The sequence below is a fragment of the Podarcis filfolensis genome (assembly GCF_964270895.1).
Source record: "Podarcis filfolensis genome assembly, chromosome: 11".
Classification (NCBI taxonomy): domain Eukaryota; kingdom Metazoa; phylum Chordata; class Lepidosauria; order Squamata; family Lacertidae; genus Podarcis; species Podarcis filfolensis.
Genome location: NC_139613.1, coordinates 32,692,065 through 32,813,960, shown reverse-complemented (window position 1 = coordinate 32,813,960; position 121,896 = coordinate 32,692,065). Strand labels below are relative to the sequence as shown.

General features: G+C 40.7%; 2 protein-coding genes and 2 long non-coding RNA genes across 4 annotated transcripts; 2 read left to right on the top strand and 2 right to left on the bottom strand.

The window, feature by feature from the left end:
- Positions 1-1,591: 1,591 nt before the first annotated feature.
- Positions 1,592-15,478, bottom strand: LOC310744778. The gene is made up of 4 exons (XR_014539739.1): positions 14,527-15,478; positions 7,737-7,855; positions 4,117-4,197; positions 1,592-3,535 (listed from the first exon to the last, which is right to left on the bottom strand). It is a non-coding gene; the product is annotated as an uncharacterized lncRNA (long non-coding RNA).
- Positions 15,479-15,687: 209 nt separating this feature from the next.
- On the top strand, positions 15,688-26,249 carry CCNH (cyclin H). Its single transcript, XM_083577130.1, has 9 exons — positions 15,688-16,605; positions 17,705-17,827; positions 19,555-19,628; positions 20,561-20,771; positions 20,966-21,129; positions 22,156-22,226; positions 24,033-24,144; positions 25,183-25,243; positions 26,090-26,249. Exons 1-9 carry the CDS (start codon positions 16,489-16,491, stop codon positions 26,120-26,122), a joined length of 966 nt encoding a protein of 321 aa, XP_083433256.1. The 5' UTR covers positions 15,688-16,488; the 3' UTR covers positions 26,123-26,249.
- Positions 26,250-26,893: 644 nt separating this feature from the next.
- On the bottom strand, positions 26,894-76,071 carry RASA1 (RAS p21 protein activator 1; the record flags this gene model as incomplete). Its single annotated transcript, XM_083576623.1, has 25 exons — positions 26,894-27,721; positions 28,393-28,527; positions 29,555-29,632; positions 31,005-31,093; positions 32,238-32,305; positions 36,260-36,346; positions 36,935-37,050; positions 37,964-38,106; positions 38,272-38,431; positions 38,725-38,897; positions 39,638-39,714; positions 40,007-40,164; positions 41,184-41,261; positions 43,527-43,614; positions 44,911-45,067; positions 46,791-46,911; positions 47,850-47,928; positions 52,056-52,206; positions 53,575-53,627; positions 54,923-54,954; positions 56,189-56,306; positions 58,027-58,097; positions 59,594-59,729; positions 61,635-61,787; positions 75,632-76,071. 25 exons carry the CDS (start codon positions 76,069-76,071, stop codon positions 27,638-27,640), a joined length of 3,045 nt encoding a protein of 1,014 aa, XP_083432749.1. The 3' UTR covers positions 26,894-27,637.
- Positions 76,072-76,189: 118 nt separating this feature from the next.
- LOC310745041 lies at positions 76,190-77,142 on the top strand. The gene is made up of 2 exons (XR_014539833.1): positions 76,190-76,326; positions 77,037-77,142. It is a non-coding gene; the product is annotated as an uncharacterized lncRNA (long non-coding RNA).
- Positions 77,143-121,896: the final 44,754 nt, after the last annotated feature.

Below are 121,896 nucleotides of genomic sequence, written 5' to 3'. Positions count from 1 at the left end.
ATTACTGGTGAAAGTCACGCTTGCCAATTCTTCCATATAATTAATGTTGCCTTTGTAAAGGGGTTAGCAATTTGTTTAAGGAATGTGTGTGTCCATATTTTAAAAGGAAGAACCCAAAGGGGTCCTTGACCCAGCATGTGTTATTCTAGCACCAGCCGGTTTTCCTTTGCTCTCAGAATCATAAAGCTCAATGGTCTGCCCTGAAATGCGTCATAACACAATGATATATTCAGGAACCCCCATACTCCTCTATCTGGTGTACTTTAGTACATTTTCATTGCCAATATCATGGTTTTCTCTTGAAAAACAAAAATATTTATTCTACATTGCCATCTTTTCAAAAATTCTGCATGGATTAAGATGGGGAGGACCTAAAACAGCAATAGAAACCTCAGAACTATCTTCCTTTGCATGGCTGCCATTCCAGCATTCATTGAAATATTCAGTTTCAGGCCATGTTATATCTTTCTTCATGCCTTTTAATCAAAGGACAGAAATTCAATTTAAATAAATGAGATGGCTTTCTAGGAAATCAGGCCCCATGATATCTAATGCCTTCCTATCATGGTGAGATCCAATTTTTTTTTACAGCTCTTCAGTTGAAGTCTGGGACTAGGGTTGTAGAACATTATGCTAGAATTATCGAAGTTAGTCTTCAAACCCACTCCTTGAACGAAGTGTTCTAGCTCTAGTTTAAGACACTGTGTGGCTAACTCTACCTCCTCCAGGATTATGATCAAAGTCATCTGCAGACACATTCAACTGATGTTCTTCACCCTCTCTCCAGTAGCCCATTATATTGATGACTTTTCACAATATTTCAGCAAAAGGCTCCCATGAGAGGGTGAAGAGCAAAGCAGAAAGGGACATCTCTGTTCAGTTTGGATCGGTAGTGCCTCCATAACATTGGTGCACGATAGAGCCAAATTTTTATTAGATAGTTGTGGGGCAGCTATTTGTAAATGTTAGCCTAATGGATAGTAGCATAATACTTTTAAGTACTCTCTTTTAGCATAGGCTTCCAGTAATTTGCATGGTCTTTCTCCTTCCCTTTAATGAGGCTGAATACATACTATGCCTTTAAAGCAGTTTCAAAGCATGTTTCCTCTCCTGTAGAATTCTGGGCACTGTAATAGGTTATGGGCTGTTGGGAATTCTAACTGTGTGAGGGGTAAACTGCAGTGCCCAGAATTCTTTGAGGGAAAGCATGTCCTCTGAATGTGCTTTAAGGGTATAGTGTGTAACACAGCCTGAGCTAGAATGAGAGGCACACTGCAGAATGGGACCAGTGGGCTATTTCGCTCAAGGTCGCCTACACTGACTGGCAGAGTTTTGGACTGGGCCTCTCTCCCAGCCCTACTTGGGGATTTCATGGATTGAACCTGGGACCGTCTGTATGAAGAGCAAATTCTCTACCACAGAGTAATAGCCCTTAACCACATAATGCAGACCTCCATGCATGCAGGTCTATGCATGTAGCACCTGGTTAACATTATTATGATATGCTACAATAAAGTCATCCTGTGGCTTCCAGCTGCATGCCAAATTTCTTCTTTTTGTAAACAAAAGTTGAGCCACTGGTGAAGTGGAATTCAGTTTGATGGGTGACAAGTTTTTATTACAAGAGATCTACACACAATTCCGACCTTACAATTGTGTCCCATATTAACTACCAACTTGCAATAATAATAATAACTGGGTTGGCACTTGGAAGGCAAACAAACAAAAAACCCTTTAGGAGGAAATATTTTGAAACTTGTCCCCGCAACTTTCTTTCGATATTCTGAAAGTTGAAATATTGCATCATTTCTCCCAGTTCTTCCCAATATTGCCCTGCTGCTTTCAGTTTAATTGAGAAGCCTTAAGAAATCTGATGGTTCTTTATTTATTTATAGCTTGTGCTCACGTTTATGCAAATAGGGAACAAATCCAGTAGCAAGCTTAAAAAAACCCGCACACACACCACACCACACACCAGAGATCTGACTGACTAGAATGTACAAAAGAGCAATTGCAGGCCTTTAAATGCATTCTTTCAAGGGGGGAAAGAGAGAGAGAGAGAGAACAACAGTCACAAGACAAAAACTTTGCAACACAATTGCCTTGAAAAGGCAACAGATATTTCTTACGAAATAAATACTGTCCGTTCATGTCAGCTTCCTCCCCCCCCCCCACCTCCTTTGTGTTCCAAGAAATTGCCGGTAATGAAAACAGAGCAGAGCCAATCAAATTGTTGTGTATACTTCTGCACTGTGGAAGCTGGAAACCCTGCATTTCAAGTAAGTCTGATGCATTATTCATCGCCTATGCATGTTTATGTAAATTAACAAAGGCGGAAGTGTATGGTAAGGCGGTATTAGTAGGTGAAATAATGATGGGGGGAAATACCCTGCTTAAACTGTATGTTAACAGAGATGCCATCCTTAACCTACTTCTTTTTTATTTTTTAAAGAAAGAGCGAGAGAGACAGAGAGACAGTGGAATGAAAATTTTTTAATATATGGTCCTATATTTAAGAAAGACGTATAGGCACCCAGTGATACAATAAGGTTTTACAGATTGTAAAGAATGTGTGTGTGTGTGTGTGTGAGAGAGAGAGAGAGAGAGAGAGAGAGAGAGAGAGAGAGACGGATGCACATGCAACAGTGTTATTATTGCTAAACACATGCCAATCTAGGAGATTAGATTGTCTGAATTGAGAGCCTAAGAACTTGATAAAATAAACAACAATAACAACAAAAATGGCTTTGATGCCATTTGATGCCAGAGATTGGGGGTGTTAAAGAAGAGGTAATTTTCTTTTTTGGCAGAAACACTGCGTAAGGTGTCATTCAATACACACACAACCCTCTTTTAGCTGGAGTGATTTGGGTAAAGGTAAACCCTTCCGCACAGACACAAAGAAGGGCTGTTTTCTCTCTCTCTCTCTGTGCTCCCCCCCCTCTCTTTTCAGAGAGTGATAGGAGGAGGAGAAAGGGGAGGAAAAGAAAGACTTGAGAGTGCAACATTCATTTGCATGAGCTCTGTACCTTGGAGTCGACTGGGCGGCCCTGTGAAGCTCACAGACACACACAGCATTATTATTTTGCAAAAGGCTTCCATGTATGCTGCATTGTGATTAGACACAAGGAAACAAGAAGTGTCCTTTAGCTATATCCTCCCCCCACCCCAGCAATTTCTTGTTAAGTCAAGCACTAGAAATCTTGCAATTTCTGGATTCTGCACAGACCCTTAATTAAATACTTCAGTATATTCCTGAATGCAGCTATTTGCAGTTATTTATTTATTTACATGTTTGTATTTTTAAAACATTTATTTTTAACCTGCTCTCCTTCTAAGGTTAGACTTCTTAAAAAAAAATCTGAATAGCATTTAATATATAGCATGAAAGCCAACACTCCGTAGTACTGAATGAAGCCAGTCAAAGTAAAACAAACCAAGATGACCATGCTTCTGAAGATGATCAGGGCTGGATTGGGTGTTCAATGGCATGTCACAGATTTCTCTGTCCCCCACAGGAGCCAAAGTAGTTTCTCTGTGTTGATGAGATAATAGTGGACAACAGGGTTGTAGTCAGAGGTGCCAAGTTGCCCCCAGATTTAAGGTGGCCTGGCACACAATATTGCAACGTTTGAAGGAGGTCAAGCTTTCTTGACCCTGTCAACATTGAAGGGTCCTGGCCTCCTTCCAACAAATATTGAGGGGGCCAAAGACACCTCAGCCCCCTAGAACTGGCACACCTGGTTGTAGTCAACAAATGTTTACTTAGAGTGGGCCCCTTTGAAATCAATCACCATGACTAACTTATGTCCATTAATGTCAATGGCTTTACTCTGAGCAAAGAATAGTTGACTACAACCCAGTGTTCTCAAATTTACTAAAGAATTTGCATAATTTATAAATATTTCAAAACTGTACAAACAAAAGCTTCGCTTTTTAAAAAAATGTAAAAATTAGTACACTAATTTAACATATAACATAGTATGACATAGTATAATATGACAAGTTCACAACGCACCTTCGAAACATATGGGAGAAAGCGCCGGACTGTATAAATGTGACTGTGCAGAAAAAAGTTAACAATTTCAGAGGAAAATAGTATTTTGAATTATATACCTATTGCAGGGAAGTGACAACTGGACAACGGAAGTGGATTCTATGCATTCTAACTGTGACCAACAGACTGGTATTGATGATCTGGAAGAATAAAGATATGATCCCCTTTAATCAATGGATAGACAACATGACAAAATTCGCAACATATGAACGGATTGCTTATAAACACGGACTTTGATTGGATATATTGACATTGGAATGAGTTTATACAGAATATAGTAGGTTATTAATAATCCTATGTGTATTGGGACAACAATATTACTTATATAATAATGTATAGAAGTATAATGGACTATAATGTATTACATTATAGATCTTTTTTCTCTTAATGTAATTTTTATTGTACTTTTTAGTTTCCCCCTCTTTCTTTCTTTTCTCTTTCTTCACTTTATTTCTTATAACTGAAATTGTATTAATAAATTATGATAATAACAACAACAACAACGATGATGATGATGATGTCATGGGTGTTTATTTTATATCATTTTTCAAAGCACCTTCTATTATTTTTTTAACTCTTTTTTAAATCTGTTTTCATAATATCTTGCATATAACCTTGGGACATATGTGGAAGGTAAACAACAGTACTGGTGATAGTGAAAAAATAGTAATATTAATAGTAATAATAGTAAATAAAGCATTTCCACAAGTAAAGTATTTCACATTGCAAAATAAAGACTGATGCTATATTTTTTTTTTTTTGCATTATATTCAGTATGAGTTAATGAAAGCTATTATCCAATTCAACAGTCATTCCCTATTTGCTGCTCCAAAAAGTGATAAATAAATGCCCTTTTTCTTGAAAATAATTTATTTTCCATCTTCTTCATTTAGTCAAACATAGCTTATTAGTTTTGCCAAGCTAGCTGTATTTCACATAACGGTGGTGATGGGAAGGTGAAGAGAGACAAGTAACATGCAGTCCTCACTTCCTGTTCCCATTTGAAACCTGCCATATTGGTTTGCAGAACCATGACAGATCTAGGATGATTCTCTCTGTTCTGTATCTCTCTAGAACAATGCCCCATTTGACTGGCACTAGTATCACAGTCAAATTGGGAAACACTGAGGGACCTGTTAGAATCCCATAACTTATATACTCATTTGAGAGTGATAGGAATCTTTACTGATTTGCACCTAATATATTATTTAAAAATATTGTTAAGAAATAGGAAGGATGAATAGACAGACCTTTCCCATTTTTTTATCTGTCTATCTATCTAGCAATCAATCATATGAATCCCAGGTCTTAGGCTTAGTCACACGTGTGTCAAAGGGCATAGATCAGGGGTCACCAACCTAAGGCCCAGGGGCTGGATGCAGCCCAATCGCCTTCTCAATCTGGCCCCCGGATGGTCTAGGAATAAGTGTGTTTTTACGTGAGTAGAATGTGTCCTTTTATTTAAAATGCATCTCTGGGTTATTTGTGGGGAATAGGAATTCGTTCATCCCCCCCCAAAAAATATAGTCTGGCCCACCCCACCACAAGGTCTGAGGGGCGGTGGACCGGCCCACGGCTGAAAAAGGTTGCTGACCCCCTGGCGTAGATATTTGCTTGATGGTTCTGCTGACTAGGTGTGTCAACTCTGGTGATGCTGATTGGCTGTTTGGGGGAAATGATAGACTGGATCCCACCCCCGGGTGAAGAAAGGTTGTTTCATGGAGGAGTACATGCATATGTTGCACAAGATATTCTCTGGCTGGGATTGGTTCATATCTGGAAAGGACTGATAGAGTAAATATATGTAAAGGTAAAGGGACTCCTGACCATTAGGTCCAGTCGTGGCCGACTCTGGGGTTGCGGCACTCATCTCGCTTTATTGCAACATATGGGGAAGACCCATAGCTCAGTGGTAGAACACACACTTATCGGATAGTTTCTAGATCCAGTCCGCACCCTCACTAGTCTAAATATCTCACATAGCAGGACTCAGAAGACCTTTGCCTGAGACCCAGAAAAGCCACCGCCAATCTGAGAAGATGAGATACACCCAGATGGACCAAATGCCCTATTATTCCATAAGACAGCTGCAGTTCATGTGTTCAAAACTACCACTGCTTGATAAAAGAAGTCAGGTTGCAAATTTTTATCTAGCCATCTTAAATGTCTTGAAGGAGCACACTGTATGAAACAACACTTTTCCCATTTTAATTTGTTGCTAACGTATCTCCACACAAGAACCAGAGGGTGGGGGGAAAGTGCCGTTGTAGAATCTCTCTCTTGCAATTGCAAGGATTTATTTATAGATGTAATTTCTCAAAAGGCTGTTCCATGTGTAAGGATGGAATTGCTGGAAAATGCTGGCAATTATTTTGCAAGCTGTGGTTCTCCCTTGCATGGTACTTTGGCGTATTTGCATACAGTGTGATTGAAAACGAAGCTCCGACACACAGGATTTCAGAAATATCAAGCAAAGGAGGAAAAATGCCAACAGATACAACAAATAAATACTGCCACATATAGATCAAAGACAGTGTTGCAACTGCTAACTATTTACTGTAGTGCTCTGAAGCTGTATTTTGATTTTTAAAAATGCATTGGGGTTGTGTGTGTGTGTATGTATATATGCATGTAGTTTTGTGTGTATGTGTGTAGCATATCCATAGCAGAGAAATTATAATTTTGTAAAACCACACAGTGGGTTAACCCCAAAGATGTCCTTCCACATGTGGAATTCATCTTTCAATCACAGAAGGAGTGTTTTGCACAGGTTGTACCCAATGGTAGTTTAGCACTACCAGAAACACTTCTGCTAGAACAAATGGTGAGACACCCCATTTCCACCCCTTCCCCTTTCCAACTGCAGCTCCTTATGCAGTATCTCCTACTGTTCCAGACAGATCCCCCAACGAGTCCCTCAATTCTGGCAATATTGATTGGCTGCTCTAGGAAAATGGGCTGACTGGACTGGGGGAACCTGGGTTGGAGGAGGAAGGAGCTCCCCTTTCTACCATGAATTCAGACACTTTGGAAAGGGGAACCAGAGATCTGGCTTTCCCCCTCTGACCTTCCTGTGGGGGAGAAAGCTTCAGTGGGTGCTGGGGATGGCTTTGTTCAGCCAAGCAGGGGACAGAGACAACTGAATCAATGCTGGGACAAGAGGATGCAGCATTGACACCTAGCACACCAGAGCCAGCCCATCCGTAAAGCAAGGTGAGGCAACTGCCTCGGGCGGCAGGATCTAGAGGAGCAGCAAATCTGGACTCCAATGAATGTTTTGCCCACTGCTGCTGCTGCCACAGTGCCAGCGACAGCAATGGTGCGCTTGAAAGTCGAATCTGCTGCCTCCTCAACATCCCCCCAATGCTGCCTCTGCAGTGGCCTCTTGGCAAAACCTGGTGGCGGGGCGTCATTTTGCAGTTCGCCTCAGGTGCCAAAATATATTGGGCCCGACCTGGCCAGATCACAGCACTGATGGAGAATGTGCTAGCAATGCTGATATCCCCATAAGAGAATAGAGTCTTGTGAGTGAGCACACCACACCTCATCTTTTAAAAAGTTGGTAGGTGGGGAGGGAAAACTTGTTGGAACACTTTCCTTGCTTCCCTCTGGCTTATTATTACTATTACAACATGAAATGAAAATGCAAAATACATAATAAAACAAAAGCAAAACAAACCAATAACCCAAACTTCTCGTTATGATCCTGAAGTCCTGACTGCAGCCAGTTCTTCTTATGTTCTTAATACAGCAATAATTCTTGGAGTGAAAAGAATATGCATATCACACTTTGAGAACCTGCAAGATATGATATCATGGTTCAGCAATCTGGATTAAATTAACTCCAACCATTTCAGTGTGAGAACTGAAATATCTTAGGTAAGCAACAAAATTTAGGAAGAATAAAGTTAGTCGCCCTGCATACATTTTTCCAAATTTATTGATATTAATTGTAGTGTATTGTTTAAGCTGCCTCCATGAGATGCAAAGCCTCATTTAATTCTTGCCCAGAAAGGAAATACCATTGAAAGTAATTCATGCAAAAACTAAAGACAAACATATTAGTCAGCAAAATATTCAGAAACTCATCAGAACCAATTACAGAAATTGTAATGCTTTCTGTCTTGCTAACTAAACAAACTGCATAGGTCAGTGGTTTTTAGATGGCATGCATTTTCCCCCCAGACAATGATAATTGGTGATATACTTGGTGATATACTTGGCGGCCCCAGATCCCACCGCAGTTGGAAGAAGAACATTAGTACATGTAACTTACTGTTTCCAAAATGTAGATCTTTTCATCAATTCCACCAATGAAGGATAGTCCAGTCTTTCACAAAGGGTGCTCCCAGACAACCTGTTTATTGAGCATGTATCCTGATTTGTTTTCAGGGAGGTAAGACAACAATGGCTACTTAATGGACACTTATTGTGACTGATTCTGGGGTGCCTAGATGACACTGCACCCAAGCAAATGCTTCCCCACTTTCCTTATTGCAAAAAGACTGATCTTTGGGGGAAACACATTTGTTGCACAATAATTCCAAATCAGCTTTGAATGTGCTACCTGAATTTGCCGGCGTATGACTGAACCCCACCTGAAAATAGATTGTCTGGAAACACCCCAAGACACCAAATATTTCTCCTTCCTCCCCAATATATATATTTACAAAAAAATGTTTTCTTGTAGTCCTGAGATTCAAATTAATTTAGAAGACAACACAGAGAGATGCTTAAAAAACCAAAACAGTTTCATGCAAATGTTCTCACACAAGCCCAAGGAAAAGGTTTGGTATCATTTCACATCTTTCAGTGCTTGCCTGCCAATGCACTTTTTCTTTTGCAGGAATAGACTTGCAGCTGCCTCTTTCAAGGGCACTATAAATGGTTTGGTTATAATGTATTTCTTATGGGAAATATGGATGGTCCCTTGAAAGAGGCAGCTGTGAGTCTATTCCTGCAATAGAAAAAGTGCATTGGTCCAAACATTTTTGCCAGTTCTCAACAGGTTGCAGATATCTTCTTCTGGAAAAAGGTAAAATTTCTGTGTATTCTGCTTTTCATTGTTTCACTTGATAAATCATTAGATCTAAGAAAACTGATGGCTTGGGTTTAGAAGATCAAAATGTTTCCTTCCCTAACTATATAGGTTGGAATCCTAACCCCTCTTACCTGGGAGTGAGCCCCACTGAATTCAGTGGGACTTGAGTAGACGTATCCAACCTAACCTATCTCTTACAGGTGAGGAAAAACAGATACAGTAGTACCTCATATTACGTAACCCTCTGGTTACGTAAACTTCAGGATGCAAATGCAGCAAACCCGGAAGCATTTTTCCAGGTTTCTCTGCACGCATGCACAGAAGCACTCTATCGTGCCGCACGCACACGCAGAACAGGCACCTCCAGTAGCGAAAATCTCGGGATCCGACCAGAGCTCCAACACAGATCCTGTCCGCAACTGGAGGTACCACTGTATTCTGATCTATTACACCCTTTCCTCTGTCTTTGAAATAAGTTGGGAGAGAACCTTTATGAATCGCAACTTACTATTTAAGTTCAAAATATGCAGGTATGGATGGCTTGTTAAAGCGATATATCCAAGCAAGATGTCTTCACACCCAACACTAGTAGCAGACAAATAATTAGATCAGAACATTGTGGGCTACCTTCCCAATTATCAGTCAATCTGAGGGCCTAACTAGATGAGATGGTAGAAATGATCAGATCTTTGTTCTCTTTGAATTTCTTCAAAAACCACCAACAGCAAGACCAAAATGCACCAGGATTGTAGTGCTGTAGAGGGAGGATTAACCTTTCACATCATACCATTTTGATGATCCAATTGTTCCTTCTCTCAACCTTCTATTTGTCCTTGTATGGAAAACATATGACTGCACCTATAACTGCTCCAAAGCAGCAAATGGCAGCTTGAATGGGGTGAATTTACATCAAATATTGGGGGGAAAGGATAACTCTCTCCCCTCGTTTAATGATGCCAATACAATTTTGCTTCCCACATGTGGCTGGTTTTTAAAGAAATGTAAAGGGAAGAGGGATCTGATCATGGATCTCCATCTCTTTCTAGTTTGGTTCAGACTTTGACAAATTTTGTATTTTGAAATCCATGTGTAGTTATCAGATAAACCCTCATATTGTCAACATATGTGAATCATGAACTAAACGAGTTCAATATAACAAGTCAGTTACACATATCTGAGTCGCAATGAGATGAGACTCTGAAGTTTTATAAAACTGTGCTTTCCAAAGTTTGCCTATAAATCCTCAAGCTATTGAACCCATTTTTAAATTCCTTGGGTAGAATCTGAATTGTTCACTTCAGTTTTAAATATTCAAGGTTATATTCAATCCAGCCTAATGCAATTAACAGAAGATGAATCTGAAGAGAGAGGAAAAAGCAAAGTTCAGGTAACAGATGCATAACAGAAACCTGAAGTCATGAGTCTGCTAAATATAGAACAATTACCACAATATAATTTTAGGAAATTACATAAACCAAATAATCATGTGTTAGAATCCCCTGGACGAGTTCAACACCAGCTAAGGGATGGAAGACTGCTTTTGTCAATTCCCCTTCCCACTGCAGCCCCCAATGTTGGCCCTCCAGAGCAATGTGGGAGGGGCAGGCAGAATTGGCAAAAATCGTCTCCCCACCTCCATCAGTGGGATTCCTCAAATGGATCAAAAGCCTTCTGGTGGTGGAAAGAATCTTGATCCAGCCGCATGCCTCCAGTCTTACAGTAAAATTTGGTGGTAATTTAAGTGATAGAAATGAATATGTAAACTGAGAAAGCTGCCAACTAAACGACCTGTCAATCCTTTCATTCCACATACACTCTGTGGATACGTGGCTGGAGCTACGTAATGGGAATTGGGTTGTCTTGATTAGCATGAATGGACCTTTCTGATGGTTTTGACTGAGAAATCTGATGAGCGATGAAAGATACAGCACAATCACTTTAGAGGACCCCGGTGATCACAAATCTCACTCCATCCTGTTGAACGTGACACCCATCAGAACTGAGAGAAGGTCAGAGATAAAGCTAGAAGTGGTGGCAGCTTAAATTTGGCTGCCGACTGAGGCAGGAAGAGCGAAGAGGTTTCAGTTGAGGTTATCTGGATGGGAAGCAGCCTTTCTATAGTCTGGGATCCGGATGGAGGACCAGTGGTTTTGCTGCCTGTTTTTAGGCATCTCCTTGATTCCAATAGGTTATATTTGCAGATAGGTTACAGAAAATCACCTTAAGTCTCCAGTTTTCTGTGTCTTATCCTATGGAGTCTGAATACATAGCCCTGCACGTGGACCTCTTACCACTTGAAGAAGTGGGGAACACTTAAGTCCAGCTTCCTTGGTGCATTTCCTCTTCTTCCTCTAAAGTCTCTTCAACACACACCCTCCCATCTTATACACTACGCAGGTGAGCGGGCAAGGGGAGATCCCTGTTGAGAAAGCAAGTTGAGGACATAACCATGGCAACAACTACAGCACCAGAGAGGACACAGGTACACGTCAATCCCATTGTAATGAAGGCTACAGGGAAAATAAACAAGAACCGCTTTCTGGAGAGCATGGCTCTTCAGAGGCAAGAGAGGGGAAGCCATTCCGGATAAGACAGCCTAGTTCTTCTGCACTGCTTACATGTCAGTTTGTTCACTCCTAATACATACCAGGGGAATACTTACAAGCTAGCCCCAGAATGTTAAAGTGAGAACTTTAATTTGGAAGGGAAAAGATGTGCTGCTGTTTGTTGCGACACCAACACCTTATTTTATTTAGTAGTATTTATATACAGTTATCATTTCCAAGTTATCTCAAAGTGGTTCTTCTGTACAGAGCTAAGAGACAAAAAGGAGCGAGGAGGGAACAAGCACAAATGTACAGAGAGGGAACAGGGAGCCTGGAAGTGCCAAGGGGGCTTTCTTCCTGACCCTCAACATAGACTCCAGTTGCACCCCCTACCTTTTAATTAGCAGAGATGGCCCAAGATATTTTGCTGCCTGAGAAAAAAGACAATATGATACCTCCCTTCCATTGTTCAGGAAGTGACTGGCCTCAGAGATTACTGAAACGTCATTGCTAGCAACAGGATAATACCACCCCCCCAGCACCCATGAGGGCTGCTGGCTAGTTTACGGGGTGTAAGGCAGGCCATCTGACACACCTACTTCTGCCCTCCAACAGAGGGGAACAGCCAAGGAAGCAGTGCTGTTGTCACCCCTCAGCAAATGCCACCCCATCTGCCCCCTTGTTGTGCTGGCCCTGGTAATTCAAGGTAAGTACACTGTGTTTTGATTCTGGATTATTTTAACCCAACTACATTTGCTCACATGGGTAAAGTGTGCAGGATTATTTATGGCCATGTTTCTATAGAACTTGTATTTTAAAAGGCGCGGGCGGCTGAATTTGCTCCTTCAGTGTTTCCAAGTACTGCTGAGCCTGCTCTCATAGTGCTACACGATACCCTTTTCTTTCTAGATGTGTGGGGGTGGGGTGGGACAGGCACTAAACTAGAAGTCTAGAAGTTTCTGTACACTTTTTAGGAAATAGCTAAGCAAAACCCTCATTGGCTGTCAGTTATTGAAATAACTCAGGTAGCACATTTTAAAGGCATAAGTAATTGGATCATTTTCATTATCTCCCAAGTTTGCTTTCCAGTTCCAGTATTCTATAATTCCAGCCAAATATTCCAGCACATGTAATGCTTAATGGCAAAATAAAACATCTTCATAGACTACGAACTTTTACACATGATTGGTCAGAGCAATTGATTAATAACTTTTACAGCTAGTTATGAAAATGAGATTACAATACTTGTAAAATTAACACTGCATTTCTAATTCTCCTGCCTGTGGACAATTTGCACAACAAGCAATTCAGCCGTTCATAATTAACTAGCACATTTCAGTTTCCAGTTTAATTTTCAGTGGTGCATCTTTCTGATTCATACATTAAAACTGTGCTATTAAACCAAGCACTGAAGTTTTATTTATTTGTATTATTCCCCCTCCCCCTTTTAATGGACTGGCACACTTTTTAAAAACAAATTTTTGCTTCTGCTACTTCTAAAACTAAGAACAGGATAACCATTGCTTTTTACAGCACTTTCATCCTAATGTGTTGAAATTGTACTTTTAGAGGCACAGATCATATGATATTTTATGATTCAATGTTATGAATCTACAACTTCAGATTCTCTTATAAGGCTGGTTCAGATATTTGGTATATGTAACCTACAGCCATTAGACCAGTTGCTTTTGGCTCTCCCCAGCTGTCATCAACCATTCCATCAGGTTTCAGAGCAGGGCTGTTCCATTTCCTATGGCTGCCTTTGGCACTCTCAGTATTAGCAGCCGCCATTCCATCCAGCTACCTGCACTGTTTTTTTCCAGCTGAGAATTATAACTTTAGCTTTAGGAAGTGTTTTCTGAGCTTGCTTCCTGCCCCCTCCTCTCTCATGGCCTTTTTTCCTTATGTGTTGTGTCTCTTAAGTTGTAAGGCTGGCTTATTACTGATTTTGCTAAGCTGCTCTGGAAGCCTTTTTGGCTAGAGATCAGGGTAAAAAAAAACCAAAAACAAATCCCCACCCACTTCACGCCTTTGTTCCATTAGTATTCAGCCCACATTTTTATATGTGCCTTCTCAGAAACAAGCCCCACTGAGTTCACTGAAATTGAATTCATTGGTACCAATTGAGGAGTCATTGGTGGTTGCCTATAGCTGAAACTATTCTGTAGTCTATAAATATAATCAGTGCTTTTTTTCTGGGGGGGACACAGTGGTACGCATACCCCTAAACGTTTTGTGAATCTTTGTACTTTTGTCCATTTACTGTATTTATTTCCCCCAATTTGAACTATAAAATGGTGATTTTCTTGAGTCAAAATAAGAGTACCCCTAAACATTTTTTTAAAGAAAAAAGCACTGAATATAATAGTTTCTGCATGTGTGCTGAGGGACATTTCAGTATTAACTACGGATTGTAACAGATGAAACCTATATACTCAGTTTGCTCACATCTAAAAGCTGCATCATTTTTTAGCGTTTTCTGTCACATATATATTAGTGTCAGTATTTGACGGAGAGGACCATTCAAAATCTTTTCTTCATCATTTAATTAACACCAAATGGTTTATAATCTGAGATGCAAAGCATATTTTTGCATGGGTGTTTTTATGATCTCTAACCACGGAGCAAGGAAGTGACTTGGGTCGGTGGACACACAAAGCCAATTGTGCCACAGGGATCCTATTTTTTTTTGTCCAAAATTTATCCATATCCAATGGTCATTTTTACAAGCAGATTATACACAAAACTGGGCTCCAGAAGGATGATTTTGATCTAATCCCAGAGCTAAAATGGGTACTCCAAAAGCTGGCAGTGGCACTACAACCTCAGAAAGTATTAGTTCTCAAGTAATAAAAATCCATTATAACACCTTGCCTGCTCACCCCTTAAACATCTTTTGTCCCTTGCAGGTACAGAAGGCAAGAAGGAGAAGAGGAGCAAAGGAAGTGGCAGTCTTTCATGCGACCTACTCAAAATCCTTGCCTAGTTTCAAGCAACACTTTTCTTTCTTTTACTGTTTCTGTCGTAGGTCAAAAAACTTGTATTTTTCAAACAGAGAGCGAGAGAGCGTTGTGTGGACTGGTGAAGATGCCAACAACAGATCTCAGGTTTTTGGAACTTACAGTGGGCAGGAAGGTTCTAATTGAGAAGAGACAACAGCACAGCGCAAATGCATCCCAAGAAGCGCAGTCCATTGAGATAGATTTCAGAGGCATGAAACTGAAACTGCTCATGTGTGGACAAAGGCAGACAAATCTGACATGAGTGCCTGGCGTGCTCTGGTCCATGGGGTCATGAAGAGTCGGACACGACTAAACAACAACAAACCTCATTGAACCTAATGGAGCTTGCTTCGGATTAAACACATAGAGATGAGCTGTGCAGCGCCACGAAGTTAAAACGTGCACGTGTATGTGTGTGTGTGTAAGAGAGAGAGAGAGAGAGAGAGAAGAGAGAGAGAGAGATAAATCAGCGTTAGCATTTATTAGCTTTGGAAAAGAGAGTGGGCAGGGCTGGCAACTCTTTCTCTGCCTTACTTTGATGTGCGAACAAGGATCGAATTGCTAAGAGAAAAGAGGACGAGGAAGGTTCTTTTCCTCGCCTTCCAGAGAGAGAGATTACAGCCCAATCCTCTGCAGGTTTACTCAAAAGTAACCCCTGCAGAGATCTACGTGGGGCTTACTCTCCCCACTAAGCATCCCCAGAGTCACGCCTCTTTCACACTGTCTAAATTCCCACTGGCTCCCCCTACTAGCACTCCTTCTTTCCCCCCACTGTCGAAAGACGGGATGCAACGCCGCTTTGCGCCCACACATAATCATGGCCAAATGATGAGCGGCTCTCGAGTGTAACCGCAAGTTCTCCGCGCGCGTTACTTTACATTTCTATCTCTGTGGTATTGTTTGTCGTTGACGCAGCAGCAAATGCCTACTCGCCATTCTTATTAACTACAATTCCCAGAATGCTCCCCCATTTGGTAAAGCGCATGCCCCGCCCCCGCCCCCACACCGGGAGAGTGCGAGGCTCAAGAGACTCGGTGCAATTGTCAAAATACTCTGGTTGCGAACTGAATGAACTGAATGTGCTGGGAAGTCGATGTAAATAAACAGAGGATGCGCGGAACGGAGGCGAGGTGTTTAGAGCGGCTGCTCTTTGTTCTTGCCTCGCCGATGGCAGAGCTGAAATGGAAGGGCCACCATGGGGGGGGGGCTGCGCGCAAATGGCAGCTTACTATCGCGATTCGGGCGTTGCTCCGCTCTGCACCCGAGAATTAAGAAAAACTAGCCACTCAGTAATGGGACTCAACTGAATGTAGCCATCAGGGCTGGCCCGCCCTTGGACACAAGCCAAGGTGAGGCAACCGCCTCGGACAGCAGATTTGGCTTCCAACGAATACACTGCCTGTTGCAGCTATTTATTTCAATGGGAGAAACAGTAGGAGCCTGTTCACTCAACGTGCAGAAATCGAGAGGACTTGAAGTTCGAATCCACTTGTTTCAAACCTTCGGGACACGGCCCGATTTACCCGGCCACCCAGTTTAAAATCAAGTTGGGTTTCTTTTGTGCGCTCCTGCCCCGCATATGGCGGTTCCGGAAGTGTGGAGCCCAGACTTTCTCGTACCCCTTTGGGTGAAAAGCGCTTTCCGACGCTTCTGAGGGAGAGGCGCATGCCGGGAAAAAGCCGTGGCGGCGGCCTTGGCGCGGGGCACGCCGGGAGTATCACGGAAGGGAGGTTCGCGGCGGCGGCGCCGACGGAGGAAGCGGGAAGCGGCCGTCTGTCGCTGCCTTAGCGGCGCTTAGTCGGGCGCCTGGGCTCACTCGGGTGCGGTGTCCTTGCCGCGGCCATGTACCATAGCAGCACGCAGCGGCGGCGCTGGACCTTCCGCAGCGAAGAGGAGCTGGTCCGGCGCCGGGCTGACGCCAACCGCAAGTTCCGGTGCAAAGCGGTGGCCAATAGGAAGGTAGGGCGCGGGCCTCCCTAACGCCGAGTCCTGCGTGTGATTTGTATTTGTTATTTTGTTGTTGTTTAGTCGTGTCCGACTCTTCGTGACCCCATGGACCAGAGCACGCCAGGCACTTCTGTCTTCCGCTGCCTCCCGCAGTTTGGTCAGACTCATGTTTGTAGCTTCGAAGACACTATCCACCCATCTCGTCCTCTGTCGTCCCCTTCTCCTTGTGCCCTCCATCTTTCCCAACATCAGGGTCTTCTCCAGGGAGTCTTCTCTTCTCATGAGGTGGCCAAAGTATTGGAGCCTCAGCTTCACGATCTGTCCTTCCAGTGAGCACTCAGGGATGATTTCCTTAAGAATGGAGAGGTTTGATCTTGCAGTCCATGGGACTCTCAAGAGTCTCTTCCAGCACCATAATTCAAAAGCATCGATTCTTCGGCGATCAGCCTTCTTTATGGTCCAGCTCTCACTTCCATACATCACTACTGGGAAAACCATAGCTTTAACTATACGGACCTTTGTTGGCAAGGTGATGTCTCTGCTTTTTAAGATGCTGTCTAGGTTTGTCATTGCTTTTCTCCCAAGAAGCAGGCGTCTTTTAATTTCGTGGCTGCTGTCACCATCTGCAGTGATCATGGAGCCCAAGAAAGTAAAATTTCTCACTGCCTCCATTTCTTCCCCTTCTGTTTGCCAGGAGGTGATGGGCCCAGTGGCCATGATCTTCGTTTTTTTGGTGTTGAGCTTCAGACCATATTTTGCGCTCTCCTCTTTCACCCCCATTAAAAGGTTCTTTAATTCTGACTACAACTCGTAACCTTTGTATGTTGGTGGCGGCGGCTCTGATTAGAGCCGTGGTTCCCAACGTGGGGCACACGACCCACAGGGGGGCAATTTGATTTTTATGGGGGACAACTCGATAATGAGGTATAAACAGTTAATGGCCTTTTAGGCTTCCTCCCCTGAATAGGAGTTCACTTTTTGAATAATAAGAATTATATGTCACGGGAGCGGGGCGGCAATCAGGATTTGAAAGATGCTTAGGTGGGGCATGGCCCAAAAAAGGTTGGGAGCCGCTGGATTAGCGTTAAGATAATTTTTGTTCCCCCGCAAGGTTCAACAGACCGACCCGTTTCTTCTTGAGCCGCATGAAGAGTTGACCATTTGTAAATACTATGAAAAAAGGCTACTGGATTTCTGTTCTGTTTTCAAGCCAGCGATGCCTAGATCTGTGGTGGTGAGTTTCTAACATTCTCTTGGAGAAAGCAGTATTTGTTTTGGTTTTTAAGCTCTCTCTAATTTTGTAAAAATATTTATGAACAACACTTTTTAACCAGGCGTTTGGTTGATTTGATTGACATCCTATGCCCTTTTAAAATGTGGTTCTTTGGGGGGGTATTTGTTTTTTTAAAATCATCATTATTTTTATATATATATATATATATATATATATATATATATATATATATAGTGGTTTTATATTTTAATTTTGTTCTGTAAACCACCCTGAGACCTCCGGGTATAGGGCGGTATATAAATTATTTACACACACACACATCATTCTTCTCCACTCACTCCCCATTTCCCCCCTAAACTTTCCCCACCTACTGTGGGGCCATTCTTCCTGCATCTATAGTCCCTGAACTGTTATTTGTCACCAAGTAATGTTTAACATTGTTTATTTACACTAGACACAGGGAAACACTCCCTCCAGATATTCTTGTATTGTGGTTCCCATCAGCCCCAGTCAGCATTGCCGCTGGTCAGGTATGATTGGAGTTGTAGTCCAGTAACATCTGGAGGACTGCATATTTCCCACCCTTCATTTATAATGCCCACGATGCCCATGCCTTCATAACTGAGCAATGCCTGTCTGCCTCTAGACACACATATTAAGGGGCAAATATGAGCATTGTAAGGAATTTTTTCACCTGGATCGCCACTGAGATGGCGCGAACAGGGAAAAACTTCCCTCAAGATTTCAATCATGTTACTGGGGTTGCCATATATACTTGCTATTCCTGGCCAGACTTGTGTGTTAGATAGAATGCCTGCAAGGGAGGCACTTTCAAAAACATCAGGTAGTGGGACCCAGCCTGCATGGGGACAGTGACACCTCCCTTGGAGTCTTGTTCTTGGATTCCTAAGAGTAGGAGAAGCAAGTGCCAGAACTGATAAGGGGAGCCGGTTGGATTAGCCCTTCCACTGCTGATAGATGCTCAAACACCCAACGTTTCTGTAATAATATTCAGAATATTATTGCAAATAGCTGGGAGAAGAATGCAGCAACTGTGCTTGCCACAGCAACAATTCAATTTTCCTTTCCAACTTTGTTCCCATTGCAACAAAAGGAAATGCTACTACGCTTCCTGCAGCAAAAGCCCAGGGAGGCAGCATTGGAGAGGGGGATAGGGATCAGAAAAGCTGTCTTGTCATTCACTTGATCTCAACCGAAGGCCATGTTTCATTGCTGCCAGAATCCAGTGATGTGCACAAGCAAACAAAGTACCAACCCTGAATATTTGAAGAATGTAGCACATGTGAGGGCACTATAAAAGTTGTGGGCATTATGACACTTGTGGAGACTTTCTCAGGAGTACTCTTCTTTTGAGTAGAAGAGGGGCAGGAACACTAATGCAAACGAGTTTTTTGGAAGGGAATTCTAGTGACTCTGTTCAAACTGCTCCTAATAGCATCTTGAGTTTTTATAGACATCAGGTAGATTAGTCAGCACCCAGTGGCCTTTGTGTCTTCTGCTGCTTATCCCCTGCTTCTGGCTCTTCTGAACTTGAATTTTCTGCTGCTTAAATACACATTGGGTCAACCTGTGCACTACTTTGTTTTTCAGTTGACTTGCCCAGCATATCTTGTATTTATTTGATCATGATGTGTTCTATGTGGCAGCACAGAACAACAGCCATGCTATTTGCGTGAATGAACTTTCTGATTCTAGTTTCCTTTTAGGGATCAGCTTGCATGTACTTCAAGCGTTTTTACCTCAATAACTCAGTGATGGAGTATCACCCTCGGATTATTATGTAAGTAATGGATACCCTTGTGGTTTAATTATTTTCCCCAAGCAGGAATTCTATTATTTTGTCTAAGGATATTGTTGCCTGTAAGCTATGTTTCGACATTTCAACCACTTAACATTTACAGTTGTCATGGACAGAAAAAATCCCATGAAAACAAGCTGAATCCTACAAATGGAGTATTTTTCAATCCCAAAATTTAGTTACTGCATCACATGAAAAAGCAGGACTGAAATCCACTCTGGGGTGCACTTGCAGAATTTACACAGAAGTAGTGCAGCAATGTTTTTCTCCTAGTTTATTATCATCTAAATGATAGTAAACAATGTCCCCAAACTGAATTTATCAAATGGGATGAATTATTATTATTATTATTATTATTATTATTATTATGTTTAGGTAAATGAATCAGGACAAAAACAGTCTCACTTTTTTCATGCTAAAACTTGCACTGAGAAGCAGTTAAATGCCTTTCTTCTGACACATCACACATAGCTTTATTTTGGGACATTTGACCACACATTTTCACAAAACTTTCTATGCCAGATTCTTTCTTTAAAAATAATTAATGTATTGGGTTGGGATAAAAACCACAGGTTTTTCCAGCAATAAGTAATATGGGGAAGCAGACTACAGTTCTCTTCTGACAGAACCCACATGGTTTTGTTTGAGACATTCTGTTACCCCAGTATACAATGCAGGTCAGCTCGAGGTAAAACAACTGCCCCGTAAAACTGTCTCTGTCCCCTTTTTTTCTTTGGATATTTGCTGATAGTTTGCAAGTTCTAAAAGTTTTCTAAGGATTTGGGGCTGGATTTTATATTAGAGGGAACTTTCTCTTGTGTCCTAGTATTTAGGCTAGGCTGTTCAAAATACTTCCTGTCTTCATATACAGTGGTCTTCCTTAGAACCAAATGTGTTTGCTGTTTGTTTTTAAGGTTAACATGTGCATTCTTGGCATGTAAAGTAGACGAATTTAATGTGTCCAGTACACAGTTCGTGGGCAACCTTCGTGAAAGTGCAGTAGGACAGGAAAAGGCCCTGGAACAGATCTTGGAATATGAGCTGCTACTTATACAGCAACTGAACTTCCACCTCATAGTGCACAACCCTTACAGACCATTTGAAGGTTTCTTGATCGATCTAAAGGTAATCATTTTTGTTGCTTAACAAATGTACCTTAGATGAAACATTTAGATGGTAACTATTGTAAAATGTTGAAGCATTAATAGTACCAAGCACTGTACTGGAGCAGATTAGTTCTTAAGTATCACAGCATGCATGTTTGACGCTAAAATACTTGAGCTAGAAAAATGAACTCAGCAATTCTGCGTATTTTCTAGACTCGTTACCCGTTGCTTGAGAATCCTGAGACACTGAGGAAGACTGCTGATGACTTTCTCAATCGGGTTGCTTTAACAGATGCCTGCCTTCTTTATACACCATCTCAGATTGCTCTCACTGCCATCTTGTCCAGCGCATCGAGGGCAGGAATTAATATGGAAAGGTAGATAATATTCCAAGCATTGGACGTACAAATTAAGTTAGTAGGTTTTTGTGCTAACACTGTACATCCTTCCAAAGCTCTATCTGTGGTGTTGTTAAGACTTTGCGGCAATGTGGATTAAGAGTTTATTGTTCAAGAATCGTCCACACAGATTCAAACACTGGTGGCCAACCTGATCAGCTGCTTAACCTGTAAATGTGTGGCGGAGGGAAGGAAAATAGCTTACTGAATCCTACCATTTCACTATTTAAATTACTATGTTGGGTCCCCGCTCCAAAGCAATAAAGGTTGTATCAACTAAATGACTGTGGAATGATGCATTGCAGGGGTTTGGACTAGATGGTCCTTGGGGTCCCTTCCAACTCTATGATTCTATGTATGTGAGTATAGTGAAACATTTCTTGTCTCTCCCCGCCCCCCGGTGCACCCACAAACCTGCTCTGGGGGTTCCCCCAACTCTCTCGCACAGAGAGGGTGGTGCAGGGTGGGGGTAGAGGGGAACCTTCCCTGTCAATTGTGGAAGTCATTATCTGCACACAATGATTTAGTTGCATACAACCCTAAATCTTTTGTTCCTTCAACTTGTCATATGTCAGCTGCCTATAAAATGGTTACTTTTACAGCTTTTTAAAACATCTATCTTACACTATCAAAAGAAGCTCATGTTTCCAGACTACTACTTCATGTTAGAATACCATTATTTTGCTTTCGGAAGGTTATCTTTGATTCCTGGAGGGGTGTGGGGGTGTTTTTGAGAATGAAAGAAATTGCTGTAGAGAATTCTAATCATCATTAATTTAACTTTAGCATTTTTGACATTGGCTTTGTATTGTTACTCTTTATAATGTGTGCCAAGTTTTTGTTTTTTTAATATATTTTGAAAAATTCCTTCCCATCACCTAACATTTAGCTAGATGTCATTCTCTTTATGGGGTGTATGTTAATGTAAGTGCTCTTCATAGCTGTTAACTTTTCTCTGCATCCAAACAGTGGTACTGAGATCTAATTTTCACAATCTTTTGACAGTTACTTGTCAGAATGCTTAATGCTGAAAGAGAACAAAGCTTCCCTCTCCCAGTTACTGGATGGGATGAAATGTAAGTAAAGATGCTGAGAATGAGGTACCATACACATATTTATTTTAAAGTGTGCTGTAAAAGAAGGGAAGAGGCTTGCAAAAGCCTTTATCCATTTGAAAGATTTTTATTTTACTTTTCCGAATGATAATTGGGACACATATTTAAACTTGTATCCAACTGTTAATAAAAAGGAATTTAAGTGGGCATTCTTGTCCCTTCTACTCCCCCAGAAATGGTATACAGTGATAGGAGAAAAGAAATATGGCTTAGTTCAGGGATGTGAACTAGTGACTCTCCATGTTGCTGGAATATGAGACTCATTATCCCTGAACAGTGGCCATGCTAGTTGGGGCTAAATGTGAGTTGGAGTCCAAAAAAACACGGAGAGCAATTGTCTATTCTTTTCTTAGCACAATTGTATCCCCTTTGCTTGTAAAACATACTCTTAACTTCAAAGGAGGTTGCTGTAACCACCAATCAGCTGACTGTTGGATTACAGCAACATCCTTTGAAGACTCATCCCCGTTGCCAATCAGCAATCTTCACTGTTTCATCCTTCTCCCGTGAGCCTCTAAAATCTGCTCTAGGGGGTTTGGGGATTCTCTGGAACAACTTGAGTGCTGGCGCAGGAATGGGAAAATATGCAAAAATTGTCTCCATCCACATTCCATTTATGGAAGCCCCTCTGGATCAAAGATAGTGAATGGAGATAGTGATGGATGCAATTCAATGTCTTCTAGGTCAAGTGAGACCAGAATTTTCAGCAAAGCAAGGGGAATGTTTCAAATGAAGAACAAAACTTGGTAGCTGTCTTTAGCATAAGCAAGTAAAAGGGGATATTTGATAACTTCTTCTGCCTTTGACGGTGTTCATAGCCTCTAACCTGTAGTCCAGGGCACATAAAAATGTGTATTCAGTCTTTCAGTAGACTGGTGCTTGCAAGACTGTCCTTGATACTGCTTTTATGCTTGCATCAAACACAACACAGCCTTCAGTTGATCTGTATTTTGAAGACTTGATATGCAAAATGTGCCTACGTCTGAAAGTTTCCCTGGGACAGTAGTGCTAACACTGCATTATCCATTAGCCTCCAGGAAATAATAAAAAAAAACATGTGAACAACTAGTTTAGTAGAGTTCTTTACTTCACACTTTTGCTGTGTCTTGACATTCCTTAGCATAAATCCTCTGATATAAGATGACAGCCAAGAGTCTTACAAATGTAATCTGAGCTCCTGTAAAGGGGGAAATAGTGTTATGTGGCAAATTTAAGCTAAGACTTTGTCTGTGGAACTTATTTCAAAGAAATCTGGAGCACATCTCAATTGTCTTTAACACTTGTTCTACAAGAGGACTTGCTTTTCATAGAAAATCTGCAAAGTATTTTGCACTGTAGTCTGGCTTCTTGAGAGCTGGGTGTACTTTTTGTTAGAATGCCCCCTCCCCAGACACACCTTCGCACAATTAATCCTGTGTGTTCATAGCCACAACTGGTCAAAATATAGTATAGCTTGGCTAAAGTGTTCCTCAGCTTCATGTACAACTCACAGCAATTAGATCATATTTAGACAGGCACACAACATTCCCTTACATACACACACAAAGCTTTATAGCCAGGTCTGTAGAATCAAAACTAGTTGGAATGTGCCATATCTAATTGGTTGGGTTTGAGTGGGAAGATGAGAGTGTGATAAGGCTACCTATATTACTAGAATTCTTTTGGATCTACTTTTGATAATGTACATATCTTATTGGGGTTCAGATGAATTGGTATATAGTACACTTAATTAAAGCATTTTGAAAGTGTTTTATTGCTCCTTTGTAGGCATGAAAAATCTGGTAAAGAAATATGAGCTACCGCATCCAGAAGGAGTTGCTCTTCTGAAACAAAAGTTAGAGAAATGTCACAGCCCAGAACTTGCTCTTAATACGAATGTGTAAGTAACAATTTAAAGCTACATCGTACCTCAGTGCTAGCTTTCCTAAAAATGATTATGACAACATATATTCTATGAGGACCAATAAGCTAATTTTGAAAAGTTTGATTACCAGGAAATGCTGTGCAAATGTTATGATATAATCTTACTTTACCAGCGATTTGAAGCCAGGGTCTGTTCCAGTCATTGGTCAATAATTTCTTCTCAGACAAGTATTGACTTGGATTCAAAGAAATGTGGGTGAAAGGGGGGGGAGTAGCAATAGAAAAAAAAATATAAAGCTGTTCCACAAGCTCTTTTGGAAGCTAGCAGACAACTTCTTGCAATGTATTGGGGGCTGGATTGCAGTATAGTAGACTGCAAATAGCATATAAATTCCAGTTGAACAAAGTATTGAAAGCATTTGTGCAAAGTCTTACATAAATATAACTTCACTGGATTTGGAGTTATTCATGCAGCGCTCTTCCACTGGATCTAAGTTAGCACATCTGTGAGTGGAAGAGCACCTGTTTGGATCATAGCTATAGCTATTGCCCATACCTGAAGTTCACTTCATCATAAGTTACAACATATATCCAAGGGTGTGGAGAACAAATGTGAACCCACGAGGTCAGTGGGAAATGAAAGGGGGGAAGAGCCTGCAATGATTATGCTAAAGTTCAGTTGTATTCAACTGTGTTTGTTTTCCATAACGTAAGCTTTAACGTAACTGTCACAAATGTGGCATACTGAACATTTTTCATCTGACCTCACCGTTTAGAATTTTATTCTACAGCATATGGATATATATGAAACAACTGAAGATAATCTGTTTAAGAAGCTGCCAGACTTGGTTCTTGTAAAACAGTGTTTTATCAATAGCTCTAAGGAGCCTCTAGTGCTGAATAGTCAGTTCACTTCCAATACCAGTAAAAGGTTTCAACCGTTTATTAGATGCCATACCAATTTCTCCAATATAAAATATGAAGTTGAAGAAAAGATCTTCTTATTGGAACTGGAACATACTATCTAATATTAGTATTATGTGGTTGGTTTTAGAAAGAAGAGAAAAGGTTATGAAGATGAAGACTACGTAACAAAGAAACCAAAAATGGAGGAGGTTAGTGGATTTGTGTACTTTTGAGTAACTGGATAAATCTGTATATGTTTGAGAACATAAAACTTAGTTCTATATGCAAATTTAAGATAATGCCAATTAACAGGGAGCACACTTTAATCTATTTTAAAATTATTATGATAATTTAATCAACTAACCAGCAGAATCTTCTAGGTGTACTTTTATTCCCCTTATCCACAGTTGGCCAAATCCAGTTACCTGCTTTGCTGGTTGCAGAAGTTCATAGGAACCGGAGTAAAGATTGTATCACTGACAGAGTTGATAAGTAGCCTTGGTGGTTCGTCAGTACTACTGTACTTCCTTGACCGCAACACAGCACTGTACTGATAGTGCTGTTTAAGACTTAGGATCCTGTAAAGACTTATTTGGTTCATGGGCACAATAAAGGGTGATGCAGAAATGTTTCACTAACCTCTAACCTGTCAAATGCAGTGATCAAGGTTTAGCTTAATTTGTGGAAGTCACTGCTTACACTACAGCAAACAGTACATTTTCATAGGATTGGGCTGGGTTTTTTTTTTTTAAAAAGTACATAATCTTACATCATCTGCTATTCATAAAACAGGCAGCTGAATGTTTTAGGAGTCACCAGATAACGCTAAACTAGGTTGATACTTTCTTCTAAACATTGTTTTATTTGTTTTCTGCCTTACATCAAAGAGGACCTTAATCCTCAATAAAGGCAAGCATAGAAGCTGAGATTGTATATTTGTAATTTTGCAGCTGTTAATTTTCCCATCAGCCATACTTGATTCATAGGGTGGGTTTTGTTTTTTTGCACATCTTCTAACAAGTTAAAGGATTGGAGTTCCTTTTTCTTTCGTTTAGGATGAATGGACAGATGATGATTTCATTGACTGACTGGATGTCTCCACTGATGAAATCCTGAATACTTAAATGGAACTTTAATGCCTGAGAACATGTTGCACATTCCACTACTGCAGTGAAAAAATATGACTAATGTAAATAAAGCAGCTATTTTACAGTGTGAGTGGAATATTTGAAATTACTTAAATGGTATTGCTAAAAACTGTCACTGTTCTTTTGGATTTTAATTGGCTGTAACCTGTTTTCTGGTAGCGTGTTTTGGATACCAGCCAAAAGCTGAAAAGCAATGTCAAAATATCTAAAATATAAGCACCATATATTCATAGGTATTACTTGAGATACATTGGATTTTTTTTGAAATGCACTAGTTTCTGATATTTGTGGTGATGAGGAAAACAAACTTTCAGGTGGCAATAGTTCATCCTTGGGTCTGTTAAAGGTACTACTGGCTTAATCCTTTGGCAGAAAAGAACATCGGGGGACAGTAGAGTACTTGCTTCATGGGTTCCTCCTGCTAGTGCAGTTTTTGCATTGTATGCAACAGGCTTAACCCCTGAAGAGGTTTGCTGACAGGGTGGGTTAGGTTGGGGGATCTTATTCTAGCCTCTTCCATTCCACACAAAAAAGAGCTTTATTGTTCATACTTACAAGCACTGAGACTGGATCAGAACTGATCACTGACCAAACAAAGAATAGGAAAATGCAGGCAAGACAAATCGTTTTCTAATCACCTAGAGGCACTGTATTTTTCTTCTTTGGAAATATCCAAATATTGAATCACTAGGCAGAAAAAGCAGCGAGATGTATGCTATAAAACTGTTTAATAATGCATGCATGCCTAATACAATGATCAATAAATTTACTGAGTTCAAATTATTTACTGCTGTAAACATTTTTTAAAAAGCATCATGATTTATCTGGATATACAGTCCTTGATGGAAAATTATTCAAAACAATGTGGCACATTAAAAAAAAAAGCTGACAAAATCCAGTCTGCATATTCTTTCAGCACAACTCTAAACGAGAGAAATAGAATGGTATAAAAAGTGTACAGCAAAGATTTCCTATCAAACTCTGGAAGCTGTAAATACAAATTAAAGTGTTTGAACAGTCCTAATATAGTTGTAGCCAATCAAATTACAGTAAGACGTGTGTTCTATCCAGTTATACTTTGCTGTCAAACATTTCCTTGGCAGTTGACTCTAATTTTATCCAAAACACAGCAAGACTTTGGCAATTGGAGGTGTTGAAATAACTTTAAAGTTCAAAGAGACAGTCACAGTATTTTCTTTGTGGAAGGTGATCTGTACACCAAGGCTCAGAGGTTGTGAAAATTGGTTCCAAGTGGAAGAAAGTGCAAGTGTCCTGCACACATAGCTTAAAGCTGTTGTTATGGTCAGTCACCAACAGGTTCTTTGTTTTGTTTTTTGCATAGTTCACACATCACTGGAAATGTGAAATGTGTGTGCTATTTTTGGCAAGAGCAAAAAAGGAAGTGATATTGGTGAAAGTTGTCATGTTGGACATGCTGGAACATGCAGAAAGCTGCTACCTGATGCTGTTAGACACTGAATACTGATTTTGCTTTTGTTGAAGAAGTTCTGTAATTGCCAGCAGCTTCTTTAGCACATGCTGTTTTAAAAAAGGAGATAATTAGCTCAGCAGCAAAGTTTTTCTGTATGATTTAAAATAACTATACTTGTTCCCGATTGGTTCATAGCTTTTCTTGAAATGTAAACTTATTTTATTTCCCCCCTTTGTCCTTAGGATTTCCTTTCCATAGATGCAATTCATAAGTCCTGTAGCCCAGCTGAATAGCTAAATACGTTAATAGTTATAGTTACTGAATAGTAAATATGTTAATTTTACCATGCTGGAATTGACTCTACAGCTTTTAATGAATCCAAGGAAAACAAATTACTGTTTGCTATTATGTAAACATTTAAATAAGTAGGTCAAGAGGCATAACTTATGCATAAATAATAATTGGAATAATTGCACTCAAAATGCACCACCACTGCAAATACTTTTCTACTAAACTGTTTCAAAGTAGCTCCTTCATGTCTACCACTTTGATTGCATCCTTAACATGCATTCACACTTTGTGAACTGCAGCCCTATATTTTAGTGTTTATAAGTCCTCAGGGCCCTCTAGATAATGTTGGACTCCATGAGCCCCAGTCTGCATGGCCAATAGTCAAGAGATGATGGGAGCTATAATCCAGCAGCATAGGGAAGGCTACAGGTTAAACCAATGCTGCTGTAACTATCAGGAAACACCCTCTTTCTATAACAGCTCTTACCTGCATTGCCCCTCGCTCATTACTGAGTGTTCGAAGCTCATCTGAATGTGCCACACAAATTTCATGGAGGGCTGCTAGATCACGTGACAAGTCAGTTCTAGAGGGCTCTGTAGTGTCTGGAAGTTCAGGTACATTCTAGAGCAAGAATGATAACAATGTTTAGAACCACCTTTCATAAAACAGTACCATGGTAGCTGAAAAAAACTTACACTGTTTACCATTCAGTGAAGGAGTGCAGCCACTACTCTGCTTGCAGGGAATATAACACCTAAAGAGCAATGGGAATGCTTGTTTCGAATACACAAGTAGTCCATAGGTGAAAATTAAACTGAACTTTGCAAGCCCTGCATGATGCGTTGACAATTACCACCTGACATCTCCATGGCCCCACCCACCTGTCAGCTTTGGCTTGCAAGGGATAGGGGAGTATGTATGCAATTTCCAGTAAAGCAGGGGTATAGCTTCTTAAGCATAGAGAGAAGTGAGGCCCAGCTATGCTTACGTAGAGAAATGAACTAGTTTTTGGTTAGCTATTATAGCTCAGTGGCAAGGATGAGCAACACCCAGGGTTGGTTGGATTACAGTTTCTATCAACCCCAGCCAGCATGGCTAATGAGCAGGGTTGAAGGGAGCTGCAGCCAAGCAACATCTGGCAGGTTACAGGTACTCCAGATGTTTCTCCTTGACAAACATTGGAGAAAGGAGTGGAGCCATACTTCCAGTCTCTGCTCTGAGATCTTTGTGCAGGCCATTCTCTCAGTCCTGCCACCATCATAGGCACACATGGGAAGCCCTTCTCAGTGGCTGCTCCTAGACTTTGGAACTCCCTTCCTAGAGAGATACATACTGGCTCCTTCCACCAGCAGGTAAATACTGTTTTATCTGTTTCTCAAGGAAAGGGCTTTTTAATAGTGCTGTGCTAATTATCTGTATTTTAATATATTTGTTTTTTATATTGTTTCAATTTTATAATTATTTTTTTACACTGATTATCTGTCTTGCTTTACAGTATTTGTGGAAGCCACCTTAAATTCTGATCCAGAAATAGTTGAGATATGGTTCCCAAAGCCCTCTTTTTAACAGGGTCCTCCCCCTGTATTTTCTGAAGCAGATACTTACAGTCTCTGTATTTACAAAATTAAGAAAGAAGAAGTGTTCTTACCCCAAGTTCATCTAAAAACATGATCATCTGGTGCTTGTTACTCTTGATAAAAGGATTTACACCTTCCATATATGGCTCCTAAAATAAAACCACAAAATTTGTATCACTTTAATCCTACATGTGATGGCTTCTGAATTATTCTTAATGTATTTTACACCACTTTCCACAATGCTCAAGTTGGTGTATGCTAAAACACAAATATAATTTAGACACCATGGAAAACCACAATAAAGAGCATCACATAAGACAAAGCTGCTACAGAAAATTTAAATCCTTTTAAAGATCTGACAAAGCAGGATGTTTTAAAAGCTTTTATAAACTGATAACAATGTTGATACCTTCCTAACCCTGGGATAGCCAGCACTGGAGTGCCCTACAGATCATTGACCATGTTGACTGAGGCTGGTGGAAGTTACAGTCCAATAGTATATGGAGAAAACCACACTGGCTACCCCAGTCCTAACCTTTTTTAGGAGGAGGTTCCAAAGTTTTGAGATGATAGCAGAAAGGACCCTAACCATGGCATCACCTTAAAAATCTGTCATGGAGGAAAAGCAGACAAGAAAAGCCAGTCTGCCCCTACTGGTGAGTCGTTTCAATTGAGGAGAAATGGGCCTTAAGGTAGAAAGGCCTTCAAGGTTAAAAATCAGGATTTTAAATTGGGCATGGAAGCAAACTGGCAATTAGTTTATTTGTATTTGTAACTGTATTTGCACTAGCTGCACTATGTTACTGCTGACCAAGGCAAGGTGTGACATTCTGCACCTACTTCCATGTCATCTTCAAGTAAAGCCCATTGAAGAGTATATTCCAACAGTCGAGCCTGGATGTTACTGCTGAACTATTGCACAACTGTCACCCTAACACATTATTTCCATAATCTCGATGGCTGTGGCTTTTCTCTGACCAGTCAGGATGAAGAAGAGCAACCACATACAGAAAGAACAAAAACTGATATTTAAACGAGCTGTGGTAGCCTCTCTCAAACACCTTGCTAAGAATGGAGATAACTTGAGAGTTTTAAATGCTCTTTCCAAATGCTGCTCTCTGTACCGACAATATTATGTACTATATACAGTGCTGACTCTACTGTCCTATTGTATTGAAAGGGAGCCTATTCTATGTGAACAAATACTAAGAACAAATACTCCCAAGCTAAGTCAGTCAATGGTTTACTTAGTCCAGTCCTGTTAACTCCAACTAAAAGTGACTCTACAGGGTCTCAAGCAGTCTCTTTCCTGCCTAGCTACCAAAGATCCTTTTCAGTGGTAATGCCAAGGAGTGAATTTAGGATCTCTTGTGTGCACTCTGCTACAGAGCTATGACCCCTCCTGTCATTCCAGACTCATACTGACTTGTACAGGCAGAGGGGGGCATGATTACACACGTTCTTTCACTGAGAGCAAAGAGCACGTGTGGGGGGGAATTAACTTCTAAGATTTATATTTACCTTAGCTCCAAACTCAACTAAATTTGCCAAATTCTGCACAGACTTGGCGACCAGCGTCAGTGTTCTTGCAGCAGTGGGAGAAGGAGAATCTGAGATAAACAATTTGAAAATCACAATTGATGCCAACTGAGATTATAGTCTAGTACAGCAGTTGATAACCAGACTCACTGGCAGGACAATGACGTGCAAAATACAGATGTAAGCAGCTAAAGCACTTCCTCTCTCCCTTCTAAGGCCAATTCAAGCTCCTCACCACAACCTCAAGTGATGCACTCATAGCTGATTAAGCACAGTCCCCAAACCAGAGCACTTCCTCTTCTAAAAGAGACAAAGATAATAGGGAGCATTATTCCCCATGCTTGAGGGGGTTCAGATGAAGAGGGAGGGGTATCATTCTGCCCAACCCTGCCCAGATCTGTTGGTCTCCACCAGTGGGGGAGCAGCAGGGAATTAAAAGTTCCAGTTGCTGTAAACAAGGGACTCAGGAAGGTTCAAAGTAGTGGTTTAAAGTTGATAGCTGATAGTTCATATGCAGACCAACCCACCACAAAATATTTAACACAAGCCCGTTATCTTTCCCCACCCTTCCAATGGTTAGAGTCATGCCACATTAGCAGTGCTTCTTTCTATACCAGAAGTGGGCAACCTTGGATGCAACTCTCTGTCAGTGTGGCCCTGTTTATCGTCTTGCTGCTATTGGGGGAAAGAATGGTTGTCAGGCACAGGGTGGACCTCTGGAACTCCTCAATAGTTCTGTAACCTCACATGTGAAGTAATGCCTGTCTGCCATTTTTTCCTTCAGTGGCAGCAGGACCAACCATGGCAGCTGCAGAAGGAAGGGATGCGTTCAGTGAAGAGAGGATGGCAGCAGTGGAGGGGGCTGGCAAGGGAAATGTGTGTGTGCATGTGCAGGAAAGGTAATGAGTGGATGATGGTTGAATGAAGGGAGTTAGTAGGGGCCCCAAAGGAAATTTAGCAAGCAAGCTGGCTGGGGGAAGCAGTTTCTGCCTGTGTGAATGTGCACCCTTGCCCACTTTGAGCTTTGATGGCCCACCACCATTATGCAGCCCTAAACCCCTTTCCTCTGCAGCCCTCAACCTCAAAAAGGATACTCATCCCAGTTCTATACTAAGCAGCCAGAATTTATTCTCTCTGCAGTGTATAAAGAACTAAATACAGACAACTTGCTGTCTTAACATTATAGATGGTTTTATCAGTATCTAAAGAACTTACCTGAGATGATATTAAACATCCTTGGATTCAGAATGGCAGGGCAGATCAGCCGAAGGAAAACAAAACCACTGAAAGAGGGAAGCAAGAGCATGTCTTGAGTTGATACTTGATCACAAACATCACTAAAATGTTTTTGAAAATACTGCTAAGGATACCAATTCGAAACTCATGGTTGTCTTTTCTCATATGGTGGCTCATGGCAATTCCAATCCAAAATATTAAGAGAAATAGAGGACTTTTTCACCACAGCCCTGTACTTGGTATGCAGTAAAATTCTCTACTACTTGGCAGGATAATACAAAAGTCCAAAAATATGTTCAATAGGGAAGATCTTTCACTTTATCGCCTTGCCAAGGTAACAATTTATCAAGTGTTAATGGATAGTAAAATTGTAATTTGTATCCACTTAGACAGCCAGTTTACTAAATAGCTACAAGCACTCATGGTAATTTACCACTTTCCAGAGTCTTGTGGAGTAAGTAGATAGAACCTGCCCAATTTAATAACCTCCAATATGAATCTTCATGGTCTTAAGGACTTTAGATTCCATCAGGGTAGAGTCTTTTTTGTTTTTGCTGCTCCCTGATGCAATGTAACTCCTTTACAAGGGAAGCTTGTACCACTTTCTCCTTGTTGGTATTTTGAAGGCAAGGGCATTTAATTATTATTTTTTAATGATCTCTGAGAACCAACTGCTGAATTCTTTTCTTTACACTGGTTTGCAAGCACTGCTTGTCTTGCTGGCTTGTAGTATTACATACTGCTTATTGCTGCTGTGTTTCTTTTTAGGTTTGGTGTGGTATTTTTTTTAATGATTTTTATTAATTTACAACAAAAACAAAAACACATATTAATTTCACATCCAATTTTCACAAATTATCCCTTTTCTGGATTTCCTTCAGCTTTTCCGTAAATCATCCATAGTCATTATTTAAATTACGCATTCCTTAGGTTTATATTGACATTATTTTTATCTTTCTTTTCTATTCCCTTTAGACAATACTTCTCAATTTTTCACAGTGCTTCTTTAAATCCCTCTAGCGTTATCTGTCTTTCACTTAAACTTTCCAGATATTCCACAAATTTCCCCCAGTCCTCGATGAACTTTTGGTCTCTTAAATATCTAATCTTCCCTGTCAATCTGTCCAACTCCACATAGTCTAACAGCTTCATTCTCCATTCTTCCACCGTCGGTATTTCCTGTTGTTTCCATTTTTGGGCCAGTAACACTCTTGCTGCTGTCACTGCATATTGAAGAAATTTACAGTCCCTTCTTTTTATCTCGTTTCCTAATATTCCTAACAGAAAGACCTCTGGTTTCTTTATAAATGTATATTTTAAGATCTTCTTCAGTTCATTGTATATCCTTTCCCAGAAGTCTTTCACTTTCTTACATTCCCAGCACATATGATAAAAAGAACCTTCTTTATCTGTACATTTCCAACACTTATTACATGTCTTATACATTTTCGCTAGTTTTACTGGTGTTATATACCATCTGTAAAACATTTTCATAACGTTTTCTTTTAACGTCATACATGCTGTAAATTTTAAATTTTCTTTCCATAGTTTTTCCCAATCCTCAAATTGTATGTTATAACCAAAATCTCTAGCCCAATGTATCATTACCAACTTAACTTCCTCATCCTTTAAATTCCATTCTAACAGCATCTTATACATTTTGGATAAAATTCTGACATTGTTATCTATTATTTCAATCTGAAATTTAGAATCCTTGTCAGCATAACCACATTCTTTACTATCTTTCCTAAACATTTCATTTATTTGGAAATAATGCAACCAGTCATATACATATTCTTTAACATGTTCATATGGTTTCATTTTCCATTTTCCTCCTTCTTTAAATAATAGTTGACCATATGTAATCCAATTGCCTCTCATATTAATTTTCTTTACGCTCATAACTTCTAAAGGAGATAACCAGTGTGGTACTCTAGGTTCTAATAGGTTTTTATACCTATCCCATACTTCAATTAAAGGACCTCGGAAGATGTGGTTCTTAAAACCTTTATGGATTTTCTTTTTCTCATACCATATGTACGCGTGCCATCCAAATCTGTTATCAAACCTCTCTAAGTCAAGCAGTTCCTTATTTTCTAGTTTAATCCAATCTTTCAACCAGCAAAGGCATGATGCCTCATAGTATAATCTCAAATCAGGCAGGGCAAAGCCTCCTCTTTCTCTCGTATCTGTTAATAGCTTAAAATTGATTTTTGGCTTTTTGCCCTGCCAAATATATCTTGAAATCGCTCTTTGCCACTCTTTGAAAATCCTATTCCCTTTAATTATGGGGATAGTCTGAAATAGAAATAGCATTTTTGGTAGCACATTCATCTTGATTGCAGAAATCCTTCCCCAAAATGACAGTTTCATTCTTCCCCACACCTCCAGGTCCTTTCTTATTCCATTCCATACTGGTTCGTAATTATTCTTGTAAAGATCTATATTTTTAGGAGTTACCCATATTCCTAGATATTTCACCTTTTTTACCACCTCTATCTGTGTTTGCTGTTGCATTATTTCAATTACACTTTGATCCATATTCTTCACAATCATTTTCGTTTTCTTCTTATTTAGTCTAAAGCCTGCCACTCCTCCAAACTGTTCAATTTCCTCCAATACTTCTTTTGCTGTACTTGTTGGCTCTTCAATCGTTATTACCAAATCATCTGAAAACGCTTTGATCTTATATTCATTTTGGCCAATTGTCACTCCTTTTATTTTCTTATTTTGTCTGATCGAGTTTAGAAGGACTTCTAGCACCATTATAAATAATAGTGGCGAAAGTGGGCATCCCTGTCTTGTTCCTTTTAGTATCTTTATTTCTTCTGTAACTACACTGTTTATAATCAATTTAGCTTTTTGTTCTGTATAAATTGCCTTTATTCCATTGAAGAATTCTTTGCCAACCTCCATATACTCCAAGTTTCTCAACATAAAGTCCCATGCTATATTATCAAAAGCCTTTTCCGCATCCACAAACATCATTATGGCTTGTTTCTCATTCCTGGCAGACAGATATTCCACAATATTAATTATATTTCTTATATTATCTTTCATCTGCCTGCCTGGAAGGAAACCTGCCTGATCCCTATGGATAATTTCCAGTAGTATATTTTTCAACCTTTTTGCAAGGATTCCTGCAAAAATTTTATAATCTGTGTTTAGCAATGAGATCGGCCTGTAATTTTTAACTTGAGTTAAATCTGAGTCCTGTTTTGGAATAAATGTAATATATACTTCTTTCCATGTTTCCGGAATTTCTCTTTCTCTTAAGATGTTGTTCATCACTTCCTTCAATGGCGTCATCAAAATAGATTTCATTTCTTTATAGTAGCTTGCGGTGAATCCATCAGGCCCTGGAGCTTTTCCCCTTTTTAAGTCTTTTATTGCTTTTTTTATCTCTTCTATTTCTATTGGGGTGTTCAATTGTTATTTTTTATCTGTCGGGATCTTCTGCACCTTTTTCTCCTTTAAAAATCTATTTTCTTCAAATTGTTTCTTTCTCTATTTTTGTATAGTCTTCTGTAGTAGTCCAAGAATCCCTTTCTAATTTCCTTCGGATTGGTTATCTCTTCTCCATTCAGTATAATTTTGTTTATCATATTCTGTTCCTTTTTTTTTTTGATTTGCCATGCAAGCCATTTTCCTGATTTGTTCGCAAACTCGAAGTTTCTTTGTCTCAGTTTTTTAATACTCCATTCCACTTCTTTATTTATTATAATTGCAAACTGAGTTTGTAAAACTTTGATATTTTCTTTTATTTTTGGACTGTTTGGTTTCTTGATTAATTTTTGTTCGTTTTCCATTATCTGCTTCAAAATTTGGTGTGGTATTTATGAGCAACAGTATGTCTCTAGCAGTAACTACTAAACAACAATGTTCTAAACATAGTTGTGAGATGCTGAAATCAGCTTTGAAAATATGTCATCACTCTGCAGCATAACGTTCTGAGCTGCACCATCTGAAGAAAAACAACAGTAAAGAAGAGAACACCTTACCTAACCACTCTTGTTCTCATGGTTGTATTGGCTGGCCACTTGTTTTGAACAGACTTCTGTAAACAGCCATAAATATACCTCAATGTCCTGTCAAAATAATGCAATTAAGAACCTTAGCATATCAAATTACTTTAGATTACAATACTAAACTGTGCATTTACAGTTATGGTTCCCCATTTGTGGAATGCCTTAAAATTGGGTTACACACTGAAAATCGCTGTGGTTGGTAGAATTGTGACTCTCTGTCAATTTAAGCCTTTGATCTTGCAAGCCTGCAAAAGTTACCATACAACTGCTAAAATAGCAAATCGCTATTCAATTTCTACAATTCTGCAGGCACTCACACCTGTAAATGGCAAATGAGCAGTCTCAAGCTCGTAAATCAGCAACAAAACATTTGTTGTTGTTGTTCTGTTTTACCGTATGTCTGTTTCAGCAGTGATATTGCAAAAGCCAATTCTTGTAAGGTTGCAAATTTAAGCCACACTTTTAACTTTTCAGTCGGAATTTGGAAAAAAAGTGAGGCTTATATTCAGGCCAATACGGTACTATGAAGATTTTGGCCAAACAATAGAACTTTTTAAAAGCAGTTTTATCACAACAAAGGATGGTATAGGACCATCCCAGAAATGGGAAGTTCTAAAGAGGCTTTTAAAAAAATGTTGGTGAACTTACGGAGGCAATATTTCTGCAGCCATGAATATTTTCTCCACCAGCTCCGAAAGGATACTCAGCAGATGTGCTAAATTAGTATTTACATCTTCATTTTTTTCTAACTTTGAAGGATTTAACTGAAATGTAGAGCCGTAAGACATAAATGAAATATATCTTCCAAAGATAACCAGCAAAGTTTACTCAACATAAAAACAAACAAACTTCTTTAAAAAGTTAGACTGATTGGTGGCATCTAGGACTCCTAGCTTCAGCAGCCACCACACAGGTTGTAGATCGCAAGGAATATCTTTGATATCACCTCAAAGCCTCAAGTAGCATGCCTGTTATCCGCAAGATACTTGAAATGCTGACAAAAGATAAAACCATCATTGACCACACGGTTCAAAGGCAAAATATAGAAATTGCTAGATGTGCAATGGGAAGTCAGGTTTAAAACCACTCTCAGCCACAAAGCTTACTGCACAGCCTTGGGTGATTCAGCAGTCCACGCTGCACATGAGGCTAAACAACATTTTAGTCTGATATGCAAGAGCAGGAACAAGTTGCAGTGAATGCAGGGCTCACATGCCGTTCCTATGGCAAGGCAGAGGAGTGCAGAAGCTTCTGCTTCCACTTTTAGTTAACCATAGCATGCCACGTTCTCAGGACCTCGAAATGCAGCTGATACTAGATCCAGCCAGTTTAAATACGCCAGCTTCAAAGCATGGTTTCTGAAGATCTGTTTTAAAATTGCCATCATTAGGTCAGGATGACGTGACAAACTGCAGTTAGCAAAACCTCATTCCAGCTGTGTGGGAGGAAAAAGGGTAGTATGCAACCTGAGACTTGTTGCAACTCATCCTTCTCCATGTTTATCATATTAAACAGTGGTTTGGTGTGACCTGCAAATGCCTGACCTACATCACAAGGTTTCTCTGTGGCTAAAATGTTGCTCTAAGCATTCTGGAGGGACCCAAGTTATACCTATTTTTCAAACATTTCTAAACTGTTTGTGGTTTAGTTCATTAGTCATTAGTCATAACTTCTTACCTCACAAGACTGCTTGCTCTCCATTATCTTTAAAATAGAGTCCTTTAGTGCATGGTGAACAAAACGCGTGGCTGTAGCTTTCATATACTGCTCCATAAGTGTACTTGCCAGTGTGGTGGCACGGAATAAGGTAGTGGCTTCATCTGAGCAAACAAACAAAAACCCACCAGATATAAATATTAAATTTTCAGCTCTGTTGAATTTAAATGAGGAAATGAGATTATTGAGAAGCAAATGCCTGTGGATAGTGGAAATGAAGGAGGGGAATGGCCTGAAAAATTATTTTCAGTAGCATACTTATACTGTACCTTCCACACATATTTCCCTGTCATTTAGTGTTCGCAACAATAATGCCTCCAGTTTTTCATGAAGAAAAATCTTCAGTAAAATGCTAGCAAGCAGTGTTCGATCCTGTCCACATACGATTGATAAAGCGTAGACCACATGCAGCTCTTTTTGCAGGACCAACTGAAAAACAGAGATGGCAAAGTACTAAGTAAACAGTAACTATGAACTTACTCCAAGAGTGTACCACAAAATAAAGAGTGTAATTATTTCCTGAAATAAATAAGTTCTCCTTTCAAAGGCTATGTAATTTATGAGGGGCCCAAATCTACCTCGAACACCGTCTGGGCAAGCTATAAAAGAGCATATATTCTTTGGAAGAACCACCCTTGCCTTCAGGCGCTGACAGGCAACTTTTAAAGTGTTTTAATATTTATTTCAAGCCACTTTCAAATTAAAATGCAGGGACTCAATACCTCCTTAAATTCACTGTACTCTTCTTCTGGCATTATTTTCTCCATAGAATATCGTGCACGGACACGCAGAGAGCCTGGTTCAATACCTTTCAGAGGTATGTGTGAACTGAGCTGAAACCATTCATCTGTTGCCTGCCCTTTCTGTAGTCGGCTCAGCTGGCATCGCATGAACACTTGAAAGAAATATTCAGAGAGAAGTTAGTCTTTGGGGAGAATGGCATATATGAGAGTATAAGCCAAAATGAGCTTATAAAATCCACTGGATCTGAAGATTTTTTTTTTAAAAAAAAACAACTCTCATGCTGTAAGTTCTCTCAGAATAAGAAGAAGAAATGAATTGCAATTATAATTTTCATATATAAAAAGGAGCACCAGGAAGATAGTATTCACTTTCTCCTGTTTCTTAGAACACAGAATTCTCCAACAAAAGCCATTAGAATTTTAAAAAGAGTTTCTAAACTACATTACATTAATTAAAGTGAGAAGAAAAAGATAACAAATGATAGTACATCAGGCAAATCAATGATACAGAAAATACAGAAATAGCTAAATGGGTAATTCTGTCAGTTATTTATACTAATGAGAAAGCTTAAGGGTACTTGAGCACCCCATCCAATATTTTATTGCATACTTGGGCCTTCTTTGACCATGCTGGATAGAAGGGCAGTGCAAGTAAACTGCAGATAGTGAACCACCCTCAAATGAAAGAATTCAGTACATGCTTAGAAGGTTAAGGGAAGTGCCCTTAAAAACACACATAAGTTTACAGCAGTGAAAAGCTGTCATGTTCCAACAATTTGGATAGGAAAGAGATGCAAACAATGACTGTTTCAACAAGTGGGATAAATATGTAAAAGAGAAATACGCTTGCACTACAACTGTAAAACCTTTTTTCAATAATAACAGAACTTACATATATCTGGATCTTTACTCTTCTTTGTTTTGTTACTAAGAGTTATTTCAAATCTATTGATGTCAGATGAAAGATCGCTAGGAAAAAATACAGAAAAATACAATTCACATTTGTACTCCTGCTTTGACATTCTAAATTAAAATAATGATATTTTATTTAGATTTAATTTCATTATATAAAGCTACAACCAAAGGTCAGCCATTTGCTTTTCTACTGTACGATTACACATTTGTGACAAAATAAGTCATTCAAAATATTCAGTTACTGTTGCCAAAAGCAAAGAAAATAAAATTATATTACACCTTCACCAAGAAGGACTTTAGAATTTTTTGTTTTAAATGCAACAAATTTAAGTAGCAGAAGACTTACTCAAACACAAATTCTTCTGACCACACAGGGTTCTGTCCTTCTCGTACATGCGTTTTTGCTACCTGTACACTATTCAGGTAGATATTACAGTAAGGATTAGTAAAATGTTTTGCTGGAAGTGTATGGGCTTCTTCAACATGTAGTATAAGACTGCTGACCTAGAGAAAGTATACAAAATGGAATTAAAAACTTTGTTTTACGTAGTGAGACCATGCCCAGAAGTAAATAGGTGTGGGTACTTATTTAAGTGAGAAACGCAAACCACTGGATGAAGTTAAATAAAAAGTGATTAAAGAACTAATTAGTATAGGAGGGCTTTGAATTTAAATTCTCTTTACTATCAAATTCCTTGCTCCTATATAAGGAAGGCAGAATAGCATCCACTATTTTAATACCACCAATACAAAAACAGACCATGAACCTGTGACCAAAGTCACCTGTGCAGTTGGTTGTTGAAGGTACATGGTACATGGTGGGAAGGCAAGCTTGGCCCACCCATGAAGCAGGGTGAAGCAGCCACCTCAGATAGCGGAAGCCCCCAAGAAAGTGCCTCTACAGGAGCTCCCCTCCCCCCTGCCCCCGGTGCTGATTTCTGGTGAGATCTCATGAAGCATGAGAGGTCTTATGAGATTTTGATGAAATCTCGCCAGCAATCAGCACTGATACTGGCTCCACTTCTCTGCCAGCAGTGCAGTGGGCAGCGCCAGCAGGAAGCAGTGCCAGCGGACGTGGGTGGTGTGACAGCGGCAAGCCATTTCCTGTTTCACCTCCTGCAGCAAAATGAAATGCACCATCCCTGCAAAATGCCAAACTATGCTGAACCGAAAGGAGGCAGCCCTATATGGGAAAAGGAAAGTAACTACTAAGTAACTACTAAGCTTGCTGTGAAGGGACAAACTTTCACAGTGTTTTCTGAGTGGCTGGTATTAGATTCAGTGAATAGCTCTATTGCTTTGGGCCCTACAGAACTACTAACTGAAGCTGTACGGTAAATTTAATGGTAAAAGTGGTAAAATCTATAAGCTCATTTTGGGCAAAAAATAAAAATAAAGTAACATTATTTTATAGCATGTTTAACAAAGTAATGTTTTTATCAAAGAATGCTTGATTACTAGTACATATTATCTCAGCCAACATAGAAAACAAATCCCACAATAGCCAAAATGCATTACTCTACCTGACGTAGACGTTTATTCGATGTTCCTGGACTAGTTTTTCGTAAATTGCAAAATGTTTGCAAAGCTTTCATCCAGTCCTAATAAATAATAAATTAACTTATCAATACTGTTTTGGCTAATGAAATAGCAATTATTAAACAATTGTTAAACAAATTTGACCTAGTTTACTTTAAAAAAAACACCCACATTCATTTTCATTCTTCTCTATGTATCTCCTCCCCCAACTCCCCCAGTCATCAGTCATTGGAATCATGATCTACCAATAAACACAATCTGAGTTAATAGTTAAAAGCTATTTCACTGAATATCCTGACTAAAAACACAAAAGAATAATTTGGGCTTATTAACAGATGAATCATACAGTGACTTTGTGCCTGAATCTGTGATTCAAGAACAGTTCAAGCAGCCCTTGTTTGTTCTCATTTATGCCGCCAATACCAAAGTCGCCTATGCAAGTTGTCCCATGTGTGATGATTGCCCCAAACTCTTGGCAATGAAATCTCCCAGCAGGAATAGGTGTTCACAGGCTGGGACCCTCCCGACAACCTGGTCTAGTTCCTCACAGAACTGGTCCTTGGTCTTTATGTCAGAGCACATAGTGGATGCTCAAGATGTTAACCGGACCACAGATGGTTGAGAAGAGGGGGAAAAGCAAGCATTCTGAGCCTTTGATCCATGAACACATGGTTCTTCTGGATGCCATCTTTGTCAGAAAACAGTGCAACTCTTCTCTTGGATCTTGCCACTCAAAGCGAGTCTGGTATCCTGTACAGCAGCAGCTCTGCTGAGCATTTTCAGTTCACGGTCAATGACGGCTGTCTTCTGTGAGTTGTTGACCCGCAGCAGGTCAGCGGACAAGCCAGGACAAATGGTCCTGATGTTCTAGGTTTCTAGGCACTAGAGGGTTTGTTTCTTTTTTTTGCTTGCTGCAGTAGTTTGCTCTGAGTGATACTCTAAGTTCCAAGCACCCATTGAAGCAGACAGACTGTGGCAGATCAGCACTTTATTGACCAGGGGCTGTCCAGCTTAAGGGGGGCGGTAGCTGACCAGTAAGTATGGAGACAGGAAAGTATCATGGTGCAGCTTTCAGTTGCATTTCATGGCTTTCCATTGAAATCTTGGAATTGTACTTTTCGGTGAGAGCACCCTAGCACACTACAAAGGTTCAGGATTCCCAGGGGGAAAGTAGTAGCAAATCGATTTAATTGATTATATACAATGGGACCACAACTTGAAAGAATTTTACTTATGCAATTTCAGCTTTATGATGATTGTCAATAGATAAATAATTGGAAAGGGGGCAGGAAAGCCTTGTTCTGGAGGCTCTTGTGAGATCTTGTGGGAACCTCCCAGAGCCCGGTAAGCAAGGCAGAGAGCTTGAAAGCTCTTTCCACTTTAATTTTCCTGGTGTGGGAAGTTTTTAATCCCTCTGCCTTGCTTACCGGGGTCTGTGATGGCCATACATGGGGTCTGGAGGCCTTCACAATATCTTGAGGGAGCCTCCTAGATAGAGACTGGTAAGCAAGGTGAAAGGCATAAAAGCTCTTCCTCCACCTTGCTTATTTATGAGGCTTTGGAAGGCTTCCAGAAGATTTTGTGAGATTTCATACAGTCCCGATCTTGGAAGGTGGGGGCGGTTCTGGGGGTTGCTCTGACTTTGCATGTGCAACCCCCACAAAGTTAGCCACTGTGTAAGCTGCAGTCCTAACACAGTGAACACAGCGATTCCAAACATGCTGCAGTAGTGTCATTTGCTGAGAAACCAACTGTCTTTGGCTAGAAAATACATAGCAGCCATCATTCCATCTGGCTAGGGCGGAGGGACAGAAGGGAAGCAGAGCCATTCAGCTGGCTCTGTTGAGACACTAGTTGCATTTGGCTATTCCTGGCAGCAGTTCCAACAACTACCTGAACAAGTTCATTCCAGCTGGTAAATATAAACCTGAGTTTAATTTCTTCTGTAATGCCCTGATCACGCATAGAGAATCCATATGGCACACCCAGCCAACTAGAAAGCACAGTGACTCACACAACGGAGGATCCCCAACTTTTACTACTGACGCCTTTCTGCTGCAGCCACCTTTGCCATATTCTACATAATTCCAAGAATCTCCCAACCTAGAACAGCTTGTAGCAGGTATAGGGTGCTACAGTGGCACAGCTGAAATGAGAAACCTGTTCAATGAGCTCACACAAGTTTGGATCCAAACAATTTATAGTGCATGTCCAACATAAGAACATAAGAGTGGACAATTTACAACAGCACTTTTTTGTTTTAATAAAAAGAAACATCCATCATAGCACTCGTTAGGACAATGTTAACTCAAGGAAAAATTGCTTACCTGTGCTTGTTCTGGAGTTTCTCCTGCAAAGTAGAAGATGTAATGCTCTTCACTAAAGTGCTGAACTACTATCTGAAAACAGTTTGGCCTATTTAAAGAGAAGAAAAACAAAATACAACAGAATACTATTACCAGAATGGCAACATTGCTACTCATTATCACACACAATTCTTCCAAATTCACAAAGGTTTGGTATTCATTTAATTTAATAGTCTCTGACCACAAATCTAGGCACAGTTACTTGGGAGTAAGTACAATACGATCACATCCTGCACACAATTAACTTGCGTGATTTCAACCTTACACAGTTGAAAGCCGGCCAGTTGAAAAGCTGCAAATGAACTGCACACAAGGTGCGGAGTTTTAAAGTTCATTTTGTTCTGGGTTTTCCCAGTGCACAAAGAGCTTACTGGGATCTGGGATGCTTTTGTGGGAACTCAGGATGGGCCTGCAAGATCTCACATAGGCTTCTTACTCGTAGGTTAATGAGTACAGTATTCATAAGCAATATTAGTATATCATCGCTACAAATGCAGAGAGAAACCAATGTGCACATGACAATGAATGATGTATATTCTTCTATATTTAGGAGAATATAAAACATGGGCAGTGTTCAATGTGCATGGTTACTCATGAGCATACATTACCAATGTGACTTTTAACTAATGAAGCACAGAACTGGGCTGTTTTGAATAAAGCATTTTCACAGCACATTTGGTAAATTTATTGCTACTAGCTCATTTGTTTCTTAAACAAGATGTGGAGGGAGGGGGACAAAGTGCTTTAAGAAACCATGACTGAGATGTTGACACATCAGCACCTAGTACCAGGCCTAATCTTGGCATATTTATAGTTTATGTATAGGCAGTACACTTTTTAAATAAAAAATCTTTGAAGGCAATCCCCCTCCACACATACACTCTTTGGAAAAGCTAAGCTTTTCAATAGGTTTTCACACAAAAAAAAGCTGGATAAAGTACTTTGACTTTTAGGCAAAAAACTTTCCTTAACAATGCAAAAACCTAAATATAACAAATAGGACCCATACAAATTAGTAACATGTTCAGGACATCAAATTGAAGGCAGAGGGTGATATACAATATTAGGCATAGTAGGGCCAATGAAATTAATTGATTTTAAGTAATTTCATTTCAATGGGTCTATTCAGACTAATATTGGACATCACCAAATACATTTTACGCATAATCATTTGAACAAGGTTACTGAGAACAAAGGAAGGAATGTTGTTAAAATTAGCCCTTTTAAATGAAAAGCAAAAAATTCTTACATGCATGTGTGTTAAGAGGGTTATTCATTAACTACTCTATTAAGAAATACCTGACTTTTATAGCTTCATGATTAAAACTAGTAGCTTCTGTCTTACCTGCCAAACAGACTATCATGAACACCATAGACAGAACACACACTAAGATCGATTAGTCCTTTGGGTTTAGTGGCTCGCTTTTCACTTTCAAAATAAATAAGTTGAGCATCATTCCCCTCTAAAATAAAATACAAGTTCTTCCACCGTTTTCCTTTACCTGTAAAACAACCAAAGTAATTTAGAGATGGATGGAGAAAACACATGTCAAATCCCTGACTGTCAGTTAACTTTCCAGGAGTCAGGCAACTAAGTAGCAAGATTCTCTACCCCACACTTTTAATGTTATGCTTTATGAACCCAAATAGAAATGAATACAAGTAAAATAACTTTTTATCATATTACACAATAATGTGTGTTCATACTGTCAATTAGAAGTATGCATCAAATTAGGATGAGTTCATAAACATTTGGGACTTTTCTGAATCTCTTCCAAGGATCTCTTCTAAGCTCTCCAAAACAGAGACCTTCAAAGTGGATTGGATTGAAAATTCTGCAGGTGGTATATCTGTCAATCCTGAAACATTTCTCACCAAGTGTGCCATGTAAGTTAAACACTAGGTTGAAAAGAGGAAGAGGGGAGAGCTCTTCTGTGACTAATAGGTCTACATTGTAAACTGAGGGAATGATTTCACTACAGCTCTGCAATTACAGTGCTTTAGGACTGTAATGTTAATGTAATGTAGCACCTTGTATTTATTTTTTTCTGTGCTTTTTACTAGTTCCGTTGGTAGGATTTACTTGGAAAATACTGGACATGCAAGTCCTTCTGTCTCTGTTTCATATGCTGTTACAATCACTCCTGTCAAATAAACATCAGTTCTAAACTTTCTTTCTCTGACTTTTGATGTCAACCAAACAAAAAACAAGCTTGATACTGTTTTTCATTCACCACAACTCCTTATCTCTGGCACCTATCCTTATGAAATTTTGTAAGTTACTTTCCTAGGTCCACCTCTACAATGTAGGCCATTTTCATTAACAAAAAACAAAAAACAAAACCACCATTGCCCACAAAACCATATGGATGAAAGCAAATCCTATTTAGTTGTCCCCAATTGGAAAAAAGCAACTTTAAACCCATGTAACTACCTTTCTGATATTTGGCAGTTTTCATACCTAGGGGCACCTTTCTGATATATGCTACCAGAAAACAATAGAGGAGAGTGAATATTTGTATAAAAAGCACAAAACTGTCAAGTCTGTCCTGCAGCTATCCTTCTGAAAATTGGAGATATTCTTCCCTTCAGAAGGGAATACTATTGCTGTAAAGACTCATTAAAAAAAATAAAAAAAATCTAACATACAATCCACCCCCACACCAGAGATATTTGTCATAAATTTGGCAGGCTTCACCCACTCAGAAGGAGCAATAGCTGGAAAGAAAGAAAGAAAGAAAGAAAGAAAGAGAAAGAAAGACCAATAATACTGAGTGGAGTCTGGATATGAGTCAAACTGAGATGTCTACAAATCAGTTTGAAACGAATCGGGCTGATTTTCAAACCATCAAATCAGGGCCTGATTCAGACATTGTGGTTTGTGCACCCCTATTTCCCCCCAAAAATATGTGCCCACTTCTATAAGTGCAACACAAAAAGGAAAAAAAAATCACAACGGATTCAAACTATTTAGAAATGTTGCAAAAAAGAAATGACACTTTAGACAATTTCAGTAAGCACAAAAACATAGATGGTCTGTATAAGACTGCTGGAATGTGGGGACTACAAAAGAGACTCATTATGAGACTTGTAAGCACGAGAGAGATTACTAGACTTAATACTGCCAGTACAGCACCTTTCCATGTAAGGCCTTAAAGGACAGAAGATTCAGGTGGTATGGATCCACAGCTATTCCGAGAACACACAGTGGTTTACCCCACTTACTTTTCTTCAGAAGGTATCCTTTTTTAACAATATTTTTATAGAAAGCATCCTTTGTTTTACGACGGATTGTATTATAGATTTCTTTCCCATCCACTGTGTCGTTAAGCACTTGTCCTTGATGCTGGAGAGGAAACAAGTAAGCATACATTTTCCAACATGAAACAAAAATAACTCTACAGTTTAACAACACTACAAGCTATTGTAGCATGCCATATGTGGGGCTCCCTTAAGACTGGTTCAGAAGCTGCATCTGGTGCAGAACAGACTGGCTAGGCATCTATGTGGAGCATCTTACTGCATACATAATTATTGTGTTAAAAGAAATTGGGACCAATTATGTGGGGGGGGGACACCTTCTCCCAAACAGATCTACCTAAGCACTAAGCACTGTGACCTTCAGAATTTCATCTGGGGGTGACATGGAAGCGGTCCTGTGTGGTGGAATGATTTCCCCTCTCCAATGTGGCAGGCACCAATGTTTGGTAGGCACCAATGTTTCCATTATTTTCTAAAAAGCTATTTTTTGCACAAGCATTTCCCAATGGATGATGCCAATTTTTAACAACTCTGGTACTATAATTGTGATGTTTTATTGTTTTGTTGTTTACAGTTTTGGTGCTTCAAAACATTTGTTGTGAGTTCTTACACCTTAGAACTCCTGGGACTACTTTTGAAAAGCAATGCTGCTTTTGAAAATTAAAAGAAAGGCAGATGTGAGCCCAAGTTGGATTAAGCTAACAGATCTGTGATTACTACAGCAGTATTTCTATACATTTTGCTCAGCCTAAAAGAACCACTTTTTTTTTGCCCTGTTCACCCCCACCCCCCGCAGAACCACCAGATTAAAAGCAGAATGAAAACAAGTTAAATAACAAAATGGGGTTGAACCAAGGGCTGCTTGGTTCCACATGACCCTTTCTGAGATGTTGTTGTCTTCCTCAGAGGTCTGCCTATAGATCCCTCTGCCATCTGAGGTGCGTAGGGCAGTGCTGAGATAGTCTGGTAGCGCTCTGCATTTGAAATGCTAATGTTAATATTAGATAAAATGCAATGTCTCACCTGCATTGGAACAGGATCTTTAAGATAGTAGCCTTCAACAATTTGCTCTTTTCTATAATGCTCAATGATGTCAGCAATACTGTTAAAAACAAAAACAAACAGGTAGCTCTGAATGAAGTAAATGCTAGTTTATAAAACTGAACATGAAATGACACTTGTAACCCTAAACTTATTTACTTAAGAATATATTTAATAAAATATGCAATCATTGCAATTTGCTTCTAAGACTGTGCTCAGAACTGATGTAAAGTAAAAATATTTTTGCCCCAAATGTAAAAATCAAACTTTAAAACACATATTTTCTCATCCAAAAATACCACATCAGAAGACATAAGTATTCAGTAAACCATTACTAGTAAAGAACTAGTAAAGAACTAGTAAATTACTAGTAAAGAACTCAACAATTTTAAAATAATCAGATTTTATAACAAATATTCCAAAGCATCAGAGATCAACAAACTTTCTCCATATTCAAGAAAGGGCAAAAGAGTTCTCACGGGGCTAAAAGTTCTAAGTTTCTTAGCAGTAACTCCCTACATTTCTATGAAACTATTTATTTCTAAGAGAGTAGAAATGTGAAATAGAGAAAGACCTTAACAGGTATCATGAAGACTGCATTTTGAAATTACAAGTAATCATGTTATATTAAGTAGTCTTAAGTAGTGATGATATTTTAAACAAAATCCTGTACAGTGGTAACTTGGGTTAAGTACTTAATTCATTCCGGAGGTCTGTTCTTAACCTGAAACTGTTCTTAACCTGAAGCACCACTTTAGCTAATGGGGGCCTCCCGCTGCTGCTGCGCCGCCGGAGCACGATTTCTGTGCTCATCCTGAAGCAAATTTCTTAACCCGAGGTACTATTTCTGGGTTAGCGGAGTCTGTAACCTGAAGCGTATGTAACCCGAGGTACCACTGTATTCCAGATACCACATAGAGTCAGGATAAAATTACATTTTGAAGGACACAGATTGAAAGAGGTCTGGGGGAAGCCTGACATTCCACATATTTTACTGTTTTATATATCACTCTTATTAAATGAATGAACATATTGAGTAAGTGAGCACAGTCTATTTAGACATTCTGTTCATTGCATTCTCAAAGTAAACCTCCACATGTAACAAAATCATAGTGAAAGAACACATTTTCAATATGAAATGTATATAATGAATAGAAATGTGAAGTTCAGTCAACACAGTATTTCTGACCAGACATAGCTCAAATTACTCTTCCACAAATTTGTTACCCATGTACTTAAATATAATAATGGACACGTTATTTTAGCAAATCAGAGATAAAATAAAAAACATGCTTCCAATTCTTCTAACAGATATGGTCCAATAAATTCCTTATCTCACTTGGTTTTCAAGGCTGGTATCTACCATACTTATGTAATGCTTATTTTACAATAAGAATTTTACATATTGTAAGCTTGCTTAATATTGCAATAGTTATAACATATTTACTCAAATCTAATGCACACCTTTTTTGGCCAAATTACACTGTGAAAATTAAGGTGTGCATTAGAGTCGATGGCATATTAGACTAGAGTAAATACAGTACAATAAACTATTTGAAGTCTCATCTGAGAAGAGCTTTCTTGTTCACTAAAACATTTCCCAGTTGCCTTTTTCAAATAATAATTTACAAGAATGAAAAAATATTACTCGATACTGCTCCTTTTCAAATTTGAGCTTAGTAATTAATAGGACTGTTTCTTTTTAAAAGTCCAAGAGTTCTTAAATTTACTAGGTTTTAAAAAATCATGGATTCCATGACATACTAAATGTTTGACATACTAAAGGAAACTAAACTAGTTTTAAAAGTTTCCTTTTGTCCACACTTCTGGTTACTTTTCTTGCTAAAGCAACTGTAACCTCAAGGATTATCAATCATAAATATGATAAAGATACAATGAAACATCTCAAGAGACATTTGTACAACAGGAATTTTGAGGCACATAGAAAAATAAAGAAAGCAACATTACTTCTCACCAATCCATAAGACACTAGTCAAAATAGAAATGCATGTTCCACCCTTATTTGACAGTTATATCAAATATAGATTATACACTATATAACCTCTACTTTAGCACACTCTTAATGTATCATATGATAATATACTTTGTAACAAAACTTTTATAGATCTGAATAGCCTTCCAGGTACTAGAATATATTTTCTCTCTGCTTTCTATGGTGGAAGTTCTGAATTACATAACAGCACATGCAAAAGGGGGCAGGAATACAGCTTTTAACTAACAAAGTGATTCCAAGAGCTACTTGGCCAGCAGTAGTTCTTTAAAAATGTAGATCAGAAAGGTATTTCTATACTTTCACAGCAACTGGTGATCATAAACGCTTCCCCTTGGCAAACAAGGGAGACACCTCAATGATAAAGTGACAGACTAATAAGGAAGAAATGATGTCACCAGAAAATCACTAACTCAAACCATTAACAAAATTATGATGTGCTTGTGTGGATCAACTGTGTATTAAATCAGTAAGTAAGGGCTAGGAAGTTGAACTGAATCAAGTGGAAGTTGATTCAAGGAGTAAACAGGAATTCATCTACGTTCATATAGAGCAACTGATCTATAGAAATAAGTACTTTAGAAAAATATATTTTGGTGGGGATCCAAAGAGCTACTAAGATGGACCCAAGCTTGTTGGTGCACAGTGTTGCTGTTGTTGCTTTAAGTAAGATTCTCATACTGTATCACTAACTCCTTTGGAAACTGAAATCGGTTTGCAGTGCATATAGATAATCAGTTTCATCCAGAAATACCTGCAGTTGCTCCCCAATCACCCTCACCACCACTTTTTGCCACGAATGGGGTGTTGGTAACTGGACTATAGTTGTTACATGCCATTGGGTCCAGAGTGGGCTTTTTAAGAAGTGGACATACTACTGCTTCTTATATCATGTAAAGTAGTGTTTACCATATCCCTGACCTATTCAATCACCCCACTCTAGTTTTATGCTTTTTATCTTACTGGAAAGATGGAGAGGAGGAAATAATGGATCCAGAGAATGGAAGTTCTCTCACACAATAAGACTCTCCTCCTCCCACCTCCTATGCCTCTGACAACAGCTCCTGAAGATCAGGGAAGGATGAGGCATAGGGGACAGCTGCAGGAGGGGAGAATTGACGTAATTCGGGGGGCTCTCTTGCGAAGCAGACTAATGAGTATTACGCAATTCAAATCCTAAGAAAATAGGATTTATTTTACTAAGTAATGTAGGAGAACTTTGGAATCCTGTTCCATACATGTCACGGTCTTCTAATGGAAGGCTTATACCGCCATAACCCTAACAAACTAGGTAATGGGCAAAAGATAGTTTACCTTTACAAAGGCTGCTAGCTGGATTTTCAATGAGGATGTCTGGAGGCCAGACAGATTTAATGAAGAAGGTACTCAAGTAGCTTGTATGTGGGCTATGCAAAAGGATCCAATTTTTAGCCTCACAGCATCTTCCACTTGAAGTCTTATGACAGTCCAATGAACTTCTCAGCTAGGAGAACTTGTTACTTTCTCAGTCACACCAGCTGCAGGATCTCTAACCATTTCAGAAGCCAAGCTGGAAGCGAGAGAAATTCTCGGTTGGGATGGATATAAATTCCCTGGTTCAGGTTTGGCAATTTCCATCATCTGTGGGTTAGGCAACAGCCCTCTCCTTTGGAAGAGGGAGCTAAACTCATCACTACTACGAACAGCTCTTCAGCACATTAAGCTGTAGGTTGTCATGTCTTTTAGAACTTAAATTTTTAATATAAAGTCAAGCATATATTGGCGCAAAATACTGTCCATCCTAAATTTATGTTCACATTAAAAGATAGGTTCTATGTTATCCAACAAGAAAATTCAATGGTTATTTTTTCCAGAAACATGAGACTGTTTCCCCCACTAGAATCTCTGCTATTGTATCAACAGACCAGGCTTTCTTTATAACTTATCATGAAAGGTCTCAGAAAGAACATAAATTCTTGTTCATTTTTAAAATATGCACACAGAGTTTCTATTTCACTTGTTCCACGTGTTGAACTTTGAATCTCCTAAATTCATAATGAAAACTATACACAATCCGGTGTTGATTGTACTACAAAGAAAAGACAGAGTTAAACATCGATAAACCAAGCAAAAAAAAGTAGCAGCACACATATGACAGCACCCAACTTGTAGACTATCAAGGCCTGTTCACAACTTACCTGTTATAGTACCTGCCCCCCATCATAAACTGGTTGTTTGGTGTTGGGCATATTTTAAAACGCTGTATGTTTTCACTGGTTCGAAAGTAGAGAGAGTAATCCCCAGGCGTGTTATCAGAAGGTCTCACAAGAAAACTTGACACCTGGCCAACTAATTACAGAAAGGAAAGGAAAGAACACTTAGCTCCTTACCAATATTTTACTTTCTCAGTGTTAATATAGCAGCTTTATTCAAGTTATCTGGAATTCGGTATGCAAACTACACGTGGCCAGTTGCAGAAAGCCAGCTTTAACAGTTCGCACAATGTATGGTCTGTTAATCAATGCCAAGTTACAAGAATCCTTCCTGAAAGATAAAACAAGTCTTACTGCAAATGATCCCTTCCATATCCTGAAGTGTACTGGCACTCAGAAATAAAACCTTTACTAATGTAAGTAAAGTGAATGTCCTTTGTGTGTATGCAGAGGCAGTTGGAGGATGGATGGTGGATAATGGATTTAGGTTGAATCCTAACAAGACAGAAGTAGTTTTGTGGGGATGGGGGTTGGGAAGACTCCCTGGTCCTGAACAGTATAACTGTGCCCCTGAAGGACTAGGTGTGCAGCATGGGAGTCATTTTGGACTCACAGCGGTCCATGGAAGAGCGGGTGAATTCTGTGTCCAGGGCAGCTGTCTACTACCTCCATCTGGTACACCAGCTGAGACTCTATCTGCCTGCAGACTGTCTCGCCAAGGTGGTGCATGCTCTGGTTATCTGCTGCTTGGACTACTGCAATGTGCTCTACGTGGGGCTACCTTTGAAGTTGACTCTGAAACTACAACTAATCCAGAATGTGGCAGTTAGACTAGTGACTGGGAGTGGCCGCCGGGACCACATAACACCAGTTCTAAAAGATCTTCACTGGCTCCCAGTATGTTTCCGAGCACATTTCAAAGTGTTGGTGCTGACCTTTAAAGCCCTAAACAGCCGTGGCCTGGTATACCTGAAGGAGTGTCTCCATTCCCATTGTTCAACCCAGACACTGAGGTCCTCCTCGGTGGTTCCATCACTGTGAGAAGTGAAATTGCAAGGAACCAGGCAGAGGGCCTTCTTGGTAGTTGCGCCCTCCCTGTGGAAAGCTCTCCCTTCAAATGTCAAGGAGATAAAAGAACTACATAACACTTAGAAGACACCTGAAGACAGCCTGTTCGGGAAGTTTTTAATGTTTGAGATTTTACTATGTTTTATATATGCTGTAAGCCACCAAGAGTGGCTGGGGAAAGCCAGCCAGACGGGTGGGGCATAAATAATAAAGTTACTACTATTATTATCATTATTACTACGATGAACTTTTATAGTAGACCATCTAAGCAAATACTAAAAATAAAATTGCCTTCATTTGCCCTAGGAATGGTTTTTTAAATCATTTTAAGCCCTGTAACAGCCTTTCTTCTTAAAATATTATGCAGTTAAGTAGTGAAGTTAATGCAGAAGTGGTGTAATGCATTTTCTATTAAGTACATTTACACATGACATACCTGTCATCAGCAAGCCGTAAGCCTCTTGTTTAGAGATCTTCCCATGGAACCATCTTAGAGAATAGGATAAATGAGAAAATATTAGAAACACCATGGTTGGATTGGTGATCTCATCTACTTAGATTAGTGAAGAGGAACCTTTTTCAGCTTGAAAGCTTCATTACTTCATGGGTAACCTTCTGGGGATAGAATGCCAATGGCGGGCAGGGTCAAAGCACAACAAAGGCACCATCACGGTTCAAGCACATGGAACAAAGCTGGTGAAGGGTACAGCTGAGAGATAGGGGGCATGGTGTGGTAAGAGTCCTGAGGGCTGTACAAAGAGGCCTCCGGACTGGAGGTTCACCAGTCCTGACTTACATGATAGTACACAAGTGCACTTAGGAATGACCTGTATAGAATCATAGAACTGTAGCACTGGAAGGGACCACAAGGGTCATCTTGCCCAGGCTTCCTCAACCTCGGCCCTCTAGATGTTTTGAGACTAAAATTCCCATCATCCCTGACCACTGGTCCTGCTAGCTAGGGATCATGGGAGTTGTAGGCCAAAAACATCTGGAGGGCCGAGGTTGAGGAAGCCTGATCTAGTCCAACACCCTGCAACACAGGAACCTTTTGCCCAATGTGGGGCTTGAACCCATCACCCTATGGATTTCTATTTTTGCTAATATGTAACAAAGTTTAAATTCAGATGATACAGGTGGTATGTGTGTGTGCATTTATGTGTGCATGCGTGCCTGCACACCCACCCCAATGATTATTCATACTATTAATAAACATTTGCTGTAAAACCAAGTGTTGTTAATATCAGCACGATCTGGTAAGCAACAACTCAAATGCTCCAATTCTTTGCCCTCAGTCAAATAAAATTGAAATTGCTTTCAATAACTCACTATATCACCAAACTGTTCAGGAAATATTTCAAAAACTATGGGAAAATATCCCTTGCTCTTCTTTTATCTACATTAACATATTCATATTCCTAGACATTTTAACATCCTTGTAGTTGTTATAAATCCTTTCAAAATTGTGCACATGCATTTTCAGTTATTGTGTTCAGAACTGAACAGAGAAATCCAAGAAATTCTTACAAGTCTAGATTAAAGTAGTACATTTTGTCAAGGGTCTTGAAAACAATGCTGCTCTCCTCACTTTAATATAGTACTGGACTTTTGGGACACAGCATCAAAGAATCTTATTATGTGCATCCCATAACTCCTGAATATTAAGTTCAACTGAAATAATGCATTTTGCATATTAAGAAATCAAGGAGTTCAATTCTAGAATAACACTTACAGTATTCAGACCCTTATGATAAGTTATAATTTATTCCAGAAGACACACTTACATTTTTCCTTCATGCGGATCTTCTTCTCGACCCTAATGAAAACATACAACTGTTACCAACACAACAGAGTGATACAGATAACGCATTTCCTAAAGTTTACAGAATGTTGTAAGCAATCTGAACCATTTCGGATTTCTGAAATTAACATGCAACCTATTAAATTTCATCACGCTCAGTGGGATTTGCTCACAAGAAACTGTGCATAGAATTGCAACCTACAACACTGAACTATTTGATGTCTGCCTCAGAAAACAAACCATGCAACTGAAAAGGGCTTGCTCTCAACTTCCAGAAACTATAGGTAGAATGATAGACAGCTGAATGCCATACACCCAATAAGAGCCTGCCAAGCCTTATAGAGTGTAGCATATTGTGTCAAATATCAACACCTTTTTCTGTAGAAAAGTTAAAATAATAATAATACTGGAACACACCTGCAACCCTCACCACCACCCTACACACACACACACACACACACACACACACACAGAGAGAGAGAGAGAGAGAGAGAGAGAGAGAACACTGGACCTCCAAATCTACACCCAGCCGTAGCAGTTTAGAAAACTACTTTCTTTTGGAAGTTTTGACATACACACAGACTCTCTCTCTCTCTTTTTCTGTACCTCAAATGCCACTGATGAGTACCCTTACTGAATGGTTTCTAAGCTCACTCACCCATAGCATACAAAACAATTTCAAATTTTCAGGATTCTTCTCCCTCAAAAATTACATTAAAAATGATCCAGGCTGTAGTCATGAATCTGGCCACAAATATTAAATCTACTGAGTCAGTTCACACACAATGTGAAATCATGGTCTGGTAATATGAACATGAATGCTGAGCTTACATACCCAATCCCATAATGCACTCTGCTTAGTTCATTACTTCCTGATTTGTAGCAAACCACAATTTACTACTGCATCTGAACTAGCAAACTACGGTTTTAACTCACCCTGAAAACCAGGATCAAACCCTAGGTTGCAGAGCAAACACAAACTATAGTTTGCCAGTCCAGATGTATACTAGTAATACCCAATTAAGGAGCATGTGCCAAAGAAGATGGAAGCATACCCAAGTCTTGATTATAAACTGACCCATAGTTGGAAATAAAACAATATATATGATCTCCTTTTCAAGACACAGAAATAACAAACTGGAGAATCAGTTGCATTTGTTCAATACTTTGCTGTGTAAGCTACCTCTTACATACTTTTTATTGTGCTTTTATCTTAATGCTAAGATACTCCTTGTATAAAGTAACTTACCACTTCCTCCACTAGGTCTTCTACTATAAGTCCTTGCTCATCTGTACGTAGGTTTGTAACCCACATCCATCCATCATCTAATTCATTGTGGACAATAAACATGTCTCCTTTAAGGAAGCTATATGTAATTAAGATAAAATTATGAAACAGATTCCCATTATACCAAGTCTGGCACATTAAGTTATACACTTACAATTGTTCCCTGATTTTCTCCTACATCTCTGGAAATTAAATGAGCTCTTCAAAATGAATTTTAGAATTATACCAGAACATACCAGATTTATACCAGATTCTTAGGCAGAGAATCAAACTCAATGTGAAACCAAACACCGAAACCAGTTCAGAGAAGTTTTCTTTGAGTCATGACTTAACTTGAACTTACAAATCATTTAATTGCCTTGAACACAAAATGGAAGTGAATACCTAAATATAACTCCTTCAACAGCTCAGGAGAACTTTTAAGTTCTCTCTCTTCCTACTGAGGCAAGGAAACTGCTAAATTTTCTGGAAACTACTGGAGAAAATGAGGGAGTGGGGAAGGAAGAGGTTTTCTGTTATTGACATTTCCTCTTTCTCTATTTATCTTCAAAGAACTGCTTGTTTCAGATGAAGGGAGAAATCCCAACTGACTAAACCAGGCTGGAAACTTTTACTTCAAATGGTCAATTGATTATGACTGCTTTTTTAAAATAAACACACACACAAAGCAAGAGCCACATCTGTATTGGTCCCTACATGGACTGTTTTATCTGTGAACCTGATATCAGTAAAAATGAAAGGAACATACTTGTTGGATAATATAGTTCAGCATTTTCTCCCAGGAGTAGTCATCTACAGACTTTAAAAAGTACTACGGAATCTTAAACAGAAGCAAATTAGTTGCCACTTCAGCTTTTGTCGACTACAGCCATTTTGCCAAATGCATGAAATGTTACTCTTAATTGGCAGGTTTATCAATGCACATGTAGAGAGGCAAAACAAAAAAACAAAAACCAGGAAGCAGCAAGTGTGGCACATTTGTATGCAAAGCCAAATTTATCTTCTATATATCTGTAGCTATACAAAGTGTGGCACATCTAGTGCTACCCATTTAATTTAACAGCCTTTTGAGCCCATTATTTATTAGTACCTCTATTCTGAAATCATGTATGCATCTATATAGATAGATAAATGTATACATACACACACACCAAGAAGGAAAGCATTTCATGCATTTTACAAACCCTACCAAAGCTTCTGTTACGGTAGGTTTTTCTAGTCTCTACAGTACCACAGGTTCTGTGTTTTTAACCAGAGGATGTATGTTTTACTACTACAGACTAGCGCTCTAAACTATAAAAGTCTAGACACTAACATGAAAGGCATGGTAGCAATCAATAGGGCATGCTTCAGATTCAAGACCCCATTTAATTATCCTGACTAGTAAGACTTTTATACACCTAATCCTCCATGAACTTGTCCAATCCTAAAAATCATATAAAGTGGCAAGTATCACCATACTGTGTGGTATGTACTATTGAAGTATTTGTTTTAAATCTGTCTTCCTGACCATACTGAATCATCTATCAGCAGTCTTTCTTTCCACTACAGGTGCGGGGGAGAGAGAACTGCAGTATCTCTCCACTGGCCCTACTGAAAAACCTGCAACTTTTGCCTTCTCTCTACCTTTTTCTATTCCAGCTGGTCATTACAAGAATGATGTAACTAAGAGCTAGTGCCTGATTTTGCTTTTTCCTTCACCCTTCTCACTCCTTTTCCTTTCTATAGTGGTATATCAATATTTTGAACAAATAAATAATTTCACCCCACGTAGGATTTGTAATTCTTATGAAATATACCTTATTTCATCTGTTTCTGGCACTTTAGTGTATGGCAGAATGGCTCGGACTCTCCTGCGGTCCTCCACTGGCTATAAAAAACAAAGATGTTCTGCTGTGATGCAGGACTTAAAATCTGGACTGCAATGTGAGCAATATGATTTCAAGACAAAATATCCACTATACTAACTAGATCATATTTTGCAGCAAAATAGGATCTCCCTAGACTGCTGATTACCTCTAATAACACAATTAGATCCAGTAGGCCAATTCCTGGATGCTTTTTTAAAGTCACAATATTTAGTCAAATATTTAGACTAACTGCTTACTGAGCAATAATAAGTTCAAAATATGGATCAGAGCGGAACAGAAGTCTCTTTATTTCAAGTTAATTAAAAATGGATTTAGTTTTAAGTTTGAGTACACTAAGTAGCTTTCTAGATTATGGCGTAACTTGAACAGACGAAATATTGTCACTATTTGTGTTAAGATACTAACATGAATTAGTTTTGTGTGAGTGTGGCATAAGCACTAGCTTTATGGCAAAACTGTTCTGCCCTTAGAAAGTAAGCAGAACGTACTATATTGCTACTACCATATTTTTTATCATTACTTATTTTTATTCAAACTTGAGCTCCCATATCAGTGGTATGGGTTGGATTCAGGCTCATTTCCACAAATTGAAAGGCTTCTTCAGTTTAGGAGATGGTATTATTTTTACTAATTCCCCCTGGTGCTACCTCCCACACTGTTCTGAAGCATCCCTGACCCTCCACAGAGGTTGTTCAAGGGGGCACAAGGGACGGGTGGAGAAATTGGCAGAAATGTTGTTGTTCCCCCCTCCTCCAGCATTCTACCCAAGGGTAGAATTTCACCTATGGAAAATCTAGATTCAACCCATTAAATGAGATCTACCATCACTTCCATTTCCAATTTTCTACTTGTGGTCAATGTGCCCAAAGCACTCATAAGCAAACAGTAAGATCAGAGAGGTCTTTTACCAACACAAGGCTTTCTCTTCTATTCTTTTAAGATCAGGCAGGGTGGGCTTTTCCACCCTTTTGTCTCATCATTTCCCACCAGAGTGGGAAGAAAAGATGAAGGCCCTGAGCTTCAATCATGCTGAGAACTTAGATAAATGTTGTTCTTTGCTCGATAGTGCTTACCTTCTCTCCCAGAAAGTGAGAGAGAGAGGAAGGGATGGGAGCTGATCCCCCCCAGGCTATTTGGAACCCAACAGGATGAAAACTTTCCTCCTCTGCTTCCTGCTTTCATTCACGGAGGAAGAGAGGCAAGCGGATTTGTTTCAGAGGTTTCTGAACCAAGTATCCAATCGTATTTTTCAACCATACAGTGTATGTCACAGTACCAAATTATTTCTCTAATACAGCAAAGTCTAAGTTTCTAAATAAATAATCTCTTCTATGATTGAATACTAATATATAGATTTGGATGGAGCTATATAGTATCCAGTTATCCATCCACAAATATGTAACTCATTTCACATTTCCAAATTAAAATGGGTATTTCTGTAAAGATGATTTTAATAGGAGCACAGAAACATTTGCTTTAAAAAAATAGTACATACCTCTGGAGGTGCTACAGGAAACAACAATTTTTCCCCCTTAAGCAAACAAGATACATGGCTGTAATAACCTATTAGGTCAGAAAGTGAAGAAAACCGTCTCCCGCCAATATAATAGTCACCACACATTGCAATAATCCTGTTAAGAAAGATTATGACCTACATTAGTAGAAAATATTAAGAATTATAGCATGAATAAATTCAAAAATATATACTTTGGTATTTCAGTCTTTCTGGAATGCAGTGGCGTAGCGTGGGGGGTGCAGGGGGGGCGGGCCGCACCGGGCGCAACATCTGGGGTTAGGGCAAATCCATGGGTTAGGGGGCGCAAATCCACAGGTTAGGGGGCGCAAATCCACGGGTTAGGGGGCGCAAATTACTTGCCTTGCCCCGGGTGCTGACAACCCACGCTACGCCACTGCTGGAATGTTAGTTTTTTTAAAACTTGAAAGAATAAATATTAAACTGACTGTGTTTTTAGGATATTAAGGGATGTATACATATTCACACTGACAGCAATTTGGTGTGCTATCTCTACTTAATAGAACAAAAGAGAAACCCCACTTCCTAACATTCCCAAGCCTTATTTGAACAAACATCCATCGTATAAAGTAGGGATTGAAATCTGTGGCTCTCCAAATGTTGCTCTCCAGCTCCCATCAGCCCCTGCTAGAATGGTCAATGGTTAGAGACAATGGGAGTTATAGTACAGCAACATCTAGCGGGCCAAAGATTCACTTTTCATGTAATAAAGAGTATGTTTCATTCAAGCCACAAATGTGCTTGAAATAAATGCGGGCGGGGGGGGGGGGCTCAGATAAATTTTGACTACTATTTTAGAAAGCTCCATGCACAATTTGATAAAATTAAGCCTAAAAATCTAATTTAAACAATATATCTAGAGCAGTTTCCAATTTGCCTGTATGTGGTGTGAATCAACTGTACTCATCAAGCAGCCAAGCGGCTGTGGTTTTTGAACTACGTTAGTAAGAATCCATGCCAATCCCTATTGATCTGCAGATGCAGGGGGATGGCAGGTATATAATACTGAACAAATCATTCAATGCTGGCTACCTAGAGTGGTAAGAACAGCTGCAAGCAGCTAGATGAGTGTTTATCCTCTTTTCCAGCCTTTAAGAGCTATAAGAAAGCTATCAAGCTGCAGATCAACTTAGCCCTCTGCTTCTCTGGAAGGTGGGGAATGAAAAGCTGTGAGCACTATCTCCAAAACTCAGGCTTACAAAACAAAGCTACATTCAAGGCAGAGAGAGAAATGACAGCTGTGGAGCACATGGTCAATGCCTTGGCAGCTGCCAGTTTCCAAGCAGCAACAGCAACCCTGCCTGCCTCTCTCTGTGCTTTCAAGTTAAGAGTATACAGTTTAGAAAGCCACCATTGCTTAGAAGCTACCAGCCACTTAAGTATCTACCTTGCATACTCCAGACATACATTCCCCCTCTGCAGAGGAAAAGGTAACTGAATGCCACAGAGCAAGCCACCAGCCAAATGGAAATGTCAGGCTACTCCAGCATTTCACCAAGGAAGTAGCTCTCCACAACTCTACCTTTTAGTCCTGTTCTCTTAAGTATTGTGAAAGATGAATGGTGAGGGAGGGAATGGAAAATGGGGTGATTTAAAGCAAGGAACGGTGTTGGAGCAGAGTAATAGGAAATATAACAGAAGATGAAATTACAAGCTAATGCAATCTCATCTGAATTGCAGGGGAATGTTCCAGGCCATATCTTCAGTTTTTGCAGCAGGAACACAACTGGGCCCAATGGACCTGGCCCGTACCCTGAATGAATAGAACCTGTGCCCAGAATTCTGTCACATATAGGGCTTCCTGGATAATCAATAAGTAAAGTGTCTTCTGAAAGAAGAAAATGCCAATTCAGTCGATGATGATGCCACTTTGAACTTTTCGGGGGAGGAAAAAGAGTCTCTCACTCCAACTCATTCACAAGACACCTGCTAAGCTTCAAAACCCACACTTTAGGCATACATCTTTAAACAGCTTTTTCAACAATATTAAATCAACACTCACCTAAAGTGATTAACAACATTGGTTTTACTAAGGAATGAAAGCACAAATGATCCGGGCCTTCGATCACTCTCTCGGATAAGATAACTTCCAGGTTTCCCTGCTTGCCGAAGGCGTTCTTCTGCAATTGTTCTGTCAAGCTTCCCATGATACCATCTGGAACACAAAGCACAAAAATGCTGCATGTAAGCTTCAACCAATGGAATAAAGTGAAAAGCATGTGGATATAGACATCTGGGTTAAAAAAACCACACAACTATCAGCCATGAACCATCACAGCATAGTCTGGAGCAAAGATAAACATTTATAAAAATGAAGGGGCTCAGTTACAAGCTCTACAGAAGGCCTGTGGTGGCTGCTCCCACAGTAAGTCAATCTTCCAATGAATTTCTATACTCTCATGGTCAGTTGCAAAACAGTTGCAAAAAAGACACAATTCTACAAAAGTTAACAAAACTTCCATGTATGACTTTTACTGAAGTCCTCTGCATTCATTAAAGCCTTGTTCTAGGCAAAGTTTTTGTTACTTGGCTTCTGCATGTGGATAGTATGCCCAAGGCAGTCAAAGTCTGGGGGGAAAGACGCTAAAGGAAGCACTGCAAGCATAAGCAGAGCAGAATCCACAGAGAGTGGGCATTAAGTTTGGAGACATTCCACAGAATACCTAAATGTGTGCTGTGGAAGTTGACTTTACTTAAGCGGGCTGGGGCAGGAGCAAGCAGCAAAGCCCCATGACCCTTTCATAGCATGGAGCCTCTTCACATGGAATAATAAACAAAGGGAGCTAGAATCTTAAACAGATTGATACCAAGTAAGTTAATACATTTTAACACAGGCATTGACTGTGTGTTGTCACACACACAGTTCCAGGCAATGTTTGTGTGCTTTGTTAATAAAATGTACTCCATGCCTCATTTCTCCACAGGATGTAAGGAGTACACAAAACCTACGAAAAGATTGTCCAAAATGGAGTTCAACTTAAAGAACAGAGCGTTCAATGAAGAAATGACCCAGAGGCTATGGAACAGACTTCCTCTATTGGGTGGAATCCAATTGGTGTTCTTGTGCTCACCAAAGGGTTTTTGATCGAGCAGACACCTCTGCTAATGGAAGAGGAAGAGAGGGGGAGTTTTGTCACTTTTCCCTACAAACCCCATCAAGACCACCTTCGACCTTGTTCTGGAAGGTCCCCCAACCCTCGAGTGATTTTCAGGAGGTGCTGCAGGTATGGAGGTCTGAGATTGTCTCCCTTCTTCTTCTGCTGAAACGAAATACCTTCTGTAAATGCAAGTCCACCAACTAGATTCCATCCATCATCTCATATGATGAGAGGTCACTAGCATAAGGTGAATCTTCTCAAGAAACCTAAGATAAATTTTGAAAATGTCCTCAAACACCAAAAGGCAACCTCCCATGCTCGAGTCCATGCTGCACAGGAGAATGACCTTCTAACTCTAGAGATTACTCAAGGTAATCAACCAATGGTGTAACAGATTTCCATAGGAAAGGCCACACAGTAGTATTTTTCCCCTCCGAAGACATCAGTACAGAGTAATGCAAATGTAAGGTGATGTCAATTAAGGCAACAAACATGAAGCCATCCTCAATAAAAAAAAGGGAGGGGGAGAAATTACAGGTCATCAAATGTGGTATGGTGCTGCCACAGGAAGCATGAAGGTTGACCTGCTGCACACATCTAGCCACCCCACTTTCTGGAACATACAGCGACTTGGGTAGAAATGTGGCACTAAATAGGAAAATATTGTCACTTGTTGCACTGTCTAGCATTATCTCTTGCCTGTACCTCCTGCAATCACAGCTGCCCCGAGGCAGCCTGGTAGAGGCAACAGAAAGATAGAAATAATAAATGGTTTATTTATCAATAGATTAAAGTTTAGTCAAGTATAAATAAATAATAAATAAATTCAGAACATTTGACGAGGAAGGAATCACCCAATGAGCTACCATGCTGGAAAGTTGTTTCTGTTTAATGGATAAAGGTAAACCTCTACAGTGGTACCTCTGGATACACACACCTCCAGTTGTGTATCCTTCAGGATGCGAACGCGGCAAATCCAGAAGTATTTTTCCGGGTTTTGCTGCATGTGCATGCGCAGAAGCGGTCCCTCCAGTTGCAGAAACCCCGGGATCCGACTGGAGCTCCAGAACGGATCCCATCCGCAACTGGAGGTACCACTGTATTGGGTCTGAAAGTTTAACCCAGGGACAGAATGAGCCACCTAATTTTGATTCCAATCGTAAACCTGCTCTGCCCAATTGTTTTGAAAAAGAATGAAAAAACCCCTTTTAAATTGTATGCATTTTGCAGGCACTTTGTACAGATTTTTTAGAAATGCATTTTCCTCATAAAATAGGGCAATGTAGTACCAAGGGAAGACTCGTGCTTTCATCCAGTTTCCAGCATTAATCACCTGTAGGAGGGTAGTGTGATACTATCTATGAATCTTGGGAATTACACTCACATTACTGAACTGGAAAACTGACACAGTCACATAGGCAAGGATCAAGCTGGGGAAACAACATGCATAATTTAATTTAGTGCAAGGCAGCCCCCTTCCAGAAACAAACCCTGTTGTAAAAAAATGGTTTCTGCGAGGAATTCACCTTTGCTTGATAAAGCTGTTAATGCTCTATGGAAGAAGCTATAAATGATGTGGCAAGAAATGTTACACACTAGTTTTTAATTTATTTATTAATGATTGGGTTGTTACGAAAACTAACCAATGTGTTTGGAAAAATAACGCCAGGTGTTATATTTCTCTATTCTATTCTATTCTATTCTATTTCCTATACTGCGCTTCATCCGAGAATCACAGGGTGGTTTACAATATAAAAACACAAAAGTACATACCACAGTGACAAAGAAAAATAATAACCCCCACCAACACAGTTTAAAAAGCCATAGATTGTTTAATTAGCAAAAGGTCTGGGAGGAGAAGAATGTTTTTGCCTGGTGCGTAAAGATATGTAATGATGGGGAGAGCATTCCACAAGCAAGGAGCCACCACAGAAAAGGCCCATTTTGCCACCCTCCAGACTTCTCATGGAGGAAGGGCCTCAGATGATGACTGCAAGGTCCAGCTCAGTATACATGGGGAGAGGCAGTCCTTGAGATATTGTGGTCCTGAGACATTCTCTATATAATAAAATAGAATCCTGTTGTATTTTTATTTTCTTACATTACTCATGCAAGCATGCCTTGGGATAATTTCGGCTAAAAATTCATTGGAAAAGTAGAACAGACCATGGAAGTAGGTTATACTTTGCAAACATGGCAGCACACTGTTCTAGCAAATATCCTGAGGAAACTCCTGTAGATAACACACTTCTCTAGAAAACAGGATATACACTGAATTGCCAGCCTTTGAAACTTTCTGTGGTAAGCAAAGTTCTTTGGGGGGGGGTGAGGGAAGTGAGGGGCAGCTTCATTTCTGAGACATCAAAATAATACAACAGTGCTGGAAAGCTACAAAATAAGATTGGACTTGTGACAGTTTTTCTAAAACTTAAAACATAATCCTAAACATGCTTTTATTCAGAAACAAGTCCCCCTGCCTTCAATGGCACTTCCTTCCAAGCAAATATACACTAGATCACAAGCTATCAGCCCAATCCTAGCCAGATATGAATCCAATAAAAGTATTAAGATAGAAAGATATATCTGATTAATATACACACATACACAGACAGAGAGAGAGAACGCACTACATGGCATGGAAAATGTTCACTGCTGTATCCCCCACCCCAATTTTCCAGGAAGCACTGGTACCACTAGTAAATATATAACCAACATTTGAGTTTAGGGAATATACAGAAAAGTTCACATATCTTTGTATCCATAATTCACAGTAGGTGATAAAAAAAATCCCACTAGTACTACCATACCTTTCCCTTTTTATTTTAGGAAATAGTCTTCCTCTTAGGAAATCCAGTTTTTACCATGGGGCATCATGATGCTGGATTATGAATCTGAATATGTGTCATTTGGATATAAATATTTTGTTACAACTTAAAAGTAATTTATAAATAAAACTTTGAAATTATTAAAAACCACACTACTTCAATTTCAATTATTTTCGGCTGTTAGAATAATTATTTAATATATATGGCACATAAAATATAGAATACTTTTTATTATTAAATATGTCAAATAAACATGCTACAACAGATCTTAATTTAAGGGCAGAGAACAACTTTGTAGAAATTTTTCTGGGAAATCCACATACAGTAGATGTTCACAATGGAAACCTAGCATAGAAAAACCCAACTCTGGACTGACACTATTAGTTTTCTGGAAGTTCTCTTACTATGTCATGTAGCTAAGAACTATTCTCCTTCCCACAGTCTCAGCTCCATGTAAATAGCTTGAGGGATGGAAGCTACAACCTCATATTTTATTCTGAGCTTTGAAGAAGCAGAAAAGACTTGCACCCCTTTTTTCTTTCACAGAAAATCTGGTACAAAGTGAGGTGAAAAGATGTTCCCTTTGAGCATATAAGGCCAACCCTGGCCTGGCTGCCAATTAGTTTTGGGGCCCAATTCAAAGTGCTGGTTTTGACCTATAAAGTCTTAAAAACAGTGTTAGAAAGTCAAATATATAATCCAGGGGCCAAATGGCTTCTTAAACCAAGGTTACAGTCATCAAAACAGAACGTCTAGCTGCCATTTTGGGGCAAGTCGGCTCTAAAGTCTTATTTTTCAAATGATAGACTGACTGTGGTTGATTATCAGTTAAACGCCTGGGTAGTTCAGACAACCTTGAGCTTGGTTAAGAATTAAGAACCCTGAGACCTTAAATAAGAAAAGTCACTATCTAAGGACAATCCACATATATATTGGCCTATCCCTACGTCTTTTTCTTAATGGTGACACAGAGCATTCATAATGGAAGACAATTTTTCACAGCTGTGAGCAGGGCAGTGGGGTGGGGTAGGTGAAGACAAGCAACAACAATTAACTATAACGTTGTTCACTGCTCCTACTCAGGCTGCACAGAAAACGCATTTTGGTTCCTAAAATTCATTCTGTGAATGTGGTATTCGCGTATGAAAACAGTCAAGATCCAACGATCCCTAGGCATGCACCTCCAGAGAGCAGGGATGTCAAGCGCATCGTGGCACCCAGGCATCTTCACTTGGTCACAAGTGGACAATAGTCAAGTGCAAAATGCGCCTGGCTAATTTTGAACTCTGCTTTAAAAGGCCGAGGACCACAACTCCCAAGAATCTGGACCCTGCAATCATCATCTGAGGCCCTTCTTTGTGTGCCTCTTCCACAAGAGGTCTGGAGGATGACAACACAAGAATGGGCCGTTTCTATGGTGGCTCCCTGTTTATGCAATGCTCTCCCCAGGGAGGCTTGCTTGGAGCCTTCATTACATACCTTTAGGCGCCTGGGGAAAACATTTCTCTTCAACCATTCTATTGCCTTTTTAATGTGCTTGTGGTAGTGGGGTTTTTGCTTTCTTTTTCTTTTATTATATATTTTGTGTTTTTGTTTTTATTTTTTATGTTGTTAATTGCCCTGTGCTCTTCAGATGAAGGGCTGTATACAAATGTAATAAATAACAACAACATGGCAGTATCAAGAGTAAAAATATCAATAATGTATCAATAAAACTAGTGTGTTTTTTTAAAAAAAGTTTCAATATTTATTTCAGTATTTAGAAATAACACCTTACTGTTTTATTCTATATGTAGCATATTTCTTCAACCTTCTCAGCACATTTTCACTCTAACGTTTATGTACCTTTAAATAGCACATAAAAATCATCTTAATATGCTTTGATCAAGTTAATAGTTAAGATAAATTTTACTGACTCTGGCATTACACAATAAACCCAGACTTGCACTAGCATGTTAGCTTGCTTTAAGTAGTTATACGCCTGCTGGTTTCTGGATAACTTTCTGCTACCTTTACCTTCTCCTTCCGGAGGAGAAAAAAAATCACACACACACACTCTGTATGTGTGCCCTAAGCATCACTCTGGTGATGTGATCAACAAGCCCTGAAAGTTTTCTCTGAGATGCTTAGCTTTGGCTCCCAAGATAAACATTTACATCATGTTCCAAGTATAAACACTTTTCATTTATTATTCTAATGAATGCTTTGGGTTTTATATTGAAACAGTATTTCAACCTCACCTTCTAAAAAGTTAACTTTTGTTTTGCATATTGCCTGTACCCATGTATGCACATGTATCAACCAGAATACTCCTATATTGTAACTTTTTTAATTTATAAAAATACTTATATATCACTAATTCATAAAGAAAATATCATGGTTCACAACTGTACATAAAACCCTACAATGAAAATGTTAAAATTAGAAATCAGATAACTATACTGTAAAGATGTACTGTTCATTGCCTGCATTAGCCTGATGGAATAGGTAAGTATTCAGCAGGTGTTTAAAAAATTGAAACAGGAGGCACCTGCTGAATCTCCGTTAGCAGAGTGTTTCACATTAATGGGTTGATGAAACTAAAGGCTAGGTTCCTTATTGTTGTCAAATGAGCCTCGCCAACTCAGGGGATGACAAGCAACACCCTGGGAGACTATCTCAGTGACTGAGCTGGAACGTAGGGGTTCAGGACCTATGCTGTTCCAGGCTTTGTAAATCAATACAAGAACCTTGATCCTGGGTTCAGTAGAAGATGGGAAGCCAGTACAGCGTCTCCTGTTGTCGGCCAGATGTCCCCAGCAGCATGGCATTTTGCCTGGAATCAAGAAATCTCTGCCCCACAGCATCATTAGTTTGGATGACATGAGAGCCATTGGGAAAATGTCAATTATCCCTTTATGTAGATTGTTTTAAAAAGCCTATCATTAGTGTCTTGATTATATCATATTCCAACTACCTTTAAATATTTACAACACAGTAGGTATTCTAACACACCCACTATCTGAATTAGCTAGACCTGTTATGCGACAAGTCTAGTACACACCAGACAGACACAAGAGTTATTAGCAGTTCCACTGCTTGAAGAAAAATATGTGATGGGGACCCACATGAGGAATATGCAAGTTCAATAACTGAATAGATGTTGTTTGGTTTGTAGTAATGATTAATCAAATCCTCTGCAGAAGAAGAATCCAACAACTAATTGGGGGGGGGGGAGAGGGAAGAGCCAGAATCTTAACCAGCTTTCACAAACCTGGTGCCCTTCAGCTGTTCTGAACTATAATTCCAATAAGCCCCAGCCATCATAGCCAATGGTTAGGAATTATGGAAACTGTTTACACAAAGAGGCTCTGAGTTATATGCAATTAAGTCATACTCTGAGTAGACTCACTGAAATCAATAGATTTGAGTTAGTCATGACTAACTAGTTGACTGGTTTCAAGCTATTCTGAGTACTAGTTAGCCAAACACAAACTCCTATTTTTTAGGGTTTCCTACAGTATTTCCAATGTCCAGAAAGTACAGAAGATTTCCTGTTTCATTAGCATACATGTGCTTGCCTACTGTTCTTTTCTCACGTTGCTCTGGAAAGCAGGGCTGGGAAAGAACTACTGAGTCAGCAGTAACGATTCCCAATTCATAATATAGTAACATAACCAATGGTCATCAAGAACAGGATATACAAGAGAGAAAGAAATATGCAGGAAGGGCCAGAAGGAGTTCTGCAGGTTTGATATAGTAACCTACGTCTGCCTTCTCCTGGTACTGCAATAAAACATTCTACATTTAACACCATAATTTTAAACACAGCAACTACTGAGGAAGGGCATAGTCAATTTACATCAAAGGTTTATTTTTAAATGTTTTTATACCACTTTTCACTTAAAAATTGAAGTGCTGTACACCAAAATTACAGTAAAATCAACACCTATGCAATAAAAAAACAAACAAACAGTAAAATCCAAAGCAAACAAATTAAGTAAAGACTGGTATTAACTGACAGCAAAGGCTTGGGAGAATAAGTAAGTTTTCAGAAGGTACCAAAAGATTTAAATATCTCAAAAAAGAAAAGAAAAAGATTAATAGCCATCAAGTTAAAATGTATTCACAAAAGTAAACAGTGCATACAGTATTTGAAAATCTTCAGTTCTTGCTGAACAGCCTTCATTTCTTCCTCACTAAATTACTTCTGAAGGATGTTAGCAAGCAGTGGCATGCCCTAGGCAGGTGAGGAAGGGCATTTAAACAAAGAAGTTGAAACACCACTTTAAATATTATTTTCAAATATTTGTTTGTCCAATTACTTCCCATTTGTTTTGCAAACAGATATATTCTTGTCCTTGTGCTCAGTGTACTAGAAAGGGAACTAAAGTGTGCAAGGGGTGGGGGCAGAGACTCACAAGCTAATTTCCTTCCCAACTTTCTGATCTGTGGCAGCCAGTTTATTACCACATCCGAAGTGGGCAAGCTGCAGTTTGCGAGGGAAGGAATCAGCATGCAAGTCCAAGGATCAGATTTGATGGTCAAACTATGGTTTGGATGAAGTATCTCTATGGCTCAGTTCAAATATTTACATAGATGAACCAAGGATATGGTATAATATTAATTCCCCAAGCAATGACTACTCAGAAGCAGTACAACACCATGCATGTTTTGTATAAAGTTTTATTTCATGCATGATCCCCAAAGGCAACAGGACTATTGCTAATCTGCCTCCCAGAATTTCTTTTTCTTTCTTTCTAGGGCTGTTGTGATTGAATATCTCATTCCACTCAAGGGTACAAACTATGATATCTTACTGGTAACTGACACTGTCAAGAAGCAACAAAAGCAGCTGTATAATTGGTTTAGTTCAGAGCACTCAAAGAATAGAGTTTACCCATGTAAAACCATGTTGGGTTTTACTTTGCTGGGGCCAAAGTAGACAATATGTTACAAATACCCGCTGTCCTAAAATTCTAGCACAGAAAAAACTTCAAAACATAATCCTAACAGATCTCAAATACCTGCTTCATATGTTTTATTAGATTCCAGTACGGTAAATATCTGGTTGAAGGACCAACTCTAAATCAAAACCACACAGTTCCATAAATATTTATTCTAGTTTGTATGGATTACTCTAAAACCATTACAAAACTGTGGAAAAGAAAAGAAAAAAAAACATATGAAGCATCTCTTTAAAACATCTTGGTACCAAGTACCTAAAGGATCACCTCCCCGCACATGAACATGCCCAGACATTAAAGTCAGCATCTAAGGCCCTTCTGCAAGAACCTCATAAACTGCTTTGAGAGTTTTGCCTAACAAGGTTAGAAATTTATTAAATAAAATTTATATACCAGCACTTTCAATCCATTGATCTAGCATGCATCATGGTGCAAATAACATATACAGATTGTAGCAAAATGCTACCAGAAGTGACAGCAGGAAAAGAACACAGAAAACTGAACAATATTGGAGTTAGCAGACTTCCTCTATGCAGTAAACGACAGTACAGTATATAGAACTGCACTCCTGTCTCTTTGCGGAAAAATGCAGATTGTTTTCCCCCACACCACAAAGGGCAATCTACCACTACCACTAAGCACCCCATGGGATATACCGGTAAAACAGCAAAAAGGACAGGCAAAAATGTCACCAGAGCCTACTCCAGCCAGACTGCCCTCCTGATTGCCACAGGATCACCTACTACCATAGGCATTGGATGTGGGCGGGCCCTGGGTGCTCCAGCCCCCACAACATTCCCCATGAAAGGGCCGGGCGCCCACAATTTTTGCGCCACAGCAGCATCCTCGTGCGGCACTGCGCAGCCGAGGAAAGAGGCTGCAATGCTGCCGTGGCTCTCCTCCTTTTCTCAGGTCAGACCTGACCCAGGAGCAGAGCTGTGGCTGGACACGCACAGCCCTGTACAGGAGGTAGGCAACACAGCTTATGCTGCCTCTCCTCCGCTCCACCCCTGGGTCAGACTGCCCTGAGAGCAGAGCTGTGGCTGGGCACGAGCCAGGCTCCAATGAAGTAGACTGTGGGGAGGCTGCCTGGTCGCACACCCTCTCAAAAATGCGTTCAGGGCCATGGAGGGTGTGCTGACATCAGACACATGGAAAGTGAAACAGAAGGTTCTTCAGTTACTGTTTGTCAGCACTCTAAATGCAGCAGCATACCACTGGCTAAAGCAGGGGTTAGCAAACTTTTTCAGCAGGGGCCGGTCCACTGTCCCTCAGACCTTGTGGGAGGCTGGACTATATTTTTTGGGGGGCGGGGGATGAACGAATTCCTATTCCCCACAAATAACCCAGAGATGCATTTTAAATAAAAGGACATTTTCTACTCATGTAAAAACACGCTGATTCCTAGACAGTCCGCAGGCCGTATTTAGAAGATGATTGGGCCGAATCTGGCCCCCGGGCCTTAGTTTGCCTACCCATGGGCTAAAGCATACATTCTTCAGCTGAAAGAAAGGTAGTGGGGCATCTTCAGTCACTGCTCCATGGTGGAGCCTTTAGGCACTTTGGCAAGCAGTTACTGAAACCAGAATGCTCACTGCTTCTCCTCCCACCCTCTACAATAAAAAGGCAGAGCTTCCACGGTTGCAGTTGAGCAATCTCCATCATTCCAGAAGGGAAAGAAGACAGGGGTGAATTGGCAGCCACAATTTTTGGCAAGGGTCATGAGTAGATAAGGTTCCTACTTGCTCCAAACCATTTTTTCCCCTTAAAAAAAGTCAGATTTTGCATACCAGCACTAACCTTTTCTATAGCTACAACTCTATGAAGAAAAACATATGAAGATCAATTTACCCTGCGAATCTTGGATAGAGCAAGAAGACTCATAAAATCAAATGCTTGTCTGATGGCATTAAAACAATTCATGTAGTGACTGATCTTATGCATCTTTTCTCACAAACATATCCCAACAAATTTAATGAGATGTCCTTCCACATAAGTACGACTGCAGCATAAAACATACTGAAATCTCAATTCTACTGTAAGTCTGTATTACTATGACTGTTACATATTTTAAACATCCTTCTGAGTAATGTAAGGCAGTGGTCTCCAACCAGTCCAGGCATGGTCCGATTCCCAACCAGGAGCATGGGGCCCACTGTTGATATAAACTTAACAGTGTTAGCACCTCACCATATATTAGATACAACAAAAAACAGCATTGGAATGCTATTTTTTCAATACAAGCGAACCAATATTTCATGTATTATTGGTAAAACTTTTGAACTCTTTTAGTAGTTGTATCCTCTTTGATTTCCGGTGGTTTTCTCTTCAGTGAAGCTTGTGGTTGAAACTGAGCAAGAGGGCAGGTCATCATCACCATCTATGCCTTTCTATCACTTCCTATAACTTTCACCACCTCCTTTCCGTTTCTGTGACTCGCTGCTGCCCTTCTCTCTCCCTTCCTTCTTGCATTTCTACCCATTCTTTTTCTTACCTTATTCTACTTTAACTTGCTAGTAATACCTTTCTGTTTTCACCTCACATTCCTTTTCACTCTGCTCCCTTTCTTCCAGCTTGTGTCACCTTCTCTAAACTTTAATTCACCCCTCTGTGCTCTTGCCCCCTTCTAATGGCAACCTGCTGAAATAAAAATGAACAAAAATTCTTGGAAAAATTCATCATCCCCAGAGCCCAATAGAGGCAGCAGCTGTTTTCTGTTGCCCCTTTGTAGGATGACGATGTTTGAAGAAGCTACTCTTCAGATTCTCCCACACTAAAGTAACATATAGTTGTACTTCCAAAAAAAGAAAGTTTATTCCTTTTAGTTTGCAAAATCTTGGCATTTTACAATTCCTTCAAAAAAGCAATTAAATAAAACCAAATTGCATTCCAAATCAGCACTGAATATTAAACTGCAGTCTTGTGCACACTTATTTGAGAGTAAAGCTCCGTCCATGGCTGAACCCAGGGAAAGTTACTCCCAAAGAAGAGCACAGGAAGAATTGGGTTGCAAGTGGCAACAGTACAATCCCTATTCATGCACTTTAACATGGGAGTAAAAAGAAAATCCCTGCCATGGTTGAACCCAAGTAGCCTTACTACTAGAGTAAATTCCTCAAGAAATCCAGCAATACAACTGTAGAAACAGGAATTCCTTTCCAGACTGGAGTGTTTGTGTGTTGGAGTGTGTGTTTGAGTGTGTGAGTGGTGCCAAATTTTGACATCACACGGGGCACTGCTGAAATTTTAAAGCTCAAAGACTGCCACTGCTCTCACAAATCTCTGTGATTCAGTGAAATTACAGAAATAAGATGAATAGCCCCCTTCCAAGCTAAACAGTATGTTCCCACCAGGGAGTGGGAAGGTGAGAGCAAGGCTGGAGAAGACCAGGCCAATGTGAGGAGGCTTGGCTGAGGGTTAAATGGCAGTAATAGCTTTGCTGCAACCCACCTGTGGATTCGGAAGAACTGGTCAAAGACCTATTGTAGGGTGTTAAAACTAACCCATACAAAATTTATCTTGAGTGTGCATATTTAGAATTTCTTGAAATACAGTGGTACCTTGGGTTAAGAACTTAATTCGTTCCGGAGGTCCGTTCTTAACCTGAAACTGTTCTTAACCTGAAGCACCACTTTAGCTAATGGGGCCTCCCACTGCCGCGCGATTTCTGTTCTCATCCTGAAGCAAAGTTCTTAACCCAAGGTACTATTTCTGGGTTAGCGGTGTCTGTAACCTGAAGCGTCTGTAACCTGAAGCATCTGTAACCCGAGGTACCACTGTATGTTGATATTTCCCTTTCTTTTATTTTCAAGCACACACCCCCTATGTATATATTGTGGACTTCAGCTTTTATCTGAGTAAAAAGTGTCTGAAAAGACAGGCTGTGTCATGATAGTCTGTGCCAATGGCATCAGCACTATTTTTAATGCCTTTTAAAAGGACATTCAGAGAAAGCAAAAAGGGTGACCACAGAAATACAAAATATGACAGCATTCCTTTACCTCTGACAGTTATGTCAAATTAGGAATTTTGATAGCTACAACTTCTTCTTTTAACATATATAAGCACCTGCAAAGAGGCTCTCTCTGCCATAACTAGGAAGCTCAATGACAATGCTTTGTGTGCAGGAGGTCCTGGATTCAATTGCTAGCATCTCCAGATAGGGCTTAGAAAACCAGGACGCCATGGTAACTTGCTCCTAAGCAGAAGCACCTTCCTATGTACTAAAGGATAGCAAGGTATGAATATTTTCTATAGCTGCAAATAAAGGAGTACAGTGGTACCTTGGTTCGACTCCCGAAACTGTTCGAAAACCAAGGCACAGCTTCCGATTAGCTGTAGGTTTGGCTACTGAAAAACGTTCACAAACCGGAACACTTACTTCCGGGTTTGCGGCGTTCGTGAGCTGATTTGTTGGACAACTAAGCCGTTTCGGAACCAAGGTACCACTGTACCTGGCAAAAGGTAAAAAGAAACGGAAAAGGGTCAAGATTAAAGATGTGTCCGGCATGGGGAGCGGGGATGAAGATAAGCCAACGAGAGAAAATGGTTGTGAAAACTATGGCCACACTTTTGGGAAATGTGCACTTAGGGGCACTTTTGAGCAGTGCCTTTTTTCTAGGGGTACTCAAGGGTATGCAATACAGTAGGCTTTTTTCCTAGAAAAAAAGCACTGGTTAGAAGTCTGGCACTTACTGTAACAACTTCATGGCGAGTACTGGCACCTTTTCATTTTTTCAAGCAGAAAAGCACTGCTTTCGAGGGCTCTGAAGGACAGCCTCCATATTTGGTGGCGAGTCGATTATTAGTATTTATTTTAGGGAGAAGAGAAAGGGTTTTTTTTAGTCCCTAGTTCTCAGTTTTTCCAAGCAGAAAGCAGGCAGCTGACTAAGCCAACCGAGGAGGCTGCTTCGAAGGGGATGCGGGAGGAGGAAAAGAGGCGGGCGCAACAGGGAAACTTTCAGGAGTTGCACGGAGTTTGACACACACGCACCAACGCCGACTTCACAACTGGGTGCGGTGCCGGGGCTGAATCAGCCGGATCCCCATTCCTGGGATTTGGGGGGGGGAGAGGGGATCGGGTTGGGGAAAAGAGAGAGAGGCGGAGAAGGCGAAGAAGGCGCTACTCACTGGTTCGTGGGGGGCGCGTTCAGCGGGATGGCCACCTCCTCCTCCTCGTACTCGGGCCCGTCCAGCGAGTCGCCTTCGTCCACTGTGCTCAGCCCTCCGGCCGGAAGCGGCGGCTGCGGGGGCGGCGGCAGCGGAGGGAACCCGCCGGCAGCGGTACCCCCTCCGCCGCCGCCCTCCAGGAGCGGGATCGCCGCCGGCGGAGACAGGCCCTTGGACATCTCCGCAGGAGGGGCAGGCCTGGAGCCCACCGAGGGGAGCGACGCCGCGGGGCAGGCGCCGCTTGGGCCCGAGCTGCCCAGGAAAGCGGCGGCGGCGGCGGCGCTCTTGTTGCTCCGAGAGGCGGCGGCGGCAGCAGCGGCGGCGGGAGGGCAATGCCCGCTGGGCTCTCCGGCCGCTCCCGAGCCGCCCTCTTCGCCACCCGCTTCGGCCGCCGCCATCATGCTGCTCCGGCTCGCCCCACCCCTTCCCCGCCCCTGCTGCTGAGGCAGCGCGCGGCCGGGAGGAGGCGACAAAGGGACAGAGGGGGAGAGAGGCGGCGGGAGGGGGGGCGGACGACGGACCAACGGCCTCCTTCTACCTCCGCGGGGAGGAGCTTCAGGAACAGCCGCCGCCGCCTCTTGAGGCGCTGAATGGGAACAATGGGAGCGCCCGCCCAAAGACCTCGCCGCCCGCTCAGTCAGTCCTGGTGCGCTGAGGTAAACCACCCGGCATGGCGTTTCGTCCCCTCCTCAACGGCTTCGCACGCGCTCGCCCGGTGGGCGGGGGGGGGGGGAGCGCCTCCCTTGTTCCTCGGCTGCCACTGTCGCCGCCGTCTCGTTTTACCCCCCACCCGCTAACTCCCCCCTCCTCACGGCCGCCGCCGCCGCCTCTTCGGAAAGCGCATGCGCGCCTGTCCCTCCAGTGAAGGTGCTGGCCGCTTCCCGCAAGCGAAGGCTCTTTGGAAGGAGGCGGCTCGGCAAGGTAGCGCTCTCTCCTTCCCTCGCGCTCTGCCTGGTGTGCCAGGAGGGCGACCGAGAGTGGTGCCTGTCCTTATGACACACACACACACACACATTGCAGTGCTGCCAGGGCTCCTTGACGGCCCCGGAACTCAGCACACGCTTGCGAAAGAGGCGGAGGGACTCGGCTGCGCGACCCTCTGCGCGCGTCTATTCCGAAGTTCACTCCTGTTGCGCTCAGAGGGGTTTGCTCCCTTTTAAACTTGCTGGCCGTGGTAGATGCAGCCTGAAAAAGACTTTGTAGGCATCAGCTTTCATGGAGTCGAGCCCGCCAGCACATGGATGCATGAAGCAGACTAGAGTACGCAAAACTGCGTCCCACAGTTGTTGTTTTTCAAACTGTTTTTTAAAAAGATATCACAAGATTCTTTTTTTACTGTGTTTTGTTTTGTGTTTTTTGCTGCTAGGAAAGTCAACAGCATCTCCAAGTATTCGAACCGATATCCTCTGAAGTGCCTCCGAGTCTATCGTTATACATCAACATCCATGAATAAATAACTTTATTGGCGTTTAGATGGCCGTTGTGCTCTTATCTAGCATTATTGTTTACTAGATTTAATTAGTGCTCTCAAATAGTATTCTTGAGGTTGATTTGCACTGGGAGCTGTTTTATGATCCTTATTTCATTCATGTATCTTCAGACTGAAAGTATTTAAAGGCTTTCTTTTCTTTTATCTCTACTCTTGCCTGAATAGCCTGAAACTACTCCAAATGCCACACCTTGTATTTTTAATGCATATTTATGATCAGCAAATTGGGGTGGAAAGTGGTATTTCATTCCAGATGCACCCTGTCATTGCTAAGCAATGGCATTTCCCCAATATATTTTGTGTACAGATAAATAAAGAAAGAGGAATATGATTCCAAAACCGCAAACAGAACTGCCAAACATGCAACTCTTCAAAATAGGGCAGGGTTGGGAAATTAGATTTCTGGTCTATTGGAATAATTGCACAAGAAAAGAATATTTTATAGGAAACGTTAAAGCTTAACAAGAATAACAAAACCTGCATTATACTCAGGATTAAATTATGACTTTGTATAACAAAAAGTTAATTGGGCATGAACAAAGAAAATTGAGAAATAGTGGAGGGAGACACAAATCTGAAGCACTCTAGAACCTGTTCCTGTACCTAGAAGATGAATTATTTTCTCCACTTGGGTTAAGTTGATGCTTATTTGTAATTTTACATGAATGGAGGAAAAGTACTGAGTTGAAAACGCCTGGCATATTACTGTTTTGGTACAAGCATGGGGATGAAATTTGTACTCTGAAAATTCTATCTGTATGTGTTTGCAGATGGATAAAAATGCAGTTTATTCTGCACCAGTGGCGCAGTAGACTCATAATCTGAGTACTTTTAGCTTTGTTGATATACAGCACCTTGAAACATTACATGTAATGTTCAACATTGCAGGGGAAATATTGTGACTTCAGACACGTTTATTTTTTTCTACTCCGCCTCCTAAGAACATAACTAGTACAGTTGTATAAAGAAAAGCATGGGCCAGTGTTCACACATGCAAACTGTAGTGCTAAAAGAAAGGGCAACTGAAGAAGCTGGACAGACACAATACAGCAACATGCTTCTTTCTTTCCTGTCTCCTTTTGATGTGTTAGATGCTGTCTGACCTAGATAGCGTTAGATTTTATGACAGATGTCGCAGTAGATTAACTGTTGCCCTGCTTAGTAAACAAAATAACTGTCAATTTATAAGAGCAGTAGCGGATTTTGCAGGAAGGAGGATCAGGCAAATAAAATTTGTAGGTTGGCAAATTTCAAATTCATCTAGTATTCTGGTTACACTGCAAAAATTATGCAACACAAGTTGGCATTTACTATGTTTCTTCAGTGTCAACAGAGTTCACACATTAAAAAGAAGAGGGTATCGTTACATATACAGCATTTGAATGAATACTGTGTTTTTTCTGAGTACAGTGGTGATGCTATTGTGTCTGTCTTCATTTTCAGTCATTTCCCCTAAGGCAATTTAAAGGAATAAAAAAATATGTATTTTAGAAACTCGATGTAAACTGCAAAGGTATAGTATTGGCAGGCAGGCAACAGTGTGGATACATTTATTTACTGATTCACCGGCCCCCTTGGTTCTGCCACAGTCTACTAAAGGGTACATCTTGTGGCACCAAGTAAGTCATTTTTTCCGCTCTTGCACCTCATTTATGGAATCACCTCCCAAATGACAAGATTGGTGCCACAGTGATGTCATTGCGGCACATGCCTAAAGTACACCATTTTCCCCAGGTCTTCCCTGGTCCTTAACATTTCACTTTGTTAAGTTGTGGGTGAACATATCAGACGACACAGCGATTCTTCAAACAGCTCTTGTTTATTCACAGGCCAGAACAGAACTGAACTGAAGGGTTCAGCCAGCCTGCTTATATAGAGCTCCACTAGAATGCAACAGTAACCATTTTCTGTAACTATCCAATCACTGAACGTCACTTTCGATCCCTTATTTGCATATGTGGACCTGAACTATCTACAGTATCCCCCTGTTGGCCCAGGGTGAGAACTTCAGTACATAACATTGTTAAAACTGTTTTGGTTATTATCTGCTTTGGCTTAATAGAGTTGTCCAGAAGTGGCTCACCCAGTAGGATGGAGCTGCAACTTTCTGGCAGTCATGTTGCTGCCACTTACTGCAAAAGAGAGGAGCCAGGTAATGTGGAGGTCAGCATGGTGCAGGACCACCGATGTGTCCAAACTGCGAACTGCCAGTGCCACCTGCCCCTCTCCAATCAGCCAATTTGCACCAACCCAACTCATTTCTCTCTTTCTTCCCAACTTTAGCCTGGTTGTAGAATATGATTTATTGATTCACACAGCAGAGCCTGTTATGATGAAAGACAGTTTAACAAATATTTTTAAATAAGTAAAATATTAACTGGCTAGCCGCACTTTTCTTTCCAAAAAACCCAGCACCACCTAATTTAAAATAAAAATGTTCACTCTATAACATATATGGTAGCCCAATAATATACACAAAATAATGTAGTTCACAAAAAGTAAAAAAAATACATAGCAACAGGGGTCTCCAAGCTTTTCTGGGCTCAGGGGCACGTTTGGGAACCATTGTGGATACCACAAAATGTGTGTTTTACAGAAGAAAACTGGTGATGCTCACTCCCCCCCCCCCCAAAGCATGCAACACAAAACACACACGTCCGTAACAGCCCCGAAACAAACAAAAGGTAAACTACCCTCAACCCAAACCAGCAAAGTCAAAAAAGCAGGTAATGCACATCCTAAAAAGAAACGCCCAGGAAAATAATTCCTTCTCCCAATAGTCAAAGTACCCCCTCTTCCTCTGCTCCAAACTTGCCATTCAGCAACCATTTTCCTTTGTGAAGGGTTTCAGCAGGGAACTGAATGTCAAGGACCATGCACCAGTTTTTCTGCCTTCTTTGTTTCCAGTGAAGAATACTGAGCCTACATAGAGCCCCGGGGCATTCTGGGAGAAGTGAGGGGGGGAATGGGGTTGCTTGATGCCTTCACTCCACATTCCCATCAACCCAAAGCTACTCAAGGTTAAAACAAACAAACACTAAAGGGTATCCGAAGGTAGCATGTTACCCATGGGTGTCACGTAGAGTACCCCAAAAGCACAAATTTAAAATGCAATACAAAACGAAGTGGCATAAACTTTGATGTTTACATAAGATTGAGAGGCCAAGATGAAAAGCAGAAGTTTAAAGGCTTGCTCGTAGAAACATGTCTTCTTCACCTGGCACCAAAAAGACCATGAGAATGGTACCTGACATTGTCACCCATCAATACTTTTTTCCTGTAGCAGCTCTTCTCCACACCTTTGAAATTCAGCAGAGTGTAAAAGATAACTTGGGGATATGGTAGATGGGTGTGTTGGGGGAACTACTGTTAAATGCTGATACAGGCTTGGTATGTGTCCACGCCCATATCACAAGCACACACACACACACACACACACACACACACATCTATCGGTGACATAAAATCTCTTCTCAGAGCATGAATTAAAAAGTTGCAGACTTATGCTCCATGTGTAATGCTACATTGGCTTTCCACATGAGAATATACACACACACACAAACACACACACTACATATATAAGATACAAAATATAATATATGCACACTATGTATGTGTGTTCCCTACTTTTCATTTTTCGTTTTGGGGTTTTTTATAGTGGGGGCAGTGGTCACTAACACTAAGCTTGTTTGCCCATTCTGCTCTGAGAACTGCCGTTAGAATGAGTAAAATATATTGCCTATTAAGCCATACATTGATTGTTAGCAATATAACCACTCTGATTTACAAAGATGCATTATTTGCCTGTAGGCTTGTTTTTCTTGATTCTTCCTTTGGTTGCGTGTAAAATATTAATGCACATACCATTATATTTAATCATACCCCTACGGTGCCATTAAACTTTCAAAGCACTAAACACTTGTGAGATGTTATTAATTATGTTACAGTTAAGTTGTGGTCCATTTACCGTTCTCTAGAGATCCAAAATGGCTGTTGTCACATGACTTCCAATATATAATGTAGAGTGCTTGACTCAATTCAGGTAGTGTAAAAATACTGTATAGCAAGAAATGAATTCTTCATGAGATGCTATTTTAAGGTACAATATACCATGAGCTTTTAAATACAAACTTTACAGGGAGAACTTTGGAAAAGTAAGAGAATGTACCACTAAAAATACAATGAACACAGAAATTTGCAAAATAAATGCAGGTAAGTAGGTTATGCTGGAATACTGCTGTTTGAAAACTGAAACAATATAAAATGATTTCCTTAGCATTATGACAAATACATGTATTAACTTCAACAAGTATGCACAAGTCCATTGGCTAGGATCCAAATAACTGTAGTTTGGTCCATCTGCCTTAGAGTTCTCTTAAAAGTCTTCCCCCATGTCAAATAACACACTGCTTTTGAAAGTGGGGGGGGGGATCAAAAGCAGTTTGGGGTATAGTACTATATAGAGCAGGGGTCAGCAAACTTTTTCAGCAAGGGGCCGGTCCACTGTCCCTCAGACTTTGTGGGGGGCCAGACTATATTTTTTGATGGGGGGAATGAACAAATTCCCATGCCCCACAAATAACCCAGAGATGCATTTTAAATCAAAAGACACATTCTACTCATGTAAAAACACGCTGATTCTCTGGACGGTCTGCAGGCCAGATTTAGAAGGTGATTGGGCTGGATCCGGCCCCCGGGCCTTAGTTTGCCTACCCATGATATAGAGCTTTGCTTGCACTGGCAAGGAAAAATAAATCAGAAATACCTATACGTATTCCCATATCAGGATTCTGGAAATAAAAAGGGGCTTTTAAATCTGCAGCCTTCTAAAGCTAATATACAACATTTAAATACTACGCTATACCTTATGTGCTTCTTGTTATTGCCATTTTTTTAAAAAAAAAGCTTTAAAGGACTTGTGGTTGCTTACCTTATGTAGGATGCAGGGCAATACAAATAAAGGTAGATAAGATTCAGGAGAGAAAAGAAGTTTAATTATCAGACAAAGGTGATATTCTTATTTTCTTGGCATACAAGTTAAAGGAGAATACTGCCTTTCAAATGCCACTCTGTTGCAGCTGTGACTGTCCTTAATGAGTGTTTTACTTAAAATAGACAGAAACTGGGAAGGCTTAAATGGGCATGATATCAAGAAAACAGACTAACGGGGCAGATGGTGCATGTTTCCTAGAGGGGGAGGAAAATCTGTGAACGAGTCAAATTACAGCAATTAACAGAAAATAAAGAGACATGTGGGAACATTTATTATACTTTTGCAAAAAGCTCTTTCCACCCTACACACATCTATGCATGCATATATAATGGTATCTGATAGACTGGTTGATTGTTTTTGGTATGTAACAGCTACGTTTGCCATTCTTCATCATCAATTTTTCTCTTTAATTTGATGCCCAATTTTATGTTTTTCAGTATAAAATAATTCCTAAAGTGCAGTGTGAATGAAGAATGAAGTTTGAAATTGTACACATCTTTAAAAATCCATCAAATAGCAGCAACATTTGACCTCTTTCTCCATAATATCTAAACATAGCTCTAGCTCGACTCCCCAGTTCCGCTTTTTCGTTCAACACAATGCTTGGTCCTCCATTTAGATTCCTTCATGTTTTGCTGTATCCTACCTCTCTCACTTCCTATCTCCCACATTAAGTTGTGTTTTCACAGGCCAGACTGGCTACAGCCATTTGTGTTAGAGTGTTCCCATCTGTGTTTCCAGGAACACACAAGTTCCCCAAAGAGGAGCAAGCAGCCAGACGAGGCATACAATGGTACCTTAGGTTACATACGCTTCAGGTTACAGACTCTGCTAACCCAGAAATAGTGCTTCAGGTTAAGAACTTTGCTTCAGGATGAGAACAGAAATCGTGCTCTGGCAGCTCGGCGGCAGCAGGAGGCCCCATTAGCTAAAGTGGTGCTTCAGGTTAAGAACAGTTTCAGGTTAAGTATGGACCTCCGGAACGAATTAAGTACTTAACCTGAGGTACCACAGTATTGACCAGAGTATGGCTGTAAGAAGGCATCATTACCCATGCCACCCTGTATTTGTCTCACTCATCACTGCTTTCTGTTCTACTGAAGTGCAGCTGAGCTCTCTAGAGAGGAAACAACAAAACATGCTGCTTCTTAAACAATCTTGGACTTGTATCAGCTTGATATGTTTTGCTCCCGGAGAAGTTCTGCACAGATAATTCCAGCAACTACCACTTCTCTCAACTTTAAAAGCAAGAACAACCTGCTGGATCCAGCCAATGGTTCAGCTAGCCCTTAGTAGCCATTGGTAGCCTTAACCTCCATGAATTTGTCTAATCCTTTTTAAAGCCATTCATTGGTGGCCATCACTTCTTTGGGGAGGGAATTCCATAGTCTATGTGCTGTGTGAAGAAGTCCTGTAATTTGTCTGTCCTGAATCTTCCAACATCCAGCTTCATAAATGTCCCCAAGTTCTAATGTTATGATAGTGGGAGAAGCTTGTTTATCTATCCACTTTCTCCATGCCATGCATAGTTTTATATAACTCTGTGATGTTTCCTTTTGCTCAATTTTTCTCTCAGCTGAAAAGCCCCAAACCTTTTGCTTTCCCCTCCCTCGCCTCCTCCCTTTCTGAAGGTCTTCTCAAAATGGGGAGCTGTGGTACAAAGCTGATGCCAAATGTGTTTTGTTTCGAAGTGTTGTGACCCAACATTCCTTTGTACTGATTAAAGACAGGAGAGATTCAAATGGTGTCTAATTCACTGGTACCTCACAGAGGCAGCACATTCTTTTAATAGCAGGCAACTGTCTCACCATTTAAAAATAACATTAATTACGCTTGACATTTAAATTGCAATTCCAAAAACATACTTCGTGTTTCATCTTGGATTTCTGGCTTTGCCAGCTTGGGCCTATTGCATCCTTCCATTCGTATTCAGAATTCAGTGTTTTATCAAAATACTTATGCAAGTTATAAAATCCCTTGAAAATATAAACATTACCACATTATGTATTGCTGTTCATTATGTATAAATGACAAAAGTGGCATTGGGATACTCCAAAAACACTTCACTTTTCATTTATGGCTGTGAAAGGAATGCCAGCAAGAGCAAGTTAAGCACGGTCCAAAACTGGACCAGGTAGAGAACTTCAGACCACTTCCTAGAAGAGATTTGGAGTCTCCAGTTACTGTTACATGGGGCAAGTGCAGCTATTCTTCTTCTTTTGCTTTGGAGGGGTGGTGGGGTAGTTATCAAAAAACTAGAAGCAAGCAAACAAAACCCCACTGCTGGAGACGTATGGTGAAAAGTGGAAAGGAAAACAAAGAGATGGAAAGAGCCTTTATATTGCTCCTTCCACCCACCCTTCATTATAGTAGTGAAATTTTTATACTTTTACCCTGATTCTTATTCCTTATTGGAGAACAAAATTCCACATCTTATTAATCCTTATAGCATTCCTGTAAGATGGCTCATCCCTATTCCCACTTTACAGATGGAAAGTTGAGGCCAAGGTAATGGTACTGTTGTATATTAGAGGTATTGGCCCGACAGATATCTCAAGCTGCTTCCTGCCCCAACCCTGCAGTCTCTGGTTGTTGAGAGAGAGAGAGAGAGACTGCCACAGCCCTGCTTTGCAAAGTAGATAGACATATGCAGGTGATTTGTTGCTACTGAAGCTATTGGAAATCCTTCCGGAAAGGGACATGCTTTCCTTCATTCCCTCCTCCCCTAGCTGGGGAGATATCACTTAAGTATCTCAGTGTTAAAGAGAACAATAGTCTGACAGTCCTGGAATGACATTTGACGGAGGCAGAGCCTTGATGTCTTCTCTTTGAGATACCAATGCTATGGCCTTTTTTGGTGGGGTGGGGTCCCCAAGAAGTCTGCTAGGGAGCAATATCTGTTGGAATTAGCACTGTGAACCCCCATCCTATGCTTCACATATGTAAATAAACCTTATCTCACCATAATTCTCCTATGACCTTCATCCCAAGAAAACAGAGCCTGGTTATATGCTGTGTCCCTGGTGTTTTCAATGCTCAAGTGGAAAAATATTCTTAATGAAGTCTCTAAGGTGTAAGCACAATTCCTTGACTACTGGTTTAATCACACTACACTATACACATGTGACCATTCTGCTATTTCTGGTCCTAAAAATACAGACTTCTGGCCTTTGTACCAAACAGATTTTTGCACATGTTCTCTCCCTACCCCACATGCATTCATTCAGGATAAAAAATGAGGAAATGGCAGTAGAATGTGCAAGATAGATGAGATTAAGAAAATGAAATGTTGAATCATGTATCTTAAAGAGACTCAAGTTGCGGGCATGACCTTCGTTTCATCATAAAAGTGGATTCCTGGTTTCTCAAGCCACAAGCACTTGCATGCATTTAAGAAACAATTGCTAGCACTACTTAAACAAGCTTTTGAAAAGAACATTATACATTCCAGATGATACATCTAAATACAAAAAAAGATTGGGATATTTTCGAAGGAACCAATTGCAGGAGGGTGCCTTTCAGGTTTTGGTTCCGCCTCCCTAAAGCTGGAGGTAAGCATTTTCCAGCCATGTATCCCACAAACTGAAAACTGTTTGAACATTAGCCCAAAGTGGTGATGGTGATTTTCAGAACTGTGGGCTGAAGTAGCAACTTTGCTGAAGTGATCTCTGGATTGTGACATCAGAGTGCAGTCCACATCCCACTGATACCAATTGTATTTGGTTGTATACTATAGATTGTTTATTGTTTCCTAACTTTTACTCTGACGTAGTCTTTCAAAGGCAAGTACATAAATGAAATACATAGCAAATTTAGACAGTTTTAGAGGAGATAGTTTCTGATCTGCAACAATTCACTGGCCTGGGCAAAAAAAAAAGTGCTCACATTTTAATAAATTCAAGAAGCTAGATATCAATTATTGAAACATTTTTAGGCATATCTTTATAGTTAATGGTAGCTTTTTATAGTTGACAGGTTATGTCCTATCTTGTAAAACACCAGTCTTTTCTCCCTCCCTGTGTCCAAGAGCAGTAATCACGAGGATGGTGTAAGAGTCATACAAATTCCCTGTTCACGGAAATGAAAAAGAAAAGGAGCCTTGGGCGTTAAATTCACATCCTGCCTTTCTCACTCTCCCTGCAAGACAATGAGGTGACAATTGGTAATATCATAATAGGTGTACTTTGAGCCTCGGGTCTATCGCTCATGACACTTGCACAGTTTGATATTTCATTCTCAGTAACTCACTGGATGGGGGAAATGATACATAAGAAATGAAATGAGACATTTCAGATTCGAACATCCTTACTGAGGGACGCAATAAGATTTTGTACAAACATGTTCCTTCTGGGAAGTAGAAAGAAGAGTAAAACTTACGCTGCTTGAAAATTGTCTTAAATGATGGATTTTATGATGCAAAACAGCAGGAGTGAGGAACCTGTGACCCTTGAGATGTTGCAGGACTACAGTTCTTATCATCCCTGACTGATGGAAGTTGGAGTCCCACAACATGTGGAGAGCTACAGCTTCCTACCACTGCTATACACGTTGAGATTTATATTTTGGATCAAGCATCTTTGCCCTTTATTGGTGAAATTTGCAAATAATGATGATGATAATGATGGTATTGATGATAATGACAATGATAATGTTAGGGGATGCCCATCTGAGGACCTTTTGAATAAGTGCTTGATTTAGAAAAGGTTCTACAAGGTGGCTATAGAGTGGAGTTAGATGTATCTATATTGCGTGTATTCCACTTCTCAAACCAGTGATGGGCACTGGATGCAGAATAAACAGGAGTGTATACACAACCTTCGATGGAAGAATGAGAAACAGGGGAAATGAAAAGGCAACCAGGAAAGGACACGCTATTGGTCAAAGATTGTTTTTGACGAAATGTCCTCTATGAGATCACATTCTAAATTCATGGTATCCTTTTAAAATGTCCAGCAAATCTTGCCTGTTAGGCTTCACTACCTCAGAATATGTAAATAGAAACATATGGGTAAAGGACATCAGAGAATGTCAACCATGATAACTTTGCTGCATAAAAATGAAGTATATTATGGGCAGGGATTTTTCTATTATTAATGAAAGAGGTTGCTTTGAGGAAATGTATATTTAAAAGAGTAATAGCAAAGTCATGAATTAAACAGTGGCTTAAAAGCAGGAGTCATGATGCACAATACCTTGCTACTAAAGTTTATTCACCTGGGAGTTCTAAGACAACGATCACTGCTTTAAAAGAGGATGAAATCAGGGGAAAATTACCTCATTCTCAGTAAGCCTTATGAGAAGTGACATCCAGAAAACAGCATTAGCTAGAGAAATCCTAGTCTTTTCTTGACCTGATGATACACTTAAATGACTATTAGTTTTAATTTGTAAAGACTGTTCTCTTCATTTCAGGGAGATGACATCTACTATATGCTAGTCAGTGTTCCACACTAGTATTCATTCAAAACATTCTTATTTAATAATATGTGTACAAGCAGATAACATGATAGTAAATTTAAGTCTGTCACTAGACAAAGATGTGTTCTATTACATGCACCTTCTTGCAACAGAAGTCTATTTTGTGCATCAAAGTTCAATCATGTGCTTGCTGCTTGTGTATATTTGGAAATACAAGATTTTAAGGAGATTAGCTCTGATTCAACAAGGGTGATCCATTCACCACAGCAGACCCTGCATGCAGAACCTCTTCCAAATGAGGCCCTGAACCTCCCAAGATGTTCAGGTGCAGGGAATCTTATGCATCCTTGCATAATAGTCAAAATATTATTTGGAGCAGAGGTTATCTGAATTCAGTCATCTTCTCTCTAGATCCCCAATGCTGACAAGACAAAAGAAAACAAAAACCCCATTGATCACATGTTCAAAGGTAAAACTCTCATATACGCTTATAGATTCCCATTTCCTCTCTGTGTGGAGATTTGAGGCATGTCATATTTAAAATTAACCAAGGAGATGCCTCTGAAAATGACATCCCTATGGCGAGTTCTCCCCCTCCTTGCTGTAATATCTAGGAATACTCACCATGTGACACAGCCTGGTCACATTGTTTTATTTCCAGTAGAATTAGCCAATGGTTAACAGGAAGATTCAGAACACAATGATGCTGTGTTGCCTGGTGAACACTCCTAGGCACAGCATTTGAGATGGGAGTTGTGGGGAAGGAAATAGGTTGGTTATGCTTCAAATCAAGCCAAATTAGACTGTGACTGCTGAAAAGAAGCCAGGATGGCGTCTCACTCCGCCCCACTTTGAACACTGCAGTCTCTCCAAGTGTCCCTATTTTCCAGGGTCGTCCCTGATTTACAGAAGCCGTCCCTGTTTCTTATTTGATCCCGAAATGTCCTGCTTTCCCTTAGGATGTCCCTATTTTCATTGGAGAAACGTTGGAGGGTATGAATTTATCCAACCCCTGAGCTGTCTGAAGGCAATCCTGTCTAGGGAAGGTATTCTTTTTAATGTTTAATGTTTTATTATGTTTTTGTTTGTGTTGGAAGCTGTCCAGAGTGCTGGGGCAATCCAATAAGATGTGTAGGATATACAGTGGTACCTCGGGTTACATACGCTTCAGGTTACAGACTCCGCTAACCCAGAAATAGTACCTTGGGTTAAGAACTTTGCTTCAGGATGAGAACAGAAATCGTGCTCCGGCGGCGCAGCAGCAGTGGGAGGCCCCCATTAGCTAAAGTGGTACCTCAGGTTAAAAACAGTTTCAGGTTAAGAACGGACTTTCAGAACAAATTAAGTTCTTAACCCAAGGTACCACTGTATTATTGCAGAAGCCATGGCCAAAATACATTAAAATAATGTTTCAGGTTAAGAACGGACCTCCAGAATGAATTAACTACTTAGCCCAAGGTACCACTGTACTGTAAATAGTAAACTTATCATTATGGAATGGGACGTCCCTATTTGTATCAGAGAAATGTTGGAGGGTATGGCATTGCCCAGGGTTTATGACAGAAAAAGGGAGAATGTGCTGCTTGGATACCACATTCCTTTTTTTCTGTGTAGGAAATGTGTCATCTGCAAAATGGACCTCTCTAATTGCTACCTTTTGGTGCTGTTTACAAATAGAAAGCTCCCGATAGATCAGGCCCATGGCCCACATGGTCCAGCATGCTGATCTTGAAGTGGCCAACCAGATGCCTTTGGGAGGCCAGCAAGCATGACCTGAGTGCAAGAGCCCTATCCCAACTTGTGACTACAGCAGAACCTTGGTTTTCGAGCGTCTCGGAAGCCGAACGATTCAGAAGCCAAATGCCCAAACCCGGAAGTGAATGCTTCCATTGTCGAACGCTTCCAAGGTGCGTTTCTCCATTTTCTCAATGGAATTTGCCAACCACCCATTGCACCTCGTTGTCGAACATTTCAGAAGTCGAGTGGTCTTCCGGAATGGATTTTGTTCAACAGCCGAGGTATCACCGTACCAGCAACTGGTATTCAGAGGCTTCCTGCTTCTGGCAGTGGAGGTAGAACACAGCCATTGTGACTAGCAGCCACTGATAGCCTCATCCTACATTGCTGCATGCCATTCTTTTCTAAAGGAAATAGTTATTTTCATAAGATGTCTGAACTGTAGTTCCTGGACTTTTCCGACAAGAATTCTAGGTCACAGGACTACAGTGCATTTCCTCCAGGTTACTATCCTCTCCAGCTGAAAGATAAAAAATGATTGTCATTATATTTGTCATATGAATGATATGCTGCTGTTTTGTCTTTTCAATTGTTCTGCTGGTCTTCATCCCTCATCTGTGGTGACATTTCCAGTGTGGGCTTATTGTTTGATTCTCCTTCTCCACCTTTTACATATTATATTTATTGCAGGTAGAACTTTGTTTCCAGACTTGTAGCGATGCTGCAACGTTTAGACAGTCTAATCCAAGTTATTATTGTTATTTGCATAGCACCCTCGATGTGCCTCAAGCTTTCTAGTGTAACAACAAAGGGGGCATGTCTCTGTCCCAATAAGCTTGCAACCTAGGTAAAAGATTGAAAATATTAAATGGGCGTGTAGAATTAATTCTTGTTAAGAAGTAAAATAAATATGTCATGGGAACATAGGGTTTTGGTGACAGTGACTTTGGCTTTACATCCACCCACAAGTCATTATATATCATTATACATATTTAGGCACTAGGCAAAAACTTTCCTCTTTAACCTCTTTGACCTCTTACTAACCATCTGTGGCCTCTTTGAGTGGGTGGATTTTAAATATATATATTATTTTAATGTATTTTGGCCACGGCTTCTGCAATAATACAGTGGTACCTCGGGTTAAGAACTTAATTTGCTCTGGAAGTCTGTTCTTAACCTGAAACTGTTCTTAACCTGAGGTACCACTTTAGCTAATGGGGGCCTCCCGCTGCTGCTGCGCTGCCAGAGCACGATTTCTGTTCTCATCCTGAAGCAAAGTTCTTAACCCAAGGTACTATTTCTGGGTTAGCGGAGTCTGTAACCTGAAGCGTCTGTAACCCGAGGTACTACTGTAAATGAATTGAACTCTTAAGATGCTGATGAAAACAGTCAGAAAAAGTGAAGTTCCACCCCCCTGAGGGGAAAAATAGGACTCTGATTGCAGTTCTGGTAGTTAGGGTGCTTAGATCTGATGAAAGTTTGCAAGACAGGACAGTAGCCAGGAAAATGAGCATCTCCAAATTATTTGCTTTAAAGCAGCAAAGTGAGCCATCAAATTGATGCAGAAACATTCAATTTTCAAGTTTCAGAAGATTTCCCCACAAATTTAAATATTCATTGCCTCACTTCTGCCACTTGCAACAAATGGCAATCATACAAAAGATGTGTTTCTAAAGGATTTTTGCACGGAAAGAGCTCATCCTATCACCATGTTAAAATACTGTCTTTAGGACGGATGAGCACTTCAGAGCTAGATAACTCTGAGGCTGTTCAGAAACTTTTAGCAGCTTCAGCCTTCACAGCAGGAGGGAGAAAAATAGTTTTTTATTCGGTTCATGCCTGCACTTAAAGAAGCAGAAATAATGTGATCGCTGCTGCTGCTGCTAGATTGAGTGATAACATTCAGCTTGAAGGTGAGAATATTTTGAATTTTCTAAGAAGTGCAGGCACCAGACTTTGACATCAATCTAAGGATATGCTGAAAGGCTAACTCTTAACCGTTTAAAAGATGTTTGTGCAAGATGGGCACATCTCATAATATACGTACGTATGTGCAATGATGGCCGGTAACATTTTGACTTGGTAGGATTGCTGTTTTCATCACAATAGGACTTGTGCATCACTTATTTAGGAAAGCATGCCATTACACATCTGCAGAGTGCCATTGTCTTCTCTAAAAAAAAATAAAAATCAATTATACTCTGCACATCTATGGGCAAGGAATGAGCTTCCCTTTAAGAGGACCCAAATCTGATTTTCAGACTCCATATCTCTTATTTAGAAACTGAGCCACACCACATGACATGAGTTTTTCAATTCATGTATTTCATCGGTTGCCAAAAAAATCTAAAAACACTCTTTTAAAATGTGAGGGAAACTTGCTTCCAGCTGCATGTAGTTTTCCTTCCTCTCATTATCCAAAGCACCTTTTGCTCTAAGTTAAAAGAAGAAAGGACTGTGACATCACCCAACCCCAGCCTCCTCATGATCTTCACTCCTTCCATCTCAACCTTCTGGATCCCTACCCCTCACTAGGTTCAGTAGCAAGTCCCAGGTGAATGTGTGCAGGATCCCAGCCTGCCTGCAGGACTGAATGAGTCACAACAATCATTTGATCTAGCAAGGAAATGCTTCTGTTCTTTGGTCTGCGGCAGACTGACCAAGCCTTTTTCCTTTGCTTGAGTACAAAGCACTTGTTTTCTTATCTTCTGAGAAAAATAGACCTGTAAAGGAGAAAAAAAGGGATGTGGTGTACCGCATCTGAAAATACTTCGTATTATATTTCCAGACTGCTGTATAGGTGCTGCTGTGGGTTTCTAACAGAGCTAGGCCTAATCTTTGTGCATTGTTTTCAGCGTGAAAGTTGTCATTTTCCAGGTACTAAACCATTTGCTAACATATTACTTTTCATGTTGAGCAACAGTTGCTCTGAGTTTGGATGCTTAGGCCATAATTCTATACACACTAACCTAGAAGTAAGCCCCATTGAGTTCAATTACAGTATACTTCTTTATTGAATAGGTATGAACTGGCTCCCCCCTCCCCCCAGTTTTTCAGTAACATTTTGGGTTACTGCAGTAGCTCTTGGTGAGACTGTATCTTAGAGAAATGCAAACAAATCCATTGACTCCTACCATAGGAGTTCCACTGGGTGCACACAAACTTGCAAGAGGAAATTTTGTTCACAAATACGACCAGACGGATAAATAAGCATTTATAGGCACCAACTAGGATATTTTGTTTTAAATTATATACTTATCTTGTTATGGGCAGAAACAAAGTGTTCCATAAGCTCCTCACCCCACCCGTTTTTGCTGTTATCTGACCAACTTGGTATTGTGTGTAGAAAATCGACCGAGAAAATCCATATGCTTCCTGCTGAAGTGTGTTTCTAGGTGAAAGGTTCTGTCTTAGAAAATTGTGGAAGTGTGCATTGTACTTGTTCATGACCTTTCCTGATGAATAAATCTCCAAGGATTTGGAGAGGGGGCAGGAATCAAATACTGCATTTGAATGATTTGAGGAAAAAGTGGAGAACAATGTCTAGCTAAGTGGGAAGGTATTTGAGCCCTTTAATCTCTAAACTTAAAAGCACAAATAGCACAACGTTTAGCACAACGTTAAACATGTCTATTCAGCAGAAAACCCCACTCATTTAAATTGGGCTTTCTCCCAGACAATTGTATGAAAAGTTGCAGTCTTATTCATTCTTTTGGAACAACTGCTTATATTTTTGTTTAGGGACACGAAAGCTTTTATTACACTAAGTATTTCCCCATGGGGAACACTAAGGATTTCCTGATGTATCACACACTCACACCCCATCAATTCAGGTACCTTATTGCAAGAGTTGTTGCATTACAACAAAAAGCACCAGAACAAGGATATCTAATACTGTTTAATGAGCAGGTTGTTTGTTTTTTAACTGTTCCAATCATTTTGAATGTACATCACACTACATACCCGGCAGGGTGAGGACCCAAACTAGTGCTAACTATCTCATGTTTTGGTGGGGCAGGGGTGGCCTATGTCATGCCCTCCAGATATTGTGGACTCCCACTCCCTCAACAACACAGCCAGCATGAGCAATGGTCAGGGACAATGGGAGTTGGTGTCCACAACATCCCCAGGACATCATGTTGACTACGCTTGCACTGGGCCATAAAAGACATATGCTGTCCTGCAAAGTGGATGCTGATGGTGTAGTGGTTAGAGTATTGGATTGGGACCTGGGAGACCAGGGTTCAAATCTCCGCTTAGCCATGAAGCTGACTGGGTGGCCTTGTCTTTCAGCCTAACCCACCTCACAGGGTTGTTGCATGAATAAAACAGGAAGGAAGAGAGCCACGCACACCACCCTGTGCTCCTTAGAAGGGGGAATATAAATGTAATAATATTAGATATACTTCTCAGCTGCAGTCTTATACCCCTTTACCTAATGAGCTCGGTGGAGCTTGCATCTGAACAGACATGCATAGGATTGTACTGTAAATTTTGGGGGAACCAGAGAGGCACATCAATTTAACATAATGTCATAAAGCAGCTTTTGGGTAGCTCATCCCCTTTTGATTTTATTTTTTTTTTTTTAAATAATATTTATTAAAATTTTTCAAAAATACAAAAAATATCACTTTACGGGACTCCCCCCTTCCCCCACCCCTACCATATTCCCCTTTCATATTGTTGGCCAAACAAGTTCCCCATTCAAATTGAAACTTAATTTGTTTTACAGTAAAAAAAAGAAAAAAAAAAAAAAAAAACCCAGTGTTCTTTCCCCAAGACCCACCCCATGTCATTCCACAATTTCCATTTTTTAATAAAAGAAGCACCCCAGATAATAGAAACAGAAAAGGTAGAGAATAAAAAAAATATAATGAATAATAGACCAATTCAGCAAAAAATAACCAAGTTGGCAAGCCTTTGGAGTTTTAGTTCTCCCCCCCCTGTCCCCGGTTTAATTTCCCCCTGACCATCAACCCCTGGTGTCTGCCTGGAATTCTTAAGACCATAAATCACAACTTTTCCCCAACTCCTTGCTGGCTTTTTCTTTTTTTAAAATTAAAAATAAATTTTTTTGAAAATCAAAATTATTATTATTATCATTATTTTTCAAAACTTTAACTTCAGTCTTTAATAAAACTGTAATAGAACTCCCTCCATTGTTCTTTCCAGGTTGTAGTCTGATTTCCCTTTGTTCCGCTGCTAAAACGTTGTAGTTCGAAAGTTTGGTAAGTCTGCAGGGATGGTTGTTATTCAGGGGCAAAACCTTACGTTCAGTCCCTTCCTTTCTTCAATAGAAAAATCTATTGTCTCCTTTAAAAAAACAAAAAAGAAAACACCCTGAAGACGAGATGTTATTTCCGTTTTGCAGCTTTCCCAGAAGATAACCAGTCCTGTAAAGTTCCATTGGTGTTTTTCCACTTTCCCAATCCTTGTAATGTCCCGAAACTCCTCAAGGGGGATTGTTGTATCCTTGTTTCCTCTAATCCAAAAGTCAATTTGTTATCCATATTCGCCATTTTGTATCCAAATTTTAACAAGTTGTAGCAAATTGTATCAAATTTAACCAGCCAAGTTCTCATAATAAAATCCACTCCGCTTTTCGACTTTGACAGCTATTTTGACAGCTGTCAAGATCTCCGACTCCTTTCACCAGGCTCTCTCTTCAGTCACCCCGGTTCCCAGGGGGGGGGGTTGCGTTTCCCTTCTCCAGTTCCTCCTCCAGCACAGTTCTTGTAGTTCCCCATCGTGAAATTTTGGATTTTTATCAGCAATGCAAGCCTTTTTGGGTCTTGGTTTCCCCGTCCTTGTTTTGGAAAGTTTACAATAGGGAGGGGACTGACTTCCTTTTTGGATCCCCCCCGCTCGTATCCAATTCGAAAAAAAAATTTTTTTTCCTCCTTTTGAACCCGATTTCCAAATTTACTCACGGGTTGTTGTTGAAAAGTCCGAATTTTCAATGGAAGAAGTCAGCGCTCTCCGCCGAATGGCATGCGGCTTCGCTCAGCAGGGGAAGCAGAGAACTCAAGGCACCACGCTTCTCCCCGGCACCCGATCCGTAGCCTTTAAAAAGGCTCCTTCACGAGTCGGGAGGGCGCTAACGGTGCAAGCCGAGTCTCCATGTCCACGGCCTCCGTGGCCGTGGTTTCTAAGGGTCCCCGCATCGCCGGTGCGGTAGAACCCAGCCCCTGCCGAGCAGACTCCCTCCGGAGCTCGGAGGGAGTCCGCCATTCGGCGATGGCGCCAACCCGGAAGATTTTAGAGTATGTCCCACAGAAAACACCGAAGAACTGCTGGTGATATTTTGCAAATGGCTTCAAGAATCTAGTGAGGTCATACCTCTCACCAATCTGTCATAGATATGAATGTGAATTAAGACTGAAGACTGGCCCTGAGAAACCATCTTAGGAACAGAATACTGAAATAAAATGACACTTCTAATTTTATGGCGAGTCTGCTTCACAGTGACAAAGAAAGCAGCAGCCATGATTTGGACGGCACAGGTCAAGGCAGAGACCAAGATGAGAGAAAATGCATTCGGGGGAGCCTTCTGCAAGCTGACATTCGCAGCCTCGCTTTGAGCAGCTCCTCTTCTTTCTCTTCAGAGCAGATTGATACAGAAGGACTGCAGAAGTGAAAGAAATTGCATGTCAGTTCTAATTACTCACAGCACACCACTAAAAGTCCAGAAATTATTGCCTGAACAAGGGTAGAAGAAGGGAAAGTAGAAGTTTATTTTAGAACCAAATTAAACTTGCTTGTACTGAGCTGGGTGTTTAAATAAAAATAAAGCACCTGATTCTGCAGTTTAAAATAAAATAAAATGGTGGTGTTAGTGTTCTTTGTCATGGAACAGGGAGAGAAATCATTATCTTTTTTTTTTAAGGCACATAACTAACCTGTGGCCTCCTAGAAGTTGTGGGGCTATAACTCCCATGGGAGTTGAAGACCAGCGGGTGGCACTGTGGGTTAAACCATAGAGCCTAGGATTTGCTGATCAGAAGGTCGGTGGTTTGAATCCCCGCAATGGGGTGAGCTCCCATTGCTCAGTCCCTGCTCCTGCCAACCTAGCAGTTCAAACGCACACCAGCGCAAGTAGATAAATAGGTACTGCTCCTGCGGGAAGGTAAACGGTGTTTCCGTGCACTGCTCTGGTTCGCCAGAAGCGGCTTAGTCATGCTGGCCACATGACCCGGAAGCTGTCTGTGGACAAACACTGGCTCCCTCAGCCAATAAAGCAAGATGAGCGCTGCAACCCCAGAGTCAGCCATGACTGGACCTAATGGTCAGGGGTCCCTTTACAGGATAGATATCCCTGATGTAGCAAAGCTACTGATCCAGTCTCCAACTGATTGACTGTGGTCATATCGGCACCATACACATGGCTCCCTCCTAAGATTATTGGAAACTGTAGTTTGTTAATGGGAGTGTAGCTCTGTGTGAGGGTAAACAACAGTTCCCATGATTCTTTTGGAGGAAGCACTGTGCTTTGAATATGTGGTGTGGATGTGACATGCGTCTCCAGCATTTGTACCATGAACTGGCAGTACAATGGGTAGGAGGAAGGGGATCCTGGCGAGGGGTGTAGCCAGGACTGGGACACTCCGGGGCAAGCTAGGGATGGGGAAGGAAAGGTTGGTCTAGGAAGTACTCACAAGGTGATGGAGGATGATGATGGGGGATTGGGGTCGGTGCACAGGAACCAGAGCACTAGGACCCACCACCAGAGCCAGAGGGGCTCCTGTCTCCATGAACACAGTGGCCTCGGAGGCATAGGGAACAGCAGGTGGGACACTCCAGGAGGTTGAGGCAGGCAAGGGCCCGCAGCCAAGCTCCCTAGCTGGCCAAGTGGGGCTAACTAACTCTGGGAGGAGGGGTATGATCCCTCAGCTGGAGTAGGCTTGGAACAGGTGAGGGTCACCTGCCTCATCAAGCCCAGATTCTGCTTAACTATCCATATTGATGGGCCTTAGCTTGGGTGCTCCAGGATTTCTGTGGGACTGTGCTTTGGTTTGGACTTTTGACACATGGAGTGACCCTGGACTTGACATACTGACTTGCTGCCAGGGAGGTCAGGGGTTCAGGACAATTTGTATGGATGGTACAAAGTTACTAGTTCAGTTTAGAAGTCACATGATAATAGCCCCTTTCAAGGCATTACATATTAGGAGAACAGAAACACCCAAGAGAAGTATTTGTTACCAAGCACAATATATTTTAACTATGCATATGTAGGATTTATAGCATAATATTTTTCAAGGAGCTAAATAGAGGTTTTATTGTGATATAATTATTCAACATACGGTATTTTATCATATTTTGTCATGTATAACCAAGTATGCTTTGTGTGATGTTAGGTTGCACTATGATTATTGTAGGGGATGTCCAAGGTACAATCAATTCTTAACATAGGTTTTCTCCATAGTGTGTTTAAAAAATAATAATTATGCATTTTACATATCTTAGTACATCAATTATACAGTTGTCATCATTTATCTTACACTCTTTGACTTCCACACACATCCCTTCATGGGGGTCTTGTTAAGCTGCATCTCCCTAGTTATCATCCCTCTTCTGCTTATTTTTAACTGCTGCTCAATATATCTAACCCCACTTGGAAGTTGTATCTGATTATTATATTTCTTTAAATATTCGCCAAAGTATTCCCAGTCTTCTTTTATATCCGACTCATCCTGATTTCTTATCTTTGCAGTCAACATTGTTAGCTCCGCGTATTCTATTAGCTTCTTCTGAAAGTCTACTTTTGCAGGACTATTTTTTTCTTTCTACCTTTGGGCATAAATTATTCCGGCTGCTGTTATTGCGTAAAGGAAAAGACTAAGTACTTTTTGGGGTATTAGGTTTTCTCCATTGTGTTTAATGCCTATGGATTGTATCCAGTGTTACGCCTACTCAGAGTATATCCACAGAAATTAATGGACATGCCTAAGGGAGCAATCCTAAATCACATACAAAGACACAGTTCTATTTAACAACTACAAAAAGTGCTGGAAGGCAAACAACTGTAACGGCAATGTATCGCTAATAAGACATTTACAATAAAGTAGAAAAAAACACCATTGTGGTTTCAGAGCATACATTTTATCCTGGCTTATAAAGAACCATACACAAAAATAATCATTGTATTGAAGAATGCTCTAAGCAATTGGCAATGACAGCCTTCCAGGATAAGGTCCATTTTCAAAGACCTGCCTCAGATGATAACTGCCAAAAACGTTCCCCATGAGGAATTGACAAACATTCATACTGCCAATGACATTAGTTGCTGAAGGAGGTAGCCACATGTCAACCCAAAAGTCACCACTTCAAAAGTGCTTCAAGGCCCTGATTGCAGTTTTCTCAGTTGGAAGGACTTTGGGAATGTTTCTCTCTCCAAATAAGTTACTAAACATAAGGCAAACAGATGTATAATTATCTTATTCTTGTCTAGAGGGTATGATGACAGAAAAAAAACAGTCCAAACCTCAATTCCAAGAGGATAATACCACTAAGGGTTCAAAATTACGGTACTTGAAAGTTGTTGGCACCTGTCTGTCTTGAGAGAGAATGAAGTGCACTTCTGAGGATGAAATCAAACCACTGGAGAATCACAGCGCCTGTTGTGGCTGAAATTGACCTTTTTTCCCACCCCCAAATGCACTTCTATGTTTATAATTATCTGTATTATGGCTCATTTATTTATTTTTATGTGTATTTTTTCCAGCGCATCTTAGGAAGGTTGTTTTCAACCAAAGCACACTGCACTTTGGGGCATTTAAAAATTCTATATTGATAAAGATTGATTCCTTATATTTGGAGGCTCTACGTCTTCCTTTGCTTTCTTGGGGTTTTGATAAGCATATGCCCAAATATGTGTAGAATCAGCACTTAAGAGACAATTGTTTCTTCAGAAAATACTGGCTATTTTTGCATGATGGAACATCTAGTACGTTTCCTCTAATTCCTGCATCAATCACAGGCAGGAGATATAGGTTAGCACATGGTACCCTCCCTTGCCTTTCATTGGAGCGTACTTTGTAACTTTCCTGCCAATAAATTCATACTCTTCCTTTTTCCTGTTTTGGATTTTCATTGTATTAGGCTAAAAAATAAGCCTCACACTTCACAGTTTCCTTCTGTGCCCTTATAGTAATAATAATACAGCAGTCTTGTTGCCAAGTCTTGGAAGGAGATACAAGAAATGATATCATTCCATCCTTGCACTTAGAGAAAATTAGAAGAGGAAGAACATAAAAAAAGAAAAAGGTACAGTTTTTTTCATGGCATCTTTTCAAAGTGAAGATATATTGAGGGGGTTTTGTTGGTTTTAAAGCCATGTCCATTTTATGATGTATTTGTCGCTGTGAGGAAGGTTAGGCTGAGAGGAAGTGACTGGTCCAAGGTCACCAAGTGAGCTTCCTAGTCGAATAGGGATTTGAACCCTGTTCTCCCCCGTCAGTCTGAAATTGTAACCACTATACCACAGATAATAGATAATGAAGATGACACATTTTGAACACTTGGAAGTGCAATACAAAGTTTAAGGATTATAACGATCTTACTTCTTGAACATGTTTTTGCTGCTGTCACCTTTTATCCTTCTGTTCAGTCCATAGATCATTCCTTCTCCCATGGTGCATCTTGCAAAAAGCCTTTTAGGTTTAGCATGCCTTTTTGTTTTATGCTGCTTTACGTACGTAAGCCTTCATTTTGTTCTTCCTTCTAATTTGAAGGAAGGCTGCAAATCTAATTAAATAAATGCTTCCATAAATATATTGAACACACACACAGTATACACATGCAGGAATTTATAAGCATCAAGGCTTTCTTTTTAAAGGAACAAAACCCCTGTGTTCTTAGGTAAAAAGCAATATATTCCATAAAGTGGTCTGAAAGATGGAAATGGAGGCCAACAACTGACACATTCAATAGAATATTACTTAGATATAATTTTAAGCAAATCCCACATCCTGCTAGCTGAAAGTCAGTTTTGAATGAATGTGGCAGGTGCTGCCTTTATAGTTATTGTGAGAGTACCTAGAAACCACACTGGATTCCATGCAATTTATTTCTATTTGCAGTTTTCGATTATTCTCTACAGGTAGAACAGTAGGAGGGAGCTGTGTGCAATCCAAATCTATTACAATCAACGGTCATTTTGCTGCTGACTGCAATGGGATGTGGATTACATCCACTGATCTCATTTACTGAGGAGTTAGTTGGTACCATCCACTCGGAATGTGTCTCACATGAGCCATATTTAAATTAAGGGGAGTTATGGAGCATCACAGCTGTAGACTTGTGTTCCTTCAATAGGGTTTGTACAGGAGATGAACCTGCTGTCTTCCCCTCCTGCCTGCTTTCAACTGAGGCTGATGTGGGGATTACATTTTATTTGGGTTTTCCCCCTCAGTTGTAAACTTGTTACAGACTAGATAGGGATGGGTTCATGAAAAACACTGGTGGGTCGAATAGATACCTTGTCTGTGTCATCTAGAGAGGTGTTTCCCAACCTTGGGTCTACAGTTGTTTTTGGACTACAACTCCCATCATCCCTAGCTAGCAAGACTAGTGTTCAGGGATAATGGGAATCGTAGTCTGAAAACAGCTGGGGACCCAAGGTTGGGAAACGCTGCAATAGAGCATGTGAGGCTTTCATCATGATTGGTTGATAATTCACTTAACACTGCCAGCTTGCTTTCAGAGAGTTCCAAGTAGGGCACAAGCAGGGCTGGTTCCATGTCTGAGAGGGTGCTCAGGAATATATGCCCTCTGTGGGTTCCTTCCCAAGATGGTGGACCCCCAGCCATTAGCTTGTTGTTGTTTAGTCGTTTAGTCGTGTCCGACTCTTCATGACCCCCATGGACCAGAGCACGCCAAGCACTCCTGTCTTCCACTGCCTCCCGCAGTTTGGTCAAACTCATGCTGGTAGCTTCGAGAACACTGTCCAACCATCTCGTCCTCTGTCATCCCCTTCTCCTTGTGCCCTCCATCTTTCCCAACATCAGGGTCTTTTCCAGGGAGTCTTCTTTTCTGATGAGGTGGCCAAAGTACTAGAGCCTCAGCTTCAGGATCTGTCCTTCAGTGAACACTCAGGGCTGATTTCTTTAAGAATGGATAGATTTGATCTTCTTGCAGTCCATGGGACTCTCAAGAGTCTCCTCCAGCACCATAATTTAAAAGCATCAATTCTTCGGCTATCAGCCTTCTTTACCTGGTGGCAACTACTGCAGGGCACTGATTTAAGGAATATTAAGGTGGTGCCAGCCACACAGTGGGCCATTTTTATTTCCCCGAAAGCCCCAGGGAAGTATTATGTCAGGAACTCTGAGGCAGAAAATCCTAAGTGGCAGTTGATAACTAACCTGATACAGGTGTCAACTGCCTGAGAGTGTCAGGTGCAGAGAGGAGGAGGAGGAGGAAATCTTTCTTGTAGAATTGAGACGTAGGAAAAAGAACATTCCCGTTATGTAGCTGATAACGGATATTCCACAGGCAATCTTTTCCAAACATGTGAATAGAACAACAAAAATGATAACTGGAGATTACTAATGAGGATAACATTACCTGCTAATGAAACAATTTTGTTTTTACATTTAGAGTTTTGATAATAGGTAACAAAAACAAATTTTCATCTTACCTTTAAATGCAAGGTGGTCAAATGTCATTCCTGTGGATAGGGATGGCCATATCTGGCAATTCCCGTCTCTCTTAATTTCTATTTGTTTTCCAATCTCAAGTTTGCTTTGGTCCATTGCAATTAAAATAAAGTCTACAAGAAATTCTGTATGCATTTCCTTGCAAATTTCTCCTAAGATACATTTTTTAAATACAGCTGGCATGCACTTTTTAATATAATTTTCACAAAAATTGTCTCTAGCATTCTTTGTCTGGAGAACTGCATTGCACAATTAGGAGTGAACATTTTAATGGCAAGGTGCGTATATTGATACTGAAACTGAGTTTGGGACATTTGCGTTCAGGTGCAAATTAAATGAATTTCCCTGCTCATGGGGCATTCTGCCCAGGAGTGAAGCCTGGAGGCTGAAAGCAAGCAAGCAAGCTGCTGCTTGAAAGGGGTGGCAAGGTTTGTTGTGATTTAAAAACAAGTCGAGAGGAAAAAGAAAATCCCAGTTTGGGTGGTCTTCAACTAAGTTTTACTCAGAGCAGACTAACTGAAGTGAATGAACATGACTAAGTCAGATCCACTGATTTCAGCAGGTCTACTCTAAGTAAAACATGGTTGAGGGTCACACCTTGTATTTAACGGAAATAAAAAAAATATTAAAATTCATACCCACATTACCACATGAAAGGGTGAGTATTTGGCACAAGTGAAAATAAAGTCGCAGCCTGATCTTAAATAAGTAATGCTGAGTAAATTTGCTTAATTCATTTATTTAAAAATATTTATTATCTGCTTCCCCCCCCCTTCAACGTCTTTAATCAGAGTAATGCACTGGGGTGGGTGTGTTACTGATTTGTTTTTTGTTCATGTTTTTATCAGTTATTTAGTGTTTTTATGTTGCATTTTTACATTGTGAACCACCCTGAGATCTGCGGATGAAGGGCAGTATACAAAATTTAATAATAATAATAATAATAATAATATAAGAATACAACATAGAACCAGTAAAATGGAAGCATAAAAGCATACTTTTAAAAGGAATTCAGGGAATTTAACAAATACTAATAATAATACAATAATATAACATGAAACCCGTAAAACGGAAGTATAAAAGCATACTTTAAAAATTTTAGGGAATGCTTACAGACAAAACCCGGGTCCAATCTTATAGCTCAGGGAAACCCAAGCAAGAAGATATGTCCTTAGAAGATGCCTGAAGCAACCATTGGGCGCTGCTTCATATATGACAGAGGGCAAGGCATTCCACAACAGAGCAGCAATAGTGGGAAATGCCCGTTTTTGGGTTGTCACCCTATGAGTTTTGTAGGGTGCAGTACCACAATTTCCCCCAGATGCTCCAAGTGACCATATAGTCGGTAGAAGTTGGCAGGGTGGTGTGAATGGGGCTGCATTACTAACCTGGCTTCCCAACAGTGCATGATAGTTACTGAGAGGAGGCAGGGCCAGGCAGCCGGGAGATGGACACTGTATGGATGCAGCCACGGAACTGATGGATTGGCTCCACCACTGTGCCTGCGCTTCAGCAAGCTCCCCACTGCCTTGCCTGCCTCCTCTGAGTTACTGGCAGTGACATGCACCCTTGGGAAGCCAGATCAGCAACACAGCCCCACCTGGGCCACCCCATCAGTCAGGAGCATTTCTAGGTCTCTGAAAGAAAAGTAGTCTTTCAGGTAACCTCCTCCTGAGGTTTTACTGTCAAGCTATTGTGTGTAGGATAGAAGTCTGGCTAGATGAATTTGCTGACCCTATGCTTCACTTTTAGGAAGAAAAACAGGCAGAAAGAGAAATAAATGAATGTATTTTAATCTCTACAATGATGACATCATCTAAGCACCAGTATTAATGCTGTCTAACAGTAGAGTTGCACGAAATATGCATTCTGCTCCTTCCATCAGAAATAATAATGCTCTGGCTGCCTTCTTTCTTTGCCATTTACAAGACTCACAGATGTGAGCAAAGAGGAAGCTTAAAACACGCATTCTTCCCCCGCCTCACAGGAAAAGCTGCTTCAGCAGGTTAAAAAGGAGACTCTGCTAAATGCTGATGACTTGCACTATTTATAGACAGCCAACTCTGACAGCAATCAAATTGAGACTTACTCATATGTAGATTCATGCTGAATACTGAAAGCAGAGCTGACCCCGATCTAATAGAACAAGAACACTTCCCTACCTTCTGTGATTCAGAGAATTGTCCTTAAGTTGATGTCATTGCATTAAATTATTAAGTATTGATTTTGACAACAAAAGCAGTTTTTTTTAAAAAAAACATTTCCATTAAAGCACAGCTCATATTAATTTAAACATATTTTAATTAGTTGCTACCATAGTTGTTCTGTTAATTTATTACCTTAAATTGTTTAATAACAACTAATTCAAATAAAAATGAATTAAAATGTAGTCTAAGGGTTCATCCACACTTTTGCTTGACCCATATCTTGACTATATGGTGTGCTGATGAATCCCCCCCCCCCAGGCCCAAGAGCTTTTCTTGTTGTTCTGCAGCTGGGCTTTGTGAAAATCCAATCTTACCTCTGAATCAGATCTTATCAGATGCACAGCAAATTGTGAGTTATAAACAAGTCAAGCTGCTGCAGGTCCTCCACCAGCTGATCTTAGGTTGGGAATGCTACACTCAGTGCAAGACCAGCCATGGCATTTCAGATGGAGAATGGATGGGTGGAGACTCCAAATAATGGGGTAGGAGAGCTGAAAATAATACCAATAAACTTCATGTCTGGCAACCAATGCACCCCTTTGGTTTCAGATATTACATGGGTGTTGTTGTTTCGTCATTTAGTCATGTCCAACTCTTTGTGACCCCATGGACCAGAGCACGCCAGGCACTCCTGTCTTCCACTGCCTCTTGGAGTTTTGTCAAACTCATGTTAGTAGCATTACATGGGTAGATGAGTCTAAAAAGCCCGGGAGTTGGGACACAAATTTTCATGGCCCTCAAGCAGCTATGTTGGCTCATTTACCGGAAGTAATGTACAGTATTTAGGGTTAACTATGGAAGTGTACAGTATACTCAATTCTCCTAGAGGCTTAGTTTTGTCAGAATCAAGTATACACTTCTAGAGTTAACTCTAAATACATTACTTCAGGCAAGTGAGCCACCATAGCTGCTAGAGGGCCCTGAAAATTTGTGTCCTGGGCTTTTTAGACTCAGCTACCCATGTACCATCTGAAACCAAACTGGTCCATTGGTTGCCAGATGTGATTCCCCCCCCCCCCCCAGCTCTCCTATCCCACTAAAAGTGATTGATAGATTTACAGAATATCGTTGGATGCTGATGCTTGGGTAATTTAAAAAACAAGCAGTGTATCCATTTGTTGGAGTTACATAATGATAGTAGTAGCAGCAGCGACAGCCGCAGCTGCAGCAGCAGCAACAACAAATGTTGTAATTCCTTTTCCTTTTTGAGCAAAAAGTATTTGAAATCCTAACTTAGCCATGAAGTTCACTGGGTGACTTCAGGCCAGTCACTGTCTCTTAGCTTAACTTACCTCTTGGGGTTATTGTGAGGACAAAAGAAATAGTGGGAAAACCACCCGCCACACCTTGAACTCTTTGGAGGAGAGGTGGAATATAATTATATAAGAATGAATGTAACAGCAACAGCCCATTTAAGTGTTTATACCAGCAACAACAACCCACCCCCCAAGAACCCCTATATCCCCCTCCTCATGAGAAATCAACCTTCCCTGCACAATCAATTTAACTTAGCCAGTCTCTTGAAATGCAGCAAGGTATTGAATGACAACACTTCAGCTGTGAAGCACACAGCAAACATTTCCCACCATTCCCCTGTTATATTCTTGGCATGCTCGGAGTAAAAACTACAGCAACATAATATTGGATTACCTCAACAGCTATCTTACTATAATTTGTAATATAGTCATACCATTGACAGGTTAAAATAGGGAGAGGTGATGAGACATTGGAAGTCAAAACACATACAATGCCAGGCATCTTCGCCCCCATGCTTTGATTGATGCCTACCATATCTGGGTTGTTGTTTTTTACAGCGAACAAAACAAAAAACCAGTTTGGCAACTACGCTCTGAAAAGGTGCAGTTCCACATTTTAAACTGATTTAACTCATTGTTGACTTTTCTCACTTCCTGCCTTGGGCCAGCCAACCACCAGCCCAACCTACCACCATAGCTTGTGAAGATACAGAAAGAGGTATGAAATGGCTGCCAAAGGAAATTTAACACTTGTAGGATGGACATCAGTTTTTGCTACCTTTAGCCAGAGTGATGCATCTTCCTATTGCAATGAACATGTTTCTTCTGTCCCTACAGTACAGCGTCAATACTTCAACCGGTCTTAATCTGTTGTATATTCAGATGCATACATTCCACTGGTGTTCAACTAAGCTTAATCCCAGGTTGGCGTGAACATGGAACCTTTCTCTACCCATGGGGCTTACTCCTGTAGTTGGGAGTAAGCCCCATTAAATGCAAAGAAACTTACTTCGAAGTAGACATGTATACCATTGTACTGTAAATTAACCACATGCTGAATTCATTACGAGTGCCCAGACTTTAGGAGACATGCCAAACCTCTCTGCAAAGTTTTCCCATTTTGAAATATGGCAACTTAGAACATAACACCGATGAAGAGTGGAACATGAGAATAGCATGATGACTGCACTGACAAAACAATCAGAATAATATGAATAAGAATCCTAGGCTTTTATTTCCTACCCTAACTGAAGATTTAGCTCACATAGAAATACCCCAAAGGATTTCTAAATTCCCTAGCTAAAGCACTTATTTGCTGAGCCAGTGTTGTGGGCCAAGTTTCAGTGGTCTCCAGCTGGGTGAGACAGTAGGAAAGTAGGAAAATGAGTGTGTGTGTGTGTGTGTGTGTGTGTGTGTGTGTGTGTGTGTGAAAATACATCCATGAAGTGTGTATGATACTTCCAGATGGGAGTTTATCCTGGATTCAGGGCTTCTCATGCACACAAGTTAAGCCCCATTCCCCAGTGTCTATGTGACATTGTCATAATAAAAATGCCAGCCTATGCTTTTTATCTATTTTATCCAGGCTTCCCCTTACCAGTGGTGGACCTACATTTTTTGGGCCCTGAAGCTTGAACTGTCATGGGGCCCCCTTCACAATAAGCAACACAGTCTGGGTAAGAACAACAATAATTTTATTATTTAGACCCTGCCCATCTGGTTGGGTTTCCCCAGCCACTCTGGGCACTTCCAGCACATATAAAAACACAATAAAATGTCAAACATTAAAAGCTTCCTGATACAGTGGTACCTCAGGTTAAGTACTTAATTCGTTCCGGAGGTCCGTTCTTAACCTGAAACTGTTCTTAACCTGAAGCACCACTTTAGCTAATGGGGCCTCCTGCTGCTGCCGCGCCACCAGAGCATGATTACTGTTCTTATCCTGAAGCAAAGTTCTTAACCCGAGGTACAATTTCTGTGTTAGCAGAGTCTGTAACCTGAAGCGTATGTAACCTGAAGCGTATGTAACCTGAGGTACCACTGTACAGGGCCACCTTCAGATGTCTTCTAGAAGTTGTGTAATCCTTTATCTCCTTGACATCTGGGAGGGTGTTCCACAGAGAGGGCACTCTTCTTCAAAGGGGTTGTTCCATGACAGATCACCACACCTTCACAACATCAGTTGTAACTTTGGGATTGTTGAAATATATACAACAACAAAAATAACCAATTTGAGTCATGCCAGTCAGCAACCATGTGCTTGCATGGTGCTGACTGAGACACCCCTTGACTCTATTGCCGTTTCCTGTCAGTTTCTGGTAAGCACAGGAACACTATTTCTATTTCTACTAGTTTGCTGCTTCACCAGATATTCTGGTATTATATGCATACTTACACATACACACACACTGTTGGTGTTTCAAAAACTGTCTGGCTCACTGGTGGCTGTGACACTTAAGAATGTCGTGCCTCAGTTTCTGTTCTCTGAGGAAAGCAGAGGAAGAGAAAACCAGGATGTTATGTGTCTCAGAAATGTGAGGTGGATGTGGTTAAACACATCCTCACTCTGTCAGAAACGCTGAGTTCATAACACCTTCAGAGAGCTAAAGTCTTCTGCCTCAATTTCCGTTCTCTGGCAAAGAATGACCAAAATGAACTGTATCTCAGAAATGAGAGGTGAATGTGGTTTAAATTTAAGTTTAGTTTCATACCATTCTTCCCAATAGCAGGTCACGATAGGGATGCTAACTTATTATCAAAATGCATAACACCCTCAGTGTGGTGTAGTGGTTTGAGTGTCAGAGTAGGACCTGGGAGACCAGGGTTCAAATACTCCTTGCCCATGAAGCTCACTGGGTGACCTTGAGCCAGTCACTGTCTCTCAGCCTAGCCTACCTCAGAGGGTTGTTGTGGGGATTAAATGAGATGGGGGAGAACCATGTATGTCACCTTCTGCTCTTTGGAGAAAAAGTTGGCATGTAAAGGCAACAAATAAAAAAATAATTAAGTGTCCACATAATAACCTGAAGTATCTGTTATTTTTGGAGGTAATTTTCCTCTTTTGTTCTCTTGATTTGAGAGAGAGAGAGAGAGAGAGAGAGAGAGAAATAATACATCACCCGACTGGATAATTGAATATACCTATCAAGGAGGAAAAGTTAATTGTGTTGATTTAAGCTTTTGAAGAGCTAGATAAAATGGCTTTGATGTAGGCTAATCCTCTATTCCAAACCACATATTTGCTTAATAGCTTTGTGGAGAACTGTTTTTAATGGTTTTTACAAGTGCCAAAAGGTTTTCTTATTTCTTTTCACCAGTAAGACCTCTTCTATTATTAAGCCACCTGGTGGCGATATTTGACAAGGAATCAAGGCTGGCCTCTTCTGGGCAACTGACTTGCAGGCACTGGCCAGGCTGCAATAAGAGATGGCTTCAGAATGCCTTGCGTGTGGTGTTGGGATTTAAGCCACCTTCAGCTTTTGTTCTTATTTGGAGCTGACCTTAGACACCATATATCCCCAAAGTCCACAACTACCCTGTAAGCACAACTTCCAATCAGACTGCTGTGTTACACGTTTCAAATTAGGTTTTAGGGAAGCTGCAACCTCAGGCCTGTTCCAGGCCACTCTTAAGGCAAGGCTCAGTTTCTGCAACCACTCTTTGCATGTTAAAACCAGACTGAGTTGTCTTGACTTTAAAACATTGACCCTGCTTGGTGATTATGATGCCATGTCTCTGTATCACAACGTAAAATTTTCTCTCTTTGATTATGGAGCTTCACAGAGTAACATCAGCAAAAGCAAAAACATGTCAGGTCCCTAGCACAACGAGTTTACAAACTAAATTACAAAAGACTGGAGGGAACTTAATGAGGCACATTGGTGGAGGAAGAGGAGTGCGGGGGGAGCGCACTGCCCCTGGCAGCGCGATCCCGGTAGGGTGCCATCGGGCTGCCCCAGGGCGCGCACCACGCCCCCTGGACGCACGCCAGCCCCACCGCAGCCTGCTCTCTGCCCCCCGGTGCCGGAGCATGAAGCTCTGCCACTGATGAGGCAGCTACTCTGGGCAGCTTCCAATATAATAAAAACACAGCAAAACATCAAACATTAAGGACTTCCTGAGACAGGGCTGCCTTCGGATGTCTTTGGAATGTTGTATACTTATTTATCTGCTTCACTGCCTAGAAAGCCCTCTGCCTAGTTCCCTGTAACTTCACTTCTTGCAGTGGGGGAACTACCAGAAGACCCTTAGAGCTGGACCTAAGTTTTTGGCCTGTTTGATGGAGGTGGAGATGCTCCTTCAGGGAAGGACAGTTGTTGAGTAAGCAATTTTCTATTGCACAAGAAGTTGTAGTCATTTAGTCGTGTCCGACTCTTCATGATCCCATGGACCAGAGCACGCCAGGCACTCCTGTCTTCCACTGCCTCCCGCAGCTTGGTCAAACTCATGTTGGTAGCTTCGAGAACACTGTCCAATTATCTTGTTCTCTATTGTCCCCTTCTCCTTGTGCCCTCCATCTTTCCCAACATCAGGGTCTTTTCCAGGGAGTCTTCTCTTCTCATCTCACTGCCTCCATTTCTTCCCTTCTATTTGCCAGGAGGTGATGGGACCAGTGGCCATGATCTTAGTTTGTTTGTTTGTTTGTTTGTTTTTTGATGTTGAGCTTCAGACCATATTTTGTGCTCTCCTTTTTCACCCTCATTAAAAGGTTCTTTAATTCCTCCTCACTTTTTGCTATCAAGGTTGTGTCATCTGCATATCTGAGGTTGTTGATATCTCTTCCGGCAATCTTAATTCCGGCTTGGGATTCATCCAGTCCAGCCTTTCGCATGATGAATTCTGCATATAAGTTAAATAAGCAGGGAGACAATATACAGCCTTGTCGTACTCCTTTCCCAATTTTGAACCAATCAGTTATTCCATATCCAGTTCTAACTGTAGCTACTTGTCCCACATAGAGATTTCTCAGAAGACAGATGAGGTAATCAGGCACTCCCATTTCTTTAAGAACTTGCCATAGTTTGCTGTGGTTGACACAGTCAAATGCTTTTGCGTAGTCAAGGAAGCAGAAGTAGATGTTTTTCTAGAATTCTCTAGCTTTCTCCATAATCCAGCACATGTCTGCAATTTGGTGTCTGGTTCCCCTGCACCTTCGAAATCCAGCTTGCACTTCTGGGAGTTCTTGGTCCACATACTGCTTAAGTCTGCCTTGTAGAATTTTAAGCATAACCTTGCTAGTGTGTGAAATAAGTGCACTTGTGCGGTAGTTGAAGCATTCTTTGGCACTGCCCTTCTTTGGGATTGAGAGGTAGACTGATCTTCTCCAATCTTCTGGCCACTGCTGAGTTTTCCAAACTTGCTGGCATATTGAGTGTAGCACCTTAACAGCATCATCTTTTAAAATTTTAAATAGTTCAGCTGTAATATCATCACTTCCATTGGCTTTGTTGTTAGCAGTGCTTTCTAAGGCCCATTTGACTTCACTCTCCGGGATGTCTGGCTTAAGGTAAGCAACCACATTACCTGGGGTGTACGAGACCTCCATATCTTTCTGGTATATTCTGCTTCCGTTAGGTCCTTTCCACTTTTGTCCTTTATTATGGTAATCTTTGTACAAAATGTTCCTTTCATATCTCCAATTTTCTTGAATAGATCTCTGGGTTTTCCCACTCTGTTGTTTTCTTCTATTTCTTTGCATTGCTTGTTTAAGAAGGCTTGTTTAAGAAGGGCTTGTTTTCGACCAGACATGTTGCACAGTAAGCAACAAACCACGAACTCAAAGTGGATTTTGAAAGGCTTGGTGTTTTTTTTAAAAAATAGAGGTGGAATTACATAGATGTTCTGTGAAAGGCAAATTCATGGAGGATAAGACTCTCATAGTTAAAAACTATATACTACCTCCAGGATAACATGCCACATGCATGTCACTGGGAGAGGGCTGTTGTGTTCATGTCCTGCTTGGGGGCTTTCCAGGGACATCTGCTTGATCGCAGTGAGAAAAAGGATGCTGGACCAGACAGGCCTTTGCTCTGATCCAGTGGAGCTCTTTTTAGTGGCACTAACTTCTCTGTGGACTTTTCAGCAAATTAACAACAATAGATGAAGCGGGAGCATCACCGAGGTGTCCTTCAGATCCAAATGTAATGGGTGTTCACTGTGCCAACATTTCTCTGGATCATGCCCAGAATGTGCAGCCTTCTAGGTATGTATTGACATAAAAGAATGGCTAGAGGTGTTAGCAGCAGAAGATTCATCTGTGGAGCTGGCTCACTAAGGGCTGGCACATGTTCACTACGAAGACGAGTGCCAAAGAACTGAGGCGAGGGTGGGGTAGTTTTCATATCGCAAAATCTGCAAAGCAAAACAGCACGCAGTGCAATTCACAACATACTTGGCTATGTAAAAAGCCGCTGAGACATCACAAATTACATCCAAAATTGCGTCAAACGGTAAAATTAAAATGAAAAGCACAATGCACATCTTCTAGTAGTTGTTGTTGGGTTGTTGTTTTTTCACACAACCCGTTAATAATGTGGCTTTTAAGACGTGGAAAACCACAGCAATAAACTAGTTAGGACTCCTTTCCCAAGCCACTGCCAAGTGTAGCTGTAAAACAACCATCCAACAGCAACATTTTAATAATCCACATTTATAGCATTCTCCATGTTCGATGCTGGCTGTTTAAAAGAGTTGTAAAACGCCTTCAATGGAGTGCATTGTAGATTGGTGCAGGTGTGGCTGCGGTTGGGTGCTGCTAATGTCTGTGTGTATTGATACTTGGGGGGTTAATATATCAATGCAAAGGCCCAAAGCACCTGTAAAAATACAGAAAGGTGACAGAGCAACAAGGGGGAAAGGAAAAAGAGAACTTTGTGTGGGCTTTAAGAATTGCCCTTCAGAAATGCCTGAAATGCACATGAGCCATGTAATACTGGGCTGCACATTAATATGAATCCAGCACAACTCCTAGTGTTACATATTTGATAAATCTGCAGTAGAACTGCATATGGCTGCTCACAACCACACGCAATGAGCAAAGACATGCACCTTGTAGATTTGTATCCTTTTCTGACCCTCAGTTATCACCACAGGATACTTTACAACAGAGGTGGGAAACCTCTGGCCTATGGACCTAAGGAGGCTCAGCATAGATGCCACTTTGCCCAGACAACACCTCCTGCCCCACACCTGACATTGTATGCTGCATGAGGTATGGAACAAGTAAGGACGCAACTGCAAAAGAAATCAGAGCTTACAGAGCCATATACAGCTTAATCAAGCAAGTATGCTGCTTGCTTCCATGGCATCACATCTACATGGGGACCATATCTTCACTCAGGATGTCAGAGAAATCCATTGAAAATGGACTCTCAAGCAGATTTCCTTTTGTCCTCCCATTTGACCCCTATCACGGAATGGGCTTTTGCTATGGATGCTTCTCACCTTAGTTCTGTGCCATGAAAGTTAAAAAAACATGCACACATTATTTGTAAATATAAGGGCAAATCACTTGGCTATTTACATATTCACTATTGCTGTTTTAACAGAAGGGTCATTGCTTTCCTTTGTGTTGTTAGTGGATTTTGCATGCATATTAGTTGCTACTTGCCAGAAGCAGCCTCTAGGTGCTAAGGATGCAATCCTCCTCAGAAATATGACCCATTGTGCTCAGGATAGGATTAGCCTTTGGCCCTGATTTCCTGTATCATTGACCCTGTGTGCTCCCATATTTTGGTGAGACTTTGGCCCTGATCCTTGATTGTCTTTTGGCCTAGACTTGGTCTAGACCTGTTGTTCCTTGCCTGGACTTCCTGATTTGTCCTTTGGTTCTGACTACTGGCTCTCATCCCATGTCTCCTGGCCCCTACTCCCTTTTCTTTGTTCATTGAATGTGTATGTGAGAGAGCTCATGCCCTCCCCTCCAACTTTCTGGTGATGGGGCTGCAAAGGGAAAGGGAGAGTCATACAAAAGTGTCATCCTGTTTCTGCTGGTGGGATAACCTCATTAGCAGAATTCCACTGATAGGATGCTCCCACCTAAATTAGGTTCTAAGCCATTGTCTGAGGCCTTCCTTATTCTGATTGATGCTAGGTAGGTGAGCCTTATGTCTACTTGGCTGTGGTCTAATCCTGAATGGAAATATAGGCTGGATCCTTATGCATTTTAGCAGGTACAAGCTGCAGAACTTGCTAATCACCGAGTGTGAGTTTCTCCATATAGTTTAAGTTGCACTATTTGACTTGCAGTGTGATAAAACACTTTAAAAGGTTAAAAACTGGCAGTGTTTCAGCCAGTAGAGATGAAAGGAATAATTGGCATATAATTGCAACATACATCTTTAGATTGAGAGTGTTGGAAAAGTAATAATAATAAAAAAAGAAAAGGAAAAAAAAACCCCCACACAAGCAACCCCCCTCCCAGTAATTAAAGGATTTATTTTTTATAGCCTAAAACGTCTCTGCCAGAAAATCTTGTGCAGTGTTTAAATAGCACAATTAAGGGAGAAAGAAATGCCCTTAAGCATCTAACACCTACTAAAAAATAAATTATCAATTGATTTCTTTAATTCCAATCGCAAGATGCATGATTTAAGTTCCGATGTATAATCAGCTAAAACTGATAGGGGACAAATTAAACTAAAGATCATGTACAATCAATGTGAATTTCTCTTCTGCAATGAGAAAGCCTAGTACCTTCAGTGTCGAACCATATAATAAGGGGCTAGTATGCTGGCAGAGAGGACTTATGCCAGCATTGCACCCCTGTTGCAAGTCTGAGCCTCCCATTAGGTAAAGTGAGGCAGCTGCCTCAGGCAACAGATGCTGAGAGAGTGGTGGCAAAATGCCCTTGCATCTCCTTAACTAATCTGCTAAGCCTGCTGCCCTCAGGTGCAGTGGAGGATACTGACCTATCACCAATGTTGCAGCAATGTTCAGCTGCTAGTTCAGTCAGCTTCTGTCTGTAAATGGAATGGGGCCCCACCACCTTGTCCTTTGCTTAAGGCAGCAAAATGCCTCTGCTCAGCTTTGCACTGTTGCACCAGCGTCATATCATGACTAGGGATGGAGGAGAAATTCAGTTGAGTTCACGTACCTTAGATGAAACTACCAGACTGACAACATCCACACTCATGCCACGTGGATAGTTTTCATTGCAGCACTGGGGCCAGGAGGAGGAGAATATTTCTTCCCAGCCCAGCCCTGAGATGGAGAGGACAGCCCTCTACTTGCCAGAGGTGCTGACTTGGCCCCAGGTTCTGGATGCCCAATGGCGCCCGTGATGTAATGTGACATCATGATGTCATGGCATCACTTTGAGGCGGTGGCACAGCAGCACTTTCCAAGGCCTTGCGGGGTCTCGGAGGTCACATCTGAGGTCTCGCAACACCTCTGACGTGACTTCCGATAGAAACCGGAAGTTGTGTTCCAAGGTTCACAGGGGCCTTGGACGTCATCTGGGAGGTCGCCTCGGGGTTCCCATATTAAATTTTGTGAGTGCCCTGGCACCAAGGGCCCCCTAGAGCAGGCACCTATGATGCTTGCCTTGTAAACGTGCCTCTTTCTCCTCTTCTGAAGTGCCATTTTAGGAGGTTTTAACACAAAGGAGTTTTCTAAGTGCTGAGTCTTTTTAGCTGTAGCACCATGAAAGATGAAGTGCTCAGTTTTGTAAAGGGTTGGCCGGCCACTTGAAGTGGTTTGATGGGCCACTTTGGGGCTGTGGCTATTCCACACACCCCCTACACACTTAACTGTGAGTGAGTCACATTGAATTCAGTGGTACTGCACAAGAGTGTTCTCTAATTCAGCTATTTAACATGCTATGCATTCTTGGAGAATTTGTTCCCATTATCAGCTCCTCCACTTCAAAACAGAATTTATTGTGGGATTGTGAAGGAAAATTTCTCATTAGATACTTCCTATCAATAAATTACTGATAATTGCAATACTTTCTAAAGGTGAATATTGGCTTTGGGGCAGACTCCAGATTCCTAATCATTTTGGACATGCTTGAGTTAGCCATGAATCTTCCAAGCTGGCTAGTATGATGGATGCACTGTGGTCCCATGGGATGTAATAACAAACAGGAGGCCTTCCAAGTCTGAACTGACTGTTTCAAAATCACAGTTCCATACACTGATCTCTTTCCTGTCATGTTTGCAAATGCAGAAGGTCACCAGTGAATACTTCTCCAGCTTTGCTTTTTAACATTGTCGGTCAAAATGAGATCCCTTGGATAGGTGGATATTAAATATTAACTGTGTCTGCAACTTCGGGGCTGTCTCCATGATGCAGCGTAGACATGCAATCAATACTCCTGCTCATTTATAAAGTAATTTCCCAAAAAGCTTCTCTTTGTATAGTTCCTGTATTAGAATGACTGTGCATTATTGATTAGTTTATATTCTGGAGCTTGGCAGGAGTAGAGTTCTCTACCCAAAAACTGCAAGCATTTTCTTTGTGAAAGTTCTTTGACACTATTAGATTTGCATAGTATGGAGGCTACTTCTTTCCTGGATCAAATACTCCTTACCTTTCCTTCCATGCTCTCCTTTTGGTGGTCAGGGATAGCAGGAACGCTGGTTCCTCCCAGATGTTGTTGGATTACAACTCCAACCATCCCTGGCCATTGGTCTTGTTGACTGAGCCTGATGTGGGATGGAGTCCATCAACAACTGGAGGGTACATATCACATGATGCCTGTGGTAGCTGTAAGGTCTTCCCTTTTCATTTCCCCACTCCTTTTGCCTGTTCTTACCTCCTTTATAGCTTGCAAAGAAATTTAAGGGGGGTGGGGGAGAGAGAGAGAGAATGCAGAAGCTAGCAACTGAAGATTCTGGAGCCATCATGTACATTACAACCTCATTCTGTGGAATGGCCTGGGGATAGCTAATAAATTTGACAAACCAGGATTCAAAATGATCTCAATAAAATGAGCAGCTAGAAAGACAGCTACAGTTCAGCAATGGAGAATGAAAAGTGATATACGCAGGGAAGTAAGGCTAAATGCAGACAGAGTTGGCTTGAACCCAACATCTGGATCTCCTACTCATCTTCTAAACATCCCTAACACACCCTTTTCTTTTTTCTTACTATCTGCATTTGAAATGGGGAATGCCTCTAAGATAGTGTCAGGAATGCATATTGTGCAGAGATCTGAATTTGAACAAGTTCAAATCTTTCCAAATATTAAAACAGCTTGTCAGGGAACTGCCATCGGAGCCAAGAGTGGAGGTAAGGCTCCCCAACGATGCAGGAGAAGGGACCAGCAGGGAGAGAGAGAACACTTCCTTTGGGGAAGGAAATCGGCGTGACACCAGGAAGAAAGGGGAGCAGGGAAGGACTTCGGAGAAATGGCTCCAAGACTCTTCCACAGAGACCAGCGGGGAGAGCGCAGGACCTCCGCTGGCCACGCCCACTCTGCGCAGAAGACTTCCGCGCAGGGAGGCTAGGCGGAGACTTGGCGTCAAAGAGCTTTTATGTTGGAAGAAGTTCAGGAAACGCCCACTGACGGATTCTGCCAGTGACTGACACAGCCACGGAGAAAGGGCTGTCCAGCCAGGGAAAGGTTTAGCCAGACAACGTTGCCTTGAGCAGCAGCCACCTTACGCACGAGCAACCCCAATTCCCTTTACACAGCTGTTTTAAGAAAGGCTTAGGTCTGGTTCTCATTCTATTTTTAGTAGTATGTCCAAGTACCAAATATATACAGGCTGCATGAAATATGAATGGAGCCTACATATTGTTGCACACCATCCCAATCTCTGAGCGGTGCAAGATTCCACAGGTTTCAACACTTACCCAGGATTTGATTCTTTGGAATGAGGCACAGCAGAGACTGTGGTGTCATTAGGATATATGGTTTATTTACATATATTTGTGGGAATGTTGAGGATAGTAGGAGAGGATATATTGATTAAATATTATTCTTCCTCACTCAAGCTAGTGAGCTGGTAACAGAGCACATTCCCGTGCACATTGCTAGAAGCTAGTTGATGGATTCGTTAGAACCAATTGAGTTAAGCAATCCAGTCTGGCTTGTCCAGATTGGATTGTTGCTGGTAAATCCCCTTTTAAAAACAATAATGACACAACAGTCTTCTTTTAAAAGTAATGATAAGGTTTACCTACATTCAGTTCGAAGTATGGTCCTGAAGGCAGCTTTAGCTTGTAGTTACAGAGAAAAGTGTGGATTCAACCTCTGTGAGGGATGAGTACATGTGATGCTGGCTGAGAGCAGACAGCAAAAGGCATCAAGAAGAGATGGGATCAAGAGTGTCAAGAGGAAGATGGCTGCATGACTAGCCCCTTTATAGGCTCTGCTAGGGTCATGCCCATCTACCTGGTCACATGCAGGGGGAGGATGTTCCAGACCAGGTGTGACAGGAAGTTCTCCTGGCTGGAGCAACATTCTCCTGTATGTCCACTCTGGGCAAACAGGAAATGTTGTATTTGACTGCTTCAGTGATATAATATCTCACAATATTTACAATCTGAGCCTATGATGGAGGGCTTCACAGCATTGACACCCCAGACGGCCTTGCTTCTCCCATAGCCACAGCCTTGGCATCAAGCAGAAATAAAGCATGGCTCTCATTCTCAGGCTTCTGCCTGCTTATTAGCCCAGCTCTCTCACACACACCCAATTCTGGCTTTTGTCCAACTAACAGCCAGGTGAGGGACGGGGCCCACCCATTTGCCCTCTGGCATAAAGCCACCTCCTTTCTTATACTGATGACCCATACTTAAGGCCATTATGGTCCTTGCCTGGCTATGTCAGGTGCGCCTGCAGGAGCCAGGCCCTGTGACCAGGACTGGGGACTTCCTGAGTTTGTTCTGAAGAGGCAAGGTGCAGCCTCACAGGTGAGGCTGATTGGTAACTCACAGCACTGGTGGCAAGAGCTGGGAAGGGATATAAGGTCAGCATTTCCCTTCAGCTCTTTGCCAAAGCAACACGTCCCCTGCCTTGCTGCATTTGGTTCCTTGACTCCTTGCTCCTCGGACCTTTGACTCATGACTCCTTGCTTCTTGATCCTCGGACCCTTGACTTTGTGACTCCTTGCTTCCTGACCCTCGGATCCTCGGATCCTTGCTTCTTGACTCCCAGCTCTCTGACCCTCAGATTCTTGGCCTCCCGACTCCTGGCTTCTGGCCTCCCGTTCCTGTTCCCACCCCGCCATCTTGCCCCCGGTCCTGACGTCCCCTGCCAAGACTTTGATAGCCCGTGAACCGGACCGTGACAGGCTAATTCAACAATGTGATCTTCCAGTAGAGTCCGCACACAACCCAAGTCACAACACTATATAATTTATCACCTCCTTCCAAATACATATGGGTGGGCCCATGCCCGATGCTACTTGAACTTTATTTTCTATTAAAAAAGAAAAGAATCCAATAGTCAGAGGCCTTCTCACTGCTAAATTAACTTTTGGGTGTTGCTTTTTTAAAAAGAAAATTAACTTCAGGATCCAAAGAACTATAGTTGCAAATGCTCAATGCCATTAAAAAAAATTACTTCTTTTTTTTTTTTTTTGAAAAGCAGGCCCTCATTCTTTATGAAACCCATTTTGGAAATGGAAAGAAGCTTTAAAAATGAGTGATATGATAAGGAGAACTGGTGTTCAAAATTGTTTATTCAAAGCTACGCTTGGATTGGATGCTAGCCACTATAAACAGGCTTTACTTCCTTTATTTCCATTCTTTACCAAATGCAAAATTGCACACATAAAAAAATAAAAGTCCCATATGTGCACAAATATATCTATTTCCTGCATCCTTTGCCATCCACAATTTTAAACTGGTAATTAAAAACCTACTGGACTGCTTGCATTTAAAATCCACGAGCATCCACAAAATGTATACTGGAACACTTTCTTGGCTCAAAAGTGACCAGTGCTGAATTTGGGGATTCATCACATCTCTCATATAATTTGAAACAATAAACTGTGCATCTTAACTCTCAATATGTTGGGGAAGCCATCATGGGAGTTTAGACTATGAGGATGATTTTGAAAACCAAAACCAAAAATACCCAAGTCATTAACTAAATAGTTTCCATCTTGTTCTCTGGATTAAAGCCCGAGTGACTATAAATGTCTGTTAAAAATAATTACTTTTGTATGTGCATATGCACATGTATACATACCCATATGGTTCAATGTGGGAAAACAAGTTGTAAAATGTGTACTGTGCTCATTTAGGAAGGCAAAAAGATTAAGTTGTTAGGGAAACTATCAATAATTGCATACATGCTTAGCAAATTTGCTGGGGTTCATGGTAAAAAATATATAGATCTAGTCCCTACATACAAGTATCCCAGCTCTTTCTCTAAGCCTCTCTCCTCCAATCACTTCATCAGGAACATTGCTAGGGAAATAAAAGATGCAGGGCACAGGCCATGACACAATTATTTTGTAATTTTATGTTGTGAACTGCTCTAAGAACTGCAGATGAAGGGTGGTACACCAATTTAATAAGTAATAATAATAATAATAATAATAATAATAATAATAATAATAAATTGCATATGCAGTTTTAAATGTACACATGCAAATATAAGTCTCTGAGTAAATTAAGATTGCATTTGGCTGCAGTCTCCCTGGAATCAAGTATGCAGCTGACCACAAGGTTATCCTCTGCAAATTTCATTGAAATAATACTCCTCAAGCATCATCATCATCATCATTATTAATTGAATTTATATACCGCCCTGTACCTGGAGGTCTCAAGGTGGTTCATAGAAAAGATCAATATAAAAACCACAATATATATAATCAAAATAAAAACAACCCAATAACACCCCTCCAAAAAAGGAGCCACATTTTTATAGGGCATAGGATGTCAATCAGATCAATCAAAGGCCTGGTTAAAGAAGAACGTTTTTGCCTGGTGCCTAAAGGTGTATAATGAAGGTGCCAGGCGAACTTCCCCGGGGAGAGCATTCCACAGACGGTGAGTCACTGCAGAGAAGGCCTGTTCTCGTGTTGCCACCCTCCGGACCTCTCAAGGAGAAGGCACACGAAGGAGGGCCTCAGAAGATGATCTCACATTATGCCCAATATTCCTTCTCCCTTAGCAAACAAACCAAGACTGTTGCTTGACAGATGTAATCAATGGCATCTGGCAAGGAATTTTTCTTTGTCTTTTAGTTGAGTTCTGCAAAACTATTGCAGTTCTCATGGATAAATTTAATATTACTTAAGTCAAATTACTATGTGGGATTAGCTTTAGAGACACAAATGCTTATTAAATCGAAGCATGCCAGACTACACTATACAACATCACTGGGTGTGTGTGGGGTGTGTGTGTGTCAAATTCCCGCATCTGTTTAAACATCTGGGCAAATTGGCGGTTTGGGTGAATGAAAATACTACTAAACATGGTAGTGTGAGAAATGGCAAAATAGATCAACACGGATTTCAAACTGGGACTGCGCACAGGCCCTCTTACCCGATCAAGGGCTTAATCAGGTGTTTTGGAACATGAAAAGGCAACACACTGGTGGAAGGAGGGTGGTTGAGTTGTGCTAAACCCCACCCCTATTTCCCTGTTGCCCTCCATAAGTTGAGGAATGGGAAATAGGGTTGCCATATTTTATTTTATTTTATTTTATTTTATGTCAAAGTTGTTGAGCTTTCTTGGGGGGGGGGCGGTTTATTTGATTTTTTTTTTACCAGAATTTTTTAAATAAAATAGCCCAACTTGCCATATGTCCAGTTTTTCCTGGACATTTTACTGGTTAAGCAATAATCCACCTGGACGCCATTTTGCTGATCATTCAGGGGACCTCCTGCACTTGTAGAGATCCCTGTGTGATTAGAACTCAGAATCTTCCAGAATTCTAAATTGTGTGCGGAGGACAATGGGAAGAGAATATAGGAGCCAACTCCTAGGGGCCGAGGTCACTTCACACCCTCCCCCACAAAATATTTGAGGTGTCAGCCCCCCCAAATGTTTGTGGACATTTCCATTCAAATGGTGCATGTGTGCCATGTCTTGTGATCAATTATGTGGGTGGGGTTCACATGGCCGCTCCCCAATATTTTATTCAAGTTGGCACCCCTGGAGGAGAGTGTTTAGCATGCTAGTCACTGCTCTCTCTGCATGCATGCTGCTGTTTCACACAAGTAGAATGCTTCAAGAGGTTTCATCCTGCCATGCGGTACAGATATTTTTTTAGCATCATCATTATGGCTCATCTAGCAGTGTGGTAAAGCAGTCATCTATAAACACCCATCATGCTTCAATCTACCGTTCATACCCACTGACTATACAATTTAAGTGTTCTACTTTTCTTTTTTGGAAAATGCATCTCAGAACGATATGTATTGAAACCTACTTGAGATACTACCAGGGAAAGCTCCAGGCAGTGCAAGATACTATCATTGCCCTTTATTACTCGGCATCTGCAATTATCTGTGATTATTTCTAGATTTCAAAGGCCTGATTGCTCGGCCTCTATTTCTTTGA

What these genes read in the sequence shown, in the direction of transcription:
- CCNH (XM_083577130.1), top strand. Translation starts at nt 16,489, where the DNA reads ATGTACCATAGCAGCACGCAGCGGCGGCGCTGGACCTTCCGCAGCGAA. An exon ending in CGATGCCTAGATCTGTGGTG is followed by an intron (nt 17,828 to 19,554) that starts GTGAGTTTCTAA and finishes GTTTCCTTTTAG; the next exon opens with GGATCAGCTTGCATGTACTT. An exon ending in GCAGGAATTAATATGGAAAG is followed by an intron (nt 21,130 to 22,155) that starts GTAGATAATATT and finishes ATCTTTTGACAG; the next exon opens with TTACTTGTCAGAATGCTTAA.